Source organism: Callorhinus ursinus, unplaced genomic scaffold (assembly GCF_003265705.2).
Source record: "Callorhinus ursinus isolate GAN/ISIS: 27379988/994484 unplaced genomic scaffold, GSC_fseal_2.0 scaffold5, whole genome shotgun sequence".
NCBI classification, from domain to species: Eukaryota; Metazoa; Chordata; class Mammalia; order Carnivora; family Otariidae; genus Callorhinus; species Callorhinus ursinus.
In genome coordinates, this window is record NW_027397067.1 from 25,175,699 (window position 1) to 25,319,877 (window position 144,179).

General features: G+C 35.6%; 1 protein-coding gene and 1 pseudogene across 1 annotated transcript; one reads left to right on the forward strand and one right to left on the reverse strand.

The window, feature by feature from the left end:
* Window positions 1-37,612: 37,612 nt before the first annotated feature.
* On the forward strand, window positions 37,613-82,168 carry CRISPLD1 (cysteine rich secretory protein LCCL domain containing 1). The gene is made up of 15 exons (XM_025871463.2): window positions 37,613-37,943; window positions 38,909-39,228; window positions 64,175-64,293; window positions 64,643-64,775; window positions 65,827-65,942; window positions 66,652-66,752; window positions 68,428-68,568; window positions 68,746-68,806; window positions 68,913-68,979; window positions 69,186-69,316; window positions 71,035-71,078; window positions 71,172-71,244; window positions 75,914-75,989; window positions 79,544-79,674; window positions 81,079-82,168. Exons 2-15 carry the CDS (start codon window positions 38,971-38,973, stop codon window positions 81,128-81,130), a joined length of 1,503 nt encoding a protein of 500 aa, XP_025727248.1. The 5' UTR covers window positions 37,613-37,943; window positions 38,909-38,970; the 3' UTR covers window positions 81,131-82,168.
* Window positions 82,169-142,838: 60,670 nt separating this feature from the next.
* The window catches only part of LOC112822945 (DDB1- and CUL4-associated factor 13 pseudogene), a 10,356-nt pseudogene continuing 9,015 nt past the window's right edge, over window positions 142,839-144,179 (reverse strand).

Genomic DNA, 144,179 nt, shown 5'->3' on the forward strand with positions numbered 1-144,179 from the left:
TAATAAGGTTTTGTTTATTTTGATTCTGACAGCTGATATATAGGAGCCTTTCTTTTGTTTTCTAGGAGGAGGTATTATAGTAATAAGTTTTTGGTTTATTGTAACAGAGCTAACTTGCTAAGGTTGGGAGCCACACGTTAAAAAAAAAAAATAAAACCTGGCAGAGGAAAAAAAGGGAGGATATAGTAGCAGAGTAAGGGAAGTGCCTAGCACTTGGGGTTTGGGGTGTGCCCACAGCCTGGTAGGGAGATCGTTGAGTGGGGGACTCTGAGGTCCATGGGTGGTCCTTTTGCCACGCCCCCCCCGTGGGAGAGGCTTTCTTTCAGTTCCCCTTGTGTGCATATTTCACTTTCCTTTGCCTCCTCCGACTCATTGCTGTGACTGATGCCACTATCCCCCATATCTTTCAGTTGGCTTCTGTGCCCCTTTGATATACTTTCATCAATATATAGCATATATATATTACAATATATGTGGTGTATATATACTATATATATACTATCTCATATATATACTGTGTATATAGTAATATATGCAATAGTATATATACTACATATATATAATATATAGTAATATATATATAGTAATAAATGTAATAAAATTTGTGTAAAATATTTATGGAGAAATCTATAAAATTTTACTCAAAATCACTGAAGTAAAACTTTTAAGAGAAGACTGAGTATTAAGTTACCAATTCTTTCAATTTCATTCAATCCACATAAAAATACAATATAATTTTTTATGTAAATGTAAAAACTGATTTTAAAATTCATATTAGAACAGATGGCCAAAAATTTCCAGGAAAATGTTGAAGTAGAGGTGCTTCCTCTATCAGAGAGTAAGTAAGACATTAAAAGTAGTAGTAATTAAAATAGTGTGATATTTGTGAAAGAAAGAGCAAATAAACCAATGGAATAGAAAAGAAATGAATAAACAGATCCATACATATATGTCAAAGGTGATATTGTAAGAGATTGGGGAAAGGTTAAAGGTATCGATACTTTCTAGTCATATTACATAATTGAGTATGAAAAATAAAAGTTTTAAATGTTTAGAAAAATGTTAACAATTTTGTTTATAGCCTTGAGATAGACCCCAAAGCACAAACCATAAAGGAGAAGATTGATAAATTGATTTGTTCAAAATGTGAAAACATCTATGCATTAAAGACACTACTAATTATGTTTAAAACAGGACAGATAGGGATAGAATATCTGCTGTATTTGTTAAACGGTCAAAGTATTACTTTTTTTCTTACACATAAAGAACACCTAAACATCATTCAGGAAAATGCAAACCTCAATAGAATATGCCAAAAGTCACATGTGAATATATTGCTCAAACTTACCAGTAACTAATTGATTTTAAAATAAGAAAACAAAGTTCAGAAATTCCAAATATCAGTATTCTTTGAAGAAAGGTCTCCATGGCGGATGAGAGTGTAAATTGCTAAACTCTTTGGAAATTGATTTGCTCAGCTATAGAAATGTTGAGTTCACTAAAACAGTGCTCTTCCACTTCTAAGAATATATCCTGGAAAATTTATGCCTGTGCTCAGAAGACATTTAAAAGAACGGTCATTGTTGTATTTCTCATAAGAATAAAAATCTGGAAACAATCTAAATGTCCACCAAGGGAAGAAAAAATATATGGTTATTCCTGAAACAGGAAACAATGTAACAGTTAAAATGAGTGAACTAGAGCTACAGGTATCAGCAGGGAAATATTAAGAATAGAATTTGTGGAAAAAAAAGCAGGTTGCTCAAAGGTATGTACAGTGTAGCACTACTTATGAAAAATTATATCTGATAAAACAATACCCTGCATCATATTTAGATGCATACATGAGTGTGTAAGTAATGAAAGTCATAGATTCTAGAGCTATAGTTTAGAATTGTGGTTTCCCCTGAGGAATGAAGGAGGGGATAGAGTTGGTAAGCCTAGAAAGAGAACTTCATAAAAATTTTGTGTAATTATTTTTCAAAAAAAGGAAGAAACCAAGGATTTTTTTTCTATTTTAATGAAGTCACTTTGAATTGCATGGTGAAGCAGTGCTCTTTCATTTTTCACTTAAACAGAGTAAACAATGAAATAAGAGGCGAAAGCACATGCACTGCTAATAAGAAATCTCACAAGGCCAACTAAGGTCACGTCTTTCAATAACTTGAGCAAATAAGCAGATGAATGGACCAGCTGTGCCTGTAGTAAAGCAAAGCAGCAGGCAGATGTGGAAAACTGGACGCACTCTGAGAAACATGTACATGAGCGATAGATTGTTGGATAGACAACACAGTTCCTAAGTCAAGCTTTGTAAAAATAGGTAGAGATAGTTATAAAATAAACTCCTTATTTTGAAAAAAGAAAATCCATTTATTTAGAAAATAACTCTATCTAATTAGCCCCATAACTCCATATCTGTTTGTCCAAGTAAGGCCTTTAACCATCTGGTTCTAATTGTTCCTGTCTGCCGAACTTTCTCGGTTCTCCTACTAGAGGCATCGCAGGAGATGACCCATAAGCCTAACAGCATATTGCTCTTTTTTATTAGTTCCCTGTGTTGTTGAAACCTTCTTACAGAACCCATTGATCACATGGTTACAGAAAGTGATCGTGTGATTAATTCTATGAAGGCAGATGGGGGACCACCTAAAATGTGCTGGGAGTTGCTGGTAGTAGGTTGATTAAAAAACAAACACAAACAAAACACGACAGCAAAACAACAGTTTTCCAATCCTCTCTCCCTCCCTCCCTCCTTCCCTCCCTCCCTTTCTCTCTCTGCATCTGTCTGTCTCTCTCTCTATGTCATTGTCATCATCAGAACAGTTCCTTCTTGTGAAATTCTAAAAAATATAAAGCTGATTCCCAGGACTTCAATCATCAGTATGAAAAGCTGAGAGCTCCCATTTAAGACAATGATTACTAAATAAAGGTAAAAAATAAATGCTGTGAGTCATGTATAGCCTCCTGCTATTTAAGGCTGAAACAGAAACTCATAAATCTTTGGCCAAAGAAAATAACACTGGCATAAATGATGTTTTTACACTTGTGCCACTGCATGAATGTCCTTCTGTAATTTTCAGATTATAAAATCTTTGCAAGGGACTAAAGAACTCAGTGAATTCATAAATGTTTGCAGTGAGGCAAAACAAGGTGGTTTCTTGCATCTGTAGCAAAATCCTGTGGATTATTTGACAATTATCTTCATTTGATTGGAGCCAGCCTAATTAATCAGGCTACCCTTTTATTTTCATTCTCATCTCCTTTCAAAGGGCCTTGGCCAAGACCTAATGAACTCACACCACCCCAGTCTACTAAGGATTTGTCCTTTGGTTATGATGATTCAAAATTAGATTGTTTATTCCGTTACAAGTAAGCATACTCTGGAGTCACCAATAGTCCCTAATGTAGTAAGGAGGCATGCTATCCAGATTACACTTACTACTGTGAAATTATCTTTGTATAATATGCCCATAGAGCTTAATTTTTGGTACTCTTCTCTTCTTTATCTATATTCTCTGCCTTGGTGATCTCATCACATATGAATGGTATTAAATGTCATCTATATTCTAATAAGCTCAAAATATATATCTCTATCCTAGAACTCTCTCCTGAACTTTAGATTAATCCACCCCCCACCACTTTGATGTGAATCTGAAATTTAATATTTTTATAACTGAGCTTCTAATATTCCCCCCAAACTGCTCTACCTTTTACCTCCCCACTCTTAGTTGATCCCATCATTGAAGTTGTTCAGAACCTTGGGCTTCTTTTGGACCCTTCTTTCCTGCACACTCTACCTCTAAGCTGCCAGGAAAATCTCTTGACTCTACCATTGAAATATACCCCAAATCTGACCACTGTTGCTAAACTTGTTCAGGTCATCACTTCTAAGGCTTAGTTTTCTAGAGTTCCTTCCTACTATATCCCTTAGTTCCTACCTCTGTCTACCTACAGTCCTTTTTGGCATAGCTGTCAGAGTGGACCTTTTAGTATCTAAGCTCTATCATGTTACTTCTTTCAGAAAGCTGTATTATCTCTTCACTTCCGTCAGGGTAAAATCAGTCTTACAAAGGCTCACAGGGCCCTCATGATATGGCCTCTCTTATTTCTTTTGTCATGTGTTACCTTTTCCTCCTGATGTTGCTCCAGGTACGTTTTTTTCTTAGGACATTTCCTCTGGTCGTTCCTAATACCTGTGTGGAATCCCTTTTCCACAAATGTCCATTAGATTAATCTTTCACCTCCTTAAATTCTTTGCTGAAATCTCGTCTTCTCAGTGAGATCCACTTTATTTGCCTATTAAATATTACAACTTCCTCCATGATCAGTATAGCTAGTCTTCCTTTCTCTCATTTTTTATGAAGTATCATATAATCTACCTATTTATTATATTATTTAATATCTGTATCATTTCTTTTTTTAAAGATTTTTTATTTATTTGAGAGAGAAAGATTGAGAAAAAGAGAGCATGAGCAGGGCAGAGGGAGGGAACCTGATGCGGGGCTCGATCCCAGGACTCTGGGATCATGACCTGAGCCGAAGGCAGACACTTAACCGACTGAGCCACCCAGGTGCCCCTGTATCATTTCTTCTAGGGTATAATATTTTTGAGAGTAGTTAACTTTATATTTTTCATTCACTGATATATCTCTAGGTAATTAAAATAGTACCCATGTATGGTAGAGACTCAGTAATTATTTGATAAATAAATGAGTGAATAATTCTCTATATCCTGGTGCTCTCAATAAAGTAAATATTTCTATCACAAATTGTGTAGGTCATCTGGCTCTATCATTGTCCAAATATCCAGCAACCTGCCCCTTAATCCTCCTACCTCAAGTAGATACTCATTAATGGAGAATAATTACAAATGAACATATAATTAAGATTAGACACTAGAGAGAGGTAGAATACCTGAAGAAATACTAGTTGTTGAATAGTATGGGAAGTTACATTACCTACACACACATGGATATAATTTGAGAAGCCTTGGGTAGGATATCTGACTACAATTATCTCCTTTTCCATCTTACAATTTCAATTATATTTACTCATCTCTTTATGTCTACATAAACACACATTCATTATGTGTTTCTTATATGTCATGTTTATGTCATCTGCTGACATAGAGTGCCACTTTTTCAGACAGCTATCAAATCTAGTTATGTGACCCACTGAAAGAAAAAAATCAACAGGAGTACCTGTTATATGGCAGGTACTTTCACATCTTAATTACTCCTCACCACAGACCATGGAGATTTTATTTATTTTACCTATTTTATGAGAGGGAACATAAGGTACAGACAAGCAGCTAGTAAGTAGAATGGAGTGCTGTGATGTTAAGTCAAACATCCTGACTCCAAGAGCAAAACATTTCAGATATACTCTACTACTATCCTCTCCATTCTACCACCTAATTCCTTTCTCTCTCCCTTTGGAATAATGTTGCAATAGAAAGTTACAAATCGTTACTCTGTTCTATTTAGCCATTTCATGTCAACCACACTAAAAATAAAACCTTTCATAAAATGTTGTATTTGTTAACTCTTTGGTACTCTTTGTTTTCCCATTATAACTAATAACTCATCCTCTAAGAGAATTCACACTGAAATGAATATTACCTCATGCACGATTCAAAAACATATCAGAGAATGTGAAAAAAAAGATTATTATGGTATCTCAGTTGGAAATAGATTTCCTTCAAATTTGGGGATACAATTCTAAACACCATCCTGTCCTGAACTGAGAAAAAAGAACCAAAGTCAAGTGAAATTTGTGTTCAAAATAAAAATCTACAATGGAAGTTTCAAAAGGAAAATCAGGCTCTTATATTAATGAATAGCACACCACTTTCCTAGAAATAATCATTAGATGGCACTCTTCAAAATTTAATTTATAGAAAGGTAAATTATAAAGCTGATTATCTTATCAGTTTTCAGAAACATCTTTAGTCATGTCTGAGTGACAGTGAATTCCTCCTTACTCTCCTGGGTGAAATGAAAAAAAAAAAAAGACCTACCTTGATTGTTGAATTTGAAAACATTTTAAAATATCTACTAAGTACTGGACACTTTGTCTAAATAACAAATCCTCCATACATTTTCTCTCAGTCCTGCACACTGTCTTCTAAGGTTTAAGCAAGTATTTTGTCCAGTCATCCAAATAATTATAGAACATCTTTTAAACATTTCTTGTTTTTGCTTTTTTAACATTAACATAAACCTAAACTTTAAATCAAATGATTCTAAATATTAGAAAAAATGCCTTATAATTTTTCCTATTTTTGCTAGTATTTTTGCCAACTTGTGACTATATGAGATGGTTGTATTAGCTAACATTTTTCTGGAATTATGGTTTTAAAAAATGACATAAGGCAGCCTTGGCTTCTTCTGACTGCTATGCATTTACCAAACCCCTTATCTTTTTCAGTACCCAATTAGACTACATTTTGCATCCTCCTTTGTAGTCAGGTAAGAACATACAAATGAATGGGATGTGGGCAGAAATAATGTACATCATTCCCAAGTCTGTTCCCTAAATACTTCCCCAGTGATCTTTCTTATTCTTTCTTTTTTCTCATCTGAGGCTAGAGGCCAAAAGTTCTGATTCCTTAGTGGATGTTGAGGCAAAAAAAAAAAAAAAAAAAAAAAAAAGGAGGATCCTAATTCTTGGGTCAAGACTTAGAGGAGCTGCCTATAGAACTGCCAGGCTGAGAATTTTCTTGGGTAAGTTCACTAAAGTTTGGGGACTGTTTGTTACAGTAATTACCTTATCCTTATTATTACACTATTACTTTTAATGGGAATGTTACTAATCCAAACTCCTAAACAGTTTTCTAAACCATCCTCTGATTCCTATTATATTAATAACTTTATAAGTCTAAAATCAATCTGAAGATTTATGAAATAACTTTTAAAAATATATCAGGATTATCATATTTTTTTCAGCTGCCTTATTTATAATGAATTATACCCATAGACTAGTCAATGTTCAATCACGCCAGATTCTTAGAATAAAACTTGCCTGACTGTACTGAATGTTTATGTGAATATATTGCTGAATTCAATTTGCTAAATTTTAGTTTGGATTTTGAGCCACAAATAATCAGTGACATTGATGTATTATTTTTAATTTTTCCATTTTTATTTTCCCCCTCTTTTTCTACTAATTTTTTGTATATTTTGAGGTATTTCTATAATGTTTTTCCAGGGTTGTATTAGCTTTATACATGTCTTCAGGGAAAAAGAATTCTACTTTTTGTGGATTTTTAAATAGAATATGTGTATTTATCACCTGAAAGCCTGAAAGAATTTTACATTAAAGTCATCCTGTGCCAGTGTTTTTTGTGGGGGTGGAGTGGTGGTATTTGGCAACTATCTTAGTTCCTCTCATGAATTTGCTATTCAAATAGGGTCAATTTCAGACCCTTTTGATTCCTCTGAAAAGTATCCATTTTTGTAATTAAGACATTCATTTGTCAATACTACTGATTTTTTCCTTCAATTTTTGAATTTATGACTTGAAGTCAAAACAATTCCATGGCCAGGTCTCAATGACATGTACAAAATCATTAAAAACAACATATTCTAGGGTGCCTGGGTGGCTCAGTTGGTTAAACGACTGCCTTTGGCTCAGGTCATGATCCCGGAGTCCTGGGATTGAGTCCCACATCGGGGTCCCTGCTCAGCAGGGAGTCTGCTTCTCCCTCTGACTCTACCCCCTCTTGGGCTCTCTCTCTCACTCTCTCTCTCTCTCACAAATAAATAAATAAAATCTTAAAAAAATAAAAAAATAAAAACAACATATTCTAAACCAAACCTGTTTAGATTTATTTTTTCCTAAATGACAATCACAAATAGTATTCATTTGGACATTCCTCATAACAAGCTGACTGCTGCTCTCCTTGTCTCATCCCCCACAGTGACGCAATAATAAACAGAGCTGGAAAATTTTCCTAATCACCGGTGGAGCAAAAAACAACTCGAGTTACACTTCACATGGATATGAGAGAATTGATGTTAATAGGGCAGTACTAAATCTGAAAGTCAAATACTCATCAATGGAGTTCACCAAATATTTACCGAATAAGTAAATAAATGGGGGCTTAAATCCTTGTTGCCTATATTCTCTTGGATATTTCAGCAGGTTGAAATATTGAAGAAAGTGATTTTAGTTTGGTGAATTTCAAATTATATTAAAAAGTGACAAAACATGGCTCTTATGGAATATGCAAGTTCTGTAGTAGAAGGTCAGCTTAAATGGAAAGGGTCCACTCTTTAATTCTGTCCAAAACCTAGGATTTGTGAGATGAGAGTCTATTAGCTTAACTTTTTCCAATTATCAGATGTGGTCTTCATATATATATTGAACATTTTGTTATTCATAAAATATAGCTTTTCAAAATATCTCCTTCCTAGTAAAAATACCTTATTACAAGAAGTTGGGAATAATCTGCTGCCCTAGGGAGAAAAAGTCCCTCAAACTTTGAGGCTTGTAATCCCTTTATACACTTTAGAAAAATAGAACCTAATTCAAACATAGTATGGAAATTAAACGATTAGAGATATCAACTTGAAGAATGAAGCATAAATCTTCAACACGTTTTAGGAATATAATTTTTTTAATTCACACTATTGCATCATTTAACACCTATGAGGTAAGCAGATGGTGACAATTTTATGTAGGGAAATCTAACATTTGTAGCAAATGTTTCAACCTTTCAACATTTTTTTGCCAAGGACATGCTTTTTTAATACTTCAAACATGTATATAGATTCTGATTGAGATGACAGTGGGTTGAAAACATAGTGGTTTCATGGATGCCTGTTGATTTACCATGTTGACCCATTCCAATTCCTCTCATTACTATCCTTTGGCCTAAAGGTAGTAAGTGTACCTTTTGACAAAATAGAGTGTGCTGAGACTGACTTTCCTTCCATGCACAGAGTAAAGGCAGTCTACCTTATTGTCCATTATATAGGGAAGACAATTCTTAATATAACAGTCAAAGAGTTCTTTCTCCTCTTTATTCATGAAGAGAAAAAGAGAGAGAAGGAATAAGCCTCACCTATATGTAGGTTAGTGTCCAATTTTAATACATGGTTCAGCAATGACAAGATAGCACTTGGTCCCTGTCTTCTGAAATAATATTCAACATATTTCCTACTATAAATTTATTGCTCCCTCTGTCATAAAGCTAAAGCATTATTCCTGTGGCTGCCTATAAATTCATGGATCTAATTCCATATTTCAAAACTCTTAAATTTTCCCCAGATGCACATGTTGTCAAAACAATTCTTAAAAGTGATGATTAATTTAGGAAAGGACAACAAATAGGTTTCGGAAATATGTGTTCTTTGAATGGTAATGATAAGACAACTATGTATGAGAATATATGATCTTGGTTTGAGGCTGCGGGTGTTTGCACAGTGAATAAAAGATATTGCAATCTGTGTATATACTCATTAAAAATGAAAAGGAAATTTTTCAGATTCTTTGCTCACATTCAATGAGAGATAAGTACATCTAAGTGCAGGATTCATTTGTTTACTTGAAAATTAAAACTATGTTATTATTTCCTTGAAGTTAATGATGTATAGTGACTTCTAAAATTCTCCATTTCTTTTTCTTCTTTTTCTAAAGCATTGGAATAAATTCTTGAGAAGCTTTGGGTACATCTTTGTCAGATAAAGTTAGGCTTTAAAAATCTCTTGATAAACATTAAACTCATAGAAGTAGAGAGTAGAATGGTGGTTACCAGGGGCTGGTGGGAATGAGGGAAAAGGGTACAAAGTTGCAACTATGTAGAATGAATAAGTCTAGAGATCTAATGTGCAGGAATGATGACTATGCTTAATAATACTGTTTTAAACACTAGATAATGCAAACAGAGTGGGTTTCAGGTATACTCATCACACAAAATAAGTTGTTACTATGTGAGGAGATTATACTAGATTAGTTAATTAGCTTGACAATAGTAATCACTTCACTATGTATATGAAATCATCATGTTGTATACCTTAGATACATAAAATTTTTATTAAAATATATAAGTACATAAAAAACACGTGTAAAAAAATTTTAAATAGGGGCACCTGGGTCAGTTAAACGTCTGCCTTTGACTCAGGTCATGATCCTGGAGTCTTGAGATCTGAGTGCATCAGGCTCCCTGCTCAGTAGGAAGTCTACTTCTCCCTCTCATTTTGCCACTCCTCCCACGCCCACTTGTACTACCCCCCCAAATAAATAAATAAAATCTTTAAAAATTTTTTTTAAATAAAAATCTGAGGAGAATTGACTGGCAAAAACTGATTTGGAGTCTCTACACCAGCAGTTAAAATTTTGCTTTGTTCTAAGTTAAATGTAGAACTCCTAATTTCACACATTAATTACAAAAGGGCATGTATTTGGAAAAACCATTGTTTCCATACCTCTGCATCTGCTTTCCTAAGATTTTGGTGACATTTCAAATCACAGGTCTTGTTGGGCACTTTCTTTTCTGTCAATAGTTAGCTTTAAGACACAAAGCAAGCCATGCATCTCTCTTTTTGTTGATTTCCTCATGTCCAAATTCAAAAGGTCAACAGCTTCACTAATTCTCAGCTGCTTTAAAAGGCAGTTATTACAAAATAGTTTTAGATGTGCAGAAAAGTTACAAAGATAGTAGATATGACACCCCTATAATGGTGACAGCTTACAAAACCAGGGCACATTGGTCAAAACTAAAAAAATCATCATTGGTACAATACTATTAATGAAACTACAAATTTTATTTGAATTTCACGTTTTCCTCTCAACTCCTTTTTTCTATCTAGGATCTTATCCAGGGCACCATGTTGCATTTACTCACTGTATTTCCTTATTCTCCTGTGATCTGTGACAGTTTCAGTTTTTTTCTTGTTTTCTTATGATTCTGAGAGTTTCAAAGAGTACTGGTTAGGTAGTTTGTAGAATGTCTCTGTATTTGAGTTTGTCTCATGTTTTCTCATTATTAATTTTGTTGCTCGAATTGTCCTAGTTTTGGCAATTTGGAGCTCTTTCAGTTTGACTCCTGTGTTCTTCTGATGTGCTCCTATCTATATTTTGTTGCTGTTGTTGCTTTGTAGTTTTTTGTTTGTTTGTTTGTTTGTTCATTTGTTTTGAGAAAATGCTTCCTTTCTTTCTGGCAAAATGAATGCTCCAAGTTCATTTTACATTTACCATGTCCCAGCCTTTGAAGAAACAGCATTTCTCCAAGAAGTTCTGGTTCTTTTCGTTCGATAATATTATTTAGAAAATGAGATCTATGATAAAAGGTCTTTTTAAAATAAACATTTTAGGGGCACCTGGGTGCCTCAGTCAGTTAAGCGTCTGCCTTTGGCTCAGGTCGTGATCCCGGAATGCTGGGATCGAGTCCCACATCGAGCTCCCTGCTCAACGAAAAGCCTGCTTCTCCCTCTCCCTCTTCCTCTGCCTGCCACTCTGCCTACTTGAGCTCTCTTTCTATCTTTCTGTCAAATAAATAAATAAAATCTTTTTAAAAAAGTAAATGGCATTTAAAAAATAAAATAAAATAAACATTTTATTTAAGAACAGTTTTATATTAAAAATTTGTAGATAGTAATTGAAAAAATGTAAGATAAAAATTGAAGACAATAGGAGCTCCCATATACCTCATGTTATTAACATCTCTTATTAGGAAGGTACATTTGTTGCAATCAATAAACACATATTGATACATTATTACCAACTAAAACTTAACTCTGATTTTCTCAGTTTTTACCTAATGTCTTTTCTTCTGTTCCAAATTCCCATTTGGATATCACATTACAGTTAGTATCATGTCTTCTTAGGCTTCTACTTAGGCTCTGAGAGTTTCTCAGACCTCTTATTTTCAATTTCCTTGACAGGCATGAAGAGTTGTGGTCAGATCTTTTGTAGAATGTCCTTAGTGAATATTTGTCTGGTGTTTCTCATGATTAGACAGGGTTTTTGTGTTTTGGGGAGGAAGATCACAGAAGTAGAGTACCATTTTCATCACATCATACAAAGTTTCACACTCTCAACATGATTTGTCATTGTAAATATCTTCTTGATTATCTGAATGAAATAGTATTTGTCAGGTTTCTCCACTGTAAAGTTATTCTTTTTATGTTTCTTTCCATTCTGTACACTTTAGAAGATAGTCATTGTACACAAGTCCATACTTAAGAGTGGGGAGTTATGCTCCTTCTTTGAGGGCATATTACCTACAATAATTACTTTGAATTTTTCTGCTAGAAAGATTGTCTATTCTTCCCCATGTATTTACTTATTTAAGCATTAATATCAGTATGGACTCATGGGTACTTACTTTATGTTATACCTCTATCTACTTCTTACTTATATCTAGATCTGCTTTATTTTCTTGCTCAAATTGTTTTGGTTTTGTAATGTAGTTCCTAGGAATAAACCTAACCAAAGAGGTGAAAGACCTGAACTCTGAAAACTGTAAAATACTGATGAAAGAAACTGAAGATGACACAAAGAAATGGAAAGACACTCCATACTCATGGCTTGGAAGAACAAATACTATTAAAATTGTCTATACTACCCAAGGCAATCTACACATTTAATGCAATCCCTACCAAAATTGCCAATGGCACTTTTCACAGAACCAGAACAAACAATCCTAAAATTTGTATGGAGCCACAAAAGACCTTGAGTTGCCAAAGCAACCTTGAAAAAGAAAAGCAAACCTGGAAGCATTACAATTCCAGACTTCAAGTTATATTACAAAGTTGTAGTGAGCAAAACAGCATGGAACTAGCACAAAAACAGACATAGAGATCAATAAAACAGAATAGAAAACCCAGAAATAAACTCACAACTAAATGGTCAGTTAATCTTTGACAAAACAGAAAAGAATATCCAGTGGGAAAAGGAATGTCTCATCTTCAACAAACGGTGTTGGGAAAACTAGACAGCAACATGGAAAAGAATAAAACCAGGACCACTTTCTTACACCACACACAAAAATAAATTCAAAATGGATGAAAAACCTAAATGTGAAACAGGAAACTATCAAAATCCTAGAGGAGAACACAGGCAGCAACCTCTTTGACATCAGCCATAGCACTTCTTTCTAGATATGTTTCCTGAGGCAAGGGAAACAAAAGCAAAATAAACTATTGGTACTTCATCAAGATAAAATCTGCACAGTAAAGGAAACAATCAACAAAATTAAAAGGCACCATATGGAATGGGAGAAGGTATTTGCAAATGACAATATCTGATAAAGGGTTAGTGTCAAAAATATATAAAAAGCTTATCAAACTCGACACCCCAAAACCAAATAATCCAGTTAAGAAATGGGCAGGAGACATGCATAGACATTTTCCCAAAGAAGACACAGATGGCTAGCAGACACGTGAAAAGAAACTAAACATCACTCATCATCAGGGAAATACAAATCCAAACTACAACGAGATGTCCCCTTACACCTGTCAGAATGGCTAAAATCAACAACACAAGAAACAACAGGTGTTGGTGAGGATGCAGAGAAAGGGGAACCCTCTTGTACTTTTAGTGGGAATGCAAACTGTGGAAAACAGTATAGAAGTTCCTCAAAAGTTAAATATAGAAGTACCTTATAATCCAACAATTGCCCTACTAGGTATTTACCCAAAGAATACAAAAATACTAATTCAAAGAGATACATGCACCCCCATGTTTATAGCAGCATTATTTAGCCAAATTAAGGAAACAGCACAAGTGTCCATTGACTAATACATAGATAAAGAAGAAAAGAACATGTGGTACACACACACACACACACACACACACACACACTCATGCACACAGGAATATTACTCAGGCATAAAAAAGAATGAACTCTTGCCATTTGCAAAAACATGAATGGAGCTAGATAGTATTATGCTAAGCAAAAAAGTCAGTCAGAGAAAGACAAATACTGTATGATTTCACTCATGTGGAATTTAAGGAACAAAAACAGATGAACATGGCGGGGGGAGAGAGAGGCAAGCCATAAAACAGACTCTTAACTATAGAGAACAAACTGATGGTTACCTGAGGGGAGCTGAATGGGGGGATGGGTAAAGTAGGTGATGGCTTTTAAGGTGGGTACTTGTTGGGATGAGCATTGTGTGGATGTGTTCAATCATTATACATATTGTACATCTGAACTAATATTACACTGTATGTTAACTAACTGGAATTTAAATAAAAACTTCAAATAAAGTAAAATAAAAAATTGTTTTGGTTTTGGACAAGAAAAAAAAGAATGGCAATTCCACTATATTCCAGTGAATGATGACATATACATAGAGAATTTAAAAGTAAGTTCCCTGAAATGAATTATTCTCAGAGATAATTAGCTACTATTGATTCTGTCTTTCTATAAGTCAGGCAGCACACTTTAAATAAAAACTATGGACTCTGAGAAACAAACTGAGAGTTCTGGGGGTGGGGGGGATGGGTTAGCCTGGTGATGGGTATTAAATAGGGCACATACTGAATGGAGCACTGGGTGTTATACGCAAACAATGAATCATGGAACACTACATCAAAAACTAATGATGGAATGTATGGTGATTAACATAACATAATAAAATAAAATTTTAAAAAAGTACACTTTAAAGTAAAAAAAGTACTTTAAATATATTTTTAATCCTAAAAACATTAGAAGGGCCTAATTTACTCATCTCCAATATTTTATGTTCGTGTACAGACAGGCTCACCCTGCTATGTGAGACATGTTTCAAAACTATGTGTGAAAAGGAAAATAGCTTAATTAGGTTTTATAGATTTTCTTTATATGAAACCAAACTGATATCTGAGAATTTCACATTTTTTTGTAATATTGTCAGGTTTTTAGTTTTGAAGTTAATAACTAAAACTTCATGTAAGTTACTATCTCATGATTATATCAAATATAGGCATTTCAAATTAAATATAATAGAGATAAAAATTAATTTTAAAAGTAGAAAAACGTGATGTAATATAACAGTTCACTTTACAGGACCACCTTCTACAATAAGGAATTTTTCTAAAATTCTTTTTTTTTTTTTATTCATGAGAGGCGGAGAGAGAAAGAGAGGCAGAGGGAGAAGCAGGCTCCCAAGGAGCAGGGAGCCCGATGCGGGACTCGATCCCAGGACCCTGGGATCATGACCTGAGCCGAAAGCAGACGCTTAACCATCTGAGCCACCCAGGCGCCCATAAGGAATTTTTCTAGATCATGCACATTTTTCAAATGTCTTGTTAGACTTGAACATAAATGAAAAAAATGTGTTTTTAATTACCTGAGCAGGAATGTTTCTCTTTGATTAAAACAGAATATTTTTGTTTGGTTTTAGTATACTCTGAATTTTCTGGAGTTGCAACTACTATACAAAATGGGGGAGAGTTTTGTTCAGAATTTAAGGAAAACTTGCTTACCCTTTCACCATGTTTTTGCGTGAATTGATAGCTTGCTCCTTTTTATTGCTGGTGAGTATTTCACACAGTTTAATTTTAACTTGAAAATGTAATGATTAAAAAATAAATATGGTATTTTTATTATAACAGCAAACAGAAATAGAAGGAAAATAATTTATAATAAAACTATGCTTTTGTATCATTAAAACTCCTAGTTGACTCCACCGGGAGACAAAATGAGGACTGTTGAACATATTTATAATAAAACATTTGGAAAGAAGAGAATAAAGACAATCAGAAGAAATAGGAAACTGTTAATAATAACAAACCAGAATAATTTGTATGTAATAAGAAAAAGGTGGAAATAACCATAATTGAAGTAAGTATATTGTGCCAAAAAATAATTACTGACTGTTGAAGGGAAGAAATAAGGAAGTACTTGCAAATAAACCAGACTTTATTTTTAAATGTCACATCAAACTAATTCCTGATGGCTTTTCATAAATAGAACAGAAAATGTTGCTCCTTTCTAATTTCTTTTTTTAATTATTATTATTATGTCATGTTAATCACCATACATTACATCATTAGTTTTTGATGTAGTGTTCCGTGATTCATTGTTTGTGTATAACACCCAGTGCTCCATTCAATATGTGCCCTCTTTAATGCCCATCACCAGGCTAACCCATCCCCCCACCCCCTCCCCTCTAGAACCCTCAGTTTGTTCTCAGAGTCCATAGTCTCTCATGATTCATCTCCCCCTCCAATTTCCCCCCCTTTATTCTTCCCCTCCTGCTATCTTCTTCTTCTTCTTTTTTTATTATGTTATATTAATCACCATACATCACATCATTAGTTTTTGATGTAGTGTTCCATGATTCATTGTTTGCATATAACACCCAGTGCTCCACCCAGAATGTGCCCTCTTTAATACCCATCACCAGGCTAACCACCATCCTCCCACCGCCCTCCCCTCTAGAACCCTCAGTTTGTTTCTCAGAGTCCATAGTCTCTCATGGTAATGTTGCTCCTTTCTAAAACCACAGCATAGGTCAAGGCAACCATTCTGTCTTTATTGCTTAAAAGGAAGTAACCTAAAAACTGTCCTTTAATATTTGATAACGAAGCAGCCCTCAGATGGGAACAAAGATAAAATAATTGAAGATTCTATACCAAAGTGATATCTCAAACTTTAAATCACAGAAGATTTCAAAAGAATAAACAGCACGCGAGCAGCACAGCATGGGGAATATAGTCAGTGGCATTGTAATAGGCTACGGTGACCAAGGCTAGCCACACATGTGTCATTTCTATCTCCTCTTGATTCTCTCTCCCTCTCTCCGTCCCTCTCTCTCTATCTCCCTTTCTCTCTCCTTCTCTCTCTCTACCCCCCTTTCTCTTTCTCTCCCCCCTTTTCTCTTTCTCTCTTTCTTTCTCTTAAGAAACAAGGCCACAAATAGTGGTTAAGTTCTGAACCTAAGCTGAAAAGGCAAATTAACATGCAGAAGTAGTAAATGTAGCTGATAGAACAAATTGTTACTGTAGCACCCGGAAGGAGACACATGTTTTGTTTACAAAAATACTTTGAGAGCCCACTTTGAATAAGAACATTCATGGTTGTCTAGTATCCTGGCCAATGACCACACCAGACCCGGGACATCTTCCCCACCCCCAAAGGAACCGTGAAACGAAGTAATTCCCCTAACGCCTTTCAAGAAGGGTCCTCTAGAGGGCACCAGCCTTCTCACTTCTTTAGATCAAGGTTGGGGAAAACAAAGACATCACTGCTATTAGAAGTACTGTATGTTGGCTAACTGAACATAAGGAGGAGGAGGAGGAAGAGAAGAAGAAGTTCATTATTCTCCTGACAAGTCAGTTTGATCACCTTTATCTTCCCCGAGGTGGTCTTCTGCCACGTTGCACCCCTTTCACTTACTGCTCTCTCCGTTCCTCTCCTATCACGCGGCGCACCGCACACTTTGAATCTGGCGCTTCTCTGCAAACTAAATCCTCAGGGCTACAGCTTTTCCTCCTCCAAAGGAGCCTCTCGAGACATTTTCCTCAGTGACTTTTCCCTCTTGATAAGAAGCGGTAAAGTAAAAAAAAAAAATTCTTTTCTACTACATTACGTGTTTATTAGACTTTTTAATTACTCGTAAAAAATAAAATTATCTACCATGTACAGCCTCAACTCTCTGGAAAAAAATTTACAAATTCCAAATCAGTGATTCACAAATTGACTTTAGACACAATCCATTCATAAATGAATGACTCTCAGAAATAATGGAGAGTCAAACAAGACAAAGAAAAGATTAACAAAAAGTTCATTTCCATCGTTTATTCCAAAGCGCCTGGTTTGCTTTCCTCTGGTTGTAACATACTCTGTCACATTGATCCCCAGTCCCTAATCTGCTCTGCTGAGTAAGAGGCAAAATTAAATAAATAAAACCTCAGGGGAAAGTAAGTGTTGGTAATATCTTCTTTTAGACCTCCTTATAAAGGAGCAGAAAGCATATTTTTGCTTCAGTGTTTTCCTCTCTCACCCACCCTCACTGCAATATAGTGCTTACCAAACATCTCAGGTTTCAGTCTGAATTGTAGTTATATGCAAGAGTAATGGTCAGCAGCATACTTAAGTGTTTTTAGGATAAAAAATTTTCATCGCTTACCAAGGGCAAGAAAACCTAACTTTAGCCCTCTGAGATCCTATTTTAAAGCTACCCTCCAAGGTCTGTTTGGGGACTCTATTAATTAGTTATAATTGATTTTAAATAGTTTATAGTAACATTTATTTCTTTGAATGATTAAAACCACTGCAAACCATGTGCCACACATTTAATAGTTTGTGTTTCAAATATCTTGATTTACCAGAAGAGGGAGCAATCTATCTAGTCTCTACTTTGATCTGTCTCCCTTTCTATAATTTGTATCAACATAAAACCTTTGAAAGTTAACTACAGCTTTATGTGAACCTGTTTTGGCACTTTAAATTTTAATCTGTATTTAAATAAAAGGTAAGAAAAGTTAAAGTTTCTAAATTGTATTAAGAGGCTGCAATAAATTTTGAGGAACAAATCATTTTTTAATTACCTTCCTTTCCTGAAGAAATTAAATGAGCTATTGACACAATTAGGATGGAACCACAGAGAAAGAGAATGCCAAAAGATAGTTTAATGACCTCGAGATAGTTATTGCTATTTATCTTTCTTCTATTGCATCGATGTCATTTTTACCATTTAACCATTAACAGATTAAGTGGTGTGAGATCATGTTTTTGATCTTTTACTTCTTGTTTTTATAATATCTTAATAAACATAACATGTGGAAATGGATTAATGGCCAATATAAAATTACTTTAGACTAACCACTTGAAGATTGGAGGAAAGGGATAATATCAGATATAAATTTTCATTTTTTTCACTTTTTATTACCAATTATAATATTCAACATATTGTCTCAGATGACCTTGTCCAAAAATGTGTCAAAAATTATTCTTCAATTTAAATGATGAGGAAAAATATTTATTTCAGCCTGATTTGCCTCATGCCTAAACTTCAGCCTGATTTGTTCATAATAGATAAGATACTTTTGAGTTTGTTACATTTCTCTGTATATGTCCTTTAAATAACAAATCATCCAACTGTATTAACTATTAGAATTATGGAAAATATATGAAATATAGAATCATGAACATTCAGGTATAACATAAAATGCACCTGTTATATTTAAGCACAGAAATTATTTTTTCAGAGGCTACATTGAGGGAAGGTAAATTGTGGTGACTCTCTATTATAGACATGCTATCAACCTGAGGCCCGTGAGTCAGAAGAATTAATGTGCCCTTCATAGCTGGTCACCCTGCTCCTCTGCCCACAAGAACCAAGAGCTTTGCCATATTCTTGAATCTGTTCTTCACGGTCTCGGTAAAGCAAAAAGACACTCCTCAACTCATTCGGTCTTGGGAGAGAGCCTTGGGAAGAGTGGATGCAATCCAAGGGTGTTACTGGAATTAGGGCTTCTCAGGGCCAGGTTAGTGTGAGCATGGTTGTGGTTTGGTTTTAAAGTTTGTCTTTTTCTTTTTTCTTTTCTTTCTTTCTTTTTTCTTTTTTCTTTTCTTTTTCTTTCTTTCTTTCTTTCTTTCTTTCTTTCTTTCTTTCTTTCTTTTTCTTTCTTCTTTCTTAGTTGCCTTGTAAAGCTATCGCCAGTTGAACCTCCAGTTCCTTCTTCCTTGTGGCCTAGATGGAAAGGCAACAGAGCTGCATTTCACATCGAGCCTTATTTTCCTTTATGCCAAATGTGCTTTCTGGATATAACAACATGTATGTTATGTCACTTGACAGTGGTAACCTAGGTGGAGAGTAATTCAGTAAACCACCAGGGTTCCATGTAGCACATGGAAGGAAACATTAATGGTGACCTAATAGGCAATTGAATTCACATGTGTTACATTCATAGCTCCCCTTCAGTGCACAGTTTGGTAACACAGAGCTTTAATAGTGCCAGTCAGATCTTTCTAGCCTGAGTGTTGAAGCATCTACCTAATCCATTATCATGGAGTAATAAAATTCTCTCCAAAGATAACAAAAGCCATTTCTGTCAGGCTAAGTTACTTTAAACATCAATGAAATGGCATTCTGATTTTAATTTCTTTAACAGTGGAAGAGCATGAGCTTTGGCAGGAAGGTGGTGTTCTTTCCTACAATTTCCAATGGAGAGGAGACTTGAATTTCTGGCCAGTTTTCAGGAAGGATTGACAACTAAGATTATTATAATGCCAATAGGAACGAACAGGACAGGGAGGGATGCTCCTCCTCTCCCTAACCATTTGTTACCAACTTCCTGACTTTATACTCCATTGGTGTATCTTGGTGGGCAGAGGGCAAACTGAATAGAGGCAGATTACCTGAAGCTAATGGAGATCAAGCTTCAGGGTCCATCACCTGCATGAGCCCTTGCAGAATCTCAAGAAAGGCACTAGTAATATGTTCACATAGTATTATGCCTTTGTAAAATTTGCAAAATATTGTATTTTGATGATAGCTTGTTAAGAACTCCCCTTCATCACACTTTTTCTCTTATGGTGTGATGTTGAAGTGTTCCAGGGATTGTTGGGAAAATAGGAGTTGAGTTGGGCAGTTATCCATCTAGTTTAGAATAGGCAGAATATATTCATGTGGTTCATATCTCCTCTAGATATGGTTGTTATTACAAGCTGTCTGCATCAGAAATGGCTTCTTTGATCAACCATGCTGGAAGAAAGACTAAATACCTTTCTATTGTCTCTTTATAAAATATTACAAGACAGGAAACTAAGGTAACATTGTGTATCAACTATACCTCAATGATAAAAAAGAAAATATAAGACTGTTGTCATATGAAAAGGCAATCAAAGACTATGCAGCCAAAGACTAAAAGATTATATATTATAGAAGTGTTTCATGTGGTAATTGAGTATGTTATGTTCCTCTTCTAACTTTGTGACATTAATGTGTTTTCTTGGCCTTTTTTGTTGTTGGTGTTGGCCTTTTTAAACTTGCATTTTGTTGTGAATTCTAATTTATTTTCTCATTTTAAATAAATAGTCACTATTGAATTTTTTATTTCATAATTTTGTTTTCTTTCTCTTAAAGAGGGCCCTGAGATTTTTCTAAGCTGATAAATTTGTCACAAAAGTTGAACTCAGGCTCTGACTCAAAGGACAAGTAGATTCCTGATTATACCTGATGAACTAGCTGCTTCCTGTCAGAACTTGGGCACCTTCTACCATGCACCTTTTACACATAGGTACTTTCATCCTGACCTTCATTGACTTCATGGACTTCCTATTTTTTCTGCCTTTTCCCCCATCATGAATACTTAAGGAAGAAAGCAAACAAGTGTATGATATGCATCTCCTTCCAGTGCTGCTTCTTCCTCTGTCCCTGGGAGTCTAATGGGATCCCAACAAGACATCCTCAGTGTGCTTCTACTTCCTTTCCACTTGAATGACTTTTAGCAACAAACCTATACATATCCACCTGAGTCAACATCACAATCAACAAATATTTATCGAATGGTTACTATGTGCAAGCACTGGGCTAGGCAATGGGAATTTGGGGGTTGCTGAGTCCTAAGCAGAAGAAATTGTTTCATTTTCTAAAGGAAATTGTCCCTTGTTTTGCATTGATAAAGTGCATTATATTTAGCATCACACTTGACCCTCACAGCTCTTTGCAGTAGGTGTTATTTGATCTTTTTTAGAGATGTGTAGACTAAATCTCAGAGAATCTCAGAGAACCTTCGAGACCTTACGTGACTCTTCCGAGTTCATGCTGCCCATAAATGGCTTGGATTGGACCTCCTGGACTCCACAGCCTTCCCTCTGTGCTGCGGATGCTGCCCACCACCATGTTCCCTGGCTCAGTGTTAGTCATAGCTGGCAGAATGCCTTCCCAGACATTTTGTGTGCGTGTGCATATCAAATCTGAGTTCTAATTATGCTTTCCTCAATTGCTAACTTTGAGCAAGTCTATTAACATCTCCCAATTTTTGTTTCATTGTACATTAAGTGGAATAATAATAATTATCTCAGTTTGCTGTGAGCATTTATAGAGATATTAAGAGCATGAGTTGTAGGATGAGACTGCTAAAGGACAGAGGTGAGGAGGCTGTGGAAGGCACACAATCTAAGAATTATCCTCCTGGGCTCCAACCTCTGTCTCTCTGTTTCTCTCTGTCTCTTTCAATTTAAATAACAGACAGATGCAGACATACCTTTTTTGGAAGTGTATTCCCTGATTATATTCCTTTATCAGTATTCTTAAAGGCAACCTCTACTCTAAGCTGTTATATATCATTCCCATAACTGTTTTATAATTTTTTAAAGTTTTTATTTTAATTCCAGTTAGTTAACATACAGTGTAATATTAGTTTCGGGTGTACAACATAGTGAATCAACACTTCCATATATCACCCAGTGCTCATCAGGACAAGTGCCTTCCTTAATCCCTATCACCTATTTAACCCATCCCCCCCAACCACCTCCCTCTGGTAACCATCAGTTTGTTCTCTATAATTAAGAATCTGTTTCTTGATTTGTCTCTCTCTCTCTCTCTTATTTTTTCCCTTTGCTTGTTTGTCTTGTTTCTTAAATTCTACATATGAGTGAAATCATATGGTATTTGTCTTTCTCTGACTGACTGATTTCGCTTAGCATAATACTCTCTATATCCATCCACATTGTTGCAAATGGCAAGATTTCATTCTTTTCATGGCTGAGTAGTATTTGCATGTTTTATAATTTATCCATATGTAAATGTATGTTATTAGTGGTATGTTCTCAGCAGATACTCTGGTGTATAGTAAGTATAGTAAATATTATGTTAGTATAAGAGTCCCTCTTTCTCTGCATCCTGGTCAAATATTGATATTGTCAACAGGATTATTTAAAATTGTATTTATTATTTTAATTTGAATTTCCCTCATTAATAATGGGGTAATACATTTCATAAATTTGTTAGCTATTCAGTTTTCTTCTTCTATTCTTAGGTCATTTTCTCTGATTGGGTCATTTGTGATTTTCTTAATAATTTTTCAGGTTCTTTGCTTGTTCTTATTACAAATCTATCATTATATAAGCTACAATTATCTACTTTTAATCTGTGATTTGTCTTTTAACTCTTTTAATGATCCCTTTATTATACAAAAGCCATTAATTTTTATCATAGTTAAATATGTCAAGTTTTCTTTTGGATATTGTGATTTCTCTATTTTGTAAAAAATTCTTCCCTCACCTAGTATTAAAAAACTATTCCACCTATATTCATTCTATAAGTTTCAAGCTCCCTCACAAATGTCTTTAATACAACTGATATTGTTTTCATTTGTGATGTGAAATAAGTACAGAATTTAATTTGTCCACAATTGAAGCAATTTTTCATAGGACCACTTATTGAGTGATCCAGTCCCACTTCTTTATATTTAACGCCGTACCTTTTATATACCAAGTTTCCAAATATGCCTTGGCTTATTGTGTTCTGACTCATTGGTTCAAATAGTAAATACCTGAACCAGTGAGCATTTTTAATGACAGGTAGAAAGCACTTTAATAATAGAATGTAACTAACAAGAAGCTCTGCAGCCAAACACACAGATAGCATTGGCTATTTTTCCTTCAGGTCGTTCTTAGGGATCTTTAGCAACCTCACTTCCATTGTGCAGAAATCATCATGGGATGCTATCTAAGCACCAAGTGGCGCCTTGCCAACTTAGTGCTGAATTCTTGACTTGCTGACCACTTTAATGGTTATTAAAATCCTTGGAAAAGACACATGACAAGAATTCACCTGAGCTTCCAAATCAATGATCATGGTGTTCACTTATAGATTTGATTCTGGAAAAGAAAGTATGAACTTGGAGAGATAGAATCATAGAAAATCTACTGGAAGTGTTCCTTATTAAAACAAATTCCATCAAATTTTGCCAACCATGCTGTGTCAACATGTGGTAGTAAACATTGCTTTTCCCAATACCTACTTTTTTTTATAAGTGTCTTGACCAGAAGAGAAGGGTTCATTTAAGTTACTTCTTTTGGATCATGACTAGAATTGTTTTCTACTTTTCCCAAAATCCAAAATCATCTGAATTTGTAGCTAGAATCATTCCATTTCTTCATGGTTTGTCCTTGGGAGAGTTGGCATCTATGTAGATGTATTTTACCTGCTTTGAGATCAGAAGTTAAAAAGAATATGACTTTGCTATATGGAAGAAATTGAAATCCTCATACATTTATGGAATTTTCATCCCCATAAACTGGGCTCAGTAAAAAGCAATTAGAATATCTCTGAAAACCTGCCACCTAGATAGAGTAATGGAGTGGAACCTGGCGGACCAGTTTTATAATCAGACAGTCACCCATTAAACTCATCAAAACTTCATTTCCCAGTGATGTTTCCCTCACTTCCCTTTATATTATGAGCACCTGTGGCAGGTGAGGTGTCTTTCTGATAGTAGGCAAAAGGCCATCACTCTGTCAAGGTATGCCTGAGAACCACATCTAATGCAGCTTTGAGGAATAATGCTAAAATTTTCTACAAAGTAATGTAATAATTCCACTAGAAGCTCAACCAAGTAGAAAGTGCATTGACTAGAGTTCTAATAAATCAACTTTTAGACAGAATAAATACAAAGCAGATTGATTGGATTTTATTAGAAATGTATTCTTCTATTTAGAAAAAGTATACCTTGGCTATTAAAAATAAGAAGGGCTATAGAAAATGTTCATGTACCAAGTCTTCCATTCTTTTGAATGTATTCAATTTTATTGGTTAAACTATGATTCTATCAGACTTGAGTCCAGAAACAAAGGTTATTTCTTATACTGGAAATCTAGAAATAGCTATGAACTAAAAAGAAAATAATCTTAGTAAATGTGGCAAAATAGGTGGAAATGTTATCTAAGAATATGGAACCAATGTTGTTAGTTGCCCTTGGCAGACATGATAGCCTTTGAGTTTGTCTTATTTAATTAAATGTACATAAAAGTGAAATTGATATCTTGAACACTTTTGTATTTTGAGATAGTATCTCCAGTGGTTAAACCTGAAGACTAGATAATTTCACTATTTTCTCATAGTCATGAAAGACATGATTCTTATATCTGATAACAGACCAAGTCAAACCAAATTATGGCATTTTCCCAGCATAAAACTCTCTAAAGCAGTCAAGTTTTAATTTTTAAAAATTAACAATGCTTTGCAAACAAGTTGGCACAGTAAATGCATATGCATAAACAATGGTGAATGGTTATCTTTCTTCCTTGAGCTTACTTTTCAATAAACATGAATAAAGAAAATTCTTTATAACATGCCTTTTTATATATCATTATGCCTATAATAATTTGAAGTTATTCATTTTTATACCACATGAAGGTATTTACCATGTTATTATAAAACAGATGAGTAAGTAAAAACTAAAGTAACGAATAAAATACATTTCCAGAGGTTTCTTGAAAGTATTTTCATGGTGTTGATTGCCAATGGAAAGCAACCAAAGTCATGTAGACTTATGAATCAGTAAGTCATAATTATTGAGTATTCATGAAATGTCAAGACAGAGCTACTTCTGTTTAAAGATATTACAATCTCCCTTAGATGGCCACAGTAGTAAGGGACGCCAGGGTTATGCCACAAACTGAAGATCAATAGTAAGGTATTATTTGCCAAATTAAATAGCTTTAAAAAGCAGAAATGATTCTTAGTTAAATGCATGCTTAAATTATAAACACGTTAATATTAAAAGTAAAATAGGATGATGCAAAAAATGAATTGTGTTTTAAAAGAGATAGGGAAAGGGGAATAGCAGATAGAAGAGTAAAAAAGGAAACAGTGAAAGAAAGAGTATATTGTATAACTTGGAATTCATTTTCTTTGTGTTTGCATTCTTTTAATTCTATTTCTATCCCTTGGTCTAACAAAGCAAGCCAAGGGCAGACTTTAAACAAATTCTGAAAAGCCAGAAGTGGAACAGGAAACCTTGTTTGATAAAGCAAAGGCAATTTGTTCAACATGTGGGAGAAGTGCTTCATCTTGTTAATAGATGGTCTGTGAGCTGAATTGTTACGAACAGATACGCTATTAATTCGAAATAGAAATTGAATTTGTCTTATGGGATTTGCGGAAGTAATGGTTTTTCTTACATATTCCTTTCCAGATGTTCTTTTTATAACTACAGGCAATCTTAATTTTCAAATATTCCAAATGTATAATTAAAGCTTCACCTCAAATTTAAAGTATTAAATCTTGAGTAAACTTGGATAGACTGTTGCTTTGGCAAAATGAGAAACGTGTCTTGAATTCTTCTGATTCCTCCTTCAGTCGTCCTGTCTGCCATCTGGATAACAGCCATTCTTCACATCTCAAAACACGCACACCTACCTATTCCTGCCTGGCACCAGTATGACCTGACTTTTCAGAACATAATTTCCTTTATATAATATTGTTGAGGGCGGAGAGCCTTTGTACTTCATTTTCCCTTTCCCAATATCAAGAAATATGTCTTGCCTTGGATTTGAGCCTATACACTTCCTGTTGTTTATTTCTTCAGTCAATTGAATATACTTCTTGACCCTTCTAAACTCAACAGTCCTGCTCGGGATTGAACCAGTCTCTCAAGGCTGTTTTTCTATAATGTAGAAAAATATGATTTTTAAAAAAATGTGACACTATTGTTTCTTAAAATATAACATTATCCTGGGATTGACTAAAACAAAAATTTGCCTAATAAATGTTCAAATCAAGAAATTCTTTAGAGGAGTAATACAGTTCTGCTAAAGAGGAGCAATCTCAACTTCTTGAAAATTGTGGAGTTTCCAAAATGTTTGGCACAGATATTCTCTATTAGTTTGCTCCTCCTTATCTCCCGTTCCCTATTACCATTTTTCACATTTTCAAACGATTCTTTACTTGTACCTGAAAAAGAAAGGAGCAGAGGGGTCGGGGCAGGTGTGGTGACAGTAAGAGGGAGGTTGTGGTGAGCACATTGGTCTTGAGGAAAAGATTTATCATCATACTGTGCAAGTCACTTAATCTTTCTGAACTTCAATAACATATATTTCACAGAATTGTTATAATGTAGATACGTTAACTATGAAAGTATTTACAGCACACAACAAAACCTTAAGAGCTTTTAGAAATATTTACTTCTAAATAAATCTGACAGGTTGGCTCTGGTCTTGACTGACCTCACTTGGACTAGGCTGGACTCCAAGGTCTAGGAACTAAAAAAGCAACAGCTACCTGGGGATGCCCTTCTCAAGACAGAAGACAGAAGCTCCAAAGGGGTGGGTAGAAAATACCAAGCCCCCAAAGGTCTTAGCTTCCACCTGCATTCTACTGAGCAAAGCAATATGGACAAGACCAAAGTCAATGGCAAGAGAAAGATTTGTAGGCAAATAATTCAATCTAACATGAGCTAAAATATGCAGGTTTTCAATGAATACTTTAAAAAAAATGAGAGATGCTTCCTTAAAAATGTCACATTTTATACCTAAAATGTCACATTTTTCACCTAAATTCTAGCAGGTACATATTAAATTTCATTTTGCTTATTTTGAGCTATTTTGACTTTAGATTTCTATGTATTTCTTCTAAATAAAAGGGGTTTATATTTTAAAGATTCTAATATCTGGATCACCAGTGTAATGAACACTTACACTTAAAAAATAGGCCCTTTTCAGGTCTAAAAGCATGTTTTTACTATTAACACTGCCTTTCCTTTGATGTTTTCAGATATACAGAGATTTTAGAGTATAGATAGAATACTTCTATATGAGGGCAATTAGGATGATTTCTTGGAAGAATTAGGATTCAAGACAAAACCTTGAAAGAAAGGGGCAGAGATATCCATGCAGTAATTGAGAACAATGCTATAATTTGGGGAAGAATTTGGGCAAAGGGCACGAAGGCAGTAATATTTAGGAGGCAGTGAGAACCAAGAATGGGTACCCAAGTTAAGGGCACAGCATGAAGCCAGACAGGAGCAGAACAAAAATCACTTTGTGTAAATGCAGTTACACAATATTGAGGTTACGAATGTTTCAGATTTGTTTTTGAAAGCTGTTTATTTCAGCATATTTTTTATTTGCCCCTGTGCTCTATTATTTATAAAGTTATTATTTGCCAAAGCCTCTAGCTTGTTTTATTTTAATTGTTTTAGATCAAAGCATTTGTAAAATCTATGTTAATTCTTAACTTTATACTCAGGAGAATAGTCAGAGGTAACATATAGCAAATGAAAAGTTGCACATTTTCTTCCATATTTCCAGTGTTTTCCCCTACAACTTATCTACTTAAAATTAAATTTTCTTCATTTCTCCCATTATCTAGCAAAATAATGTGTTTAACATTCAGGTACTATGTATATGTGTGTGTATATATATATGTAACATTTTATATATATATATAACATATATATAACATATTAGGTACTATATATATACTTTATATGTGTAATTTTTGCATTTTATAATCATATATATAATTTTTTAATTATGGAGAGTATGTATTTGCAGAAAATACTAGACATTTTAATTGTTTCACTTTTCTTAAATGTGATTCTTTAAAATTACCATTAAAAGTGGACTGCAGAGTTTCTGTTAGCTAATGATAGTGGAGAATGTTTTCATTCTCCTTATATTAGGATGAAAAGCTTGTCTTTGACATTAATTCTGTAGATGAAAATGTGAATACTTTTCCTTTTATAATGCTCACCTTTCAATAGCCCTTCCTGGTAAACCTGAAATACAACCTCTAGCCCAGGCACATAGTGAAGTACTTCTATAGATCTAGAAAGAAAGGTGATTATTAAAAGATGAAGCTGAATGCCTTTGAATTAGTGTTTTTGTATTCTTTAGGTAACTATCTAGTGGTGCAATTGCTGGATCATAGGGTAGTTCTAAAATGGCCAAATTATGGAAACAGCCCAAATGTCTGTTGACTGATGAATGGATAAAGAAGATGTAGTATATATACACACACAATGGAATATTACTCAGCCATAAAGGGAATGAAATCTTGTCATTGGCCATGACGTGGATGGAGCTAGAGAGTATTATGTTAAGTGAAATAAGTCAGAGAAAGACTACCATATGACATCACTCAAATGTGGAATTTCAGAAACAAAGCAAATGAGCAAAGAGAAAAAAAAAAGAGAGAGAGAGAGGGCGGGAGGCCAACCAAGAAACAGACTCTTAACTATAGAGAACAAAATGATGGTTATGAGAGGGGAGATGGGTAAAATAGGTGATGGGGATTAAGGAGTGCAATTGTCATGATGAGCACTGGGTGATGTATGGAAGTGTTGAATCACTATTGTACACCTGAAACTAATATAACATTGTATGTTAATTACTGGAATTAAAGATTTAAAATACAAAGATGAAGCTGCAGCATGATTTCTCAGGCTAAATGCACTTCAGAGACACTTCTTTATTTTTAAAAGTTTTTAGCATTACCTACTATTCTGGATATTCTAATTTAAAGAAATTAAAATATAATATTTCAACCAGGTTGGACAGTTTTATATCAATGAATAGCTCAGTTTCACATCTCTGGCTCCTGCTGTAATTTACAATGTTGCAGATGCTAACAATACACAGGTGTCAGGTCTTTATTAAGCTGTAGAGACCTATGAAAATATAAAAAATCCATCAATAGGTAAAACATACATAGTAGGACATCAGTTAAGTAGGGTATCATTCTGAAATATGGTTTTTAATAAATATTTGACCTGCTTCTCTTTACCTTAGCAAACATCATTTTCCTATGAATGTTTAGAAATGATATATTGAAAAGAATGCGTGGCTTAAATGTGCATTCTTTTTTAGAAAATGGTACACCATGCTTGGTTTTCATTTTAAAATTAATCTGATTGCCCAACTGCTCTGTAATTCATTTGTGACATAAACACTTGTTTCAATATGTTTTCCCTCAAAAAAAAAAAAAAGAGCTCCAAGTGAAAATCATCTCTAGTATGATGTGCTTTGTTTTGTGAATTTTAGTTCTCCTGCCAACAGGCTTGTATGCCCAGGGATATGTGTGTACCATTCTGAGAAATACCGAATATTCTAAAAATCCAAATTCATTTGTTTATTTCACATAAATTGTAACACAAAGTCACATAAACATGATCTCCCTTCTCTAGCATTGTTGAAGATAAGACAAGCACATTGATAAGAGTTTGAGGAAAATGAAACAACAAAGATAATGGTTGGCTGGATTAGTTAAATCTTTGTGGAGAAGGATGGTTAGAGAGTGGGTACTCAAAAAGAATAATTGGAGGAGATTTCAAGCAGTGAAAACAGGATCAAGAAAGGCACAGAAGTATTTATGGAAATTATTGAAATTTTGTTTTTTTCATATAAGGTAGGACAGCACTGGTGGTAAAAGAAGATATTTTAAAAAATGAATCACTGCACTTAGTAACTGTAAATGAGTCAAATTTCAAATGGATGACAAAATAGGTTCTCTAAAAATCTAAAAATAAGCTAAAATAATTACTTTCCTAGACCTCAAGAAACAGGTTAAAGAGTTTTCTGGTTATGCCATCAATATACATCTTGGCATTTATGTTTTAAATAGCCTGATCAAAGCATCATAGTGACTCTAGATTTCAAGAACAGTGACATTTTTTCTATCTTTTCATTCTTTTATTCTTACACTTTTTTTCCAGAACAAATTCATAGCTTTATAGCGATGACTACAAGAAATGCAGATTTGAATATAATCATTGCAATCTTTCTTTAAAATTCAGTTATTCCCTTGACATAGCATAACACAAAAATCCATTCTGGGTGGATCAAAGACTTGATTGTAAAGTGTAAAATAATAAAGGCAGAAGATAACATAGGAAAACTTTCTTCATGACTTTGGGATAGGCAAATATTTCTCCAACAGGTTACACACATCACTTACCAAAAGAAAAAGACTGATAAATGAACTTCATTAAAATTAGGACATTATGTTCATTGAGAGACATGATTACAAGAGTGAAAAGGCAATGACAGGAGAGAAATAAGAAATGTATATTTTATATCTAAAAAAGACACACGCCCAACACTTACAAAAGATCAAGAAGAAAAAGGTATACAATCCAATTTACCTACTGAAATTTTACATAAATATACATTAGGACTCACTAGTTCTACTCTTAGCTATATAGCCAATAAAAAAGTATAAATATGTGTGTAAAAAGACATGTACAGGAATGTTCCTAGCAGCATTATTTTTACACTCCTAAACTGGAAATAACTGTAATATTGAACAACAGAATGGATAAATTTGGTATGTTCACTAAAGAAAAAGAACAAATTATTGCTATCTGCAACAACATGAATGACTCTTGCAGACATACTGAATTTGAAAGAAACAAGACACCAAAGAAGCCAGACAATGGAAGAATCTACTGTATGATTCCATTTATGTATAAATTAAAAATAAGCAAAGCTAATTGTAGATAAAAAGTAAGAATATTAGTTACCTTTAGGGAGGATATATCAGGAAAGAGGCACAAAATAGGCTTCTAGGGGATGATTATGTTCTCTATCTGGATCTGAGTGGTTTTCACACAGGTGTGTTAACTTTGTAAAATTTCATCAAGCTGAACACTTAAGATTTCTTCATTTTAATATATGTATATATGATTTTAATATATGTATATATGATTACATGCTTGCAGTTAGAGTAGAAAGGATACATATGGCATTCATTAAAAGTGTGTCACATATATATGAAAGACATATACATATATATGAAAGACATATGCATATACATATATATATTCCAGATCTTGAGCAGAGACAAAGGGCTGCTTTGAATAAGAATGGAGACTGTTTCCTATGGTAAGCTGAATTAAATACTATATGAGCAGTGAGAAGAAAATTGATTACACATTGCCAGAAATATTAGAGATTGTCTTCATCATGTCTATGTCTTGTCTTCGATTTGAAAGTTAAACCTCTAAACTGCACAGTACTTTGATTAAACCCCATTGAGTTTATAAAATAGCATATATAAAGCCTCTAGTTTAGTTCTTATAATAATATTTAACTCTTATTGAGTACTTTCTATTTGTTACTGTTTTAAGTACTCCCATGCATTAACTCTCTCTCTTTTTTTTTTTTTTTAAGATTTACCTATTTATTTTAAAGAGAGAGAGAAAGAGAGAGTGCACGATGGGGGGGGGGCAGAAGGAGAGGGAAAGAGAGTCTCAAGCAGACTCTGCACTGAGCATGGAGCCTAATGTCGGCTGGATCCCATGACCCCAAGATCATGACCCCAGCCAAAACCAAGAGTCTGTTCCTTAATCAACTGGCGCCCCCGTTAACTCATCTTAGTGCACAAAGTGACAAAGTTTAATATAGCTACTATTATTATTTCCTTTTAAAGAGGAAGGATCAAGGGCTCAGAGTGGCCAAGTAGCATAATCAAGGTCCCACAACTAGTAACAGGTCATGGCGCTAACTCCAGCATCTTAATTTAAAATTCTACACTTTAAAACATTTCACTACACTGATTCCACCTCTTAAAACAAGACAAGAATTCTATTCTTATATTCCCTCGCGGAGGACGGGTTTATCAGTGATGTACTACCAGAACAGCCAGTGCCTTGGCTTGAGATCCAGGTTTGAGGGTCATGAAACCATATAGTGGATGAAATGCCTATAGGAGAATATATACAGATGAATATACACAGGCATGCCTCATTTTTTTCCCGCTTTGTTTTATTGCACTTTACAGATATTGAATTTTTTACGAATTGAAGTTTGTGGCAACCCTGTGTCAAGCAAGGCTATTATGCCATTTTTCCAGAAGCATTTGCTCACTTCTTGTCTCTTTCTCACATTTTCATAATTCTCAAAATATATCACACTTTTTCATTGTTATTATGTTATGATCTGTGATCAGTGATCTTTGATGTTACTACTGTAATTCTTTTAGGGTGCTATGAACCATGCCCATATAAGACTGTGAACTTAATAAATGTTGTGTGTGCTCTGACTGCTCCACCTTCTAAGTGTTCGAGTGAAAGAATAATCACCATCTCTCACTTTAAATAAAAAAAAAAAAAAGAAATGATTAAGCTTAGTGAGGAAGGTATGTTGAAAACAGAGATAGATCAAAAGCCAGTCCTCTTGCACCAGTTAGCCGAATTGTGAATATAAAAAGAAGAGGTCTTGAAGGAAATTAAAAGTGCCACTTCAGTGAACACACAAATGATAAGAAAGCAAAACAGCCTTGTTGCTGATATGTAAATGTTTTAATGTTCTGAATAGGGGGTCAGATAAGCTACAACACTCTGTTAAGCATAAGCCTCATCCAGAGCAAGGCCCTGACTCTCCTAAATTCTGAAGGCTGAGAGAGGCGAGGAAGCTGCAGAAAAAAATTTGAAGCTAGAAGAGATTGGTTTAAGAATTTATGGAAGGAGCCATCTCCATAACATCAAAGTGCAAGGGGAAGCAGCCAATGCTGATGTAGAAGCTGCAGCAAGTTCTCCAGAAGATCCAGCTAAGATAACTAATGAGGGTGGCTGCACTAAATAACAGATCTCCAATGTAGACAAAACAGCCTTCTATTAGAAAAAAAGATGCCATCTAGGACTTTCACAGCTAGAGAGGAGAAGTCAATGCCTGGTTTCAAAGCTTCAAAGGATAGGCTCACTCTCTAGTTAGGGGTTAATGCAACTGATGACTTTAAGTTAAAGCCTCTGCTCATTTCCCATTCTGAAAATCTTAGGGCTCTTAAGAATGATGCTAAATCTACTTTGCTTGTGCTCTATAAACAACACCTGTATGATAGCACATCTGTTTACAACATGGTTCACTGAAGATTTTTTAGCCCACTGTTATGACCTATTGCTAAGAGAAAAAGATTCCTTACAAAATATTATTGCTCATTGACAAGCATCTGGTCACCCAAGAGCTCTGATGGAGATGTACAATGAGATTAATGTTGTTTTCATGCCAGCTAACATAACATCCACTTTGCTGCTTATGGATCAAAGACTAATTTTGACTTTCAAATCTTCTTATTAAAAAATACATTTCATAAAGTTATAGCTGCCATAGATAATGATTTCTCTGATGGATTTGGGCAAAGTAAGTTGAAAACCTCTGGAAAGTTTTCACTAGATGCCCTTAAAGAACGTGTGTGATTCATGGGAAAAGGTCAAAATAATCAACATCAAAAGGAATTTGGAAGAAGTTGATTCCAATCCTCATGGATGACTTTGAGGGGTTCAGGACTGCAGTGGAGGAAGTCACTGCAAATGTGGTGGAAACTGCAAGAGAACTAGAATTAGAAGTGGAGCCTGAAGATGTCATTGAACTATTGCAACATCATAAAACTGGAATGAATGAGGAGTTGCTTCTTATGGGTGAGCAAAGAAAGTGGTTTCTTGAGATGGAATCTACTCCTGGTGAAGATGTTGTGAAGATTTTTTAAATGACAATAAAGATTTAGAATATCACATAAACTTAGTTGAAGGCAGCAGCAGGGTTTGAGAGGATTGACTCAATTTTGAAGGAAGTTCTACTGTGGGTAAAATGCTCTCAAACATCATCACATGCTACAGAGAAATCATTTGTGAAAAAAAGAGTCAATCAACATGGCAAATTTCATCATTGTTTTAAGAAATTGCCACAGCCACCCCAACCTGCCATAACCACCCCCTTGATGTGTCAGCAGCCATCAATACTGAGGTAAGTCCCTCCACCAGGAAAAAGATTATGACTCACTGAAAGCTCAGATGACCATTGGCATTTTTTAGAAATATTTTTTAATTAAGATATACATTGTTTTTTAGACATAATGCTATTGTACACTTAATAGACTACAGTATAGTATAAACATAGCTTTTATATGCACTGGGAAATTTAAAAAATTCATTTGACTTGCTTTATTATGATATTTGCTTTATTGCAATGGTCTGGAAATGAAACCACAATATCTCTTAGGCATGCCCATACCTACTTTTGCAAGGGCAGAGATAGAAAAACATATAAGAATGTATTTAAAGATAGCATCTAAGTATGCACCATAGCAGAAAATTATAGCAGCATGGACAAAATGACATTGCCAGAGGAAGGTATCTTCTTTGTGGAATATGTCTGTTAGAATACTTTGAGCTGCAAGTAGCTGAATACGCAAGTCAATGTGGCCTAAATAATACATTTATTATCTCTCTTGTAGGCAGGTGTACAATGACTGGCCAATGGCAAAGAGACTTAGCCACTATCTGTCCATCCATTCAGCCAAGCTGATAGGTCTCTGCTCTCAGGCTTACCCCTCTTCTTTGTACAATAACAGCTGTATCTTTAAATTTCACAAAATTATCAGCACCTGCCGGGACATTTTCTTTTTATCACAAAAGAAAGCCTTGCCAACCCTTCTCCTCATACCTAAGAAGATTTCTTCCATCCTTTCTGTAGCCAGGGTTGCATGGCACGTCCATGTGAAATCAATCACTGCCCAGGGATAAATTGTGATGACTGGCTTTAATTAATCAACATTCATCTCAAGGATGCTAGCTGGACAGCATGTGAGAGGGTGACCACCCTCAGTAAACTGCAGGCTTGGGAGAAAAGGGTAGAAGGCTGGTTATTGGTTAAGCAATCAACAGCGTCTGCCACAAGAAAGTAGTAATGCTAACATTATAAGTAACATCCTTACCCACAAACCAAAGTGCCATTTTTGTATGAATTCAGCATGGAGAAGATGTTCGCTCTGTCTACATACAGATTTCTCAACCACAAATAAAAATGTGAAGAGTATCATCTTTAAGTATTCAAGAATATTGTCACTTCTCTTCAGAACATTTCAGGCATATATATTAAATCAGATATGATCAGCTGTATTATCAAAATGTTAATATTTAATATAATGAAGTTTGAATCATTCTTTTACATAAAAATATGACCTGAAGTACCAAATTGGAGACCAATTTAAATGCTGAGCCAAGGGATAAAAACTTTTTTTTTTTCTTGTCTGGAGAGTTTAGAAATAAAACCTTAAAGCCAAATCTTATTTTCTTTAATGTAAGCCTTTAGGTGTCTGATTTGTATATTGTGTAGGAAGGCTTACGATGGAAACATTCAAGAGTCAATGCATTTCACTTCGGGTCCTTATCATCTTACTTCCCTTCTTCCCAATTTAAATTCACTTTGAAAATGTTTCAAGTGATGTTATTACTTTTAAGATTTTTTTATTTGATACTCAGCATACTTTTCAATACTACATTAAAATTGTAGTTTCCAGGAGGGAAAGCCAGTTTTCTGAACCCTTTGCAGAAGAGTTATAAATAACTCTTTGAAAAGTACAAAGCAACAGTCTTTTTGTGCTTAAACTACCATGAAGTTGCAAAATTACACCTTCTATGAAAGTCATATGTGCACCAAAATTTTTCACCTTCTGTGCCCTTCTGATAGGTGATGCTTTCCTTTTCTTTATTGTGAGAAGAAGCAAGGTCTCAAGTGCACTTGAGGCTTAAATGACAGTGTTTAGGTTTGATAAAGTGTAATTGTATTGTGGAAAGAAACAGGTAGCAGCTTGGGATGATTTGGGAGTTACTATCAAAATGTTTTACTTCATTTGATCATATGCTATACACTGTAGCATTTAGAAATAAAGAATTAAAATCATGGCTCACTACAGAAGGGAAGCAAAAGTAAATGAATTAAATTAATTAATTAAAAAGAAACCTATCTGTAAAAGCAGTACCACATTCAGTAGGGTGAGCCTTCCTGAATTTAAAGATAGTTATTTTCTTACTCCAGATTATAACATGGACTACAGGGAAACTGGTACTCATTTCACTATCAATTCTAGGGCTGGGTTTTGAATTCCTGTTAATATAGCACTGATAAATTAATTTAGGGTGCCCTTTATATATCAATTCCAAAAATATATACATCATTATAAAAGAAAAAAAAGTGCTCTCGTCCCCTTGGGAAGCGAATGCCACATATTTTACAGATGAAGTGAGACTCTCAACTGTCAGACAATCCCAAGTGCCACATCATTACATCATTCTATGAAACCCATTGTCCATCTGGTCATCATAAAGGTTTAATGGAGCCAACAAGAACAACTTCTCAATTCTAGACACTGGGTCCTGGAAACAGAAGTGATCTCCTGGAGAAAATAAAAGAAAAAGACTTTCCTTCCCCATCCCGTCCCCCAGTACCTCTTCTGCATCTCCAAGATCTGATGTGTTAACCCATCCCCACTCCCTCTGCATGCTCTCTGGGGGCGCCTCCTTTTCTGTAAGGGTTGTTAAAATCATTGTAGCATCTCGTCAGGAAGCAACTAGGAAGAAGACCTCTGGAAGCAGAGGAGCTGTGAGGGGCGGGAGGAGTTGGGGCCCTCCTTGCACACGCCTCCCCCAGGGTCCTGACCCGCACGCCGGGCCTCTGAAGCCCAAAGCACGCCCACAAAGGCCAAGCGTCCAGGCTTCGCAGGGCCGGGGGAGAAGCAGAGCGGCTGCTCCCTGCTCCGCAGCAGGCAGCGGGCCAGGCTGGGTAGAGGTGGGGGTGGGCGAGGAGGGGCGCTCACGTCACGTGCGCGCGCAGGGACCGCAATAAATGTCCGGGAGCTCGCGGGAGCGGCGGAAGCGCTCGGCGCCTGCTCTGCGCACCGCGGCAGCACCGAGCGGGGAGCGCGAGGTCGCCGCCAGCCTTCGCCTCCCAGCCCCGCTCCTGTCCCCGCCCCTTGCTCCTGCAGAGAGCGCTCGGAGGAGCTCGGGCGCCCACGCTAGCTAGCCGGGCCGCTCCCTTTCAGCCCGAATTTCAGGCTCTAACTTCGGAGCGCTTCGCCTGCTGCAGGACCTAACGGAGCCGCGGAGGCCGAGGCTCGCGTCCACCCTCAGTCAGCGCCCTCGTCGCCCCAGGACGCGCTGCGTCCCGGTCCTTCCCGACCCGACTGTGTGTGTGCAGTCGCGTGCGCAGGCTGGGGCGGCTGCGGGAGCCCGGCCGTGGTGTTCCGCTCCGCTCTCGTAGGGAACTTCATGCTGGAGAGGTAAGGGCATTTCTAAAACTCATCGCCGAGTTGTCAGGCTCCCACCTTTTCCCATCTACTTTTTTTCTTCCAAAACCCCACTTAAAAAAAAAAAAAAGCCAACTTGTAGAGAATGGGCGGACAAGGAGGGTGAGTGGGCTGCTTGGAAAGCTGCAGCGATGGAGATCTGCGGATGCTTGTGCTTTCAAGTGACTGTGGGTTTCATCTCCTCCTCCTCCTGTCGCGCGCTTTCCGTTTGGGTTATGAAGAGTGTGCGCCTGCAGCGTGTGGGAGGAAAAGCTGAAGTTAGTGGTGAACTGTTAGCTCTATCGGGTGCGGGCCACAGGCTGGGCTCACACTTCCCAGGAAATAATGATTGAATTCTTCTTGCCCTGCGCCTGGTTAAGAGGAGGCTTCCTCCCAGACCATTCTTTGGCATTAGTTCCGTGGGCCCTCTTGATGTATCCATGGATACATGGATGAATGACATTTTGTACTTTAAAACATTCACCTCAATTTCTGCATGTTGTGGACATTCTGAGTGTCTGCGAACTGGATATAGGACACTGGTATAAAATAATACCTTAATACAGAGAAACATGGACCTCTAGATTGATAGAAAACCCTGTAGGTAGATAATACCTTTTGCAGGCTGTATGTAATATATAGCCATGTAAAGCCTTTCAATTCAGAAATTGATTTCAGACTTGGACTCTTCGGGGCTACTTTTGCCATTTATTTTGGCCTCATGCATGTTATCTTGGTACATATAGTTGTTTATTTTGTGAAAATAACGCAATGTGAAAAGTCCTCTGGAGGAAAAATGGTTTGGAGATAGGTATTTCAAAAAGTGCATGTCCATTTGTTGGCATTATAGCAACAAATCAAACTGTCACACTTCCTTTGTAACTGTTATTTTACTTTTGTTATTAGAAAACTAGTATCTGCCTCGATTTTCACCTTAATCACACTGCATGTCGTTATAGCCAAAAGGAGTGGAAGAGCCTGTCTTGGAGATTTTCCTGGGGAAATCCTGAGATCATTCATTATGAAGTGTACCGCGCAGGAGTGGCTCAGAGTAACCACAGTGCTATTCATGGCTAGAGCAATTCCAGCCATGGTAGTTCCTAATGCTACTTTACTGGAGAAACTTTTGGAAAAGTACATGGATGAGGATGGTGAATGGTGGATGGCCAAGCATAGAGGGAAAAGGGCCATCACAGACAATGACATGCAGAGTATCTTGGACCTTCATAACAAATTACGAAGTCAGGTGTATCCAACAGCATCTAATATGCAGTATATGGTAAGGAAATTTTTCAAATGGTATGTACAAAAAATGTTTATTAATGCTTTCAGTCTTCCTGGTGAAATTCCCTCAGGCTATTATTTAATCTTTACCATTTGTCCTGTATAAAATTAAAAAAAAAGAGATTTTCTTGGGGGAGTATCTTCCTCTGCATGTTCTTTTATCAGTGTTCCCTTTATTCTAAGAGCTCTTTGAATTTCAGAGTAGAATTAAATATCTTCAGATGCAATGTTCCTACTGAAAGTCCTAAATTCTACTCTTACCAGGAAGATACCTATACTGAAAATGCTGAACAGCTGACACATTTGCTTTTAAGTGACTTAGTAGAACACTTGCTTCCTAATTCCTAACTGATGGAACTTATGAATGGTGGATCTGAAAAAATCAGGGACCAAGAATTTAAAGCAGTTTTCTGGATTGTTGATAACTTTCCAGTGGGTCCTTGCTTCTTACCAATATGTAAATGACCCATTGTAAAGGGTATGCTTCTGTGGTTGCCTTATGTTAAGCAGTGCTTTGGCAATGACTTTGTTTTCTTGTGGGTTTATTTGTGCACTTTGACATGTGAAAACAAGCGTGGACAAAGATTAAAATAAATATGTGACTTATCCATAATAACCTCATATTTATTTTTAGAGTAAAGTAACAAGTTTGGGAAACAAACTTACATTATTATCATTATTTTTATTTATTATTATTTTTAGAGAGGTAGGGAGAGAGAGCAAGAGATTCTTAAGCAGGCTCCCTGCCCAAAGTGGAGTCAGACGCGGGGCTTGATCTCATGACCCTGAGATTATGACCTGAGCCGAAATCAAGAGTCGGACACTTAATCAACTGAGCCACCCAGGCATCCCACAAACTTATTCTTTAAAGGCTATTAGGTTATTACTCATTAATGTATTACTCTATACCTTAAATATGGAGAAAAAATTTCAAATATCTATTGCACTAAAATTAGGAATGTACTAGCAAAAACTGATAAGTAATCATTGGTGATAGCAACGTTTATACGGTGGACCTTGGGAATCACATTTCTCCTTTGGATACGTTGTAGGGTATAGTTAGTTTTAATGCATTCTAGTTTTCTTCTTTCTGCATTCACATTAGTGCTGATGGATATTCTCTAGGCAACTTTTATGATATATGGAAGTTCTAAGTTCACATTACCCATTACAAAGTACAGCTTACTATTTTAACTTTCACTAGAAAAAAGAATTTACCCTGAAGAAAGTAGGTAGCACTCAAGAGAACTCATCAGAGGTTAAGAATCAGGGCCTGGCAATCAGGCGGTCTGGGTTTAAATTCTGGCACTGATACCCACTAGCTGTGTGATTTAGGGCAACTTAATTTCTCTCTACTTCCATTCCCTCATGTCTAGCATGTGTACTCACCTCAGAGGGTTGTTGTGGGGATTGAATGAGATGACCTGTGTAAAGTTTAGCTCATTATCAGGCATATTGTAAGGTCTTAGTAAATGTGACTATGACCGATAGTTGATTTTATGTCTTCCCATAGCGTTTAAATATAATACCTAAGGAAAATGTTAGCTCTTTTAAAAATTCTTTGCAGGCTGTGACGTCTGTAATGTCTCACATTTCGGCTTTTTGTGTATTTTAAAGCATTTGTCCAAAGTAAAAAATTCTATGACTTCTTCATTTGTGAGCTTTCAAACAGCAAGAGCCCTAATTACAGAGCCTTTCCAAGTAGGCCACCTTATGCTTATACCATGTGGATAGGTATTCCATTGCTTTATTTAAAATAAGGAAGAACTTGGGAGTTTGAACTCACAAAAAGAAACCTGAGAATATTTGTGTGTGTTTTAAGTAATATGGAAATAATGAAAGAACAGTTCTGTGATTGGTTTTCATGTCTTACTTCCAAAGAAAATAACTGCCTATTGTATGATGTCTAGTCTGGGGTGTTTATAGGAGTTTCTTTTTAGTTTCACTGGTTTCATTCTATCCTTGAAATGTAGATTTAGAAACCAGCCAGGGTTTATGTTGTGTTGCCCTTAGATACTATTAGCACTGGAACTGTGTCTTGGCCATTAACTGGGCTGCAAAGGACTTCATTGCCCAACTGTACTGGAACACGTTTTCTAGAATACACATTTAAGGGGAAGGTCTAAAAGAACAATACTATATTATGTGAAATATTGTTGACTTATGTATTACATAGCAGTAGAAGTATGGATGTTGATCAACCTTGTGAAAATGTTACTTATTCAAATAGTTATTTAAAAGTGTATTTATTCTGAGACAGCAAAATTAAAATTTGGCCTAAAGAGCTACTTCCTGTAAAATCTGCAATACCCTAGAAGTGCCAACACTTTGTCTACGTGTACACTGCATGTCACTAGCCAGTTACCTTATTGACGCTTGGTGCTCATTTAAGTGTACTCTTTGTACTTGAACCAGTGGCAGCCAAACCACATCCACATTTATTAACATCACATCCCTACCCCTACTCTTATCATCATTTAACTAATAGGTTAAAAATTGACTCTGGAACACCACATCTTCCCTTGAAGAGCTTATAGGTTGATTGAGAAGAAAGAATAGACACATTTGAAAATGTTCAAGTAAACAAGGGCATAAAATTCTCTGCTAAAGTGTGTGAATAATGCCAAGGGAGCACAGAATAATGGAATATTCCTAATGGTGAGAGTTAATCAGTGGGGAGGAGGGGATTTATGTTATTCCTGGAAGGTGGTCAGGACCATGAATTGTGGCAAGGAGTGGAGGGCGTATCTCAACTAGAGGAAGAGAAGCAGGCAAGTGCTGCTTCCAGGGAAACTTCTAGAAGAGGAGTAGGTTGAGGAAAGCACAGACCTGGGGCAGAATCAGGAAGGGAAGAAATGAATTATTGATTATTGAAACCAGTGATGCTTGGAAAGGCTCCCTAATTGGCTTTCTTTTTGAAAGCTCATAAATGAAGATGTCCTACAAATTTTTACTTTAGACAAGCCTTTAAAAAGAAAGATTACCCATACTTAATTTTGGGTAAGTTGAGAAACTAGAGCTCTTAGGTCACCAAGGGAAACTGTTGCTGAAAGTGGCAATGGATTTTTAAAGGAAAAAATACTAGCTTTGGCCCTTGATAGCAGCAGGTTCACCTTTTGTCTCTGCTGCTTGCTGGTATGTGAACTCTGACAGTCAGCAACCATTCTGGGCACTGCTTTTCTCAATGGTAAAATTGGTGTAAAGAATAAAACTACAAGCTGAAAGGAGATAAGACATTGGACTGTTGCACGTACTTTCTTTTTTCCAGGTCTTTCCTTTCCATGGGTTTTCTTTCACCTTATCATTTGGTTGGTTTATTTTTCTGGTTATTTCATCAACGTGTTCTTGTTTCTAGCTCATCTTGTAAAACTTTGTTTCTTAGGTTTTTCCTTTTGGCCTTCTCCTTTCCTACAGGTTGTTCTGTATTCCTTTGACTTTAAATACCATCGTATATTGATGGTGTATAGTCCATAGCTAGTCTATATCTCTATGTAGCAATCGTCTCTTTGAGCTTCATTTTCATATTTCCTACTGGAAATATGGGTCATCTCCTTGTGGTATTACTCCCCAGTTACTTCAAACTTAAGATGTCTGTTACTTCAAACTTAAGATGTCTGAAGAGAAAATGAACTGCCTTACCTTTTTCCCTCCACCCCTTGCCCGTGATCCTACTTCTTTTCCTGGATTCTTAGTAGATCTCATCAACATCTGCTCAATTTACTGTAAGCAAAGCGAAACAAAACAAAACACCCCACAAAACAGAAAATTGGTCTCATCCCCCAACTCTTGCCATGCTCTCATTCTTTCTTCCCACTTTCATATAACATATGCACACAAACATAAATACACAGTTACTTACCAAATTCTGTAGCTCCTGTCTCAGAAATGTCTTTTGAATTCATCTCTCCCATTTTATCCTAACCTTTGCTCATAATCTCACCTCAAGATTGGTACTACAGCTTCTCACCCAACAGACTATAGCAGTCTGTTCCTACTTTATTTTTACTTTAGTCCACCTTCCTCATTGTTACTAAATCTGTCTTTTTCCTCAAACAAATCTGTGGTTGTTACTCAGCTGTGCAAAACTTCTGTTAACTTCTGGAAGCTCACAAGTTGAAGCCCACCTTGATTAATGTATAAAAGGAGGCACATCCTGTCAATTCTGCTCATGGCCCTCAACTCCCTTGTGTATATCCGGATCTGTGTTCACATTGAACTATTTTCACTGTTCCTTTTTTTTTTTTTTAAGATTTTATTTATTTATTTATTTGACAGAGAGAGCGGGAGAGAGACAGCGAGAGAGGGAACACAAGCAGGGGGAGTGGGAGAGGGAGAAGCAGGCTTCCTGCCGAGCAGGGAGCCCGATGCGGGGCTCGATCCCAGGACCCTGGGATCATGACCTGAGCCGAAGGCAGACGCCTAAGGACTGAGCCACCCAGGCGCCCCTATTTTCACTGTTCTTAAAGATGGTTGTGCTTCCTCATGTCTCTTTGCCTCTTTGCTCATCAGTTTCTTCTGTGTCCAGAATGTCTGTACTTCCTGTCCCTTCCTCAAACGTTGTCTTTCTGCAAAGCTTTCTCTGGTGCACCCATTCATCTGCTCCACAGAAGGAGCACCACTTCTGTGCTCCTCAATTATTTTATTCAAACTTATTGAAAGTATAACCGTTTTGTTGCAATTAAATAGTTACATGTCTCTTTTCCTTTCCAAGATTTTAAATTTCTAGATAGGTAAGCATCCTACCTTATTGTTTACAACCCTGTGCCTGATGCCTAGAAGTGCTTAGTAAATATTTTTTTGATTGAATATTGTTGATGGTTCAACAAATGTGTTGAATGAAGGGATGGGTGGAAAAATAGAGATTATATATGAGATAAATGTGAGGACAGGTAAGAAAGAGGAATTAAAATAATAAAATTTCTGGAAGGTAGGATATCAGCAACACTGGAGATATTGACATAGAAATTGGAAATGCTAGAGATGAAGGAATGAATGTTTCAAATAATTCAATATTTAAAATATTGATAGTACATTAAACATTATCCTGTAATATGGAGCTACTGAGATAATAATAAATATATTTGAATGTTCTGGAATTCAAATACTAAAATGAGTTAATGGGTATTTACCTCTTGCTACAATTTTTAACATAGAGCCCTTAAAACACTATAGACTGAAATCCCAAGTAGTTCACTGTGATGCAAAGTGTACGTAAGTCTAGAATGTGCTTTAGCAGCCAGAACAATTTACCTAAAAAAGGACACATGGGCCAATTATATAAGCCATTTTCCTCTATTATAAGTATTTCCATGTCTTTTCGGGAACTGTTGACAGACACTCTGCTGGGAGGTTTGGTGGCTGTGCCTGCTTGTTCTCACCTGACATATGGGCGAAACTATGGGCAGAACCTTGGCATAGCACTTTCCCAAATGTAGAACAAAACACATCTGAATACCTCTCCTTTTGCTAGGCAACCAGAGGCTCTGAGGCAAACAACCAGTGGTACTTTTGGTCCATGGTGCATGTTGCAATAACTTGGTTCCTGTTTGTTGCTTAGATTTTTTCTAAGGCCATGTTTAACATGGGAAGTTAAGTTGTTAGTGGTCTTGTTTTTTCCTGTACTTTAGTATAGCAGATAATCATAGAAACTGGACATGAGACAACCTAGTTTGCTAAACAGGGTGAAGCTAGTCTGGTTTCTGCCCTATATCTGTCTGGAGCCTGAATCCAAACCTGAAAGAGTGATTTTTATCTTGTGAGTTGCTCTGTTTACTCTCATAAATCTATATTTTCTGGCAGCATTTGCCACGTGTTACATATATCCAGAATAAATACAGGTAATGAAATGATGGCCTCATAACTCATTTACCCAAAATTCCATGCTTGCATATTTTTTATCTTGCTAAAAGTGGCAGAAAGAGGAGACAAGTAGTTTTAGGAGGAGAATGGAGCACTCAAAGCCAGAAAATGCCACAAAATTTTGAAATTGTTATTGTTATTTATTCCTTCATTCAGCAGATATCAGAGGTTTACTCTATGGCAGGCACCACTAGGACCCAGAAATAAACACAACAAACATTCTTCCTTGCCTGGAATAGGTGTGAAGACCCTGAATCACCATACTCAATAGAGTGCCCATGTGGTTGACACAGAGGGAGGGTGGGAAGTAATGTAGGAAATGAGATCAGAATTTTGAGAAGGACAGATTTAGATCATTGTAGAAACTCACTCTCAGTCTGAGCAGTAAGAAACCATTTGAACTGTTTAAACAGAGGAATAGTATGATCTTGAACTTACACAGAATCATCTGGCTTTGTTGAGAACAGAAATTAGGTGGTGCAAGGTGGGGCAAAAGTGTGAGCAGGGAGGCAAAGCTATTGCAATAATCCATCTAATACTGATAACTGGTAGCCATGAAGGTGGTTAGAAGCGGCAAAAGTGTGAATACACACTAAAACCCCTTTGCAATCATAACATCAATCTTGAAAAATTCAAGGAAGCCTTGTTGCAAGATTACTGAAATTGCCTTGGTGAGCTAGGCAGCCAGTAGGCTGGGAGTTTCTGCATCTAATGCAAGATCTAAATCCACTCAATTCCTGGCTGCAGTTTTTTGAAAATGGATGGTGTTTCTATTCTAGTTTAAAGATCAATGGGGAAGATTCTGTATCTTTCAACTTGTAGTGGCTTCCTGATGGTTACAGAGATCCCAGAAGTCACCCAGTTACTTGATACCCATTTTGCCAACAAATTCCAAGAGATTAGAGGAGGTTAAACCAACCCCTGCCTTCTCACTTCCCAGGATAAGGATGCCTGCTGTTTTCCCACATGGTTTTCTCTCCTCTCCCAAAAAGCCAGTCTACTCTTTCACTCCCTCTATTAACAACAGAAGATGAGACCTTTAGCATGAGAAGCAGAACAGGACAATGGCCTCGTTCTTGTCCAGTAATCACCAGTTTCTTTATGATGGGGTATATCATTAGGATTTTATTTCATTTTGGAGTTAGCAGATTTTGGATGTGGTATATGGCTGTAGTTTTTGCCTGAGGAACTAGAAGTATTGGAGTTACCATATTTTTAAGATAGGGAAGAATGTAGATAGATCAACTTTGGGTAGAGAAAGCTGGGGCTCAATTTTGGACATATTAAACTTAAGATTTAGCTCAAATATCCAAGTGAATTTGTCGTGTATGCAATTAGACAAATGTGGTGTAGTCTAATCTGGAACATAAAATTAGCATTTAGATAGTATTTAAAGCCATGAAAAGAGAGGAGATCTTCAAGGAAGTGAGTATAGAAAGAGATGTTTGAGAAGTGAGTCCTTGACACACTTTACGGTGTAGAGGTAGAGAGGTGGGGAGAAACAGCAAAGGGAATTGAAAATTAGGAAAAAATAACAACAACAACAACAAAAAAACCTGGGAGCATGATGTCCTTGAAGCTAAATGAAAAAAGGCAGAAGTGATGATCAGCTCTGTTAGATGACGCTTATAAAGATTAAGTAAAATAAGGAGCCTTGAATTTAAAAGTATGGAGGCCACATTGAAAGTCTGATAAACCAGTCTGGGTAAAGTCATAGTGGTCCAAGGGTAGCTGGGCAGAATGGGATGAAAACAATGAGCATGCACGTTCATTCACTCATTCATCAAAGACGTGTGTTTCATTTTCTATGGGCCAGGTAGTATCTGCATTCTTAACTGTTTTCTAACCAAAAATTTTTAGCTTAGTTTTAGAAGATGCAACTCAATAAATGTATCCCACACTTATAATGATGGTCGATAGGAAAATGCAATTTCTTTGAGTATTTTTTTTTACCTTTACTGAATGCCTTCATTAAAAACAAAATAATCATTTATAGTAATTTATAATCATAATTGAGTGACATTTAGTTCAAGAACATTCTTTGCTATCATTCAGCTGTGTCCTCTTACATAGTCCTTTTAGGAATTTACACAACCAAATAATTATACATGATTTAAAATTTAAATTCTCATATTTAAAAAAAATTTTTTAAAGATTTTATTTATTTGACAGAGAGAGACACAGCAAGAGAGGGAACACAAGAGAGAGGGAACACAAGCAGGGGGAGTGGGGGAGGGAGAAGCAGGCTTCCCACAGAGCAGGGAGCCCCATGCAGGGCTTGATCCCAGAACCCTGGGATCATGACCTGAGCCAAAAGCAGACGCTTAACGACTGAGCCACCCAGGTGCCCCTAAATTCTCATATTTTTAATGATTTTTACTAATTCATTTAAAGCCAGATATTTATAAAACTGACATATATGTCATATATTATTATGTACAATACATACATATAATATCTAGTTCATTGGAAGGAAATGTACAAATTCAAGTGGTAATGAATTGTCTGGTTCAGGTATTACAGTATATCTAAGTAACCCTTTCCTTATTTTCCTATGTATCTGTTGCCTTCAAAAATTTAAGAAGTTACAGAAAAGCTTTTATAATTGATTAAACCAATCTGTTATTGATGAACTTGTGCTTGAGAAAGCATTTAATTCAACAAATACTGATTAAGCATTTTTGTGTCAGGCACTGTTCTTGATGCTGGAGGATACATAAAGTTCAATAAGTTAATGAAAATAAGGGGAATGAAATGATAGAGAAGGATAGAGATGGAGCTAATCCTGTTGGACAGTTGAGGAAGACTTCTCCGAGTTGGTGTCTCTTGAGCTGAGAGCGAAGTTACAAGAAGGAGTCAGCTGAACAAAAATACAGAGACCTGGGCAGAAGGAATACTGGATACAAAGTCTCTAAGTCAGAAGTGAAGTGGGCTTTTCAGGGGTCACAAAGAAGGCTAGTGTGACAACTTTATTCAGTAATGAGGGAAGTGTTAGAAAATGAGGTAGACTTATAAGCATGGGCCAGAAGCCCTTGGTCGATAGGAAAATGCAATTTCTTTGAGTATTTTTTTTTTTACCTTTACTGAATGCCTTCATTAAAAACAAAATAATCATTTATAGTAATTTATAATCATAATTGAGTGACATTTAGTTCAGGAACATTCTTTGCTATGGTTCAGCTGTGTCCTCTTACATAGTCCTTTTAGGAATTTATACAACCAAATAATTATACATGATTTAAAATTTAAATTCTCATATTTAAAAAAAAATTTTTAAAGATTTTATTTATTTGACAGAGACACAGCAAGAGAGGGAACACAAGAGAGAGGGAACACAAGCAGGGGGAGTGGGGGAAGGAGAAGCGGGCTTCCCACAGAGCAGGGAGCCCCATGCAGGGCTTGATCCCAGGACCCTGGGATCATGACCTGAGCCAAGGTTATGGGTTATAGGTGAGGAGAAATTTGGATTTTATGCTGAGTGAAATGGAAATCCATTGGAAAATTTCTTGCAAGGGATTGACCTGGTAAATTTCCATTTCAAAAATTAATCTTTAAAAAAAATTATTCTGACTACATTATGGAGAGTGGTCTGAAGGAGAGCTAAGGCTGAAAGCAGAGAGGCAGTTAGGAAGCCATTGCTATATTCTGGGTGTGAGAGAATGGTGACTGGGACCAGGGTGATAGTGGTAAAGATGGGGAGAGGTGGGTGCTTTGAAGGTATGATTTGATGGCATTGCCAGTGGTTTGGTTGATAGCTTTAATGTGAAGGGTGAAAGAAAAGGAGAAATCTGGGATGTTCATAGATTTTACTTAAGCACATTGGTGGATAGCTGAAGCATTTTCTGAGAAGCAGACAGGAGTAGGTGAGGGTGGAATCAGGAATCTTTTTGGCCAAGCTTCATTGTGATGCCAAATGTCATCTTCCTTTGGGTTTTAATGGTCATTAGGGAGGTGGGACTGGAGATAAAAATGTGGAAATTACGTAGGTGTTATTAGGAAACATCTTAACTGACCGAACAAAATCATCCAAGGGGAAGATTTTTATGGACAAAAATCGTAGGCCTTGGATTGAGCCCTGGGGTCCTGCAATATGTAGAGGTTGAACAGAGAGGAGCAGTTAACAAAGAAAGCTGAGAAAAAGTGGTCAGCAAGATTGGAGACAGGGTAGACTGGTGTCCCAAAAGCCAGAAGAGAGTTCAACAAGGGAGAAGTCAGTGTTTCAGTATTGTTGAGAGGCTGAGTAAAATGAAGAAGAAAAGCCAACAATGGTTTTGTTAACATGGAGGTTGTTGATGACCTTGATATGAGTAATTTCAATGGTGGGGTCCGACTGGAAGTCTTACTGAAGTGGAAGAAGAGAATGGGAGAGGTAATAGGGAAGTTACTTCAAGTAACTCTTTAAGATGATGTTGCTGTGAAAGAGGTTAAAGATAATAAACTAGCTATTGCTAGAGGGGAATATGGGCTTTTTTTCATTTTTTTTTAAAGGAGTATTTTTGTAGGTTAATGAGAATGAAGAAGTTGAGAAAGCACTTGGCAATGGGAGGGAGAAAATGTAACTACAAAGTCACCTCATTTATTGTAACACGAAAGACTGAGGCTGTAGGTTCAGAAGCAGACAGTTTGGTGTATTCGATGAGGAGGAGAGAGAGAATTTTCATGTGGATGCTTCCGTTTTTTCCCCAGTGAAATTATAAAGCAAGATCATCAGCAGAGATTGAGAAGGCAGGAATGAAGGGTGTGAAGATAGGTCATTACGCGGTGGTAATTTTGGACATACTGCATAAAGATCCATATGGAATCAAATGTCTGGGATGTTTTGAGATGTTTTCAGCTCATTTCATTCATAATGCTATAAGTTTAAAAATCCAAGAGATATAGAGAAGAGTTACTATATAGTATGTCAAGATGTTTCTAAAAAACAGGGAAATTTAAAGTAATGATTCCTGCTCTGACTTGCCATAGGTCACATTGCTCTTTTTCAGCCATTTTATGTGATGTCACCTGCTTGACCTTTGAAGACATTTGACTAGGCATCTTCTGGAGATGAGAAAGAGATGATTAAAGGCAAGTTAGTGGGGTTCAAGTTTTGAAATATTCAGATACTACATAATACGGATCAAGTACAGATACAGACCAAATAGTGTTTGGGGTTCAGATTGCAAACTGAATGCTAAACACAGATAGTTGTGTGGGAATTCCAAAAATTAAATTATGGGATCAATCCAAATACGTGACTTGGAATAGTGGGTTACTAAAACTTACCAAAGATAAGAACATGGAACTATGATCTGGTGACACTTACTTTTTTTTCTTTTAAGTAGTTACCAGAATCAGTAAGGTGTGGTTAAGTCAACTGCTTACATCTAGCTTATTGGAGAAATGGCAGCATCTTTTCTATATTGGCAGCTGATCGGCCTCAAAAACAAAATATGAATATGGACATAATCTATTTAGTAGGCTATGCTGCTTTATATTTTAAGTTTTTAATCAAAGAACATTTTGAAATCAATCATCAGGAAATTAAGGATAGCAAGTGTTTTCATTAGATAAAAGCCATTAGGTATGATTTTGGGAATAGGATGCTTTAGTCCAGCACTGCTGAAACTTTAATGTGCATATGAATCCCCTGGGAATCTTGTTAAAATACAGATTTTGATTCAGTAAGTCTACGTAGGCCTCACTATTCTGCAGGCTCCCAGGTGATGTGGCAGCACCATCTGGGAACCCCAGTTTGAATAGACTCTAGGCTCCCTGAAGGACATGAAACATTGACTCTGGAATTCAGATTCTTTCTTTTTCCCCTCCTCAACTATTATATTCGCCTTCTTCCTTTTTATAAGATAGCAGCTGTAACTACTAATGCAGGACAACAGAAACTCCTTTTCACTCTCTTTCAAGAAGTACTTAGAAACCAAAAAGATAAAAGCGTTTGAACAGTAAAATCCCCCAATGCCTAATGTTTAAATCAGTCTAATTGGAGGAGAAATGGAAAATGAAATCTTAAAATTAGCTAATGGCACAGTTCTGCGGGATAGTGACAGGAGAGGTGTAGTCAGTGATAGGATAAACAATAAAGGGCATATGAGTGAGGAGGGAGGAAGTGGAATTTCATACTGGGCAAGTATGGAGGGGCAATTAGAAAAGAAGGATAATGAGCTATTAGATAAGACCCAGGAATGAGCACGAGAGTTCCTGTTCATAGACTCCCATGTATGTTGTACCTCAGACAATATAAAGTAATCCCGCGAAGGGGGCAGTTCCTTAAAGGTGCCGGGAGTAAAACACAAAACTGTATCTTATATTTCCTCAAGACATGGCAGATCCATATCTGAAATACTGAATGATTGACTGTATATGGTGAGATCAAATGTTATCCAGAGAAGGGAAACCAAAGCCTTAGAAGTATGGGGGGGGGCGTGGCTCTGGATTGAGATGGAATAAGAGCATCAGAACTCTTGCCTAGAAAGAGGGAGCAGAGAGGTCTGTTCACCAAGAGTTCTGTGAACACAGAAAACTAAACAAATGAAAAGCATCACTAATTTCACATGAGCATCTATGCCATGATTCCATATACCTTGGGTTTTTTTGATGCTGTACAGATCTTGCCTAGCCTGATCACCTTTGCACATGTCGGAATGCCTTATGCCCTCCTGGTTTTCTCTCTAACAAATTTTTCCTCTTCCTTAAGAATCTGCTTTTGTCTAAACCCTTCCATACAGAGTTAGGTGCACTCCCACGCAGTGCCCAGCTCCCATAGCATTTCATATCTGCCTTTGCCCCTGGTATTTGCATCCTGTCTCTTTCTCTAACCTTCCATTCATTTATGGGAAGGACCTGTTCTTTAGTAATTTTTGCATTCCCCGGCTGAGTGGCTGACAGATACTCCACGCTCAACTCATGCTAGTTGGAATGGGAAAAAATGTAATGAATATATGAAAAATGAAAAGATGATTAGGTCTTCAACAACAGTTCTAAAATGGGTAGAATGCAAAAGGATTTGATTAATTTTGTTCTGACAAGAAAATTCTCTTAAAAATTGCAAAAACATTCTTTTTAATGAAGTATGGTGTTTATATTTTATTTTATAATTTTAAGTGCAGTTGCATTTTGGTTAGGTAAAATCATTCTTTAATAAGTATGACAGGTGGCCAAATTGGCACTGGATTTCAGTGACTTTGAGAGTTACATTGGTTTATGGACAGCTCTATCTCATGAAGTGAGGATGTCTATACCCCTCAGCAAGTATGGAGACTCTTTCAGGAGATAGAGGGATCAGAGTGCGAAGACTTTTGCCAGAGCACTGTTTTTGAGATGTAAATCACAATGTGGTTATAAGTACAAATTAATATATTTTAAAGTGCATATAAATCTTAAAGAATTTCAGAAAAAAACAGTAATCAAGAAAGGCTTCTTAGAAGAGGTACATTTTGAAATAGTATTTGGAAGAAGTTATAGTCGTGGTGTGGTGGGGAATTTGGAAGAGAGCATTTGGATGATGAGAACCTTCTTAGTAAAGAGGTTGATATGAGAATATGTGTACAGTTGATTAGAAGGCAAGTACTTGGCAGCCACAATGTGTATAAACTGAGGGTTGCAGAAGGGGAGGTAGGTGGGGAGATGAGGTAACGGGGTGATGGGCATTAAGGGAGGCATGTGATGTGTGATGAACACTGGGTGTTATACACAATTAATGAATCATTGAACACTACATCAGAAACTAATGATGTACTATACGTTGGCTAATTGAATTAAAAAAAAAAAAAGAACTGATCCAAGCCTCTATATGGAGATATTTGGGGATGTATTTTTTTCTACGTATAATGAAAGAACCTTGTTCAAGCGCAAATCAGACAGACTAGAGCAGCATAACCCTACTCATCTTTCTATTCATATCTAAAAAAGAAAAAAAGAAAAAGAAACATTTCCTTTGACAAAATTTGACAGTATTCATTTGATTTTTGTAAGTGAAAGTTATTACAATGGATTTCTAAACTTGAGGTTTGTGAACACTTTTTAAATTATTCCTATGATACACACACATATCATCTTAACCTAAACTTTGGAGGTAGTTGGGAGTCTCAGTGGAAATATTATCTTAGAAATTTAATAGGAAAAACGGTCTTTAGGCTTGAAAGTTTATTGCTAATAGACTCAAAGCAAAGCTAGGAATAACTTACTCTAAACTTTGTATAATTAATATTGTATTGAATTTGAATTATAAGGGGATTATTTACCTTTCCATTGGGACTTTAGGTGGCAACGATTGATTATCTTGTGTTTCAATCATTCAAAATTTTGGATTTGAATTTCTTCCTTAGTCACATGACTATCAGCAGTGTTCCATTAAAAGGCTATGCAAATCACAGCAAATTAAGTAGATTCTTTTTTTTTTAAAGATTTTATTTATTTATTTGAGAGAGGGAGAGAATGAGAGACAGAGAGCACAAGAGGGAAGAGGGTCAGAGGGAGAAGCAGACTCCCTGCTGAGCAGGGAGCCCGATGCGGGACTCGATCCCGGGACTCCAGGATCACGACCTGAGCCGAAGGCAGTCGCTTAACCAACTGAGCCACCCAGGCGCCCAGTTAAGTAGATTCTTAAAGGAACGAGGAAATAAGAGAACATTTATTAAGATCTAATAGGTATCAGGTAATATGTTAGGCAGTTTGCTAATATAAATTCTGTGAGATATTTTTATTCTCAAATACTATTTTTTAGCAGGAAACAATGCCTCAATAATAAGAGTTCACCAGGAAAAGAAAAATGAGGGTCTATATGCAGAGTTGTGGACAGGACTAAAGTGAGCCATAAGGGATGGGGGGCACCCAGGCTTGAATGGTGATGTCACAGCCTGGTGAGGACTATTGCCTGAAAGAAGGGCTGTGTGACAGGTCACTGTCACCACCACAGTGAGGCAGAAGATTCAAAAGGGATGCATAGGGTTGGTGGTGGTCGGGGTAATACAGACACCTCACACCCTCTGACTTCCTGTTTGCGTCTCCCATTAGCCAAATCCAATTGGAATCCAGGGACCAAGAGAGCCTGAAGTAACTTAGTATGTAGGATTGAGCCTTTTGGGACATAGAGAATGGTAGTTAGGGACCAAGAATGGCTTTGTGGGAACAAAGAATATTTAACACAATAGTCTTTCTCAGATTTTCAAATAAGGACTTTTGAAAACCATATTTCTTAAAATCATCATCTTAGTCATTGTTTAATTATTGAAGAAGAAAAAGTTAAAGGCATATTCCTAAAGGACACCTAAAAACCTGATTGCTGTGGTTATTAAACTAGCTTTGAGTTTCCTAGCAGCCAAGGAAAACAGGAAACCATGTTTACATAGCTCCTATTGACTGCTGGGAAGGAAAACAATTTATCATTCTTGAGAGGAATTCTTAGTGAAAAGTTAACACAGAATTCTCACTATAGGAACAATGAGCATCTTACTATAGCAGTTTCATTAAAACTGTGTAAACATAATCATTTAAATATTTCTGGTTTTAGCGTTTGGTTTAAATTGAAGTTATGGTGTTAAATTATAAGTTTTGGTTTCTATGTGTCCATCAGCTTTTTCTATTACTAATTTGCCTAAGAAGAAGTTTTTCATTTGTTAACCCATCTCTTTCTTTCTGAAAACTAGAAAAGCATCCCTAAGTACAATAAATAAAAGCAATTAATATTTTATTTACTTTCAGGGCACCTGGGTGACTCAGTCAGTTAAACGTCTGCCTTCAGCTCAGGTCATGATCCCAAGGTTCTGGGATCGAGTCCCATATCGGGCTCCTTGCTCTCTCTCTCTCAAATACATAAATAAAATCTTAAAAAAATAATAAAAATATTTACTTTCGAAACCCAAGTTATATTGAAATATAAATACAAACTAATACATAAGCAGATAATATAGAATGACTTATTATGAGTTTAACTTTCCTATCATATATTTTTCTAGGCTTGACTTAATGATCAATTTTGCATCTATCTAAATTGTATGAGCTATAAATAAATTAAAACACAGGTGTTAATTCTTATAAATTGACCCAGTGCTATAAATGGAGACTTAAAGAACTGATAGATGCTAATTTTCAAGTTACTAAAGGATTTCCTTAAATATTGAATCTCCTCAAACATCTAGAACATAGTCTTGAAGATTATTAGCTACTCCTCTCTTAAATGACGATAAAAAATAATGAAGGCGTCATAACCTTGGATTAATCACAAAGTTAATACAAAGATATGACATTTCCAAAAGTAATCCAAGTTTAGCTTTTTAGAGATTTACCTTTTGCTTAGCATGGGTACATTATGACTACCCTTCCATTGAGTTTATATCACACATGTATGTTTGAGGCAGAGAACTCAGGTCCTGTATCTTCAATCCAAGTTATTGATTGTTTCCAGGCCAGCTGTGAGACAAGAGATAACTGATTAGTACATACTGGTAATGTATGTTATGCTATGTTTTATATTAGATGCCATGGAAAACACACAAAAAGTGTGAGGCACAATTTTTATTTTGAATTCTAGTTTGGGAATTAAGATGCAAAACAATGGATACAGATCAAGGGGAATATATAGTAATTGGTAAATTACATGTTTAAGAAGGTTCAGAGAAGAGTATGATAAATGGAATATTGTAGTTGGAATGACTTCCAAAAGGAGAGAGATTGTGAATAGGACTTTGGTGAAAGGATGAAGTTTAAGTAACTAAGTAGGAGAGCAGAAAAAGGACAGTTCCTTTTGGGGAAGATCTCTAATGGATTCAATTGACCAAGAAACTAGACAGGTGCTAGAACCTTGCAACTCTAAGTGTGGTTTTTCAGTGTATGGTCCTAGCACCAGGTCTTAGAAATATTATAGTTTAGATTTGTCTCCTAACCTGCCAAATCAGAATCTGCATTTTTTAAAAAAGATTTATTTATTTATTTTAGAGTGCGCATGCACAGCGAGAGGGAGTAGGGGCAGAGGGAGAGGGAGAGGGAGAGAGAATCTTCAAGCAGACTCCCTGCTGAGCAAGAAGCCCTTCTCAGGGCTCGATTTCAGGACCCCAAGATCATGACCTGAGCCAAAATCAAGAGTCAGCTACTTAGGTGACTGAGCCACGCAAGTGCCCCCAGAATCTGCATTTTGGAAAAGATCTTCTGGTGATTGATAAACTCTTTAAAGTTTCAGAGAGTCGGCTGTTGAGGGTCCCTGTTGTATAGAGGTGGGATATAAGTGAGCTAGTTAAGTTATGGTCAGACTTGGGGAGGGCATTGGCAGTGAGATGAGATGAATCAGTAGACATTTCTCTGTAAGGATTGTGTTGAATTAATGGCTCTGCTGTCTCACAAGGGCAATCTTCCATGCATCATACATTCAGTATCTCTGTATAATATTTAAACTATGGGTTTATTGAAATTATCTTGTGTGTTTATCCACACATTAAATTTCCGTTTCAAAAATATTTCAATATTAAGGAAATGAAGAGGCAATTCCCTAAATTACAGGTTGCTAGGGATTTAGTTTTTTTTTTTTTAAGGTTTTAAGGCATTGTTTTAAAGTGTTTTAAGTAAAATACTGCCACATCTGCCTCATATCTCTGTAACTTCCAGGAGACCCTCAGAAGTGCATTGCCTGGAGGTAATGCCACTTTCTCAGTACCTGGCCTCTGTGCAGTAACACAGGTGTTCCCTTTGAAATCTGAGCCTTGTACATTTTCCCTGGTACTACAAAGTCTTTTTGAGACAGGTGAGGCACAGTAGTTAAACACCTGAGGAAATTTTTGAGTTGTAAGGAATGTGTTACTGCAGATTTCCATAGTGCTTTCTATACCAGATGACTTTATCACAAAAAACATCATCCATTCTTTCAGCATTGATCGACTTGCTTCTTTATTTATTTCACTGATGTCAATTTCTTCATTGTAATTCTGAATAATACCACCAACAGGGAGCAAAGAAAGGTGGCTTAAAAAATTTATAATGAGGCATTCTATTTGGAATTTAAATCTGAAATCTTGTGAACTGTCAAATGTGTGACTTGCTTAGAATAACAGGTTCTTTTTGGAAGGCCAGGTTATTGCTATCGAGAGGATCATGTTGACAGCTTATCCTGTCAGATTTTTGGATTGCACTTTCTGATTCCAATAGGACACAGCAGTGATTTGGGGAGGGATTTAGTTTTGACACATGATGGATAATTTATAAACCTGTTTTTCCAGAAGTGAAGGCACAGCAAGAATTATCTTTTGTAGGTGGTATTTAGAAAGAAGTAACTCTTCATGTCTTTGGTTTTCTTCAACAGCTACGTTCATGAGCTGGCTAAAAATCCTTGTTCCTTTTAGCTGTGCAGAAAATTTACGTGTACGTTATGTTTTGGAAATCCATAAAGCTATATCAGTTTTACAAAAATGTGTTAGCTGGCTGAAAAATGCTGTTCCTTTTGGCAGTGCAGAAAAATTACATGTAGAAGTCTATGTCTTATATCAAAGGTTTTACCATTGTGTTTTTGGGATTAAGCTGAAGGGAGCCTGGATTTAACTTCTTACTCAGAATATATTCTTGTCACATTCAGTTAAGTTTCAGTTTATCTGTCTTGGACAATATTAAAACTTTCTTTAATAGAGATGATTCAGAAACAGTTGAGCTCTTCTCTAGACTCATAATTGGAAGATCTGAAACCTTTTTGGTTTTGCAATCTTGTAAATCGCAATAGAGCTTTAATTCTTTTTTTTTAAATTTAAGTGTAGTTGGTATACAATGTTATATTAGTTTCAGGTGCACAACAGCGATTTGACAATTCTATATGTTAGGCAGTGCTCACTATGATAAGTATAGTTACCATCTGTTACTACACAATGTTATTATGGTTTTATTAACTGCATTCTCTATGCTGTACTTTTCATCTCTATAACTTCTTTATTCATAACTGGAAGTTTGTATCTCTTAATCCCTTTCAATTATTTTGCCCATCCCCCTACCCTACCCCTCATTCCCTCTGGCAACCATCAGTTCTCTTTATTTGAGTCTGTTTCTGTTTCTGGTTGTTTGTTTAGATTCCACATATAAGTGAAATCATATGGTATTTTTCTTTCTTTGAGTTATTTCACTTAGCATAATATCCTCTAGGTTCATCCATGTTATTGCAAATGGCAAGATCTCATTCTTTTTTATGGCTGAGTAATATTCCATTGTATTCTAATAACGTATCTTTATTCATTTATTGATAAACACTTGGGTTGCTTCCATATCTTGAATATTGTAAATAATGCTGCGGTGAACATAGGGGTAGATATATCTTTTTGAATTTGTGTTTTTGTTTTCTTTGGTTAAATACTCAGTAGTGGAATTACTGGACTGTATGCTATTTCTCTTTTTATTTTTTTGAGGAATCTCATTGTTTTTCACAGTGGTAGCACCAATTTGTATTCCTACCAACAGTGTAGGAGGGTTCCTTTTTTCCCACACCCTCTCCAACACTTGTTATTTCTTTTTTTGTTTTTATGTGAACCATTCTGATTGGTATGAGTGATATCTCATTTTTGTTTCAAGATGCATTCCCTGATGGTTAGTGATGTTGAGCATCTTTTCATGTTCCTGTTGCCCATCTGTATGTCTTCTTTGGAAAAATGCCTATTCAAGTCCTCTGCCCATCTTTTAATCACAAAATAGCTTTTGCTTCTTAGTTAGAAATGCCCTTAATTGTCATCAGAAAGATTATTTTACAGTTTGTAAGTTCTTAGGAGTTTTATAAACAATGCAGAGCATTCTCTAAGAGACTATAAGTGCAAAATAATAGAATTTTAAAGCTGAAAGAAATTGAAGGACTTTATTCTAGCTTCCTGTTGTTACAGATAAGGAAACAGAAACCAAACTTGACATAATCAAGAGACAAATTTGAAAGTACCTAATTTAAATAAGAAAGGAAACTCTTCCAGGGTGTACTGTGTATTTTAATTACTCACTGAAGTACTTTGAACAAATGCGAGCTTATTTTTACTCTGTCTATACAAGAAAATGAGAGGAAAATTTATGACTAATAACCTTACTTGCATATGTCCAGAAGACATAAAACTAGGGAAAGGGTGTTTTCAATACCATTGAAAGCTATCATGCTATTATTATTTCTGACAGCCATTGACTGCTCAGGACTGAGGTAGGTTTGGAGATATAAGGGTGGTATTCCAGGTTAGGTATGCAGATATATATGTCTCAAAACAAGAATTTTTGTGAAATTCCTTTTGTCAAAGTTTATTGTAAATGCTAAGATAATTTTTAAAAATAATTTCATCATGCTATTTCTAGTTTTTAGTGGTAGGAAGTAGACCAGAGCTTCTAGCCTAGACTGGACTTTCAACACAATTGTCTTTTCAAACCACTGTTTTCCTAATATTGTTACTTTGCCAGAAAGCAGAGCAGGTTTTAAAAGTCCATATTAAATTGCAAATTGTATCATGGACTGATGCTTGTCATTTGATTAGACTACCTAATAGTATGATAGTCAAAGACCAGTTTTGTCTTTTGCATTTATCTTGTAAGTCCATTAAAACTGTATCAATTTTGCAAAAAGGTGTAATGAATTAGAACATTATTTCTATATTATTTAGATATTCTTTTTAGATAATTGCAACATTAGTTATATTTTCCAGTTGTTTTGGAAAAAGTTTATCTTCTTTATTTAAAGACATTTTCTCAACATGTCTTTGAAAAGACCTATTGTAGCTTTATCACACTTAGGTAGAATTTTCTAAAATTTTAGAAAATCTTACAATCCTATTTATTCCTACTTAGAATGACATTTAACAAGTATGAAATTGTGTGAGTTTCTAGTCAATAATTTTCTTGTGCATTTAAAGGTGTCAGACCATTTAAAGCTGGTCAATTTAAAATGTCTTTACTCATTTATATATTTTCTTTGTTGGTGAATATAACTCTGTAAAACTACTTTACTTCAGTGTCACCTAGGGTGTTCTCTTTGGTAGACTAATTATCATGATACAATTCCCAGGACATGAACTTTCAAATTTTATTAATGTGGAAAGAGTTGTAAATTTACTGTGGTCAAGAACATATATTTGAAAATACTTAATCATTCTTAAGAGACAAAACTATTCTCAGTATCAAAGAGAAAGGAAAAGTAATATCACTGACAATTTTTGCCTAATGTACAATGATAGAATTTACTGGTAACCTACTAATATTAACTCTGTTAAAAACTACATCCTTGAGTGGTTTCTAGCTGTCATCACCTATTATTAGAGCAGAATTGCAGGTATTCTGGTAGGAATATGAATTGTATATGTTCATTCATGTTTCACAGAGGATAACAGTCAATGGAATTTTCTGTACATGTTTAACTACATACTTTCCAATCTCTACCACTATAATATTTTAGTACTAACATTACTTTGTATTTCTAGGCTTACTTTTGACAGTCCTTTGTTAACATTTAGGATTTCTCATACAGTCACACATACACAGGAAATGATAAAGTCTCCCTGTTGAACTAGCTTTAAAAATATCATTGGAGACAAAGAATTTAGTAGTATTCTAAATGTTTCTTTTAGTAATAGAACTTCATCGAACACTTCACTGTGGTCTAAGAAGGAACAGCTTACAGATGTAATTGGAAAATAGGGTGGTTTTCATTCACCTCAAGTACCCATTTTATAAAGAAATGGTAATTTTAAGTGTGGTTTGGCTTTAAATTATTGCTGGGTGAATAGTTCAGAGAGGGAAAAAAAAGTCCATCAGGCCATCTTGATTTTATTTACAAACCTGAACTTAAATAGAAATGTGTAGAGACTGACTTACATTTAAATGGGATGGGTATGAATTATTGGTGGTCTTAAAACATGTAATATAATGTTGTGGCATAAAAATATACATTCCATGATGTTTTCACAATAATATTTCTTCTAGGACAGCTATATTTTCATTAAGTTTTTTTAAAGATCCTCTCAATTTGTATTGTTGACATTCACCTAAACACCTGTGCTTGATTACATTCTTTAAATAGATAATTACTTTAAAAACTGTCACTAATTAATATTTGTTAAATATTAATAGTAAATTTTAGTTGCATGCTCCTTTGCTTGAGTTCTTATATTAAAATAATGTGTCCCTATTTTAGCCTTACTATAGTTCATTTGATATGGTTTCCCCCTTATTTTTAGTGCATTACATAGAAAACTTGCCATGCCATAAAAAACAGCTTTCCATAGTACATACTCAATAATTGAATTTTTTAGTCCTTGAAGGGACCTGAGTTATCTTCTATTTCTCATTTTGCAGATAAGAGAACTTAGCCTAAAGCATTTGAATGATACATTTTAAATTTTATTTCAATTTCTATACAACAGATAATGTAAACAGACTTTTGCAATGTAACATATTTGTGAATTTGTGAATTTGGAGCTGGTTGTTTATCCTCTTTAAAAAGCATCCATCTTCAATTTCATTAGAAAAACTAACATCTGAGATTGTAGAATCATGTGTAAAACAAGAGTAGATTGGCCTTGAATAAGGGTCCTGTGGTCTCTTTTAAGGGCTAAGTTAGGTGGGTCGTACTTGGGTCTCTCACGTGTTTGCTTGCAGTGACCTGGATTTGCAAACTAACAGCATTATGCCTGGTCTAGGAAAACCCAAACAACCGAAATTCCTCCTGCGTCTCTCACTCTCTGTGTGATCTCTTCTACAATATCTTTCCAGCTATGTCTTCAGGGCGGCCAGACTATAATTTCTTGGCTCAGTTCTGTTAAGATGTGTATGGAGGGGCAGAGGGAGAGGGAGAGAGAAACCCAAGGAAACTCCATGCTAAGCATGGAGTCTGGGGCTAGATCTCACAACCCTGAGATCATGATCCTGAGATCATGACCCTGACAAAGAGTTGGATGTTTAACTGACTGTGCCACCTAGGCGTCCCAAGATGTGTATCTTAAAAGAGAAAGAACTGACTGAATAGAGGCTCTATTTCATAACCTTCCCTGAGAAATCTCACAGTGTCATTCTATGTATTAGCAGGGAGTTACTATATACTGGCTAATTGAACATAACAATTAAAAAAAAAAGGGGAGTTACTAGCCAGCTCAGATTGAAGGGAAGGGGAGGGAATTCAACTCCACCTTTGTGGGGAAGAGTGTTTTAAAATCACCACAATGGCTTCAAGCCATTATTATTATTATTATTATTATTATTTTATTATTATTTTGGTGCTTCTTTTTCCCTAGTGTGCTTTCCTTTGGCCTACAGTCACGACTACAAATTCTCCCTAGAACCTGGCAGGTTATTTTTTTTTTTTTTTTAAGCTTCTGCACATCTCTCTTTTTCTTTTCTGAAGTCTTAGCAAAGTAATGCACACTTGCCTTCTCCAATTTCTCCTTCCAGTCAAGTATGTGCCCATGTGTTCTGATTTTCTCCCTAGCATTGATCTGAAACTGTTCTTGATCATGAATTAGCACTTAGCAGCTCTTGTCTTTCTGGACTTCTCTGTGGCATTTGATCTTGTTGCCCGCTCTCTATGCCTAGAATCCTTGTCCCGTTGCTTTATAATTTAATCCTTTTACAGTTTTCCCTTTACCTTTCTGATCCCATTTTCCCTGGTTTATTTTACTAAATCATTGTTTTTTTCTCCCTTTTAAGGTTGATAATCTTAGAATTTTCTTTTCATTCCTCTTCTCATTCTATATCATCTTCCTGAAGAAAGTCATCTCTGGGTGAATAACATCAAAATTCATATCTTCAGCACAGCTTTCTTTCCCCAGAATCCCAGTCATCTATTTCCACTATCTCCTTGGCACACATGCTGCATATATCACAGACATCTCATGTGGCACCCTAGAAATTTGCATTGAGATACATTAAACATATTTCCATGGCAACAATCTATTTCTCTTCCTGTATTTTCCTTCTCCCAGTTTGGTAACCTTCATCATCTGCATCTTTTTTTTTCCCCCCTTGCGACCTACATTCAGTCATCCATCAACTTCTAGGAATTTAAATTCTGAAATGTGATTTCAGTCTGTCTGCTCTTCTCCAGCCTCATACTCACCTTAGGTTGTATCCTCATGTTCTGGTTCCAGGACTATTTTCCTGTCCTCTGAACATGCCCAGAGTTCTGTGATTGTGCCAAGACTGAACCCAGCTCCGCCTAAGTCTTATGTTTTTACAACCACACTTGCTACTACACTGCCTGTTTTTCAGGTTAACAAATTGAACATTAGACCTAGGACATACAAGATAATTTCAGTAATAATTTTGTAATTTTAAATATTCTTTTGTAAATTATTTTAGAAGTACAAATTAATCACCCTCATTGAAAGTTCTATGTAAACATGTATATGTATTTTTAATGCATATGTATTTTTATAGGAATCAGATCCATTCATCATTCATATACTCAATAAGCATTTATTAATCACCTTGTCTATATGATAGACAGAAAATACAAAAAATAGACCAAAGATACCAGTGTGAATGAAATGACTGCCTCCAAGCAATGCATGGTCTTGTGAAAGAGACAGATAATGTAGACAAATACTAACATTTCATTGTAATAGCTGCTAAATGAAAAAGTATTACAAAGTTTTAAGAGCCCCAAGGAGGGAATAGTCTACATCTGAGAGAAATGGAAAGGTTGTCTAAAATGTATTATCTAAAGCTGGGCTGTGAAAAAAGAGTAGGGGTCTGTGTGACAAATAACGGGTAGAAGGATGTTTTAGACAGAGGAAACGATGCCAGCAAGAGCAAGGAACAGCATGTTTTATGATAAGGAACAGTGAGACCAAGGCTCTTGGACTTTATGTATGTGGGAATTTGTTGGATGTGTTTAGACGGAGCAATCCCCTAAGCATATTTGTGCTCACTTAGGTAATGCTAAACACTTGTGGGGGCAGATTGGAGGGATAAGAGATAGGGGCAAGGAGACTAGTTAGGAGACTAGTGCAAAAATCTAGGTGAGAGATGGTGAGAACCCAGACTAAGATGTTGACTTTGTAAAGCAGTAAGAATGGAAGAAACTGAACTGAAGCATACTGTATTCTGAAGAAATGTCCAAACTCCAAACAAATACATTATCTGTATGTTGTTTTCGTTTTAAACTATAGACATGGGATGTAGAGCTGGAAAGATCCGCAGAATCCTGGGCTGAAAATTGTTTGTGGGAACATGGACCTGCAAGTTTGCTTCCATCAATTGGACAGAACTTGGGAGCACACTGGGGAAGGTAGTGTAAAGTGTAACTTTTTTGTTTTTGATAATATAAGTGCTTGAAATACTAATTCAGCACTGAAAATTTTCTAAGGGTTAGAGCCTAAAAGGAAAACAAATGATCACAACACAAATAATAAAAAAAAACAAATATCATAGCACAATGAGCAGCAATATTTTAGACTTATTTTTTGTTTAAATCATTGACATAAAATTACAAGTAGTGTAATGGGCATAAGTATTTAACATTAATAACTTACACAAGAATATTTCTCTACCAAACTTTACCAATCTATTTTGCAATATTTGGTGTTACATTTTTCTCCCACTTTACTTACTCTTGGTGGTTATTGTCTTTCAAATAGATACAGGCCCCCAACATTTCATGTACAAGCATGGTATGATGAAGTGAGAGACTTTAGCTACCCGTATGAACATGAATGCAACCCATATTGTCCATTCAGATGTTCCGGTCCTGTGTGTACTCATTATACACAGGTATGTTTTGGGTATATTATACCTCATTTTTCTAAGTCGAGTTTGTGTAACTGTGGCAGAATTTAAGCTACTGAATGTGAGTCTTCTGTAATTTGGTGTGGTTATTAAAAAACATATTGATTTATGTAGAATAGACTTACCAATTTCTATAAACAATAAAAGTAATTACTAGGAAAAGTCCAAACATCAATTTTAAAAAGACATTATTTCAGTTATTTTATATGTGAAACATTTTTAATCTGGCCCCAGGAAATGCACATGGGAGAAATTTACCATCTTCAAAGTCAGGTATCATTTTTTATTTTCCAAAGAATAAAAATATAGTTTTATTTACCATGACACTCAGTATTTATATGTGTGCAGCATTTATATATACATATACATTTTATATATTATATATAAGTACACTTTATACATTATATATATTTTATTCAGTGTCCACAGTTGGTATTGGATAAATTGTAAACCTCTAAATCAAACCACTAAGGGTAAATACCACTAGATAAATCTCACCACAGATCTGAGTTACTAGAATCTCTATGGCTGATTATTAGTGAATATAAAGCAAATTGTTCTGTCTGCCTTTGCATGTGACAAGATTAAGATCAGCACTGAATTCCCTAATAAGCAGTTATACTATGAAAATACACATTATATAAGACATTTGAACCTCTACATTTTTGTTCCAGTACAGTTTAAGATGAGAAATTCTGTTCCTTTGTTAGGAAAGCCTCTTTATAGATACATTAACTACAGCATTTAGGTTTGTGAGGATGTAACTTTTGAACTATTTAGTAAATGCATATTTTGACGATGTTTACCTATTATAGCTAGATAGAGTTATTTACCTGTAGCACTCTTCTTTAAATTGAATCAAGCACTTCCCAAAGTCTCAGGAAAAATATCCTTTTGACATTGCTTTATTTCATCCTGAATGATAAAGGTTCATTTCTCAAGTTCAGTTTTATACATCTCTCTCTGAGATACATTTTTGTCTTACTTTGTCTCAGCCTACTTTTTCTGAGCCTTTCTTTTCCTTTCTCTAACATAGGTGGTGTGGGCAACAAGTAGCAGAATAGGCTGTGCCATTAATTTGTGTCATAACATGAATATCTGGGGACAGATATGGCCCAAAGCTGTCTACTTGGTGTGCAATTATTCCCCAAAGTAAGTAGACAAAACATTACTTTTATATGTAAATTTTTCCTAACAACATGAAGTAACTTTATATTCCCAATTTTTTTTCTCATTTTCAGTATGTATTATTGACTAAAGTGTATTGTTTTAATGCTATTTATTTAATATGGCAACAATTAAAATGGTTGCCTGATGCATAAAATCAGTGCTTAAGAGGAATATGAAAATTGAAAATATGATCTTTGTGAAGACAGGAATTACATTTTTATATCTTCAGTTTTACTCATTACATTATATTACATAAATAGTTTTAATAATTTGGATTTATTAGAGATGAAAAACTATAGATTAACTGAGAAATGTATTTTCACCTGTGTAAAGACCATTGAATGATTATGTTGAAAATATTACAACTGTATGTAGGGTCAAATCTAAGTCTAAAATCTCTTCATTAAAACAAATGGAATATGGATGAATATCCCATAACAGAGCTTAGTGTTCTGTGAAAGTTTAATTTTGTAATTTTTAACAATATACATAGCAAATTAAAATATTTTCAAAAGAATGAGGCAGCAGTTCATATATAAACCTAGTAACTAAAAGGACTCTGCGATGAAAGATATAAATGTTTTATATCTACACAACAAAATCATCACTTAGAAAATAGTAATATTTCACAGTGTCTTATAAATTATGCTATATTAGACTACCTCTTAATAGAGTGGATCATCTCTTTAAGGGGAAACTGGTGGGGCCATGCTCCCTATAAACATGGACGGCCCTGTTCTGCTTGTCCACCTAGTTTTGGAGGCGGCTGTAGAGAAAATCTGTGCTACAAAGGTATGTGCTATTGTGTCATAATATTCAGTTTGATTTATATTTTAATCCAACTTCTACATTATTTTGTATTTAAAAGACAAAAAAGCACGTTTAATTATTACATTAAAAATTCCCAGGACTCTATTTAAACTATTTTGAAGCCATTACAAATATTTTAAAAATATAATATTAAGTCTGTTATACCAAATATGTGTTTAAAGGAAAGTTTTGTCATTATTTCAGGTAACCACTTCTAATTCTACTTTGAAATTATCCCAGAGTGATAAGTACATTTACATTTTTAAAAGCCACCTTAATATATTATTGACTAGAGTTATTTTTATGAGTCTTCATTTTTGAAGGATTTAGCAATTTAATAGTTTATTTTTAGCACTTTAAGAGTTTTTGCCAAAATACTTATCCATGAATCTTACTAAATGATGCTCAAAGAATTATGCTAATTCTGTGCTCCTTATTGCAGAATATATAATTTCTCATGCCAAAATAACCAATAGAAAAGCTATCATATTATTGTAAAACTGTTGTAAAAGTAGTGCTCTGAAATGCATTTGATGTGCTAAAATGAACATATAAATGTGGTGTCCTCTTTACAGCACATGAAGAGAAAACTTATATGACAAAGCTTTGTGAAAATCCTGCTCTTGTTGGGCATCCACGTGAACGTTTCTATTCTCTTGTACTTTTTTCTTAATGATGACCAAATAAAGATTAATGTAGACTAAGTGTTTTAGAAAACATGAATTAATGCAGCCCTTTTTCAGTACTCATAAAGAGATGTCTTTTTTCCCCTTGATGACTGAGTGCTCATTACTATAATGAGCAGACAAGAAGTAATGATTTATTTCCCTCTGTTATATGAGCCATTTTCCATTCCTGGAAGCATTTTTCATTGTGTGTGAGTCTGTTTTCCATTTTCTCCATCTCTAAACCTCCACCCTACTTGCCCCTTCACCAGTGACCACTATTTTACTTAAAACTGACTCTCCTCTGAATTCACACTTCCCTTTTCTAGGTTCTGAGTTCTTGGACATACATGAAAATAACATACCATTCCAAATTATGCCACTGTTAAACCATTGATATGTCAACCTGGAAAAAAAAATAAATTCTCCATTGTTAAGTTTAAATTTCTGCACATTGGATTTCCTTCTAAAAGAGAAAAACCTTTCCATGGAAACTGACATTGTAGTAAATTAAAAGGGCATGGCAAGCCTTCTTTAAGCTGAATTTCCTTTTGGGAGAATTTTAAATGTGACCCTTTTGAAAATTTTAAAAGCGATTTTCTTAAAAATGTGATTTCATTTGGGAAAACAAGTTCAAATACACTAAGCCTTTACTTCATTAGATCACTGTGTAGACTTCATGGTACCATTATGAAAGGCAATCACTGATACCACTCTCAAATATAAAGCAAGTTTAGAAATGACTCCATTTAATGTTAGCCAGATGGAAGCAAAAATGAATCAAGAGTTCAAAGCCTTATACATTTATTTTATTTACTCCAATGCATTACTTAAGATGACCACCTTAAGCCAACACCTGTGCCAAAAAACTACAGATTTTTCTAGTTTTCTAGTTTTAAGTGTTACCCAGGCATATAATGGTATATCATTATTTGATGATTTGTGTACATTTAAGGTGGGTTCATGTTTCTTAAATCTATTCTCTCTAACAGAAGGATCAGACAGGTATTACCCTCCTCGAGAAGAAGAAACAAATGAAATTGAACGGCAGCAGTCACAAATCCATGACACCCACGTTCGGACAAGAGCAGACGATAGTAATAGAAATGAAGTCATAAGCACACAGCAAATGTGTAAGAGCTCCGCATGATTTACACAAATCTTAAAGTTTACATAGATGGCATATGCGACTATATTTTATTAATTGGGACAGTTTTAGAATGGCAAAAGCTTGACATTAGACTATATGTTATGAACTACAGTAGCTTTTACATTATCTAAATTATTTTGGTATTTTTTTCTTTTTTCAGCCCAAATTGTTTCTTGTGAAGTAAGATTAAGAGATCAGTGCAAAGGAACAACCTGTAATAGGTAATATTTGTTATTATTCTCAAAATTACCTGACAAAATATGATGTATTTTCATTTTACACTGACATTCAGAGAAAATAAATTTGTTTCCAATTTCTTTCATTTAGATATGAATGCCCTGCTGGCTGTCTGGATAGTAAAGCTAAGGTTATTGGCAGTGTACATTATGAAATGGTAAGTACTATAAATATAATGATTTGGGAATAGGATCTTGTTACATATTTGATTTTTTTAAATGCAAAAATAACAATTTATATAAATATAGATATTTTGCTCAGATATGTTCATTTAATTTAAAGTCATGTAAATAGTAATTAGATGTGTCCTATGGAGAACTCTTAATATTTTAATATCCTTTGCTCCCTTCTTTTTTCTCCAAGCAATCCAGCATCTGTAGAGCTGCAATTCATTATGGTATAATAGACAATGATGGCGGTTGGGTAGATATCACTAGACAAGGAAGAAAACATTATTTCATCAAATCCAATAGAAATGGTGTTCAAACAATTGGGTAAGTACACAAATGATCTTTTGGATGAGATGATTTTAAATTGTAATAATGAGTTGACAAATTCTTTCAGAGCCTAGCATAGAAGGATTTATATGGAAGTTGGTAATTGTCAAGGCTCATTTGAGCTCTGTAATTTCTGAAGACAAAAAGGAGCTGAAGTATGTGAATTCAAAGTTGGACAGTTTTACTTGTAAAGAACATGCTAAAGCTCCACATTTTCTGGAGTTTCATTGAGAATGTACACATTTACTGTTTTTCTTGATGTGAAGCAACAGATTTTTTCAGCTATGAAAGAAAATACCCCAGAGAAAGCTAATTGATTTGCATATTCTCCCTGCCCTGCCTATGGATAAATGGTTTATTTCATGCAACAATAACTTAGTAAGATAAATTAGATTAATAGGTAAAATTACGAGCATTTTGAAAAGTTCTCTAAATATGTAATATATTATGTACCTTTGTCCATCTAAATGTAACTTAACATAAAAGCATTAACTTTTGAAATGTTTCTCATATTAAATATATGAAACATTATTTTAGAAGACTATATATTTTGATATATACTCTACAGAAATTAGAACAGTATGGCCTTTTGAAATAACTTTTTGTTAGTGTCTTTCTTCTATGTAAAAAAACAAACATTAGGCCTCATATGGAATGCTCCTTCGTAAGATATATGACAGTTTCTTTTCTTTGTAACTATAGAATTGCATGAAACTCCACAGTAGAAGAGTCATAATGATAAGAAAGAATTTATTAAAAACTCTTGCAAATTTGGTAGAATGACAGTCTGTGTATACAATTTTGTTCAAAGGCTTTGTGTGTGGTTTTCAGTCATTAGCAATTACTCTTTTAAGTAAAAGCTTTATAGAAGCATTTATTGATTAGCTTAGTAATTCAGCAGATATTTATTAATTACCTTTAATGAATAATAAAAGTTATTAGCTTTAGTAAGCCAAACACTGGGTGTTGGATTAAAGAATTTATCCTATTTACTTTTTTGTTTGAACTTAGTTTTTGATTATGTTTATTACAAAAACTCTTTTGAAATGTGAAGGTGTATCATTAAAATACTATCACAAATAAGCTTTATCTTTTGTAATAGATATTTTTCTGAAAATCTGGGTATAAATAAACCAATTAAAATTTTGATATATAATGGTATACCTATTCTTTTATTCCTGCTTTTTAACGATGCATGATGCATATAATAAGGAGGAATTCATTCATCAGAGACACTTTACTAGATACTTGGAACAAAAAGTGATTAACACACATTCCTTTAAGGTACTTATGATTTAGTAGTCTTTCTACAATACTACCTTGTATTTACTATTGTGAGAGATTAAGTAGTTTGGTTCTATGGTGACAGGGGATTAGTATATTTAGAGTTTTAATTTTAATAGGAGACAAATATATAGATATAAATCTGTGTGGTTTTATGCTGTTATTTATATATTTTGAGATTGATCATGAGAAGAGACCATTTTCCAATATCAAGAATGATTATTTGGTTGGTATTGATTTGGTTCATACTTGAAGGTAATATGGATTTAGCAAAAAATAGATGATTTATTCTTATACTAATACTTATTTAGATATTTGGGTAACAATGTTTAAGAAGAAACAAAGTATTCATAGACCTAAATAATATCAGAAATTATGTTGATGATGATGCATCTAAAAAATGATTGACATGTTTATGTTTTTATCTTCAGCAAATATCAGTCTGCTAATTCCTTCACAGTCTCTAAAGTAACAGGTTAGCACTTTTTAAAATCTTATTTTCTTATGGCCATGTTGCATGTTATTATTGCCAGAGATTTGCTTATTGTTTTGTGTTTCAATTCTTCAGTCCAGGCTGTCACTTGTGAAACAACTGTGGAACAGCTCTGTCCATTTCATAAGCCTGCTTCACATTGCCCAAGGTAATGTTTTCTAAATTTTCTCATTCTTCTTGACCAGTGAACATACATGCATGGGGCTTTTACTCTGTGATAACTGTTCTTGCCTGGAATTCTGCTGTATGAAGGCTTTGAAAGGTGTATGATCTTGAGCTGCGAAGCGGAAGGGAGTGGTGGGTCATCACAAACTACCTGCACTCCAGACACTCCCAGTGTGCTTTCTCCAAAGGCCAGGGTGCTTTTGGCTGTTCCATAATACCAGCGCTGTTGGATGTATTCTGTATGTTCACATGTGCTGTGAAGAGTTCTGTCTTAGTCTGCTCAGGCTGCTATAACACCATACCACAGACTGGGTGGTGTAAAAAGTAGAAATTTATTTTCACCTAGTTCTGGAAGATGGAAGACTAAGATCAGGTGTGGACAGGTTTGGTTTCTTCTGAAGCCTCTCTCCTTGTTGCAGATGGCTGACTTCTCTCTGTGTCCTCGCAAGACAGGAGAGGTAGGGAAGGGGAGAGACAGAGACAGAGAGAGAAGATTCTCCTTTCCTGGGATCAGGGCTGAACCCTGATAATCTCATTTAACCTTATTTAACTCCATAAAGGCCCATCTCCAAATGCAGTCACACTGGGAGTTGGGCTTCAACATATGAATTGGGAGGTACACAAACAGTCTATAACAAGTTGTTACCACAAGAACTATAATGATGTAACATATTTTTAAGCATTTCCATCCAGTTCCTAAATTGGATAAATCTAATTGTGATTGGTAAGTCAAAAAGCCCATCTTTTGCCTTCCTCTTACTTTTGTTATTAAACTATCTTTTTCAAAATTATAATGGAATTTATCTACTATACAATAATGAAAAAATAGTTCATTTATCTTGACCACACTAAGGTGAAGACTGTTAGAAGTATTATGGGCATACATCATAACCATACATAGGAAAAATGAAATATGTCTTTTCACATCCAGTGTGACTTCTAACATGTTAATTCTAAGAACCAGTAGTAAGATTTAGAGGTAGAATGGTAATTGATAACCTGTAATTACTAAAAATTGAGGGAGCTGACTTTTTATGGAAAAGTTTATTTATCTTGGAAAAGCTTCATCAGTGTTTTAAAACTAAAGCAGTGTTTCACTTAAAGAATGAGACTGGTTATTCACAAGGTACTAAAAGACTGTGATGATACAAGAAGTAGCTACTTCTTAAAGTAGGTGAAACTTATAAATTTTACCATTATGATATAATGAAAAAAATTTTAGAATTATCCATGAATATTTATTAAATACCCCCTATGTACAGTATTATGCTAGGCCCTTTCTCAGCCATGTGACTAGGCTTGTGAGGACCAAATAGTAAGGATAATCTCTGTAGAGCACCCCAGCATAAAGCTTCCCTCTAGTAGATGCTCAGTAAATAGTTATTTTAATATCTGTGGAATAATTTATAGCAGTATTGTTCCAAAAGAAATAAAAATCACTGAAGTGAAATATTAATAAATGTTTCCTATTTCTTTGGTTACTCCAGGAAGGAAAATATTCCTCCAAGAGAGAAATTTTTATTTATTTATTTATTTATTTATTTTTAAAGATTTTATTTATTTATTTGAGGGAGAGAATGAGAGAGAGAGAGCGCACATGAGAAGAGGGAGGGTCAGAGGGAGAAGCAGACTCCCTGCTGAGCAGGGAGCCCGATGCGGGACTTGATCCTGGAACTCCAGGATCATGACCTGAGCCGAAGGCAGTCGCTTAACCAACTGAGCCACCCAGGCGTCTGAGAAATTTTTAAAATGAAATTTAACCGGGGTGCCTGGGTGGGCTTCAGTTAAGCATCCGACTCTTGATTTTAGCTCAGGTCATGATCTCAGGGTGGTGGGATTGAGCCCCATGCTCAGCATGGAGTCTGCTTGGGATTCTCTCTCTCCCTCTGCCCTTCCCCTTGTTTGTGTGTACACTCTTTCTCTCTCTCTAAATAAATAAAGAAAATCTTTAAAAAAATTAATTTTACCTTTTACTGTTACCAATGTAACAAATTGGTAGAAGTAATGATTTATAAATAATTTTGACCTTAAGTAGTCTGGAACTCCCCCCCCCCATTTTCTTTTAAAGACTAGTGAAACAAAGGGTTGTCTTTTCTCATACAAAATTTTTAATAGTTTCATAAATTATGCTATAATGGTATGATTTATATAACAGTGTATAACTTTTAAGGAACCATGTGGTTGGTACATCTGTTTCAGAATTTTATGTGACTTAAATAAGTTGAGACATAAATCTATTCCGGAGAAAATGCCAAGAACAAATAAATGAAAGGAAATTAGCTTAAGACGAGCATGAAGAAACAATATTTCCCTGTACAGTTGTGTCCTTAAGAGGTTCCATAGCAGGCAGAATAGCCCCAAATAAGCAGTCTCTATTATTTAGTTCCATAACCTTGTAAATATCATGTGTTTGTGTGTGTTACTAGAAAATTTTTTTTCCTGACCTGGGGATGGGGCATGAAGTGGAGGGCAGAAATCATATCCTGATTTACATATAATCTATAAATAACTTGATCTTTGAAACTTACTGAATGTTCAAGATGTAAAAGCAGGTATCATTAAAATGTGTCAACGTTTTTATTAAAAACTTACAACTAAATTATATATAAAGGAATGTTTACCAGGTCACTATCTATATTCTCAGTAGTACATAACAAGGTGTTAAAACCAGAGATTAGAACACAAGCAAGTAAAAACCTCCTTCAGTCTTTCTTTGACCTGAACTTGCCTAAGTAGAAACTCAGTTTGAAGCAACCAACCTTGGCCTTCCACAAACCAAGTGCTACATATAGTCAAGATAGAGCCTGCAGTGTGATCCTAAGAGCAGAACAGATGATTTTACTACCATAGAATAGGCAGTGAATGCCCAGCTGTTCTCAAACACATGGGGAAAATTTCACAGTCAATGGGGACAACTTTCCTCCTATAGAAATCCCCAATAGCATCTTTTATAAAAATCAGCTCAGACTCATTTATTATTTATATTTAAATGGTTCTAGTTTAGATGTTATAAGTAACAGATAAGCTGTACAACATTATATGGGTTTTAGAAATAAGAAATGCAGCTATTAAGAGCTATCTTAAGGAATTTCTTCAGTTGGTAAAGGTAGTTGTGATTAAAGTTTTTTTCGAATACTTTTGGGAAAATCATTGATCCCTTCATCACACAATGATTTTCATTAGTCATTTTGTTGAGACTCTGGTGTACTATTTACTAAAATGAATTGTTTTTTTCCAGTTTTAGTTTTTAATTTCCTTTTAGTGCACGAGTTGTGTGTGTGTGTGTGTGTGTGTGTGTGTGTGTGACTTGAAGAGCCCATTGCTTAAAAAAAGGTGCCACTTTATAGTTTCTTAAACTCTCAGAGTGGAATTTTTAAACATGTGATTGAACAGTGATAATTGGACCCCATGTTTAAATAAAGGGCTTTGGGATATGTTATTTAAATGAGCTAAGCCAATCAGATATCAGTAAAGCAATAGGCTGTCTGGAGAAAGAATATTCTAGGCACAGAGAAAGATAAGTGCAAAGGCCCTGAGGAAGAGCCTGTTTTTTTGTATGTTTGAGAAATAACTATTAGGTGAGTATCACTGGAGCTGGGTGAGAAAGTGGAAGTGGAGGATATAGGGTCAGAAAGGTAATGGTGGGGGGGACAAGATATGAAGGGCTTATTGGCCATTGTAAGGATCTTGTCATTTATTCTGAATGAGATGGAAAGCCACTGGAGTATTTGGAGCAGAGAAATGTTATGATTGGATTGGCGTGCTTTTATATAAGTGAGGAAAAACAAGAGTGGAGGGGGCAAGGTTGGAAGCAGGAAGATCATAGGAGAACCTATAGCTAGACACCATAAAGTCTAGGGTTATAGTAACTGAGGTGTTTAGGAATGCTCTGATTTTATTTTAATGTATGAGCAAGAGAAATTGCTGGCTGATTGAATGTAAGGTGTGAGAGATAAAGAGAAGGATTGAGGCTAGAATAAAGGTTTCTGGCCTGAGCACCTGGAGTAATGAAGTTGCCCTTTATTGTAGGAAGCCTAAAGAAAGAACAGATTTGGGGGCCGGAGGAAGAGATTAGGAATTTGGTTTTAAACACGCGAAGTTTGAAATGATTATTAGAGTTAAGTGGAGATACTGAATAAGCAATAGGACATACACATTTGGAATTAAGAAGTCTTAACTGGAGATACTAATTTGGAAATCAATAATTTATAGTCATGCTTAAAACCATGAAATTAGAGGAGCTACCAAAGATGTGAACACAGAAGAAAGAAACTGTGAGATGTGTGAGGCAGACAATGAGTCACATTTTTCAAGTTATTGGTTTACTAAATTCTGCAGACACATTGGGTACCAATTCCCAGATACTCAGAAATGCACCCTGATGTTTCTTTCTGCTTAATCCAGAAACTAGAAAGCTTCCTGATTAAGTTAAAAAAGAAAAGAACACATTTGTGCCAAAAGCTGGAAGTGGGTAAATTAAGCAGAAGCAATTGCATTACTGCCTGGCTTGTACCTTGACCTATTTCAGAAGAAAAAAAGATGAGTAGGATTGAGAATGCTGTTAACTTTTTTGTGTGCCTGTCTGTGGTCTTGTTAGTGAGAATGACTGAAGTAACCAGCTACTTAATATTTATATATATATATTTTTTCAGAGTCTACTGTCCTCGTAACTGTATGCAGGCAAATCCGCATTATGCTCGTGTGATTGGAACCCGAGTTTATTCTGATGTAAGTATCTTAATTTATTCAGCTCTCAGTATTCATGTATATATATGTATATACACATTTAAATGTATGTATGTACATTTATATATAGAAATAGGGAATAGATTCTATGTGGATATACATATTCTCAGAGAAGCTAGTCAGCAATAACACTGCAAAATGACTCTCCTTATGCAAATATGAGTGCATAATAATTCATTTTTACTAAATTTTTCTTTATGTCCTACCCATACATTGTACATCAGACCCCTATGAAATAGTCCAGTGTCATCCTTCTGAAGGAAAATTCATTTTGCTTTTTTAAAAATCTTCCTTTTGGTTCTTCAGTAATTTATAGTGTAAACTTGATAATTAAGAAATTATCAAATGTATGTACAATCTCTTTCATATTGTGGCAAAGGAGCACTTAAAAAGTAGCATAGAATCAAGGACAGATAATACATTAAAATATGTATAAAAGGACACCACTTGAGGGGATGTTATAATGGATAACGTTACTGGGTTGGACAAGGACTATTAGCTGGGAGGGCTTCCATATGGACAAGTGCTCTTTGAGCCAGGTTTCAAGTGTGGGTTGATAAATTGGATTAGGGACACATTCTAGGTTGGATGAACAGCATCTACAAAGACGGGGAGGTGACAGCAGGTGAGATGCACGCATAACACATAGGTTTGCTTGCTCGGAACAGGTGAGCGTTGAATCTCAAAGGGATTGCAGCCAATTTTGTGCAAGGGATGGAAGGATCCAGCTCTTAAAACATGTAAATGGAGAGTCTAAATGGATGCTGATGAGTTTAGATTTTTATGTGGCAGACATTTAGAAACCATTACAAATTTCTAAGTCAGAGAGATGCAAAAACAAATTCAGGAAATATACTCTTGAAACACATATTCAATAGAATACTACGGAAATAGGTTTGTGAAAAGAGGTCTAAAATACTATTTACCATCTTATTTCTATTGGTGAGTTCATTGAGGTCCAGGGTTTTGTTTTGTTTTGTTTTTGTTTTTAGTTCAGTGTTAGCTCTGAAATTTTCTCCATATTTGAGTTCTTCCCAGGCTTCAGCTTTGCACTATACATATCTGCAGCTTAAATGTCTTACTGGTATCCTAATTTATTAGTCCTTATGTTTGTGCTTATCTTATCTTCCTGTCTGTTAAAATCATGGTCATTCTTCACATCCTAAATTATTGCCACTTTTTCTGTGGAGTGTATTGCGGGATCTCCTAATACATGTATAACGTAGTCCTTCTTTCAACCCGTATAACTTTATTTTTTTCCTTTTAGCGTGTAGCTTATTTTGTTAGTGTCATGATTGTTTCTCCACCTCTTTTATTATTTTGAAGTTCCCTGAGGGCGACAGCTGGGCTATTCATGCATCATTTTTTCATCAACAATTTGATGTGTGCCAGCCTGTGAACAAGACAGAATTACATCATGCCTTAACAAACTTAGAGCACACAGTGACATCAGAAATTAAGCAAATAATCTTGCACATAAATATTTGTCGAAAAAATAAATTAATAAGTGTACATGAATAAGCCTAGCTAAAATTACCAGAGATTTCAAAAGCAATTATTCTTTTTAGATCGTCCCTTTAAACACCAAAACTTTTCATTTTAGTCATGCCTGGTGAAAAATCTTTTAAAATATCCTATATACCTCTATACCTATCAGCCATCTATTTTTCTAGAGTTAATGTTTTATTAGAACTTATATCCTGAGATCATTTTATATTCCTTAGTGCAATGAATATAGGTGATTATGTATTATTATGTAGATCCTTTTAAAAGTAAGTTGGAAATATAAGGATCACTATTATGAGGTCAGTACAGAGTCAGAGATTCAAGCATTAACTGTCAGTCTTCCCACCCCCTACAAAATACATTACCTTTTTGAATACAAGATAAGGAAAGATATCTTCTCTCCCTCCCTCCCCACATTTCCTTCTGTCTCTCTCTTTCTGTTTATACAGCTACAACTTGTACATTCTATTGCTTTGAACTTTTCTCATTTGTTAAAAATAAAGTTAATTTCTGCATTCATTAAAAATGTTTCACTGTTTTCACAGATAAATTCTTTTTCTTTTCATGATATATTAATTCTTACAAAGTGCGAGTATAAAAAGAAAATCTCTTCTGACCTTTGAACTCAAATAGGAATGCCTGCTGACTGCATAGTTATGGACAAAACAATAGTTTCAAAACATATTAAGTGCTTGGATTTAGTGAATGTTATATCTAAGCACTTTTATTGCCTTGGGGAAAATGCTGATAATACTCTTTTAACAGTAAGATAAATACTGAAATGTGTACAGAATTATTTTTAATTTCATCTGTTATGTACCATATTAGATACAAACATTAATTCAATGAGGGACTTTAAACTGAATAAAATGTCTCTTTAGAGTAAGGATTCAAGACTTTAGATATATGGTATTTTGTGATATAACAAAAACATGAAAAGGATTAAACAGCTTGGCATTCAGGCTCTCTGATCTAATAAGTTCTGACTGATGCCACAAAGTTCAGAGCACAGTAATAAAGCAAGGTCATGTAAGATGCACATGCTTATGTGAACTTAAAAAAGCACATTAAGTCACGCACATGTGCATAGAGATAAAAAAAGAACACACCAGTGGGATCAGAAAAGACCCCTCGGATATGAGGGGGATTGTTTTATACTGAAACAGTTCAAGTGTTTCATTTTGTGGGATTTCCTCAGGCTGTATTCAGCTATTGACAAATTTTGGTAGAACATTAGGATTAAAGCGCAAACATCAAAGTCTGGAGGAGACTTTAATGGGACAAAGGAAAAGAGTTGACTTCTAGAAATCCAGTTAATAATTTTAAAGTGTTGGACCTGAAAATAATTTTCTCTTCCATAGAAATACAATTCAATGCAGACTGTATAACTGGTACAATGTAATCATAGCACTTTCCTAGTACTTCATGTCAGACCATTCAAACCAAAGTGATAGACATTGCCAATATAGGTAAGAAGCTATGATTGTTCTTTATATTTTTCTCCTTGGGCTGATTTTCTCTGCATAGATCACTTTATTTAATAGAAGAAAACTCCCCATTTAATACACACTTGTATTTTGGAAATGGGACTGTAAAGATATACAGAACTATGATTTGTTTGTAAGTCAAAACTGAACATAAATGAGGTGCAGATAATAAGCCTGTGAACATTTGGTCAGAGTGACTCCAGTAGGGACTCGCAAAGGCTGAAATTTAAGAATGATAAATAGGCCCTTCAAGAGATAAAAGGAGCAAATCTGCATCTGATTGCTTCACTATAGCAAAAGCCTGCTATTTGGAAAGGCAAGTGTTTGTTAGATTAAAGGGTGAAGGGATTTTACCATTGTAGTTACCCTTAGGATCTGCCTCAGACTCCCTCAGAATGGGCTTTAACTTTGTGACTTTTGAAACATTCCTTTATGCACAAAACATCCACCTGTAACTGCCGAATATCAATCCAATGGAAGAGTAGACTGGACAAGTTCAGCAGGAATTTCCTAATAACAATGGGTTTTTCCTTTTCCCCTCAGCTGTCCAGTATCTGCAGAGCGGCAGTACATGCTGGGGTGGTGCGAAATCATGGTGGTTATGTAGACGTCATGCCTGTGGACAAAAGAAAGACTTACACTGCTTCTTTTCAAAATGGAATCTTCTCAGAAAGGTAAATTTAAAAATGTATACATATATATTTTCTGTTTTATATATTTATAGTCTCTCTCTTCCCCACCTCTCTCTTCCCCTCTGTCTCTCTCTCTACACACACACACACACACACACACACACACACACACACACACCCCACACAAACCCCTTTATGCTTGCTTTACAACCAACTCACTTTAGTATGGGTTTGGAGTTATGTGGCTGCTCCAGTGTTTCCTTTAAACCCTGTGTAATAGTTGGTCTTATAGGGATGGGAGAAGCTGCAGTACCAGAGGTGCCTGTCTCCTACAGGCTTATAAAAATCAACGTGAAAATCGGATTATGAGTCAGAACCACTCTTTTGTTAATTGATTTTATAGTAAGGAAATTTCTTTCATCCTCTTTTGGACTTTCTAGATTAGTTCTCATATGTAATTCTTTCTAGGTGAGCAGGGCACTGAATATTTCTCTAATCCAGTTATATGACAAAGTATTTGCAAAAAACGAGTCTGATTTTTCCCAGAACCAAATTCTCTTTTTGATTAGAAGTTGGATACCTAGTATGACATAAATGAATGCCCTCTGGTCATCTCATACTATTCAGTCCATTAGTATTATATATTTTAGTGGTTGGGAAAATTCATATGACTTACTTTATCAAGTATTAAAAAAAGGTAAGAGCAAAGAACCTATAGTGATTTTTCAAATCATTTGTACTTGGGGAAGTAGCATTAACTCTCATGTATGTTGTTTAGATACAGAAAAGTTCCTAACTTTTAGACATTTACTGGGTTCTTTAAAATGGCCAATGGAAGTTTCGTACATACAGTAAGGTTTCTATAAAGGACACCAAAGGTTGGTACTATGTAAGGTATCTAGATTGTCTTTCACATAACCATCTGAGTGCCATCTTTATAGAAAGACAGCTTTGCATTTAGCATCTGTTATGCATCTGGGAAATTCATAGTAGGTGCTCAAAAATAATAGTACTCTAGAGTATTGCATAAGTATCACTATCTTCTTAACTTGCAGCTAACTTTTAACCATATCAGTCAGTTGTAAACCTAGGTCTTAATATTCCCCCAGTAAAACGGAATAACGGCTGCCTAACTCTGCTTTATTAAAATCAAAGGTGGTAATACAGGAAAACATGGTCTGGAATCTGTTAAGTTATATATAAAATACTATTATTACCACTGTGCACCTTAAATTTTAGTAAACTTGCAGCCCAGCATACAACCAAGATTTAAAGAATTATGTCATCCTCACTCAAGCTTTCCAATAACTATAAACTATAGTAGCCTAAGAGAGTTGGCCATCTGGATTCATAGAGCTGCTTTCTTGACTGTCATAAGTAAGCATGATTTATTTGGAAGATTATATGTGGAGATGACATCAATATACTTTCTGTATTTTTTTGCAGTTTACAGAATCCTCCAGGAGGAAAGGCATTCAGAGTATTTGCTGTTGTGTGAAATGGAACACTTGGAAGACGATCGTAAAGACTATTCCAAATGCCATATTTCTGAAGTTTGTATAAAATTGTAACATTACTGTACAGAAGATATCAGCTATTTTCAGCCCCCCAAAAAGTGCCAAATGCATATAAATCTTGATAGATAAATTCTGTAAAAATTAAACATGGGACATTATTAACTTTGGGAAAAGTAATGAATATGTAATGGTTTTAGAAATCCTGTGTTAAATATTGCTATATTTTCTTAGCAGTTATTTCTATAGTTAATTACATAGTCATGATTGTTCTACATTTCACATGTTATTTTATATGGTGCTTTGTATATGCCACTAATAAAATGAATCTAAACATTGAATGTGAATGGCCTTCAGAAAATCATCTGGTGCATTTAAAAATAATCAATTCTTAAAAAATGAAAGGAACCATGGTATCACATTTCCCCCAGTTCAATACTGTGCCATTACCTACTCGAAATAATCTGAAATTGTTTTCCACTTAATACCTGTATAGTTTTTCTCTTCTGTTAAGTTTAGGCATATCGAATATTATGTCCTGATATTGCACTTCTTATTTTGTATAAACTAATTCTTTACTATCCAAATGAATCTATTAAAATGTTTGATTCCTTGGGAATGGCTTTAATAGTAAGTGGAATGAACTATTGTTCCATGGTAGAGTAGTGGTATGAAAACATTCCTAGTGATAATATAGTAAATATAGGTTAAGCACAGGCAGCCAGAGCTTTCTATGTATTGTTCAAAGTGAGGTCACACATTTTTCTTTTGTATCCTGGCAAATACTCCTGCAGGCCAGGAAGTATGATAGCAAAAATTTTAACAAAGATAAACTAACGTATTGCATCACCATTGCCACTGATTTTATTAATGGTAAATGGCCTTGTGTATAAATGTTGCCATATTATGGTACCTATGATGGTGATATACTTGTTTCTATGAAAAATGTATTGTGCTTTGAGACTAAAAACCTGTAAAATGTTAATTTTGGTATTTTTTTTCCTGCTGGTGAATTTACTCTTTCCCTGTAAACGTATTAAAATTAATCATGTTTCAAAATATTTTTAGTCCCCTTTCTTCCTTTTTTTGATTTAGAAATCATTTTACATTAATGAAATTATTTGAAGTCTTTTAAATTTGGGTTATTGATGTTAATATAAATAACATCCTTAATACCAGAAGTCTGTAAAGTGAACTTGACTAGATATTTGTATATGAAAGAGAAGACAATCATATATTTAGGAGCATTGTATCAAGAGAAAATTTGAATAAAATGAAGAAAGAATCTGAAGAATATAAAGTAATTATAAAAGAATTGACAAGACAGTAAATACTTCATATATTTTCAGAAAATAAATGATTACGTGTTTAGGAGCAGATAAAGGGGAGATAAATCATATGCAGAGATCTGGAAAAGCAAGAGAGCTGGATAATAGAAAAACAAAAAAGGAGAGGCTCATATAGACCATTGCTGGAGAACAAATGGTAAAGAAAATAATACCATGATCACTTATCAAGCACTGGCCAGAAATTAAGTGATTCAAAATATGGGTAGTCAAAACTTAAGCATTTGTAGATTAAAAATATCAAAATTTAATCAGATTTGTGAGAACATTTTTTTTCAAAAGACACATTACACCTGTTCTTAAATAGCATGATTGAAATGAAAACTTTACCCAGATTCATCTTCTGCTTTCCATTGCTCCCCCCCCCAGTAGGGAAGTCCCATCTTTTCTTATCAGTATAAAGATTCTCATATTTGTCCCTAGTTTAGATATTCACAGTCAATTTTCCTGTACTATTACAGTGTCTCCAACCGGAGCCTTATTTTGTTTCTTCCCATGCCTCTTCAACCCATCTTTAAAGTTTTCACTGGAATTACTCTTTTCCATAAGTTTCCATTATTTAAGAAAACCTAATCATCTTATAAAAACATTTAAGAACCTCCACAGTCTTGCTCCACATTCCTTACCTATGCTTTTCTATACAAGGTGTGGTCTTGAGTAAGCTTCTTAACTTTCCAAACTTTAATTACCTCGCCTGAAAAATGGGATGAATAATACCTCATAGGGATTGCTCTACGAATTAATTGAGATATTATGTATAACATACTTAATCAAACACATCGTATGCGGTAAATATCTGTTAGTTATTAATATAATCATTTGTTACTTACCTTGGGGAAACTATGTATCTGCCATGCTAAACTACTGATCTTCAGCACTTAATATGAAATCCTCTAGGAATTTTCTTGCAATTCTCTTGGTAAGAATTAAATAATGCTCTCTAATATGTCCTTTTAATTTGACCATACTAATTTTTAGATTTTGCCTTGTATTATATTTAGTTCTTTAAAACTTAAGGATAAGCTCCTTGAGAATTGTAACATTCTTATCTCTCTGTTGCAGAGATACCATGATTTTTACATTCTATAAATGGTCAGTACTGCTAAATGAATATTCCAACAATTTTAAATTTTATTCTTGAGGACATAAATGAATATTCTTACATACTATCAGCAGAAGATACTATAGCTAATGAAACTAGATCATTGATAAACATTCTAAATGTGTATCTAAAACAGGTCAACGCTTATAAAATGGTATTAACATTATTATTTCAACTTTGAAAGTTTACCAGACCATGTGTTAATTATTTCTTTAATGTTCTGCATCTAATAAAAGTGATCTGTGTATTTCAAGAAAAGCCGAATTCTCCAGAAAGATTGCTCTCCTAATCTGTTATATAGTTGGCTCATTATAATGTATGCTTTTCTATTCAATATTATATTTTGAAATATCGACTTCTCTAGCATTTCTAAAATGTTTTTAAAAGAACTGTACTCTGGAAGAACATAGCGAGCTAAACAAACAGCTATCATTTCTGCAAACACCAAACTTCAGATTTGGGGCTTAAACTACTTACTGCACAAAGAGTCATATTGTTTACGTTGATTTAAAACACTTATCTTAGGTAGTGTCTCAACTCTGGCACCATAATTTTCAGAAGCTGAAGAAACAGTTTAGCCAAATAATGTGATCCTTTCACTAATTTGTTAGAATTCAAGGCTAAATTAGATCAGTTTGAATTTTTGAAAGGCACCAGGGGACGCCCACTCTCTCGTGGATTCAGAGTCTGGAAAGGTGATTACATCATACTGGGTAAGGTCCTGCTGACGTAAGCAATTGTAATTCACAGGTGCCGCCCATCTCCTTTAGCCCCGGTCGCGGCACTGGCTTCTGAGATCACGGGAGGTTTGGCTCTGAGGTATCGCGAGATCTGGTTTTCGCGGCCTTAACTATTCTGCTGTGGAAGAGAAGGGACCCTGGTAGCTCCGGGTGTTCTGAACAGGCTCGCTCCTTTGGCTTGTCTTAGCTCTACGCTACCCAGATTCTGGAAGATCTCAGGAAGCCTGGATGCCAAGTCAGCACGAACCGCGCGTGCAGAGTTCACTATTACAGTGCCTTCCTTCAGGCATCCTGGAACTCTAGGCCTGAGTTAACAGGGGCCACCGCAGCCTAGGCAGCCATCCTCGTGGGGCCAGAGGTTCCTCCTGCTGCGTTCCCCATGCCTAGCGTGGAAGGCCACGTGAGCCAGAGGTGCCGGGCTGGCACGTAGGGCCTTGTGGGAGTCAGGTCTCCGAGGTGCCTCATCAGCAGACATTCCGACAGTGCCTTGGATGGCAAGACTAAGGAGCTCCTGTGAGATCTGGCTGCAGGGAACAGGCATCTCTGTTTTGGGGCATTCTGGACCTTGGCAGCTTGGTGTGTTCCCCAGAAGTCCCTGCCTGTGGCCTGCTCTATCCACTGCCCAGACCCAGATGGGGGGCAGACTGGACCTTGCAGTAATAAAAATAGGCCAGATCCTGTATTTATACTTAGCTGAGAGGTGAGTGTTCATTTATAGCTGTTAAGTATAAATGACCTTTATTTTAATTCAAAGAATTCCACCAGAAGTATTTAACTGACTTCAGTTATCGTACATTAGAGGAAGAAAATTGGAGACCGTTATTCCTGCCTAATAATAAGATTTTTGCCCCTACTTGGCTTATTGCTTTGGTACTGCTGAGATGTTCAATGGAAGGAAATAATTATGGTAATATTATCCAGAACAGATGTGCTGGAAATTGTCCCATAACTTTGATAGGGTTTTAATCGACAAAACAAAAAATCTTAGGCTCCTTTGAGAACTGTAGTTGGATAACCTCTGCCTATGTTGTATGTGAGTTTATGTGTGTGTATAAATTTATATTTGTCACAGATTGATGCTGTGTTAGATAAATATTTTAGAGTTCATCTAACTACCATTTATTCTCTCAGTTTGCTGATGGAAAAAAAAATGGAATATGCACTACCTTGGCCAAAGTCACATAGAGCTGTGACTAATTTCAAATAAATTCCTTATATTTCCAATCATATTTTCTATATTTCCCTGAGATACAGCCAGGAATAAGAGCACAAACCAAATGTTAGAGTCCTGATGCCTAAATACTTTGAATACTCGCTCACAAACTTGAGAAAATATCAAAAGTCATTGCAATGTAATACAATACTGTACATGTAAGGGTGAGTGCCACACTAATAAGAAATAAACCTAATTGGGTATTTAGATGTGTCAATTTAGGAGCATATTTATTTGTTGCATGAGAACTTATTTTTTAAAAAGTAAAATACATCTTTTACCGCATATGCACTCTCAAAGACATTATAAAGCAACCAGACAAGTAGTATTTCTGTATGAACTAGAAGCCTATTGAATGCTTTTTTTTTTTTTTTAAGATTATTTATTTATTTATTTAACAGAAATAGCACAAGTAGGCAGAGCAGCAGGGAGAGGGAGAAGCAGGCTCTCTGCTCAGCAGGGAGCCCGATGCAGGGCTCCATCCCAGGACCCTGGGATCATGACCTGAGCCGAAGGCAGCAGCTTAACCGACTGAGCCACCCAGGAGCCCCCTATTGAATGCTTTTTAAAAATAGTACTAATAATAGCCATTTTCACATAGTGCTTATTTGTGCCAGGCACTATCCTAAGTAATTTTTACCTAAATTCACACATTCCACACTGTAATCCAGTGAGGAGAGTACTGTTATTATCATGTTCATTTTATGGATGACAAGAGGAGTTCAGTAACTTCCTCAAAATCACCCAGAAAATAAGTATTGGAGTCAGGATTCAAACTGTTAAAATACAGCTCTGGATTCTGTGCTCTAAGTAATTATTTCTCCTCCCATAGCCAGCATCTTTTACGTTAGGTGTATAGACAGTCTAATCTCTTTATGTAAACATCTTTTTTCAGAATAAGTACAAAGTGTGAAGATATTTTAGTCATAAACAAATGCCCTGAAGAAGTCATTTACTGCAGAGGAGGCTTCCATTAACCAGACAAATGCCCCGCTGGACTCCTAAGGGACATGTAAGTCCCTTATGCAGTCCCTTGGCCCCTTGATTATATTCCCTTGTCTTCTCTTCTCCCCCTCCTTTGCTTCTGATCAGTGTCATGTTGTGAGGGCTGTCCCCCCACATGCAAACGAGTCAAAGCATTCGTTGTTGAGTAAGTTTGTGTGTGCTTTTTCCACCTGTGGTTATATATTTTTCCTTGAAATATATTTACCCCCTATGGTTGGTATATATTTTCCATTTGCACATCTGTTTTTTATTCATTTATTCCTCCTTTCTTGTCTACTTTTGGATGAATCAGGTTTAATTTAATTATTCTGTTAATCTTAAAAATAAAACTGCCAGTTGGGGTGCCCGGGTGATGCAGTTGGTTGAGCTTCCGACTCTTGTTTTTTGGCCCAGGTCCTGATCTCAGGGTGTGAGATAGAGCCCAAGTAGGGCTCCACACTCAGCGGTGTGTCTGCTTGAGACTTTATCTCCCTCTCCCTCTGTCCCTCCCCACAGCTCTCTCTCTCTAAATGAATAAATAAATCTCTTAAAAAGTCAAAATAAATAAATAAAACTGCCAGTTATTTTACCAGAAAAAAATAGATTTATTTTGGGAATAGCAGAAAATTGCAATCTGGGACAAGCAAGCTACAGCAAAACCATAGGCAAGTCCGCAGAACAAAGGAGGTTCATAGAAGAAAGGAGGATATTGTGAGGGCTGTTATAAACAAAAAGTCCATTGGAGTAGCCTGGGAGTTGCGACTATAGGGGCTTTTCATTGTCAGAGCTGGGACTGTGTCTCATTGGCTGGGCTGTGGTAGGGAGGAGAGAAGAATCTTTTCCTCCTGCTGGTGTGGTGAAGTAGTAACTCACATAGTATGGACTTGCAACTTTCCTGTTGGGTTTGCAGTTGAATAGTAGGGCAGAGGAGCTCCCTGCTGGTCTCTTGACTCCCTTCTAAAGTTTTTTAAAAAATTGATTTTCACAGTTCCATTTTTTTCCTTCTCCATTAACAGTGTAACTCTCTTATTTTTCTTACAGTGGTAATTTCTAGAGAACATAATAGGCATTTTTTTTTATGTATTACTGCCTACCTTTAAATTAGCACATTTGTCACTTCTCAATGCAAGCACCTTCAGACAGTTTCACTGTTTACCCCACTCCTGCCTTTTGTGCTTCTGTTGTACTAAATTTTACTTCTATGTTTGTGATCTGCCTTACAAGACATTATTATTGTTCACTGAAGTAGTCAGTATTCATTTGCATTCACCTTTTCCAATGTTTGTCATTACTTCTGATATTCTGTGTTTCTATATAGTGTCATATTTATTCAATATGAGGGCCTATCTTCATATCCGGTAGTGAAGCCTACTCATTGTATATTTGCTCAGTTTTTATTTATCTGACACGTCTGTACTTTGCCTTCATTTTTGAAGGATGTTTTTGTTAGAATTCTAGGTGAATTGTCTTTTTCTTTTGATCACTTCAAAGATATTCCATTGTCTTTTGCCTTCCATACTAATGATGATCCTTAAACTATAAGTTTTAATTTTTTTTTCTTTTGGTTCTCCTTTGAAAGCAAAGTGTGATTTTCTTTGGCTGCTCTTAAAATTTTCTTTCTCTTTATTTTTTGGCAACCTAACTAATAACTAACAAGTAACTAAAATATTGAAATCACCCATAGATTTCTTTTTCTTTCTTATTTTTCTTTGATTTTTGGTCATTTGTTTATTTTCCTTTTGCATGCCTCATACTTTGGACTGGATCAAATTGTAGCAATTCAAAATGATGTTATCTTCCTCCAGGTGGGCTAAATTTTCTTTTGGAAAATAGCCAGAGCACTCGTGGATCCCCTTGGTCCTATTAAGGCTTGGGTTTTTTAGTCTTTGTTAGAGCTATTTTATTTTTGTCTTTATTCCTAAGGTGTAGCCCTTAATATTACAGTGTTGCCTTTCTGGGGTCTCAGATTAAAGCTTTGGGTCTTACCAAAGCCACCCATCTTGGCAGGGTTTGAACTCCAGCTATTCTTCCAATACCATGTGGCTGCTGTGATCTCTGCTTTAGCATTTTAGCCCCCCCACATGCTGTCTCTACTAAGACTTAAAAAGATTTTTCTAAGTCTTACTCTCTGAGTGCAGTTTAGAAGTCAGCCAGTGATTTAGGGGAGATTTGTATACTAATTTTTGAACTCTTTCTCTGGGGTTTCCTTCTCCCCTGGGGTTTGCCCTTTAAATGGCAGTCAGTATGGGAGCCCCAAAATCTGCTGTCACTCTGTTCAGTGCAGCAAGACTTGCACTTCCTGCCTATGCTCTTATTTCCCTTGTCTGATATTTGGAAAATGACTTTAGTGAACAAGGAAGGCCAGAGAGAATATGAATCTCACATTATACATTCCCTTCTCTCAAGGAGGTTAGCTCTTCAAGTCCTTTCTATATTGGATGTTTTCCAAAACCTTCAAATCCATGCTTTATAGATTTTTCCCGCTTTTATAGATGTTTTGGGCTGAAGGATTAGTCCAAAACAAGCCATTTTACTATGGCTGGAACCAGAAGGTCACACATGTTTATTTTTATAAATTGTACTTTGTTCAGAAAGGTAATGTAACTCATGATGACAATGAAAAAGAATATAGAAGTTTGAAAGCTATATAATGAAAAATATATTACTCTGACCCCCATTTCCCTTTATAAATTCAGCTAAGCTTTGTATGCATTTAGAATCACAGATATGCATGTCTTTGTATGTATTTATGAATTTGTACATATATGCCCGTGAACTCTTAACATGCGACTCTGATTAAGAAATTAACACTTCCTTATTAATTTAAATGACTTTTACCATTTTTCTTTCCATTTTTACACTTTGTATGTTGTTAAATTTATCAAATCTTTTCCTTAATGACTCCTGAATTTTGAGTGATCTGCTTAGAAGGATCATCTTACCCCAAGCATATGTTAAAAGTATCTTCAATGTTTTCTTCAGGCACTTGAGAGTTTTCACTTATTATGTTAAAATGCTGAATCAATCTAAAATTTATTTTGGTATAAGAAATCCAGCTATATTTTTCCAAATGGCTATCCATTTTTCATAACACTTTTTTGATTAATTCATCTTTTCTACATAAATTTGAAAATGCTGCTGTATTTGAACTAAATTTCTATAAATATTGGATATAACTATTGGCTCTATCTTCTGATATGTTGCTGTCTTCTGATTATGTAGCTATTAGTCAGTACTAACATGTTTTATTAATTTTTTTGTAATATGTTTTAATGTGTGTTGTGGCTTACTACTCATATTTAAAAATTTTCCCAGTTAGTCTCACATCTTTATATTTTCAGTTAAAAAGTCATTTTTTTTGTCAATTAGATAGTCCAGTTTGAAAAACACAGGTATAATGTTGAACACCCTATGCTTTTGCTTTTGATCATAATTGCAGTTCCTGCTACCATTATTTCTGTCCTTTTTATTAAACTGGATCAATTGTATCCCTAGAGCCTATGACCTGAGGTCATATGTAATATGCACTTTGTGATGTGCTAGTATGTCCCTACTCCCTCCATACACACCCTCAGGCAGAGCCCCTTGAGAGCTCCTTTTCTTTTTCTGTCTCCTGTTACAAAACCAAGCCTAGTCCATCTAAATAGGACTTTGATGACATAAATGTATAAACCATATCACAAAGAAGTACTTGATATAAATGGGCAACAAGTTGTAGTCAGGACCAAAAAGAATAGCATAGGAAAATATGTGTTTCAACATTAAGCTGTGCACTGAACTTAGATAATATTCTCACTTAGTTCCTAGCTCTCTGTCTGCTACAAATATTCATCACATTGTTGTAAATAGTAAATACTATTTTAAATATCTGGCTATACTTGGAGAATAATCCTCCATTCATTTGGTTGATGCCAAACTGAAGCCGAGCTGTTACAGTCACACAGGTAGGTCAGACACTTAGGACCAAAAGTCTATGGCTCATCAAGTTTTGCTTTCATAATTTCCAGGCATTGGGGGAATCCAAGATCTGGAAGATCAAAAAAGGGTGGGGATCAGTTCTTGGTTGCTAAATTAGGCGGGAGTGTGGAATACCTACAGTTAATAGAGTAAGGTAAACCTAACAGAAAAATAAAAACAGGGAGAATGCAGAAGAGATTAAGCATATGGACAGGTTTATTTGTCTGTAATGTCAAAAAGAAATGTATGTGCAGCTGCTCTGGAGGCTTGTGTAGGTCAGATACAACAGAATTAGGTGTTAATATATTGTCTGGCACATATTCTAGGAGAGCTCATCACTATACCTTTCCTTTGTTGAAATAGTGTAATCCTTTGAAATGTCTGACCTATTAACTGCTTTATCTAAAAAAGAGGTAGTAAAGCATGTGATCTGGTGTGGACCTACCTGTGATTATCTAAGGGAATGTTAGTCCATTGCAATGCAGGATCTACTTTGAATGTATACAGCCTTTAGGAGACATTCCATATAAATCAGGGTTTCTTTGGTTATTGCCACATTTTAATCATTTAAAAATATTTTTTTATTCATGGGATAGTATCCATAAATATTGGCACATTTAGGAATTTATGTACAAGAATAGACATGCATCAGTGTATACATATTAAGAACCATTTAAGTGTGAACAGAAGACATAATTTATTTCTTATATATGCATTATTTCTTTTTATCTGTGCACACACTATTGCCTCATAACACCACAGGTGGTAAAGTGTTGAAATTATAGCATTTGGCATGTAATACAGTAAATATGAAAATTTTGCAAACATTTGAAAATGAGAATATGAATAAGAATTCCTTTATGCGCTCTTTACTAATAGTTATTAATAAATATAATCTTTATTGCGTATATGAGTCATCTTATTGAAACCATTTAAGCACTTTCCTTGTGTCAATTGAAGATCTATAACAATCCTGTAAGGAAAAAAGGAGTAAAAAAAATAAATAAGTAAAATAAAAAATTATACTAAGCCACAGGTAATTTCTGCTGGTTCTAATGGCTCTTCCCCAGCTCTTTTGGTCAATATGATGTTCTATTTGACAGTAGCTGTTAGTGTAGCACTGCCAGAGAAAGCCAGCCCGTGCATGCACCAGCCAATATTCCTCCACAGCCTCACATGTTGAGTAAATCTTTGCTTACTGGCAGCCTTGCCCACTGGTTGGAACACTTGACTGGAAAGGAGAAACATAGATGTGAAAACTTGGGTTGAGGGGGAAAGAGGAGACGTGGAAAAGTTCAGAAAAAAAAAGGGAAAAGGATTTGAGAATTCTTTTCCTTAAAAATAAAAAATAAAAATTTTAGGATGATGAATCAAAGTGGAAAATATTCATGTATAATTCATGGCCACATAACCATTGCTCTCATGGATTTTTTAAAATGTTTTTTTCTTTTAAGATTTTATTTATTTATTTATTTATTTAACAGAGGTGGGGGGAAAGCACAAGCAGGGGGAGCAGCAGGCAGAGGGAGAGGGAGAAACGGGCTCCCCGTGGAGCAGGGCGCCTGATGCAGGGCTTGATCCCAAGACCCTGGGATCATGACCTGAGCCTGGGGCAGAGGCTTAACCGACTGAGCCACCTAGGTGCCCCTGCTTCCATGGATTTTTAAAACAACACAATACAATGAAAGAAGTGTTTAGATAAAAGTATCAACGGTGTTGACTTCTTACAAATTCTTTACACTTAGAAGGAATACAGTTCTTTCAAGAGCAAGATGAAGTTTTACTTCCAGGGAAACATGCCACCATAATAGTTAAGGAAATGCTGTCGTTGTTCTCAACATTTTTATTTTTTGGAATAATTAATTTTATTTATTTATTTATTTTTTTAAATTTTTAATTGTTATGTTAATCACCATATATTACATAATTTGTTTTGGTGTACTGTTCCATGATTCATTTTTTGTTCATAACACCCAGTGCTCCATGCAGAACGTGCCCTCCTCAATACCCATCACCAGGCTAACCCATCCCCCCACCCTCCTCCCCTCCAGAAACCTCAGTTTGTTTTGAGCCAAAATTTAGCCAATATGTTCTTGTCCTTTGTAGTCTTCTTCAGATGTCTATAGATAAATGTATGCTAGCTATCATTTCCATTTATCCTACATAAGAAACAAGTAACTTATTGCACTTTGATAAAAAGTATCAGATTGAAAGGACCGATAGTTGAACATATGTTGAAAAATATTTCTTTCTATTTTCAAAACCCTAATATAGAATACATGAAAGGAAAAGTATATGTTCATTGAAAAATACTTACATTTGTTTGCATTAATAATGTTTATTTATAGGGTAATAACCTAAGTAAAGTACAAGTGAATTCCTAAAAATAATATAAGCATAACTAACATAACACAGCTATTGTTATAATAAATAAAACAAGTATTTGTACTAGGTGCATATAATTTATTTTATACCTTATGTAATAAAACCTAAAAGATTTCACTTTTGGAAAGATGATAGGATCAGGAACAAATAATTATGCTCTTGTAATAAAAACATATTTTCAGCAACACCATTAAAAATAGATACAAGTAAAGGTTGAAGTATTTAAAGTTATTAATGTCATTTCACTTCTTATCTTAAAATCATTTTTAAGCAAACCCCTTTCATAGAATGTGTACAGATTAAGTTGTGTGGAAAGAGAACAATAAACCACTTTGTCTTGCAGTATCAGCAGATGAGTAGACATCTATGAATGGAGAAGATAGAAAAAACTTGTGAATATCAACCTTTCAATCAGATTTTTTTGTAAACATATTCAACAGAAGAGGATAGATATGTAAATTTTCATAAACATTGCTTGTTTAAGGAACAGTTTAGATACCTTAGACAAGCTGGATGTGTAATGTAAAAGATAAAGCAAGATAAGATATTGCTAGAAGAACTCAGAATTCAAAGAATAGGCATAAAGTAAAAGAATACCCATGATGTAGGTGCGTTACATTGAAAGCAGATTTAAAAAAAAGAAAGAGTTATCTGACAATAGAACACATTTTTGGCAATATCTCCCCTACTCCAGTCAAACACCAACAAAACAACCACCCTATACTTATGGTTTCAGAGAGGTGCTGTACCTCACTATGGCTGTCTCACAGAATCCAGTCATTCTGATTGCCCCATTGGGTATTGGTGGGCCCAAACAAGCAGTTGACCTTCCAATCTCAGCTAGTTTAATCAGGAGATGCTTTGGTTCCCTTGCTAGGGTAGTGGCAATAGGGCTGAGTGGGAAATCCATCTCTATTCCCCATCCAGCAGAATCAGGCAGTGCTTCTATCCCCCCACTACCCCACCCAGATAGTTTCCATGTGGTCCAGTGGTTGGTGAACCTCCACTGCCACCTGGCATCAAGGAGACTGAACAAGATGATGCAAAACAGACTGTTCACCCTCTACTGCCTCCCACATCAGCAGGGCTCAGTGAAATGGTAAGAAGACATAGGACTAGTTTGTATTCTGCTTTTCCATTTCTCTTCCTCTAGTAGCATGGGGCCCAGCAGGGAAAGGCTCTTACACCTCTACTTGGAAGAAATAGTGCTGCACTAGTGGGTATCCCACTTGTGTGGGGTGGTGTGGTAAGACCAAGCAAGAAGCTAGTCTTAAATACCTACTTGGCCCTTGTGCTATACCTCAACAGGAGGAAAGTCTTTTATAGATATATAATTTATAAAAGTATATATAAATATGAAATCCCTGGACATAACACAAATATATTTATGTGTATGTGTTTCATTTTCTTGTATTACAAAATCAAGAAGTCCAGGATGCAATAAAAAATCCTATCAAGAACCAGGAAAATACCACAATATGAATGAGAAAAGATAGTGGCAACATAGAGACAAATCAAATGTTGGAATTATCTGACGAGGATTTTAAAGTAGCCATCATAAAAGCATTTAAGCAATTTAAAATTCTCTTGAAACAGGGGTGATTAGGTGACTCAATAGGTTAAGCATCCGACTCTTGATTTCCATTCCGGTCATGATCTCAGGGTCGTAAGATTGAGCCCCATGTCCAGCTCTGTGCTCAGTGCAGAGTCTGCTTCTCTCTCTCCCTCTGCCCCTCCCCCTGCTTGCATTCTCTCTCTCTAAAATAAATAAATCTTAAATATTAAAAAATAATTCTCATGTAACAAATGAAAAAAAAATAAAAATCTCAGTTAAGGGGCGCCTGGGTGGCTCAGTTGGTTAAGCATCTGCCTTCGGCTCAGGTCGTGATCCCAGGGTCCTGGGATTGAGCCCCATGTCGGGCTCCCTGCTCAGTGGGGAACCTGCTTCTCCCTCTCCCCTCTGCTTGTGCTCTCTCTCAAATAAATAAGATCTTTAAAAAAAAGAGAAAATCTCAGTTAAAAAATAGAATATCAAAGAAGAATCAAATGAAAATTATTGAACTGAAAGGTACAATAACTGAACACATAACTCTCTGGATGCGTTCAGTACTAGAGTGGAGATGTCAGAGGATAAAATAAATTAACTTGAGGACATATCAAAAGGGTTTACCTAATCTGAATAACAGAAAATGGACTGAAAATAAATTACTGTCTACTTTAAGAAAAAAGAAAGATCCCAAATAAGCAACCTTTTTGCCATAAGCAACCAGAAGAACAAATGAACCCAAAGTTAGCAGAAGAAAGGAAATAATAAAGATAAGAGCAGAAATAAATCAAGTAAGGAACCAAAAACAATAGAAAAGAGAACAAAAGAAACAAACTAAGAGTTGTTTCTTTGAAAAGATAAGCAAAATAAAAATTAAAAAGACAAATCCTTGGCTAGACTAATCAAAGAGAACTCACATTGACAAAATGTAAATGAAAAAGGAGACATTGTAACTGATACCTCATGAATTCAAAGGATCATCAGAGACTATTATGAACAACTATATGCCCACAAACTAGACACCCAAGAAGAAATGGAAAAAATTCTTAGAAACATACAATTTACCAAGACTGAATCAGGAAGAAATAGAAAATCTGGATAGACCAATTACTAATCAGTAATCCCAAACCTCCCAATCAAGAAAGGTCAGGACCAGATGGTTTCACTGGTGAATTCTACCAAACATTAAAAAATTAACACCAATCCTTCTCAAACTTTTCCAAAAAATCAGAGGAGGGAACACTCCCAATCTCATTTTACAAGGCCAGCATTATTTTGATACTAAAACCAGAAGAGGACGTTACTAGAAAAGAGAACTACAGGCCATTTTCCCTAGTGAATGTAGATACAAAATTTCTCAATAAAATACTACCAAACCAGGGCACCTGCTTGGCTCAATAAGTTAATCTGCCTTTGGCTCAGGTTGTGATCCTAGGGTCATGGGTTTGAGTCCCACATCAGGCTCCCTGCTCAGCGGGAAGCCGGCTTCTCCCTCTCTCGTTCCTCCTGCTTGTGCGTGCTCTCTCTCTGTCAAATAAATAAATAAAATCTTAAAAAAAAAATACTACCAAACCATATTCAGCAGTACATTCAAAGGATCATTCACCATGATCAAATGGGATTTATCCCTGGGATGCAGGGATGGTTCAGTGTACACAAATCAGTAAATGTGATAAACCACATTAACAGAATGAAGTATAAAAATTATATGATGGCCTCAATAGATGCAGAAAAAGCATGTGACAAAAATTCAACAACTATTCGTGATAAAAACTTTTAGACATATATGACAAGCTTACAGCTAACATCATACTCAATGGTGAAAGGTTGAAAGGTTTTTTTCTAAGATCAGGAACTGGACAAGAGTGCCCATTCTCATATTTCTATTCAACATAGTCCTAGAAGTCTTAGCTAGAGCAATAAGGCAAGAAAAAGAAATAAAAGGTACTAGAATTGGGAAGGCAGAAGTGAAATAGTTTCTGTTTATAGATGACATGATCTTATATATAAAATACCCTATAAAGACTCAATAAAAAAAAACTTTGAGAACTAATAAATGAGTTCAGTAAAGTTGCAAGATACAAAATCAACATAGAAAAATCACTGACATTTCTATACACTAAATGAAGTATTTGAAAAAGAAATTAAGAAACAATCCCATTTGCAATAGTATCAAAAAAAATAGTGGGGATAGATTTAGCTGTGGAGGTGAAAGACACTAAAACCTATAAAACACTGATGAATGAAATTGAAGAAACAAATAAATGGGAAGATATTCTGTGTCAATGGATTGGAAGAATTAATTTCCTCTTAGTCATTTTCTCTAACTACTCTGACAGAGAAGTTGAAAGGAAATAGCATTTGAATAGATACGCCTTCTTTTTGATCTTTAACCATTGGACATTTCTTCTTTTTGTTTGTGTTAAGTCTTAGAACATGATTAAAAAGCTCTTTTGTGTAGGAAATTCAAGAAGTTTATCTTAGGTGATTCTGTGTTCAATTTTATTCACAGTATTCTTATATTTATGATTATTTTTTTCCAGTTTATCATAGCTTAAATAGCCTCCTTTCTCTCTTTTGAACACATTGGACTACAGTTTTTTAATCTTAATTTTCTGGCTCTCTCAGTTGTCAACCTATAGCAAAATTTTTTTTACAAGGGAAATTTACTTTCTATACAAAACTTATAGAACAAAAATAATTACTCAAATACTGAATTTATAGAGTATGAGGTGCCCCAAAGGCTCTCTTTTAAAAGGTAGAAGAGAAGAAAACTTTGGCAGGAAAGCCCCATGTAAAGCAATTCTTTCTTCCTGGAAAACTGTGGGTATTAGCAATTTCTGATGTTTTCATTAGTTAAAAGAAAATACCAAAGTCATCCTCCTGTGGTTTTGTCTTTTTTAACTTGAATCTGAGTTTCCATTTTTTTGGCAGCATTTTCTTGCTCCTCAGTACTTTACACTGGCAGGGATGCTAGGCCTCTGAAGAAAATTTTGAATGAAACTGCTCAAATATTAGATAACCGGAAGGTTGCTAATCCTATTGCTAAACTGATTCATGAGTGGTCTTTTTCACTATATACCTATCCCCCTTATAGCCATGTTATTCACAATGCCAAGTGGTTTTACTAAGTCATAAATCTGATGTATCACTTCTCTGCTTAAATCTCTAAGGCTCTCTGTTGCCTATGGGGTGTTCCACGCTCCTCCTTGATCCATATAAAGCTTTCCATCACTATGAAATGGGTCTCCTTTATAGTCAGCCCCATTACTTGCTACTCTGGCTCCAGAATTTATGGTCCCACAATACCAAGGTACCTGTAGATCTCACAATCTAAATGTGTAATGCTTTTTACTTCTGTACTTCTGATTGTTGGTTTAGGAAGTCATGTCCATTGGAATAAAACAACATGTTGTTTCCCGGATCACTGAACACTACATCAAAAACTAATGATGTACTGTATGTTGGCTAATTGAACATAATAAAAGAATGAAATGAAATATAAAAAAATAAAACATGTTAGAATGTTGGAAAAACTATTAATTGAAGCCATCCATTTAAATCTGTATGATATTTGTAAAAACTTGGCTCAAGCCCACAGATCTATATTCTGTTTCTGGATGTATAAGATGGTAGGCAGTATCTCAGTGTTTTCACTTAGATTGCTGTGCATTTCTAGGATCTTATTTTTTATGGTGACTCTCTGATCCCAGTTCCTGGTCCCAGTTGTTTCACTCATGTTTCATTTCCTGGGAATATTCTCCTCTCTTTGCTCCATACCAATACAGATGTTAAAAAAAAATCACTTAAGTTTCTTAAAACCCAAGTATTTCCGTGTATAGTGGACCTATCTTAGTCTAGGGTAGTGGAAAGCATTCAAATTGAAACAACAAAAATGATTCAACAAAATATAAGTTCCTGTTATTTAATAATCCTTTAGGCATCCCATTATTTGAATTCAATACATATTTTGTCCCAAAGGACTTCTAGACAGGTTGCTTTAACTCTTTACACCCATTTATCCTTTTAATCTCTTTTCCAGGCCCTTTTTTCTTCTTTCTTTTCTTTTCTTTTCTTTTTTTTAGATTTTATTTATTTATTTGAGAGAGAGAATGAGATAGAGAGAGAGAGCATGAGAGGGGAGAGGGTCAGAGGGAGAAGCAGACTCCCTGCTGAGCAGAGAGCCCGATGCAGGACTTGATCCCGGGAATCCAGGATCATGACCTGAGGCGAAGGCAGCCGCTTAACCAACTGAGCCACCCAGGCGCCCTTTTCTTTTCTTTTTTTAAAAATTTATTTATTTGAGAGAGAGAGAACAAGTGGTGAGGAAGGGCAGAAGGAGAGAGAGAGAGAGAGAGAGAGAGAGAGAGAGAGAGAGAGAAGCAGGCTCCCTGGTGAGCAAGGAGCCTGATGTGGGGCTGGATCCCAGGACCCGGAGATCATGACCTGAGCTGAAGGCAGACAAAACCGACTGAGCCTTCCAGGTGTGCCTGGGTCCTTTTTTCTACCAGGAAGACTCAGATATTCTCACCTGTAATGTTAAGCAATTCCACATAATTCTTGACTCATAATGGCTTCTCCTGAGTTAATTTAGTTAACCAAAATGAACTTAGTGGTTTTGAAGTTTAGACTCATTTTTCCCCCCTTCCTTCAATGCATCTCTCTGTATGATGAAGTAAAAACCTGTATACTCCATTTGATATGAATTAGGCTAGCTCTCATAGAAACAAGGGGGAGAAACAGTACCTTTAGGATTTAAAATAACTGTCTCTTGGGGCACCTGGGTGGCTCAGTCAGTTAAGCATCTGCCTTAGGCTCTGGTCATGATCCCAGGGTTCTGAAATTGAGTCTCGCATCGGGCTCCCTGCTCAGCGGGGAGCCTGCTTCTCCCTCTCCCTCTGTTATTCCCCCTGCTTGTGTGTGCTCTCTCTCTCTGTCAAATAAATAGATAAAATTTTAAAATAACTGTCTCTTTCTTCTCTGGCCACCCTTAAACATATGTCCTCACTCTCTAAGCACACACCCTCTGATGCATCTCTCAACAAGATGGTAAGCTCCCTAAAGGCAGGGTGTTTTTTTGTGTGTTTTGTTCACCATATTTCAAATGCTTGAATATTGTTTGGTATATAGTGATACTTGATAAATACATATTTTAATTAAATTAAATTTTGGCTGGTTGCCACATTTTCCTGAATTTTTTCTTCTTAAGGTTATCTGAAAGTTCAAGTTTTTATTGAATACAGTAATATCTTTTATTTATACCATACTTTAGAATTCTAAAAGCACTATAATGCAAGTTAGTTTTATTTAATCCTTACATGGCCTTTGTGAGGGTAGATAGACTAGGTAATATTATTTCTGTTTGGGGATAAGAACACTGAGATACAAAGATAGTATTATCTTTTTTAATTAGTAACTTTGGCCTCCAAACTTTGTATGGCATTTTTTTATAACGATACAGGGCATATGCAAATACATACATAATACATGTATATGAAGTAATCTTTGTTTTAAACATACTACATTGTGAATTTATGAACTGAGTCTCGGAAGAAGTTACTTGGATTTAAATAAACAGCTGGCTCCACAACATGAAAGCATGCTAAAAGCCTACTTCAACTAGTGAGAGCAAATTTCTTCACAGTGCCTCCATTTTGGGGAGGAGGAAGACTTGTGAATCATTATTTTGAAGAATTGTTTCAATTGTAGTCTTCCTGAGATTACAATAAAATACAGTCTCTTAAAACTTGCTTTTTGTTTTTAACTTTCATGTTGCTACATAAGTAAAAAAGAAATGGTAGTGAAATATGAGTACCATTCCATTTCAACATTACAATCATAGAAGCAGTTAACTAAAAAATCCAGGAATTATTAGCTGTCTTTAGAATAAGATTTATTTCTGGTTGGGTAAGCCAGATATTTAAGGCAACGTTCAAATCATCTGGAAGCCTTTAGGTCTATAAAACTACATGAAATCTTACACAAATTAGCCTCTTTGAGAAGAAAAAAAATCCATAGTTCATTTTATGTTGCTCCTTGATAGATACCAGGTTATATCTTTGTATTAATAATCTATTAATTTTTATGCAAGTCATAAGACAATACAGAGCAAAACTCTTGCTAAAAATGTATCATTCTAAAGTCAAACACCCCAATTTTCACAGGTGTGTGTCTGTGTGTTATTTTTCTGTTTTATGACAGTGTTTACTGTGTAGTTACTATGTAATAGGCACTATCCTCAGCCCTACAAATACAGGAAACTTCCTTACTCTCTTTGAGCTCTCGTTCCAGTGTTAAAAGACAATCAGTACAGATACCTGGTGGGCTCAACTCTTGATTCTTGATTTCGGCTCAGGTCATGCTCTCAGAGTCCTGAGACTGAGCCCCACATTGGGCTCTGTGCTCTGTGCAGAGTCTGCTTGTTCCTCCCCCTTGCTCTTCCTCCTCCTCTCTCTCAAATAAATAAATAAAATCTTAAAAAAAAGAGAATATATTCACAAAATATCTAAACAAATTTTTTTATCTAAAGAAGAAAATAATATATATGGAAAATGTTCAATAAGTGTCTACAAAACAAAGTTCAAAATGAAATTTAATTTGGAATTTTGAGGGGGAAGCTGTAAGCCCCCAGTGCAAACCACAGGTTAGCAAACTGGTTTGTGACTTTTAGTACATAACTTGTTTTTTGCATAAACTTCTTAAAACTGAATTGAAACTAAATGATTGGCAGAGCTAAAATTGTAACATTATCACAAACACAATGGCAACAGCATGATTTTCTGTTTCATCCCAGAGACTGGTACTTCTGGCCAAGAGAGTGATATGTGCCTGCTTAGAACTGAATCATCTTTTGTCAAGCTAGGAAAGAAAGCACTGGTGCAGCCAGGAGTTCCTCCGGGCAGACGTCATTTGGGTTCTCTAATTTAGTAGGGTGCAAATAGATCCTAAAATTAAAAACCCAGTCCTCTGTTTATTTCTTCTGTTTGGGAAGCAGTCAATAAACTCCACAAAACATAAGCTCTGTGCTATGTTTCCAATGTCAGCTGCCTCTGTAGCCAACTTTTGCTTGCTATGAAAGGGTTCCATTGACTTTCACCGACCAAAAACACAGGAGACTGACTCTCCAGGAACCCCACTTTATTTTCAGTTATGGCTTCTTCTGTTTCCATATTTAAAAACAAAAAGTCTTTTTTACCTCTGGTTTTCCAGTTTAACCAGGTCTTCAATTTTGCTAACAATAATGTGTTTATATGGTGCTTCAACCCAATGGAAGCCCCAGTTCCTTATATGAATATATATACATAGTCTTTCCTTCTTCTCCTTACCTTCCCATCCCCCACCATATACACACAAATCACGTCATTTCTGAAATATGACCTCTCAAGGGTGGAGTATGCTTCATGCTGAAACAGCATATAACACTGGGTATGACTAACTTCATATGCGTCTGCTGAAAGCCAGAGGCGAAGAAAAAAGAAAAAATGCTCTTCTCTGAGCAAAAGCCATCCTGTACTCTGCACAGAAATGAGGACAGTTGTTGTTCTCCTGCCCTCATTCTCAGAGGGATAGGCTCATCTAGGTCACCCTTCTATACATTTGTGTCATAGCATGTTTTGTGCTTTTGTAAATTTGAGCTGGAGTCTTAACTCCAACCTAAAGCAGCAATGCGTAATGAAAAGAGCATTGCATTTGAAATCAGAATATCAAGGTGAATTTGACACATTTCCTGTGAGATAATAAACAAGATATTTTGATTCTTTTGAGCCTCAATTTATTGATTTTTAAAACTCGAGTAATAATAATGTTAATCATAGGCGATAACTTGGGAATTTAAAAGAACTGTGAGAAAATTTGGTTTACTATACAGTTTAATGTAAGTTTATTGCATTAGGCTGGGCTCCTTTTGGTTCCAAGTGACAGATAACTCTAGCTGAAATGACACAATATGCATTGCAAATCTGGATCTGGTGCTTGCATGGATTCTATTTCTTGGTGCATCTTGCCACTCTTCTTGGCCATCTTCTGCTACTTCACATATGCTGTCCCCACACAGAGGACAAGGTAGTAGATGACAGGCTTCCAGCTTGATATACAAAAGGAAGAAAGACCCTCTCTCACCCTGTGACTAGGTGGTACATTTCAAGAAAAGGTTCTAATCAGCTATAGTTGAGTTACATGTCCAATTCTTTGACTGATTTCTATACACAGCTTGGGTGACTGTCTGTGGTTAAGGGAAGGCATCCTAGAATTACATAGGATGAGAAAAGAGTCATTCTTTTCTGGAAAGAGGGGTGCTGGGCAGAGAAGAGAGAGTTGGCCACTTTAACTCTGGAACTGGTAAATATTAAAATCCACATTTGCTACATACCCTACTTCTTTTTTTCTGTCCCCATTGATGGTTTAAGGCTAATATACCAAACACTTACTGAGCTCCTACTCACTGCCAGTGATGCCAAGTGCTAGAAAACAAAAATGAAAAGATGTGGCTCTCGAGAACTCATTGCCCAGTTGGGGAGATTGTAATGATATAGTGTGACCTCCACTATACTTTAGAGATAGGCATAGAGTGCAATGAAATACCACTCAGTGTGATGTGGGACTGGGACAAGGAAGTGTGGCATATTGGGGTATGCTTCCTGAAAGACCTAATATGTAAAATGAATCTTGGCAGATGATTAAGAATTAGCCAGGCAAAAATGGTGGGAAAGAATATTGCTGTATAGGTTAAAGTTACACACCATCTGGTTTTCTTTGCTACATATTTTTTTTGAAAGATTTTATTTATTTATTTGACAGAGAGATAGCAAGAGCAGGAACACAAGCAGGGAGAGTGGGAGAGGAAAAAGCCGGCTTCCGGCAGAGCAGGGAGCCCGATGTGGGGCTCGATCCCAGGACCCTGGGATCATGACCTGAGCTGAAGGCAGACACTTAACGACTGAGCCACCCAGGCGCCCCTCTTTGCTATGTATTTTAGACTTCTCCAATTTTAATGTGTCTTGATACTGATCACATCTTACAAATCTTCTATACTATTGACAGTGCTTGCACAGTGCTAACTACCTTATTGATTTGCTGCCTAATCTATTTAATGTTGACAATTGTTTCTTCTCATCACTGGCCATCTGGAACATTTTTTTCCTCCTTAGGAAAATGAGCTAATTATTAATAGTAATGGAATGGCATATGAAACACAGTGTCAGTTTTCCTGGAGAACTTTTCAGATTTCACCAGGTTTTAACTTTTCCCCCCTAAGAATTCTTAATGCTACTCCAGTAGTGCCATTTTAGCCAATTTTAGAACCTACAGCCATTCATGCCATTCATACATGAAAAATGTCAAAGTGATGCCTCCTCTGAACCACCCCTTCAACTGAAAAACTAAAAATCTGACTTTTGCCAACTGCTTTGGTCAAACTTTTGTTCAAAAAATATATTAACTTAGGAAAATAGCATCATGTAACTATGCCATGCCAGTAAAAATACCATCATGTCCAGAAAATACACTCTTGGGTGGCTTGATTTGCCTAGAACACCTAATTAAATTTTCTTCCCTTTCCTCAATGACATATTAACAGTCACTGATTGGTTGCTGGAACTATTGTGTATCTCTAAAACCGTTGATCTCTGATTTAATTCACGTGCAAGACTTAGATGCAAGAAAAACAATACTGACTTTGAGTGAACCCATCGGCAACTCTTTCTCTGTCTGCATGTTTACCTCTCTACATATGGTATAAGTGGCTTTAGCGATATGCATACATAGGCTGACCAGGATATTTATTCTTAATATATTGGATATTAGGAGTATTTCTGTATTTAAGTATATCAATTGACACAATCCCCACATGTCGTTGGGGGAATACAGATATTTTCTCTGTGGCTATGAGATAATTCTCACATTTTTGGATTTTGGATATGAGAAGAGAGTGAGCAATAGTGACGTGCCATCTCTGGAACCTCTCGCGGCATTTGTACTTTCCAGGCCTGCTTTACCAATTCCACCTCTAATCCTGTGAAATTTGTTTTATGCACTTATGTTTCATACAAAAAATATAGACACAATCATATCCATTGACTCCAAGAAGTCATTGGTAGAAAAGCTTTCTTTGAAATACTCATTTGGTTCAATTACTTTCAAGGTATTTTTGGATAAAGAGGGTTTTTAACACATATCTTTTTCTTCCCTGGGGCAAATAGGTGGTCCAATGGTCTTTCTTTGGCTGGAGTATGGAAATAGAGTGACACTGACTTGTGAGGTATGAGCACAAGGGAACCCAAAAAGATAAAAGGCAGTGTCCTTAATAATAAAGGCACAGTGTACATGGCCCTGGGGTCCAAAACAGGACAAGTAAAAGGACAAGTTTTGAGGCAAGGGGAGAGCCTTAGATTCAGGTTAAGTTGCCTGGGGTGTGTACCTGAACCAGGGAAAGATGTTAAGAGCGCTCTGGCAGTATAGAACATTTTCATGAATTGTGTGAAGTCAGGTTTCTTCACATTAATTAATGCTTTTAATATGCTTGGCATCATTTTCAAGATAGGAGGCCTGTTTCCACAATTGCTTCTCTGGGCCATCCCTTCCCCAGTAGGATAGGCAGTAGGCCAGCAATAGAATCATTGGGTGTTTTACAGGGGGTACTGACGTTGAGAGTGAAGAGTAGGGTCTCTGTGGGCTGAGAGCAAAAAGCAGACTTGAAATATCTGGTGGATTCCCTTGGATGAAGGTTGAAGAAGTCAGAAAACTATGGGAAAATTACTTCCATCTTAATGAAAAAACCCTGGGAGCCATTCTCTTGCTGATCACTGGTCATATTACACATGTAATGCAAAAGGGTCAGATAGTATTGTCCACCTAAATATCTTCCTACAGGCCTATCCCAGTCTGCGCTTATTATGTGGTGTTTTCCCCCACTCCTGCCAATGTTCTAAAGATTATCTGAGTAACCTATATTTTGTTTGGATTTTGATTAGCTGTTGATATTTTAGGGCTCATGGGGAAGTTGCATGGGGTAGAAACACTGAGTGCAATTAAATGGGGTTTATTCTTGATGGAGAAGGGCAGTAAGACAAGACTAGAGAGGTGAAACAGTTGTGCTTTTGATACACAGCCCTTCATACACAGTGATGTAGTTCTCCAATTAGGTCTCTGTCTATGCATTGTGGGCAGTGGAATGTGGGTATGGACTTGGAGAATATGAACTTCTTCCAAATACAGGAACCTATTGAGACCCTAGCTGGAGAACTGATGATTGTAGGAATGGTTAGTGTCCTAGATAGGGACTGTGTGAGTTTATAGTAGCCTTCTCAGAAAGAGCGGCTCATGAACCTGCACTTAAGTGTGTGCTTGGCTGGAAGCTTGGAAAGGAAATGTGCCTGCTTTGGGAGCATACAGGCACCAGGCTCTTGGAACCAATTTAATTGCAGTCTTCCTCACACAAACATACAACAGTTCTTGGCACGTAGATACTTTGTTGAATTCTATTAAAATTAAATTGAAACCCAGACATTTTGCTCTACATATTATATTTATTCCAGAGCTCATTTTAGAGGCACAGATGATTTTTTTTTAGATTTATTTATTTATTTATTTAGAGAGAGAAAGAGAGAGTGAGCAGGGGGAGGGGCAAAGGTAGAGGGAGAGTGAGAATCTCAAGGAGACTATTTGCCAAGGGCAGAGCGTGACATGGGGTTTGATCTCACAACCCTGAGATCACAACCCAAGCTGAAACCAAGAGTTGGACACCCAAATAACTGAGACACCCAGGCACCCCAAGAGTCACCCATTTTAAGTTCAATGGTACTTAGTACATTTACAGAATTGCACAGCCATCATCACAATTCAATTTTAGAACATTCCCTCCACCCCAAAATAAACCTTCATACTCCATGGCAGTCAATTCCTACTCTAGACTCAAGCAACTATTAAGTGGATATCCAATTTCTCTAGCACATTTTGTGAAGGAAAATAATCTTTTCTTTCATTGAATTGCCTTAGCAGCACAGATGATGTTTTAATCACTCTTTCCATCAATGTCTCATATTTATTTGTCTGTGAAACTCTTTGTAAACTGACCTAATTCCCTCTTATTATCTCAAAGCTGGGTGAGATGTCATCGAACATGTCCAGACTTGTTCCTTTCAGCATATTCGCCCCATGAGAAAAAGAGCGTTCCCTGCTATCTCTATTTTCTGAGGGGACTCAGTGTTGGGTCAATGGCTATTGGGTAGAGTCGGGTCATTTGTCATTTCTGAACTGGAAATAGCCTGATTGGCCAAACTTAGATAACCTGCCTGTTGCCATAGCTGCTGAAGAATGGAGGGCATGCTACTGTGATTGACAGTTCTACCTAAACCTCATGGAGGTGGGGTTGGGGTGGGGGGGGAAGTTATCCCAAAAAAGGGGCTATTGTTTCTAATAGAAGAGAGTGATAGGACTTCCAGGGTAGATAAAACAAAAGCTACTATAGTCTCCTACACATATATTATCTTTTAAAGTTGGAAAATTTATATTTGGAATAAATAAAAGGAAGTTTGGAAGTTCTCTTTATATGCAATTCTGGTATAAATATACTAATTTACTATTGTTTATTTCATCCCGGCCATTATAGGCAGTTGGCAATCAATACTTTTCAAGACAATTTAAATTAGACTAGACAGAAAGATGAGGTCAAAAATATAGGGATATGGAAAAGGTTCTGAAGTGATAGAAAATAAACTCAGGCTTTGCAAATATACCATATTAAGGTCATCTGTTACTTCAGAAGATAAACCAGGGAGATGGAAATCAGAAGATGAAGCTTGGTGGGCAGCAGGATTATGTGGTAGAACAGCTTACCTTTGATTCCAAAATTGCCTTAGTTCAAGCCCTAATTATCTTTTCATTTGATAATGGAGGTAGAGTTCTGAATAGACTTCTTGGGTCCAGTTTGTCTCCCATCTAATCAATTTGTCATTATTATCAATACTATTGATCAAATACAAATTTGTGATCATTATAATGTCTGAAAGACTATGGGGATCAAAATATTAACCACAGTGAGAAATTTCAAACTGGCTTGTCCTAGAAATGGACTTTGAGGGACAAAGAGTGATGTAAGGGAGCTCTCAAGTCAGACAGAACGTGATATATATTGGGATGGCTGGAGTGAGGCACGTCTTTGTAAGGCAAGTATGTGACATTAGGCAGGACCACAAGAGATAATAGTATGCTCTAATAATGAAATAGGTAAAGAAATCAACATTCAAATGAGAATATTAAAAAAGTGTGCTAGCAGATATCATAATCTTATGGCAAGGTGAACGTTATAGTTAATTCCTGAAGCAGGGTTCATAATCCATTGAAGCTAATGGAGTGTTATAAGGGGGCACAGGGAAAATGGTATGCAGAATTTAATGTGTATGTGGCCCTAACTTTTGCCAGTTTTCTGATGCTCCATATAAACCCCCAAATGTTCACACTGAAAATAAATTTCTATTCTATTTGCTTTTAATATGTAGAACTTGCGTGATTTATTCAAAGAATAGTTAGAAAAAGTGCCATTCAAATTAGTCATATTTGTTCTATTTTTTATGTGATTTTTAACCCAGATTAAATTTCTGAAATTTTATTTTCTAGTTTGAGTGACAGTAATAACTTAATGCCATGAAGGTTTTTCCCCCTCTGTATTTTGTTTTTATTTTCTAATTTTTGGTTTATTGGGGAAAAAGTGAACATTTTTATAAAATAAGTACTCCATTTGGAAATTTTATTTCTACATTTTTTCTCTTATCTTTAAACAGTTCTGAAATATGTAGTTTTTGTTATGATAATAAGATATCATCGAAGATGTTTTTAACCTAAATTTGTTCCCACTGCTAGTCATTTTTTAATGGCTGGGTAATAGATTCCTCTTTGTGCTTTCATACTCCAGTGGCCAGCACAATGGTTGGCATGTAGTGACTGTTCAATAAATATTTGTTGAACTGAATTGAAATGAATCAAGTTGTAAATATTTTCTGGTCACATGAGTGAAATTAAGAAATATACAACTTTTCTTGGTTTAGCTTTAACAGCTATTCTGATACTAATAATTAAACATTTGTCTTTGGACCAAATTTTGAAATTTGAGTTAAGATCACTAACTACATATAACCTGTTTCTTTCTGGAATTGATGATGAAAAAATTTCAAAGCCTTGCCAATTCATTTTTTGAAAGGAAATATGTGGATATAATAAACGTAGAGAAAGCAGTATTTTACCTCTTCGAAACTACTGATTTCTAATTAAAATATTGCACAATTAAAAATTGTCAGCATTTACTTAACCACAATATGATTTGAAGCACTACTTGGAAGACACAAGAATTCTTAACATGAAATTGTTGTACTGTACAGAGAATCAAAGATCATTCTATAAGCTTTTCCCTAAAGTAGTAAAACAGCCTCAAAGTATATTCAGTCTCATTTATTTGAATTCCATATTAAGCAAGAGGCCTTAACTGTACTCATTTTGTCTCTCAGGCATTTAATTATTTTTGGGAAGGACTGACTTTCAATATAAAAATACATATCCTGATCCTTAGTATGACGTTAATAAATGAGGAAATCCTATCATTTCGTTAGTTTACTGTTAAAGTGGTATATATGTATACCACTTTATATCACATATATATATCAGATATGTATATCTGATCACCTGAGCTGTGTTGTTTTATTTGGGAGAAGAGATGAAATCTATAAAGGTGAGCATCAGATCCTAGAGTGATAAGCCTCCTGAGACAAAATTACCAGGAGAAACAGAATTTAAAGAAGCTAATAACCTCTTTTGATATTGCTGAGTTATAATGTTTTCTTTTAGAATGATTTCTCCCTAAATTCAGAAGTTAATAAAGGCCAGTTATTGCTGATGAATTCTTCTTCTTTACATGTGTTTATACTTAGGCTGGTGAATTGGGAGTGAGGCTTTCTCTTGTGAACTTCTGAAAAGGTAATGCCAAAATCTTAGGTTATATTGTTGTCAATGGAACATTTTTAGATGAAAAACTTAATCAACACCTTTCAAAAGAACACTCAAGACTTTATCTATACTGAGAACATAAGCAGTTGTACAATCTACGCCAGGTGATTATCCAGTTCATCTCTGAACTTAATATACCTCATATGTGAAAAAACTCACTTGTTTACAAGGAAGAAAAGAGTAGAGCAACTTAATATGAAATTATAGAATGGAAACCTTGTAATAGCTTCGGCTTTATACTCCAACATCTTGGCATGAGGTCAGCCTTGCTTATTATGATTGGCACAGGCTGTAGACTGGCAAGTTAGCCTAGTGAGGCTAGAGTAGGTCTAGCTGTTTACATCATTAAATTTTGAATGATGGCATATTTTTACTTTTTTCTGCCAACTTTACCTTTGATAAATAATTCTTAGGATCAATAATTTGTTAGCTGTGACAATTGGGAATGAATCCAGAGAAACGAATTCCATATTATTTATTTTACACCAAATTCTCAAGCTCTCCTAGGGGGACTCTGAGTTATAAGTGTGTATTAAAAGCAGAAACTGAATACAGTAGATTTCCAGTGAGCGCTGAGTTTACTCCAAAAGCTTATATAAATGTTCTTATTAAGTTACAGCTCTACAGCTCTATTAGAGAACTGTTTTATTTAATTTCAAGGCAGCCTTTCCAGTGGTCGGCATATCTGTCCCCAGGCTAAGGCCTTAAGGTCAATTTTTCACCTTTAAAAACATAATTAAAAAGATAAAATGAACACCCCCTACCATCCTCCAAAGGTCATTCATTAAAACAGTCCTATAGCAACTTTGGATTGGATTCATACCCCAAGGGGAGTTTTACAAAAGAGAGGACTGAAAAATGCCCTAAATTTCACAAATCTAACTGGAGAAAAATTGTTGGCCTTAAAATAAGATAAATAGAGGTTCGAATCCTAGCCCTGCTACTTGGCTGTGTGATTTGGGAAAAATCGCTTATCCTCTCTGAGCCTCAGTCTCTACCCCTCAGTGTTCAGAATATAAGCAAAATAGAGTATGAAATTGTATAGTAAAGAGCACAGCATAATGTAGATATTTTATTTTGTTTACTTTCAGTCCTTCCCCATGATAATGTGATTTACTTGACAGAGATTTTCATCTTTTGGTTAAGTGCTGTAACAGAGTGTCATGAATATTTGCCACATGGCAATACTCAGTATTTGTTGACTAGAAAAAAATCTCAATTACATCATTGCTAAAATGGAAAGAAAAAATAACTTGCTACATATATCCTAATTAAAGCTATGCTATCTCTTAATTATCTTTGTCTTATCATGGGGCATTTATTTCCAAAGTTTTAGGATGTCTGTGCATACATACATATTTTATAACATAATCTTTTAAATTTTATTTCAGATGATTACCTAAATATAAATCATTTTGTGTAGAACTATTGTATCAAAATGAATCAATATGTTAAGGCTCTTATTACATGCAACAAAATATATTTCCAAAAATATTGCATCAGTTTATGCCCTGAAAATAGTGCATAAGAATATCTGTTTAACCATAGTCTCATCAGAAATAACTATTCTCACTTTTAAAAATTTTGCTAATGTTGGGGCACCTGGGTGGCACAGTCTGTTGAGCGTCCTACTCTTGGTTTCAGCTCAGGCTGTGATCTCAGGGTCATGAGATCGAGCCTGGAGTGGGGCTCCCTGCTCAGTGTGAAGTCTGTTTCAGGCCCTCCCTCTCCCTCTGCTCCTCCCCATCGCGTGCTCTTGCTTTCTCTAACTTGAATGTTTTTATGAGCTAGAAATGTGGCTTCCTCACAGGATGGGCAGGGGGCAGTCTCACTAACCTTGTATATGGAAATGTCTGCAATAAAAGTACTTCTCAAGTTTTGTAAAATAAATAAATAAATAAAATAAAATAAATCTTTAAAAAAAACTTTGCTTATGTTAAAGACAGTTTGATTTCATTGTCTCTTGCTGTCTTTGATCATGTAAGATAACTGTACAGCCTTACAAAGAAGTTTGCTGAGCTAACTCATGAGTTTTTACCACTGGTATTTTAAAAAGTCCTGACTGTCTAGTCGCTGCTCAGTTAAGCAGTGACTGAATGGGTGAGTGAATGACATACTCTACCCCCAGTATGGAGTCTCATGGCAGCAACTTTAAAACCCTGGATTTTTCAGACATAATCTTCTCCAATTAAATAGGGTTGTTGCTTTCTATGTATTATGAGTATTGTGTATCGCATTATACTCATAATACTTTATGACTATTTCTCATAAGATTGGGGTATGATAAGTGCTATGGTAGAAATTAAACAACGTGCTATGGGACAAAGGAAAGGGCTAGGAGGATGGAACTATGGTCTGTGATCTGGATCTTGAAATATCACAGTGGTAAAAATGTTCACTAATAGGGAGAAGGACTTCCTTAAAAGATAAAACAGGAATGTCAGATTAGGAACAATTTACAAAAGATTCAACTATTAGACTAAATGTGTAGTTATTTTAAAGCAATGAAATAACCATCAAAGTTCCCATCATCACCATGTGGACTTTATGATTTATGGCTTTCCAAAGCTAACTCTGGCAACAGTGTGTAGCTAATAATTGTTGAGAGAGCCTGAATGTGCAGATGAAATAGAGGAGATGAGTTTAACTTTCTAAGTAAAGTTAAGAAAGTCTTTTCTATCTTAAAACAAAACCCTCCCTTTATTCATGTGACGATATAAAAAGACCACTGGAGATAATTAGCTGCCCTAAATCTGGAAGGTTATTTGCAAGTTTATGCAAATGTTTAATTCTTATATCACTTTGTTGTAAAGTTAAAGGATATTCTGGCTTTGTATCTGCATCAGAATATAGAAAATATATAGGCTTTCTATCACAACCTTTATATTTTCTAACAAATTATAGCTTGTCCTGAGAACTCTATTTTCTCTTTTGTTAAAGACAATAAAAAAGGCTTCAAAACCTTATAAAATATCCACTTTATAACCTTTACATGAGGTCATTTGGAATACTTTATTAGATTTTACCATTCATGTCACAAAAATAACTTTTAATAAAATACCCTAGATTTCCATATTCAAAATCTTTATTGTTTTGTCCGGCCCTTTATAGTTTGTCAGAATAGATTTTATGTATTAAACTGTCTGTTTCATTAAAAGTACATAATTAAGGAAGAGTAAATTTCAACAACTTGTCATTTTTTAGGGAAAATAATTTTTAAGCAAGTGTACTGTACATGACTGTATAAACATAAAAGTAGGATACATGCTGCTGTACAAAAACATACTTTGTTAGCTTGTAGGGTGGCCACACAGGTTGGCCTGCCTTAAATGACTGGAAAATAAAGCCTTCTTGTTTTGAAGTGATGATCTACACTAGTTTGGGGCAATAAACTTACTTGTATTAAAAAACGGAATAGGATTTGCAATTTATCACCTAACTTGATTTCAAGTTTTCTCTGCTTCTTGATTTTAATCTCTTGGAAGGGTGCCTTTCTTTTTGCTGATATCCAAATACCTTGCTCTCAAAGAGATGCAAATTAAAACATTTCTGTACTGACTTTCAAAATAAGGATCCCCATGTGTCTCATGTGAAGTACTCATAGGCATCTTTTATAGTACAGGAAATGCAAGCCAATAGAGAGGTTAAGGAAATTGCTGAAGGACATTCAGCAAGTTGGAGTCAAAGCCAGAAATAGTAAACAGGCCTTCTCACTCCAAGTTCTTGGCACAACTGCCAGATTTTGGACACTTTTTGATGGTGAAAGAATGAGCCATCTTGGCATCATTTATTCCAATTCATTTTGGTGCTTAAGAAAGCAAGCATATACAACAGAAAATAAAGCCCAGAGCAGAAGGTATTATTAAACTTGAATTTAATTTGTATCCTTCTTTAATCTCTTCTCTTGTTTTCAGTCATCAGTTATAGGAACAAAAGGTGAAAAGTTAAATCAGGGATATTTTGGAGTAGTGCAGGTAGGATAGCAGTAGTAGTACTATTTTGGTATTATTTACTTTTTTCAACTCAGTTCAACACATATTCCTAAAGGATTTAGCCTGTGCCGTGGACTGTATAAATCTGCAAACATGATTTAGACATTGTCGCTATCTTTGAGGAGAAACAGACATATAAACACATGCATAGTAATAAAGTCTCTGAAGTGTGAACCTCCAGGAGTGTACAGAGCATTGGGGAAGCTCAGAGAATGCGTGCAGAATTTAAAATAAGTTGTAGGATCAGGGAATGCTGTCTTAGGGGAAGTATACTTGGATTGAGCTTCGAAGGATTATAGTTTTAGCCAAAGAAAAAGAAGGGAAAACAAGCAAAAGGAATAATATCCCTGAATGCAAAGAGATGTGGATTATAAATTTCATGCACAGAATCATAGTTCAATAATGCGAGACTGTAGAGGAAGGTGGTTGAGAGCTGAAACTAGAGAGGTAGGAAGAGGGTACAAAAGACTTTGTATGATATACTAAAGATCGTGCTAAAATCCTTTTAGGCATGGAAGCCGGAGGAGGCTTTCACTGGTTACATGGCATGGTCTGCTTGTTAGCTAGAAAACAAATTAAGTGGATAATGTAACAGTCCAGAAGGGGCTGCTGAGGCAAGGACTCAGGGAATCGTCATCAAGATGGTGAGGAGAAAGTAGGTTTGGAAAGAGATACGAATGAATCTAGACACAGATCTTATACTCTCCACAAGAATTAGCTCTAAATGTGTCATAGACTTAAATGTAAAATGCAAAATTATAAAACTCTTAGATAATATAGGAGAAAATATAGGTGACCTTGTGATGGTGATAACTTTTTAGATACAATACCAAAAATACAAACCATGAGTAGAATTGCTAAGCTGGACTTCATTAAATTAAAAATTGCTCTGTAAAGGACACTGTCAAGAGAGTAAGACAAGCCCCAGATTGAGAGAAAATATTTGCAAAAGATGCATCTGATAAAGGACTGTTCTCCAAAATATACAGTGACTCTTAAAATCCAGCAATAAGAAAACAAAAACAACCTGATGTAAAAAATACCCAAAGAACTGAAGAGACATCTCTCCAAAGAAGATATACAGATGGAAGTAAGCATATCAAAAGATTTTCAACATCATATGTCATCAGGGAATTGCAAATTAAAATGACAGTGTGATACTACTACACACCCATTAGAATGGCCAAAATCCAGAACACTTAAAGCAGCAAATACTGGTGAGGATGTGGAGCAACAGGAAGTTTTCATTCATTATGTTGGGAATGCAAAATGGTACAGCCACTTTGGAAGACAGTTTGGTGGTTTCTTACAAAACTAACATACTCTTACATAACAATCTAGCAATTGTGTTTCCTGGAGTTGAGAATTTATGTCCACACAAAAATCTGCACACAGATGTTTATAGCACCTTTATTCATAACTGAAAACTTGGAAGTGATTAGAATGTCCTTCAGTAGGTGAATGGGTAAATAAACAATGGTATATCCAAACAATGGAGTATTCAGCTCTAAAAAGAAATGAACTATAAGCCATGAAAAGACATGGGAACCTTAACTGCTTATTACTAAGTGAAAAAAGCCAATCTGAAAAGGCTACATATTGTGTGATTCCAACTATATGACATTCTGGAAAAGGCAAAACTATGAAGGCAATAAAAAGGATCAGTGATTTCCAGTGTTTAGTGGGGAGGACGTTATGAATAGGTATAGCTCAGAAGATTTTGACAGCAGTACAATTACTGTATGATACCATAATAATGGATACATGCCATTATGCGTTTGTCAAAACCCATAGAATTTACAACACCAAGAGTAAACCTTAAAGTAAACTACAGACTGGGTTATAAGGATTTGTCAAGAGAGTTTCATGGATTGTAACAAATGTTCCATTGTGGTGGGGGGGGGTGGAGAGTGGGGAGGATTGTGTATGTGGCAGGGATGGGGTAATGGGAATTACCTGTACTTCCCACTTAATTTTTCTGTAAACCTAAAACTGCTCTAAAAATAAAGTTTATTAACTAAAAAAGAATAAGAATGTGGGGATTGACTATGGAATTTGAGGAAAGGGAGGAGTCTATATGTTCTCAAAGAGTATAGAAGTAAAAGAATATAGAAATAAAAGTTTTGGGGAAGATGACAAAGTAGATTGGGATTTTAGTGGGCACATCATTGACTGTATTCTTTAGGAAGCTCATGGTGTGACTCAGCCTCAGAAAATATGTTAGACCTGGAAATATTTCAAACTTTTAAGTATATATATATATATACATATATATATATATATATATGGCACTTAAAAATCTTTAGAGTAGAAGAGATAAACCAAGAAATGTAACTGAGGAAAAGAATAGTGAACCAGGGATGAATCTTGAGATAACCCTGAGATTAAGGTTCTGGCAGAAAAAAAAGAAATACGGTGACAAGAACTGGTGAGAGAAGTAGGGGTATAAATTGAATAGTCACCTAAATAAAATAATAATGTTTGTCTAGTAATTTATTTTTTCCAAGGAATTTTCTTATCAATATACTTGCATCTGAAATTGAACATAGGCAAGATAAAGTGCCAGTTCTTACAGTTTTTACAAGTTCATTTTTAGAAATTAAGGAACTGATCATTTCTTCATAATCTACTTGACAGATTCTTTTTATTTAGTGCAACCTTAAATAACAGTGTCATCCTTTTTTGTTTTCTATTCCATTCCTAAATTGTTTTCATCTATTCTAATTGTTTATATTTTTTTCTGTAAATTACTCACCCAAATCATTCTTCTTGGTACACAGCTTTGCATCTCCAACTCTTTATTGAGCATGTTCATTTGGACATTCCATAAACTTTTCCTTTTGTGTTTTCATCCCTGTCAGTGGCAACCGTGTTAATCCAATCATTAAAATCAGAAACTGGGGCGCCTGGGTGGCTCAGTTGGTTAAGTGTCTAACTCTTGGTTTCAGCTCAGGTCATGATCTCATGGATCCCAAGATCAAGCTTCGAGGGGGCTCCACGCTCTGCTTGACAATTCTCTCCCTCTGCCCTTCCCCCCACTCATTCACACATACCATCTCTCTCTAAAATAAATAAATAAATCTTTAAAAAAAATCAGAAACTAAGAAATCACCCTTGGCCTTCCTCTCTCCCTCAGTCCCCACATCCATACAATCATCAAAGTGTATCACTTTTCCTTCCTACCTTCTGGTCTTTCCACTGTTTCCATTCTGTCTAGCAATGCCTCTAGCATTTTTTTTCTTCCATAAACTATGATAATTATTTCCTGATTCTGCCTTTATTCTTGCCCCCATTTAGGCCATTGGCAGCACTGCAGACAGATCAGAACATGTCATTTACCCCTGCTTAAAACCTCCCATTTTCCCACCTATGCTTTCAGGACAAATTCTAAAGCTCTTTCAGTGGCACATATGGCTCTTCAGGATCTGGTCACTCTTACTCCTGAATTCATAATTTATCTCTTACTATATCCTATGTTCCCACCACACAAGGGGCACTTGCAGACCTTGAACAGATATTTATTTTCTCTTTCTCTCTCTCGGGCTTTCTATTCTATTTGCTTGTTATGCTCACACACACACACACACACACACACACACACACACTAGTAATGAATGGATACATGGTAATCTTTTCAGATTTTCTCTTTGGTAGAACTCATCATTATATCCTCTTATGTGCATGATTCTCCATCTGAAAGTCTGTTTCCAGGCAGCCCAATCTAAGACACACAATTTGTCTTTGCATGTCAAGTTAGGCGGCTTCCTATGATTAACAATGACTTATTAGTGATCCTGCTTTGAGATACTTAAAAAACCAATAATTAGCCTTATCTCGTATTTAGCAACTATAATGTAACTGTTTTGCTTACCAGGAGATAAACAACTTAAGGACAGACTTTGTCTTTAATTATAGTATTCCCAGTGTATAGCAGCACTCAGGCACTCAATAATTATTTTCTTAGTGATTAGTGTGCCTAAGACAATTCAAATATTTGGTGACTTAAAGGTGCCTAAAATGTAGGTCTCCCGAGAACAAGTGCCAATGTATTTACTTGTAAACCACACAGCACTATTTACTCAATAATATATGGAAGGAAAAGCACTGGGAAGTATTTGTTGCAGTTTTTCTATATCCTTATCGGATGTTGCTGAATTCTTGGATAGAGATCTAAATTCTTGAAAAGAGAATACAAGTATATTTACAAAATTAAACATGGGAAAGATTATACTAGAAATCCTCCCTCTTCTAGCAAACTCAAAATATTTTTACAATTTTATTAAATTAATTAATTTATTTATTTTTGAGAGAGAGAGATTGAGAGTGAGGAGAGGAGCAGAGAGGGAGGGAGAGGAAGAGGGAGAGTATTCAAGCAGACTCCATGCTGAACACAGAGCCCAATGTGGGGCTTGATCTCAGGACCCTGAGATCTCGTGACCTGAGCCAAAACCAAGAGTCAGGTGCTTAACTGACTGAGCCACCCAGGTGCTCCCAGAAAACTGATGATATATGATATTAATTACAGAAGCAAATCATAGGTGGCATGAAGACTATGTGATAATCCTGGAATGTTACAGCTATAGTCCTTCATACAATGAAACTGGAATAGATTTACTTTCAAGAAATATGTATTTTCAAGCATACAGGTCATTGTTCAAAATTGGTTCAGAGCATGCCTTTAGGATTTCCTTTTACTTCATATCTACATATATATAAGCAGATACTATTATGTCAAGTTTTTTATCTGAGATTAGATAGGGGTCACTGACAATGAAACATTAAAATCCACTGTCCTAGTCTGTAGGCCACAAAATTATCACTGCATTAAAAAAACAATCTTGTTAGGTTTGCTGGCATGAAAAATTAAAATGATAAGTGCATGTCAGAATAAAAATATTGGAGTAGAAATGAGTAATGTTGGAAGGAATGTGCTAAAACTAATGTAGTAATTCAAACCAGGGAAAGGCCAACTAAAGTGACTGCTGTTAAAAATAGCATCATTGTTTTTAGTTATTGTTCTATATAAAATTCTATTCAAAATTTATGTCTTTAACAATTCCTTATACATATGTGATATAACCTGACAATTTCGACATTAAAATGATTTTTATAATATGTATACATGTACAAAAATTGTTTTCTTTTACTTTTGACTATAGTGGCTGGTTTTATAGCCAGTTGCTATTTATAGTTCTGTTTATTTTCACAATCCCTTATTTTAATATGCTGTGTTTCTCAGAATCTGAGGCTTATTACTATTGCTCTGTGTCTGGAAAGATGCTTTAAGAATCATATGCATATGTCAGTGCACTGACGTACCAGACTTGTGTATACCAATCTCATTGATTGTTCTTACCCATTTTAAATGATTTTCAAGGAGTTCGAGGTAGACTGAGAAACATGTGATGATAACACTGACTTTCTACTTAATGACTCACGGAGCTAAGCTCTTAACAAAAAAGGTGGATATACCATCTTTGCTAGTTCAGTTATAGCCATTTTGGGGAGCAAATACAGAGTGATAGAACTTAATTTAATCTGCAGCTTGATTTTATTTTGGCAACTGTCTTACTGTCCACTCTCTAAGGACATGTGAACCTTCTCATTTCCACTTTGGACATTATTTTCCAGCTCTCCTTTTAGTTGTCAGTTTTGTTGTAATATTACTGTTTCAAGTATATAATGCTATACTGTAATTGGCTTTTAAAAGAGTGGTTCTTTTTGTATTTGCCTATTTAGTTTGGCTTAATTTATATGGTGCTGGTAGTTGCTTAAAATATACTTGTAATAATATGTAAAGTAGTTCATTTTAGGCAGCATTGTGTTAAAAAATTAGTTTACATTGTTGAGATACAGGAACATTGTCCAATGATAAATTAAAATGAGCATTTATTATCCACTGATCTTCTGGTGATGACGCAAGGCAGTAATTCTCAAAGGGTAGTTCCCAGACCAACAAGTTCAGCATCATTTGGGAAGTTGTTTGAGATGCAAATTCTCAAGATCCAATCCTGACTTACTGAATCAAAAACCCATGGGATTGGGACCCATCTAACTGTGATTTAACAAGCCTTTGAGGTGATTCAGAAGCATGCTAAAGTTTGAGAACTGCAACCGTGAATCATCCATCAGTGTAAATCTATGGAGGCTTTGAAAGATATACATCAGAATGGGAGATAATTTATTTACACTGAACCATAATGCCATACTGTTCATACTGAAAGTCACTCAAATACCTTTCTGCATTGATATTTTTCACATTTAATTAATAGTTGAGCCATTCTGATGAGTTTTAGCTATTTTTCATGAATACCACAGCCTATTCCTTGTCTTGTAAATTGATCCTTTTTTGTTATAAATATACCTATTTGGCTTTAATAATTGTCTTTGTATTTTGTCTAATATCAAGATGGACAGCTCCTCTTTTATTTTCTTTTTGATTAATGTTTGCTGGTACAATTTTTCCATCCTTTTATTTTTATTCTACCTATTTCATTGTATGTGAAGTGAGTTTCTTGTAGACAGCATATTTTTGGATTATGTTTGTTGTTTTTTTAATCTGCTCTGCCAGTGTCTCTTTTTAAACTGGTATAGATGATCTAGATTTAAGAAAATTGTCAATATGTAAAGGCTTAAGTTTGCCATTTTGGATCCCATTCTGATTTATTTATAATATTTTTTGGTATATCTCCTTATATAGTTGTCTTAATGGTTGCGCAAAGCATTACAATAAACAGTGTACTGTTTTGCCATTTTAAATGTAGAAAACTTAACTTCCATTAGATCCTTTACCTTTCCCACTTTTAAAATGTCACATTGTATTATAATTTTGCTTCAACAATCAAGTATTATTAGAAACTCAAGAAAACCTATTATATTTAGCATAGTGTTTAACATTGCTTTCTGAAATTCCAAGCCTTCTGTTACTTTTTCCTTTCTGTTCAGAGAATTTCTTCATTTTTTTTTATTTTTGAAGATTTTATTTATTTGAGAGAGAGAGTGTGAGAGAGAGAGAGAGCATGAGTAGGAAGAGCAGCAGAGGGAGAAGCAGACTCCCTGCCGAGGGGGTAGCCTGATGTGGGGCTCTATCCCAGGACTCTGGAATCATGACCTGAGCCAAAGGCAGAAGCGTAACTGCCTGAGCCAACCAAGGGCCCCCAGAGAATTTCTTTAAAGGCAGGTTTGGTAGCAACAAATTCTTTCAGGTTTTTAGTTTTAGTTTTAGTTTTTGTTTTTTGGTGGGTTTTTTTTTGATAACCTTCCTTTAGAAATACATTCGTGAGGAAATTATAACTATGGCTTAATATTGATTCAACAGCATTCAAAGACATTGTATTGATCTGAGACAAAGGATTTCAAAACCAGATTTAAAAAGGCACCTGGAGCCAGACTGCCGGGTTCCTAAGTCCTAGACCTACCATTTACTAGCTATGTGACCTTGGTTGAGTGACTTAATCTCTCTGTGCCTCAGTTTGCTATCTTTAAAGGATACTTATGATATCTGCCCCTTTAATGAGTTAATACATGTAAAGTACATAGGAAAACAGTGGCTAGCATGTATAAGTAAAAGTCAGCCATTGTTTTTAGTGATTATGGAGCTAGATGCATACTACCACATCTGGATTATTCAGTTTCCTCTGTTCTGATTTCAGGCTGACATATAATTTTGCTTTATATGTAGAATAAGCAGATTCTGGATAATGCACTAATCTACTAAGCATGTGGAAACACTTATTTCAAGGTAGTACAGTAACTTACAGTAGCTTAGAGAATTTGCTCCGATTCCCAGTGTACTCCTCAATAGAACCTTTGGTAAACTTCTTAACTTCTAAAGCCTAGTCATCTTCATCGGTAAGTAAATATGATATGTTCATCTCCTAGAGTTAAAAGAGGATTAAATTAAATAATGCATCTAATTTACTTAGCCCAGAGCCTGATGCATGGGACCATTCAACAAGTAGGAAGTCTTGCTCCTATTACAGTGGCTCAAATAACAGTTATATTTGACACCCTAGTTTAAATTCTAAATACTTTGAGTTAAAGTCCCCAAGTCCAGCAGTTCTGGGAAACTAGAAAGATCAAAGTTCTTGGTTTACAAAATAAGAGGTGATCACAGACCATGGAAATTTCAGTGGGTCAGATGCCACCATGCCCGGTACTATTTAATTTTAAGTATCATCTCCATACTTCTAGACATTTCCCTATCCTGTTAATGATGAAAGATTAGAAACTAGATTTTTTGCCAGGAGGATTCCAGTTAGATTACATCAACAGGAGACACGCCTATGAACTGAGGGAGCAGCCATTATTCTCTGTCAGCGCCTGTAGGCAGGCATGTGGGGGCTGCAGACAGCACATTGAGGGAAATTGTGCCAGCAGCTTCCAAAGTCCTCCCAAGAATCACTCATTTTAGTATTACAACCAGCCATAATTCTTGATGGCAACTTCTGTGTGATTTCCTCACTTCTACATTTTCTAAAAGCAATTTTCCTGATCTCATCTCCCTAGTTCCAAGCTTTGTTGTTGTTGTTTTTATAAACCACAGGTTTCCTGTTTTACTTTACTACTAAAACATCTAGAGTGGCTTCTACCATCCTAACTAAACCTGTCTAATACAATGACCCATGAGTCCTCTTCGTAGAGATTCTTATGATTTTCTGATTATACAAGTTTCACATAATGATCCCCCAAAGGACAACAATAATTCTAATATAATAACATTTCTATTAACAACAGGAATATGGTACTGTGGGGATAGAACATATTACTTAACAGTTGGGAGCATCAGAGTTGCAACCAAACATGCATACATGCCTGTCTCTGTACCCATCCTAACCTCCTTACTGTAACAAGAGCAAGGCTGCTCTTTTTCCTTAGGTCAGTACTGCCTTTGCATTTTGTTCCACATCTCCTCTTGTGTTGTCAATAAACGTTTATTTTTAATTACCTATTCATAGTCTTGTATGCATCAGATGTTATTTCTCAGTGGAATCTTCCCTCTACCTTTTAAAAAAAAAAGTAGAGGGCGCCTGGGTGGCTCAGATGGTTAAGCGTCTGCCTTCGGCTCAGGTCATGATCCCAGGGTCCTGGGATCGAGTCCCGCATCGGGCTCCCTGCTCCTTGGGAGCCTGCTTCTCCCTCTGCTTCTCTCTCTCTCTCTCCCTCTCTCTCTCTCTCCTCCTCTGTTTCTCATGAATAAATAACTAAAATCTTAAAAAAAAATGAAGTAAAATAAAAAAAAAAGTAGAACTTACATTCAATGAAATTTACCCACTTTAAGCCCAGTGTGTTTTGACATGTATACATGTATACAATCATGGAAACCACTATCACCATCAAGATATACAACATTTCCATCTCTCAAAGAATTGCCCTGTGTTTCTTTGCAGGTGATTCCCTCCCCTACATCAGTTTCTGGAAACCACTGATCTTTTTTCCTATCATTATAGTTTACATTGTGTAGAATTTCTTATCATTGGAATCAAATAGTATGCAATTTTTTTGTGTCTCACTTCTTTCACTTAGCTTAATACTCTCAAGATTGTTTATGTTGCTTCCTGGATTAGTATTTCCTCTCTAATTATTGAGTAGTCTTCCACTGTATGAATATGCTAAAATTTGTTTATCCATTCACTAATCCGGAGACATTTGGTTAGTTTCATGTTTTGGCTATTGTGGAAAAAGTTGCCATGACTATTTAAGAAAATGCCAAAATTATGATTTTGGCAACTATATACATTTTTCCTTAGGGTGGAAGTGACATTCTCATATAGCTGTTTACATCCTAAGTCCCATTCACTTTTAAACAAGTATCTCCTAAAGAAGAGGAAGAGGAGGAAGAGGAGCATTCTCCAAGTCTTATATCTTCTTTTTTTTTAAAGGCAAATAAAGTATTTATTAGATTTGTTATAAGTGCTAAGCAAGAATACAGTTCCACCATGTTTCTTTGACCTCTTCTACATTCTTCCTTTATTTTCCATCTTTTGGAGGAGTTTCTGAGCATCTCCCCACATCTGTTACTTGGTCTCGTATCTTCTAGCCAATTATCTATCTCACCCCCACACAGCCATAGTTTTAAAAATTATTTTGTGGAGATTAAATGAAAAAAGAAGTTTGTAAAAATCTAGCAAACAGTTAATGGTAGCTTTTATAGCACTGTTAAGTACTGGACTAGGCTTAAATAAACTAAGCCTACTTAGATGGTCCTGGCATTTCAGAATGTGGAGTCATTCTTATTATGTGCAACTTTTTTTTTTATTATTTGTATAGATCATTAGATTGAAATGTGAGTGCAGGAAAAATTAAGATCAAACAAAAGTATGTGATTACATTTGATTTTTACTAATAAAGCATCATTAGGTATTGTTAGATAAATATTATTCACATTGATGAAAGATTATACTTTTTAAGAAAAATTTTGTTCATGTATCTCAGGACATAATGAATATATCTCAAAGAGAAGCTGGAAAAGCTTGCATAACTAAATATTTGCTGAAATAAAATGTTTTCTTTGGAGGGGCACCTGGGTGGCTCAGTCGTTAAGCGTCTGCCTTCGGCTCAGGTCATGATCCCAGGACCCTGGGATTGAGCCCTGCATTGGGCTGCCTGCTCAGCAGGAAGCCTGCTTCTCCCTCTCCTACTCCCCCTGCTAGTGTTCCCTCGCTCGCTGTCTCTCTCTCTCTCTCTCTGTCAAATAAATAAATAAAATCTTAAAAAAAAATGTTTTCTTTGGAATTAAAAGCCAGATTATTTTTCTCTAGGAACAATGCTCATATGAAATAATAAATGCAAATTTCATATCTAAAATTCGTTCAAGATTTGGAGGTTGGTTTGGGGCATATTCACATGTTTAATTAGGGAAGGAAGTTTTCAAACATCAGCTTTTTGTTTTTTAATAACCATTTCTATTTCATTTGGCAGCATAGAGCATTTTTTCCTTTTTACCTAGCAGCTAAATCTGGTTTCCAAACTCTATTCCAGAGAATTATTTTAGGCATAAATTCCTCTAACTTTTAAATTTTTTTAATGAAAAAGTCTCAATTCAGAATTTTAGAAAGCTAGCAGAAAACTTTTAGATTTAATTTTTGTGCATGAATCTTTTTTTGTGTGTATATAAATCTTAATAGGTATCTCTAAGCTTTTGAATTATCAACCCAAATCCCATAGCTCTCAGTTAAGAGATTATTGTTTTTATTTATGAAAATGAGTATGTTTCTCATACTTGAATGAAATTATAATTTGCTAGTTTTTGAGGGATAAAAATGATTCAACATACATTTTTATCTGCAGAATATCAGAAGCAGTTGAGTCATTACATTTCCATAGTGTTAAATTAGAAACTGTAGTTCAAAGTAGATGCATTTCTTCAATGAATTTTTAAAAAAGAGGTCCATGTATTTATGACTTCTTTTTGCATAATTTTAAATAATTAGAGGTTAAACATTATGCCCCAAATAAAGTCTTACACGTTGAATGAAAGTTCCTTCATTAACTTAGAGCTTTTATAATACTTATGAAATACATTTTTAAAAGGGTTGTTTTATATATTTTTGTTCTTGTTGCTTTCTTTAAAACACCAAATTCAGATTGCTTTTAACTACTTTTGACCAAGTTTTAAATTCTTAACCAATTATAGCTGTTAATGAAAGTTGGTGTTGGAACAAAATATTATCTCTAACATTTACGAGTTTTGTCTTTATTATTCATTCATGTTAGGAAAATTCTACCTCAGAGTTTCTTAGGTAGGATTGCTATTTTTATTTTCTTTATCCAATTAGAATTCCTAATATATTAGCTTCCTTATTTTGTTCCCTTTTATTTTTCAGTACAGATTTTGACAATAATAGTATCCAAAGGAGGCCAACATCAAACAATGCTGTAGAGAAGAAGGAAGGAAGGATGCAAGGAAGGGAGGAAGGAAAAAGAGGGAGGGAGGGAGAGAGGGAGGAAGGTAGAAAGGAAGGTCCAGGTATATAAAAATATTCTCTGTAGTCATATGTAAAACTAGTTCTATTTCTGATAGTTTAGAACTATCAGAAAAAGTGCTTTTTCTTGAATTTATTTTGACTGTCATGTAAGTCTTAGTTCACTTGATATTCACAGTGTCAAAGGATTTGTGTTATTGAGGTATTTTTAAAATATTTAAATTATATATTCATACAGGTACATCCATGTTGTGGCAAATGGCAGGATTTCCTTCTATTTAACGGCTGAATAATATTCCATTGTATGTATACACCACATTTTCTTTATCTATGCATCTGTTGATGAACCTGGGAGACGTTATGTCAAGCAAATTAAGTCAGTCACAGAAGAACAAATACTGCAGGATTCCTCTTATATGAGGCATCTAAAATAGTCAATAGTATAGAAGTAGACAATAAGATGGTGATTATCAAGTGGTGTGAGTAGGAGGATGTGGGATGTTTGTTCAGTGGCTGTGAAGTTACAGTTATACAAGATGAGTAAGTTCCAGAGATCTGCTGCATAACATAATGCCTATAGTTAACAATAAAGTATTATGTACTTAAAAAATTATTAAGAGAGCAGATCTCATGTTAAGTGTTCTTCCCACAAGACAAATAACAAAGAGACACAAGGAAACTTTTGGAGGTGATGGATATGTTTATTACCTGGATTGTGGTGATGGTAACAGGAGTGTATATATATATATGTCCAAGCTCACTGGTTGTATACATTAATTATAGGCAGATTTTGTATCCCAATTATATCTCAATAAAGCTGGAAAAAAATAAATTACTTATTCTTAGACTCTGAAAACCCACTGCGTGCTTGTCATGAAATATTGGATCAGAGGCTCTCAGATTTGTTATTTTACCCGATTTCTCAGAAATATGTTAATGTAGCTTATAATTAAGGTTTTTATAAGCAAAACAAGTCAATGGCAATCACCTGTTTAACCAGCATTTATTATTTTCTTTTCTTTTTTTTAAAGATTTTATTTATTTATTTGAGAGAGAGAGAATGAGAGATAGAGAGCACGAGAGGGAAGAGGGTCAGAGAGAGAAGTAGACTCCCTGCCGAGCAGGGAGCCCGATGCGGGACTCGATCCCGGGACTCCATCCCGGGACTCCAGGATCATGACCTGAGCCGAAGGCAGTCGCCCAACCAACTGAGCCACCCAGGTGCCCAGCATTTATTATTTTCTATGGGCTGAGGTGTAGGCATGGATCTGATGCCCTGCAATATTATGCATTTTTTTTTAAAAAAGGCAATTATCAGAGTAGTGGATTACTTCTCTGATGCTTCTTGAATTAACCTTTGATGAAATAAAGTCTCTACCTGGTTTTGGACCACCTGAATTAATTCAAGCAAATTAATCTCTCATAGTAGAATGATACTTCTGTTATGTGTGATTCTTCCTTGTGCGTGGAGTGTATGGAAAGCATCCGTTCGGCTGACAGAGGCAGTGATGCGCCCTTCCCGCTGAAGCCGCGCCACATTCCCACAGGCGGCTTCAGCCTACAGGGCCCCAGTGACATTTTTTTTTTTTTTTTTTTTTTTATAAAGGGAGGCAGAAGTCCTCAAGGGTAGGGTAGGGCAGAGCAGAGTCACTAAATGGGTAGTAGGAAGCCTCCGGTGGTGTTCCTGTGGGTATGAGAGGTCTCCTTAAAGATCACACTCTGTAGGTGGAGGTTTCAATGGGAGCACGATGGATGGAAGTCTTCGCGGGGCCTCGGGGCCCAATTTTGTCCTATGATTCTTATACCTTGACTTATGAATATACTATAGCAAAGCTTAGGATTCCTTTGATGAGGTCTGATCTGAATGGTAAGTCCCATCATAACTTCTTCCCCATCATTTCCTTACCCCACCAGGACAGTGGAATTATCTTGGACTAAGACTCTGCTCCTATGCATAATGATCATTTTATATTCCTTTTCATAATGAGAAATAGCAAGATCTTAAGGTCAACAATAAGGCACGCACTATAATATTGACTGGCATAAGTGCCAGCAGCTAGTTCAGAGGGAGGCTTAGGGACAAGAAGTGGAAGTACACTTTATCTGATCTGAGTAAGCGTTCTTGGGGAGCACATCTATTTCATAGTCTAAGAAGTTGGTAGAAGTGTTTTTACCGAAAGGTAGGAAAAGAATAAATGATATTGATAGAACTCTTTGTTGAATTAGTAAAAACTCTTTTTTTTTTGCTATCCCTTTTGCTTACTTAATAAGCTTTTCAATCACTCAGGTTTCGGTAGACTGGCAATTTTCTGTCATTTTCATAACTATTACATTACTCTTTTTTTTTTAAAGCAAAAGTTAGCTGTTGGATAATAGTTTGAGAAGGAAAATCTGGACCCTAACCTTACCTCTACCACCCACATAAATGGAAAACATTTGGATATTTTCTCTATTTTATTTTTCCTTCAGCGCTTCTAATGTGGTTTCTTCATCTTTCACCTAAATCTTAAGTAATTTTTTAAAACAAAGTTACATTATGAGTACTGATTTTGGAAAAAGGAAAAGCCCAGTTGTTTCAGTAGCTATGGACTTCCAGATATTCTTTTATATGTAAAATCCTGAAATGTAGTGTCCTAGATACATACAAGAAACATTAACAATTACTCATTTAAAAATATTCAGCCAATATTTACAGAATATTTTTTATATACCAAACGGGCAAAACCTAGACTTTGTGGAACCTGAAGTACATGCTATTTGGGTTGCCTCTATAAGATAAAGGGTGCAAAAATATGACTGCAAAGTTAAATACAGAAGTGAATGTTTTATATAGAATAATGAATCATTGAACACTACATTAAAAACTAATGATGTACTAGATAGTGGCTAACTGAACATAATAAAAAATACATTAAAAAAAGAATAAAATTATGTTAAAATAAATCCAAAAGCTTACAAATGCCATAAACACTCCAAAAATCCAGAAAAATAACATTTTTCATAATTAATTGAACAACACTTCCATAATATTTTTCTTATACTTTTGACTGTATACACTTTGATAGCCTCTTTACATAACAATTATAATATTCTGAGTAGAGGAAAAAAATAATATAATTGTGTTTTTCCTCTAGCCTAGTGGATCAATTTTTAAAATATTACTATTGATAATTTCAAAAAGTTTATTTGGGCCTCATCATTTTTAATAATTTCATAGAAAATTTTATAATTGTTGTCAACTTTGGGAAATCTCAATTAAGTTTCTTTCATATATGTGCCACTAAATCCAGACTAAATACCTTTCCAACTCAAAGTCCTCTTAGAGGAGAATTTTAAAAATACTCAGAGTACTTCCTTGCCATATGGACCTTGTTGTGTGGTGGCTTATTTTATCAAAGCCAGCAAGGGGGAGAGTCAGTAGAGAGAGTTTTCTAGTGAAATGGAAGTTATAATTTTACATAATATAATCAGGGAAGTGACATCCTGTCACCTTTGTTATATCCTTTTGTTTAGAAGCAAGTCATGGTTCCTTCTCAACCTTAAGGGGAGGGAATGATACAGGGATATTAAAACCAGGAATGGGGATAATTGATTGGAACCATTTGGACTATTAGTAACCACTCTTGAAGATAAGGGGGATTATAGTCTAAAACTACTGAAGCTTGAGTTGATTATCCTACCTTTGGGTTCACAGGGGCAGCATATGTTACCAAAGAAGTAAAAAAATTTTTCTGTGGAGAAAAAATGGTAGTTCCATCCCTAGAACTCTGTAACTCCAAAATTAGGTCTTATCTATTTTTTTCAAAACTAATTTTATTTATATCAATTTTCAAAAAAACATTTTAAATTCACAAAAGAACTTAATTATTTAAAGAACTTTGTCCTGACTCCAATTTATGAGTTTTTACAGTTGGAAAGGCATACCATTCATCTGTCCTGAAATGTTTGAATTGATCAAAATATGTTAGTTCTGACTATATAATTTGTATTAATTATAGAGAATGGCTGTCTCTAGACCAAGAGTTTGCAAAATGGATGGTCTTGACAATTACATCATCATAAAATAAATCTTTGTTTCTACCTAAACATGTTTTAATAACATTTGAGGATCTGTTATATTCTGTGATTTTGTGGTAGAGGCTTTCCTGTATAATATCTCTTTATTTCTTAAAATAATCCTAGTAAATAAATGGAATGGTTGCCATTTTATAAAGTACCATGAATCTATATTGGCCAGCAAAGATGACTTAGGAACTGTCAGAAATATAAGGAAGAAACCAAAATAGCATGATGTCCCAGAAGAAGTGACCAACTGTACAATATATAGTTTAAGAACTCTCATAATATGCAGACAAAAATGTAATAACAGCAATAGGCAGGTCACTGGTGACTTTAGCGACATGAAGTCAGGGAGTGATAGAGATAGAATTCAATAATGAATGTATTGAACTTGTTATGAGGAGCACTGGCTGTTGTATATAAGTGATGAACCACTGGATTCTACTCTTGAAACTAATATTGCACTGTATGTTAACTAGAATTTAAATAAAAATTTTGGGGAAAAAATGAGTGTATTGAGAAGTAAGTATGTGGTGAAGACTGGGTAGTGTGCATAGTTATTTCAGGAAGTTTGGCTGTAAAGGGAAAGAAGCATACAAGGGATAATAACTGGAGAAGGAGAATTTTGTTTTTTTCTCTTTTTTTTTTTTTTTGATAAGTGTGTTTATTTTTTAGGTTCTAGAAGGTTGATCCACGTAAGTGCTGCTTGGAAGAATTAAGTAAGCAACAAGAGATAAAGATACAGGAAAGGAATTATCTCCAGTTCTGATAAGAGATTGGGATGTAATGCAGGGTACAAATGGAACAATTGGTCAGAAATAAAATTCTTAAGTTTCCAGGACAAGATATGCTCCAGGTTTTAATCAGAAAAGGGATAAATTCAGTTTGATAGAGTGATGCACATTTCCACTTTTCCCTTACTTTCCATAGATATGGCCATAATTTTTTTTTCTGAGCTAGTTCACCTATTATTCCTCAGAGACTCTTGTAAATGAACCAAAAAGTGAAATGGAATGTGGATAAATATAGGAAAAAAATGTGTGTTTGGTGAGTTAACAGTTCTGCTCAAATAGAGACTTGATATTAAGGGAAGAGAAAGAAGTGATAATTACTTGAACAGTTCCAAGTCAGTCCTACTTATAACGTCCTTATTTTAGGCAAAAAATAATATAAACAGCAAGAAGTGGGAGACTAGTTAGAAGATCATAACAAGATTACCCTTAAAGCTTGGATTATTTAAACCAGTTCTGAATATCACTAAATTTCTCTATCAAAACATTGAATAGATGGTATTAGAAAGTGTTAACAAAAGAAGAGCTTCCAAGGGATGGTTTAATCAGTTATTCCCTCACAGGTATATATATAACAGAAAAATTCCCTGTTCTCTATTAGTACTTCACTGTTGTTTATATTGTTATTAAAGGACATAAATGACATTCTAACCACAATCAAACCACTTTTAGTACTGATATTTTTAAAGATGTATTTATTTATTTTGAAAGAGAGAGAGAGCCAGGGAGGGGGGCGGGGCAGTCAGGGGCAGAGGGAGACGGAGAGAGAATCTTAAGCAGACTCCAAGATGAGCATGGAGACTGATGTGGGGCTTGATCCCATGACTCTGAGATCAGGACCTGAGCCGAAACCAAGAGTTGGACGCTCAACCAACCGCTACCTAGTTGTCCCTAGTACTGATTTGTGATACATATAACTAATTTTGTGATCTCAACAAGCCACACAATTGCTCTGAACTTGGGATTCTTCTCTATTAATATAAGAAATATATGCAGTGATCTTAAAGGTTCCTTTGGCATTATAAAATTGCATATTTCTAAGTTAATAATGAAATCTTTCCATAGGAAAAATGACATATCTGTAAGACTCAGTGAAGAAATCCTTCTCCCTAGGAAGGGTTTCTTATTGATAGTCAGGGGGCAATGGATGAGGAGATTGGACATTAGCTACACCAAAACCAGCAGAAGGAATTTAATTCCCAGACAGACACTCCATGAATACCTTCAGAGTTCAGAAATGAACTAAGCCAAAGAGGGAGGATTAACAAACTGCCAAATTAGCCACCAAAAGCAGATTCAGAAAGCAAAGGTATAAAGAGCAAAGGCAGAAAAGGGTTCAAAGCAATATACAAGGACAGTGAGAGGTGAATAGACTCTGGGCAATTATCTGGAACAAAATTTTTGCTTTTGCCTATATTTTATGTGTTTATTGAGGCATTGTGTTTGGAGGGATTCCAGTGTTTAAAAGGTAGACCTTTGCAAAGTTCAGGTTCTAAAATACATATACCCTTATGGACTGTTCAAGAGTGTGATATTTAATAACTAAAAGGAAATGAAATGCTATCTGTATCAGTGCAGAATCTCTTTTAGAGGTAAATGGCAGAAAAAACAATTCAAACTGACTTTAAAAGTGAAATTATTGGTTTAATTAACTGAAAGCTCGGGATTAAGACTAGTTTTTGGTAAGTCATAAATTAGAGGCTTAAATAAATGTCATTGTGGATCTTTTGTAACACGAAGTCTCTTTATTAAAGTAAGAATTCAGACAGTTTGTTAAAGAAAACCTCTAAAAATTAAAATGTATTATATAGAAATACAGAATATAAAATAAGATTTTCTACGATGTTGAACTGAAGCATTGGTAATGGAAATCTCTGTCTCCTGATCATGAGGAGAGTATTCAGTTGTCACCATTTAGTATTATGTTTTTTGAAGGTTTTTTTTGTTGTTGTTGTAGATACTTTTTATTTATAAAATATGCTTTATCATATTAATGATAAATTTTTGTAAGTGTTTCCTTTTTTGAACCTTGAACAGACGTTGACTTTTATCCAATGTAGGATGATTTTAGTTGTTGTTTTCCTTTTGTTAATCATTTAGGGTCTTTTTAGCTCTTATCACTTTCTCTAATCTGACAGTTGAGCAGGGAATGAGTAATCCCCCAAAGCAAATCAGTTTCCTGTCAATGAAAGAGGGGTGATGGAGGCCCAAGGGCAAAACAACCAATATTTTTTACGTGATGACAGGTGTCTGTGTCCACTCCCCTCCCATACCAGCTCAGGGTGCCTTAGCATGTCTCAGATCAGCCTCAATGCACAAAGAATTGCCTTCCTTCTTACTTCAGCTGATGTCCCATGGTTCCCTCTTGGCCCAGGAATAGAAAAGGAAATACATCCACAGAATGGCCAGATAGTTAAGAGGGCAGAGACTTGAAGCACTGGTAAAATGAGGCTTCTACACTCAGGATTTCAGGGCAATTGCTGGCCTACGCCATAAAGCATATGTAAGAGAGTATTTATTCTTGCCCAGAGGGCAGCCTGTCCAGGTGAATTACCTTACAGTCCCTAGAGTTGGAGTCCATTTTCTCTTCACTGCTCTCAAGGTGCTCATCTCTGTGGTTCTTTCTTCTGACCTTCTGGTTCCTGGACCTGGAACTTTTAGACCTAGGGTGTCATTTGTGGCAGTTCTCAAGGGTGGGCTCCACATTTCTGAACTTCAAAATTTATCATTCATCTCCATGCCTTTCTCTGAGTCTATCTCCATGGAAGCCTTCCTTTTTCAAACAGAAACTTCAAACCACAACTACTCTTATGCCACCAGAAAACCAAGAAAGAACTGATCTTGAAATCCTTTCCACCCAGTGCTTTTTTTCAAAGGGAAGCTACCTTATTCTATCCAAATTAATGGATTCAAAACTAAATATAAATTTAATCTCAAGTAAGAATGCTGTTGCCTACGCCCAAATGAGAAGAATAAAATAAGTAAATTCTAGACTAATGATTTTTGGGGCCGACATGATGTTATGTAACATATGTATTCTCATTTTTAGCTAGCAGTGTCAACTCACTAGGGAAATGTCAGAGTAAAATCTTTGGCAATTAAGGCAGTTGACTTGGATGATAGGCATGAATTTGGAGATAATGGTGCCTCATAGAGTTGTTTTGTGTTTTTATTTACAAAGTGCTGGTTCTGTTTTGGGGACAAAGTAAATTATTAAGTTATTATAACAATGATACATGTGATGTTGGTGAGGAAGTATTGCCAAAATAGACTAAGTTCCTTGACTAACCCATAAAAACAGTTGATCCATTAAGGAACTGATGGTACTATTGCAAAAGTACAAAGCAGAATTTAGGCCATCTCTGCTTCTCTTCCTTTGGAATTTTTAAAAATAAATTTCTCTACTGGAAACCTTTTTGCCTTATGGTGTAAATAGCTGATTTGGTAATTTCATGTTATCATGAAAGCACAAATGCCTAAAACACAGGGAAAGTAAGGCAGTGGAAGTGATTTCATTTGCTAAGTGGGAGACTTTAATTGTGGGTTCTTCTTCTGACCTTCTGATTCCTGGACCTGGAATTTTCAGACCTCCCTCTTTCCTTCTAAGTCTTCCTTTATTGAAATACACTTGCCCTGTACTCTAAGTTTACAGTCTCCTAATTCCTTAGGGCTATAGGAAAGATCAGCTGGGAATAAAGAATTTGAGATATGGAAAAGGGAGAAATACTGTATCTAGAGAGGCTACATGTGACTTTCAGAATGCGAAATTGTGTATGCCACTCCAAGGTCCAACACATCTGCCATCCTGAAAATAATCTTTTTCTAAGAATAAAGTATGAGGCTGAGGGAAATAATATTTTTTAAGTACTTACTATTTGTCAGGCACCAACTAGGATAATTTACATGCGTTGTTTCATTTAATCCTCAGGTTAAATACTGTAACTTTATATCACCATTTAATTTTATAACAGCTTGCAGAATGCTCCTGAAACATATTTTCACAGCAAGCTTATGAGGAAGGCACTATTCATACCCTTATTTTAATGATAAACTTAGGGTCAGTTTATTAAGTAGGTTAATTTAAGGATGACTGAGGATGACTATGCTAATCTAGTCTCAACTTCTTCATTTTACAGGGGGACCAACCTTTACAGGAACAATGAGTAACTTAAAGGGTGCAGGTGAAGCATTTATTGGCACAGTGGCTGCAATTAGTATGCACTCAAGAAAAGTGTACTGTGATTTTTCATTGAGGGTAATTTGTTTGCTCAATACCACAAAGCCAGAATGTGGTGGGATTTAAACTCAAAGCAATTCTTCCAATTCCAAACACTTTTTACTACATCCTGCCTCTTGAATGAAAAGATAAGCATCAATAAGAATTCCATCGCCCTACTCTTCCTGAGTATGCACACAGATGTATACCTGCCACTTCTCTCACGTGCCTTCATGCTTTCTTTCCTATTATTTTTATGCAATCATTTAGACACCTTTTGCAGTAGACAGTATAATAGCCTCCTAAAGACCTCTACATCCTAATCCTTGAAACTTGTTGATATGTTACTTTACATAGTAAAAGGGACTTTGCAGATATGATTAGGATCTTTGAGATGGGAAGATTATCTTGTATTATCCAGGGGGTGCCCAGTGTCCTTAGAAGAGAGGGGCGGCAGTATCAGACTCGGAGAAGCCGAGGTTGTAGTGATGGGACCAGGAGCTGTGGAGTGCAGGTAACCTCTAGACACTGGTAAAAGACAAAGAAGAAGATTCTCCCCTAGAGTTTCCAGGAGGAACACAGCTTTGCTGACACCTTGAGTTTAATCCTGTAAAACTGATTTTGGACTTCTGATCTCCAGACCTGTAAAATAAGAAATTAAGTTTGTGGTAATTTGTTACAGCAGCAATAGGAAACTAATATATCTTCCTTCTTTTTATTCTTTTTTACCATACTCCTCTCTACTAATCCACTCAAATACTTTGGCATTAAGGACCAGGTAATTATTAATGTTTGAAGTAACAGCAAACATTTGCTTTTCATTTTTTGCTTGTGTCACCCCATTGAATGTTTATGTGGCAGTGGCATAGATGTCGGCAGCCTGGGTGTCTCTAAAGTCTCTGACCTTCTGGAATTACCCTTTCTTTTAATATTTGAAATAAATTGGCTATGGAATACAATCCTGGTAATTTGAAAACTACAGACTTCTCTTCAATATTCTTGTGGGTTATCAGGGAATTTCATTTATTTAATTGTCTTTTGCATTAATGCTTGTTTGTTGCTGAATTATTTATTTCCTCTCTAAAATCTTGCTCCCTGAGTAGAATGGTGGTTGCCAGAGGTTAGGGGATGGGGGACATGGGAGATGTTGGTCAAAGGGTACAAACATTGTACTTCTAAGATGAATAAGTTCTGAGGATCTAATGTACAGCATGGTGACCGTAGTTAATCAAACTGTATTAGATACTTGAATTGCTGTAAGAGTAGGTGTACAATGTTCTCACCACACACAAAAATGGTAAGTATGTGAGCGGATGGAGGTATTAACTAACCTTATTGTGGTAATCACTTTACAACATATACATATATCAAATCATCTGGCTGTATATGTTAAACTTAAATAATTATATCTCAGTAACACTGGAGAAAATTTCACTCCCAGGGGCTACAATTCTTTTCTCTCTGGGCTATGTCAAAATAAATGTGAGACAGGGCGCCTGGGTGGCTCAGTTGGTTAAGCGACTGCCTTCGGCTCAGGTCATGGTCCTGGAGTCCCGGGATCGAGTCCCACATCGGGCTCCCTGCTCAGCAGGGTGTCTGCTTCTCCCTCTGACCCTCTTCCCTCTCGTGCTCTCTATCTTTCATTCTCTCTCTCTCTCGAATAAATAAAAATAAAAAAAATCTTAAAAAAAAAATAAATAAAATAAATAAATAAATGTGAGACAAAGACCCCCCCCACCTTGTCCCTAGTCACTATCTATTTAGTTTATCTGGAAAGTAACTTAGCAATAACGTGAAGTACTGTGCATGACAGAACTTTTCCAAAGGTTGGAGTAAACAGAGTGGTATGTATAAAATATTTAATATTAGTTTGCTGACTGGAAAATGTCTTTGCTTGTTTCCAACTTTGGGAATTTCTTAGTGGGTCTCTACTTGCACCCCTCATGTTAATGGACTCTGTGTTTCTTCCTAGATTCCCTTCTCTTTCATCTACTCTGCCACTGTCCATTAAACAATTATTTTTTTCTCATCTAGAATTTGTCAAAGCTCTCTTACAACCAGCTCCAAGGAAAGTGGTTTGCTTCTAAACTCCCAGAGCAAAGAGAGGATCCGTTTGAAGGACTATCTCAAAAGGCCAGAGTTGGGGAAGGGTTTTTATAGGGCTTTGAGGGTTGAGGTATTAGTTACTGGATGGCATTAGGGCAGAAGTTAGGAAGAAAGATCTTATAAATGAGGGATTTTCTGGAATGGCCAGTGGTCTTATTTTTGGAACATGTGCATCCTTATAAGGTTACTCTTAAATCAGTTTGATTTTGGTTGTTCTTATACTGGAACATGGAGGTTTGAAGTAGCTGGTCTTAAATTTAAGCTTTTAACTCTCTACTGAAAACTATTTCATGGTCTATTTTGTACATCCAAAAAACTCTTTTGGGGACTTTCTACAACAAAAAGCACTTCTTTGTTTTTCCACACTTTGTTGGCATAAAGCATTCCCAGAAGCATTAAAATTAAAGCTTTTTCTAAAATAAGTAAATTCTTAGAAACGGTATCATTCTCTCAGGCACAAAAAATATGCCAGCCAATTGGAAGGCAGAATCAAGAGTAAGTTTCTTTTGTTTAAAAATCATGTATTTTCCTCCCTGTGATAGTATAAAGTGGGTTTTCTTGTCTTTTTTAGTCTCAGTTTTAAGGTAAGGAAACTGGTGTTTATAGATTTTAAGTAATTTGCTTAAGGTGTGATATAGAGATGTGATATCTCTATGCTATCAGAGCTATGATGTGTTGGGAACTTCCTATGAGAAAGCACACAACTTGTGAGACTCTTGCACACTGTTATTCCCTCACATTCTGGGCTTTAGAACTTTCTTTAGTAGACAAAATACTATGGATTTATGGATTTAGTTCATGTCTTTGTCAGAGCAAAAGAGCAGTTAATAATAATTCTGAAGTATAAAAGTTTTCAGTATAAAATGCTTCCTAGAATGAATTCTCCTTTTACTTTGGAGGAAAGCAGAAGTTACCTGTTTGCCAGATTTATAAGGGGCTCATGAGAAATCTTGAGAACTTTTCTCTATTTATCCATTCTCCTCATCCTCTGTCTCACTCAGGATCTGTCTGTGCTGCACCCCAGTGCTTGAGAAAGAAACATGTTTGGGAGCAATACTTTCTCTCTCTTTCTGCCAGACCAGCCCCTGTGTCTATAAAGTCAGCTGCAACATGACCAACTCCTTTATTGAATGTTTATATTATGATTGGCACTGTGCTGGAATGTGGTTTCTTAACATGTGTCCTTGCCCCATCTGAATGAGTGTGCAAGTAAATATAACATATTATCAAACAGAACACAGCCATCTAGCTTATCAGGAATGCAAAGAATGTCTTAGAATTTTGTTATTCTTCCAATACGATTTCCTTCAGACCTACTTGGTGCTAAGATAAGTATCTAGATATCCATTGTGATGGAGGCGGGAGACTGACTTCCATATCTGATATAGGGAAATAATCTTACTTCTTTCTATTACAGGAGGAAAATGGGAGTCTTCTGTGTGGAGGGCCTCTTTCTTGCTAATATTGATCACCTCTCATACATCACAGCCAGATAGAAGTGAAGGGTACATAGCACAGGGATCCTGTTCTGCTATACTAATACAATCACATCTACTATTTATAAAACTCTACGAGATAGATATTTTTAAAAATCATCTTATAAATGAGGACCCTGTTCCAATTTGACAATTAATTTGTCAGAGGTAGTAGAACTTGAAATTAAATTTGGAGTTGTATCCAGTTAGGTTAAGTAAACTGTCCAAAGTTGGTATGCTTGGGTTGACTTTGGAATCAACTCAGTTCAGTGTAAATCCAAACACTAAGCTTATGTCCATTATACTCTGCTGCCCCTTCTATGTATTTTACGAGAAGTTACCACATGGTTGGTTTCTTTAATATTTACCACTGTGCTTATTGGAATCCAAGTGTTTTAGGGTTTCTCTTTTCTATAATGTTTAGTAATGACTTATATTAACCTAGTAACTATGTGAGAGTATGAGCATCAGAAGACCAAAATTAATGGAAATAAAATTTTTTCAGATAAATTCATATTTGTCTACTAATTTTTTTTTAGATCAAACTACTTTCTTACATGCTAATTTTCCTGGGTTGCAATGCCCTGTATTATCTGTTATCATACTTCCAATTTCTCTTGAAATTCACACATCCCCCTTTTTTTTGGGGGGAATGTAATGAGAGTCATACAGTGGTCAGATTTATACACCACAGAGAAAGGGAAAAAAGTGCTCTGGTTTCACTGATGACATGAATCAGTTCCTGGTCATAGCAGATAATCAAAGGCTTATTGAAACTTAAAATGAATCATTATTCAAATCAACATGTAAAATGAATCATTATTTTTTAAAAATCTGTTAATTTTCAAGATTGAAAGACTTTACTGTCTTTAGTCATGTTTAAAGGTGGCTTTTCTTGTTTGAAAAATCAGGAAGGTAATATTGTTTCTGAAGTTAAAATTTAGTTACTCATGAAGTGGAATTTACCATGTAAATTATGTAGGTCATGTAAACATTGTTTCTGGCTTTCAGAAAATATTGAGGACTTCACCATTTCCAATTGGAAAATAAAGCCAAGTAAATGGCAGTCAGGAGAGAGGATTATAAAAAACACAGTGTTCCCTTCAGCTGGCTTCTCTCTGTGTTTACTCATTATAGCCATTATATTTACAGAACAATTAAAGCAAGGAAAATTGTCATCAGGAAACCTCCTAGACATTCTCATAACTACTCATTGAATCCAGGAGATGTGATTATTAACTTCATTACCTAAGAGACAAGACAACCTGAAGTTTACATATGTTTACAAAAAGATGGTTTACTTTATTTAATAAATAAGGAATTAATATTTTCTAGTAGTAAATACATACGGGTCACTAGCAAGTTAACTAGTGTTTTCTGCCTGCCTGCATTAAAACAATCAGTGCAAGAGCCCATATCCCGGTTTCCTTAGTCCCATGTTTCTTCATTTTAGTGGAGTAATGTATTAAAGCAGAGATGATAGGACCCTGTCCCTGGAGAATCTGATTCAGTAAATCTGAGTTTATATACTTTTCTACATGATATTTTATTTTATAAAAATAAAAAACCAAAAGCTCACCTAGAGGGTAATCAGATACAAGAGAATTTAGTATACTCTTCACTAAGCCAGTGGTTGGCCACCTTTTAAGAGAGGTGTGTTATGGTTTTAGCCTGAGGATGGTTTATTTGTGTATTCACCGACTTGAGGAAGAAGAGGCAACCTTTACTTTCTTGACAGAAAGTAAAGAATATGTGACCATCAGTACTCCTAATGACAGGAGCTGTCACAAGAAATATAAAGGGAACTGTGTAGGTGGTACCATATATTACCCCCTCCATCATCACTATGCTGTCTTTGGCATGTACATCATAGGGCCTTGATTACTGCATTGAAACCTAAAATATAAGTGGAACTGTGGGAGATTGTATGTTGAAAAGTTTACAGGGCACCATGGTTTCAATTTAATGTCTTTTTTTAAAAAGAAAATGACATGCTACATAACCGTGATGAAAAGTTTAATGGGGTATGGGATTAGTTTTGAAAACCTAGCTCTTGATAACTTTTACTTGGAATGCCCTTCCAGGCCTGTCGAGGTATAGTAACACTGGCACAAAAGTTGGATAGTTTATTTTCATTTAAATTCAAAGAAGGTCATTGTCATGACATGCATGTCCTAATGATATTTGAATCTTTCCACAAAGTGTATTCACAATAACCTGTCATTTGATAAGTTAATAAATGTAAGAGTGAATGAATAAATTAAATGTACTGTATTTCTTTCTTTCTCTTTGATTTGCTTTCTCTATAATTTTCTCTATATTATTCCAATAGTGTGCATATGGCTAAATCAAGCACTGATTTAAAAACAGACCATGTCATTTTGAGCAACACTTCCTGCAAAATAATAACTGAGATTTTAGTTTTAATATAAATAAATAAACCATCCTCAGGTTACACCCATGACACACCTCTCTTAAAAGGTTGCCAACCACTAGTTAGTGAATAGTGTTCTAAATTCTCTCGTTCTGATTACCCTCTAGGTGAGCTTTTTTTATTTCTTGTTATGAAGTAAAATACACATGTGGAAAAGTGTACATGTTAGGAATGTACAGCTCAATGAATTCAGTAAGCAGTTTTAAGACCTATATGAATTCTATTGTAGCTACTAAATTTATACTTACCTTCTTGAAAGATCTGCAGATTGCCATGTTCTTTTGCATATATTACAATAAACCATTAACATATATTATTGTTATTACATAATAATATTATTATATTTCTATAGATGAGGAAACAAAATCAGAGAGTTAAATTATATGTCCAAATTCCCACAGCTAGCAGGTGGAGGAAATGGTACTCAAATCCAAGTTTTCTGGTTCAAAGTCACATGGCTATTTTTCCTTAATGCTATCTTCGTGAGGTGGATGACATAGTGCACTGCTCAGATCCGTCTCTTCCCCCTCTTAGAATGAAACCACTCATTTCCCCAGCTGCTGGGAGGATTGGTGGGTGACAGCTCTCAAATGAGTCGGCAAGTTATCTTTAGGAATTGCTCTAACCCAAGAAGAGCACTGCCTAGCCCATGACCACACTCTTTGGGAAGATGTCAATTCACATCCAATTACTAGTTGATGCAAGGGTATAAAAAGTCTGTCACTCTTCATAGTTCTGAACAACTCATAAAAACCATTCTAGTTCGAGAGCTTTTCTGGTATGATTGCTGATGCCTTTGTTGGAAATGCATCACACAAAGAAGGTTGGATAGTTTATTTTCATTTAAATTCAAAGAACCTTCCTTCACTGCCCAGTCCAGGTGTTGATCCCGAAAACACCAGCCCATGAACTAACCATGTGCAAATCACTGTCTTAGAGTCTGCCTCCCCAGAAACACAAGTGAATTTCCTTTGTAGTGTGGTTTTCTTTTTTTTTTCCACTTTATAGAATTTTTTAATCCTTTGCTTTTTTAACCTTAAAAATTTGTGAAATATAACACACATGCAGAAAAGATCTTTTTAAAGGTACTTTATGCCTCCTTAGAACTGTATGCATTCATTCAGTCAGCAAAAACTGAGTGCCCATTTATCAGTCAGAAATGGATTGTGAAAAACAGAAACCACTTTATTTTCAGCAAAAATGGATTTTATATAAGGAATTGGGTTTTTCCAAACCATTCAAATGGCTGGGACTCCATAACTGACTGGTATATCTGCCACAATCAGAAAGATGGTAATCAAGTCATCATGTTGTACACCTTAAGTATATACAATTTTTATTTTTTAAAAAAAAGTTTTCCAAGAGAGGAGATGGAGAATCAGAAAGATTTGTTTAGTTGGTGAGTGTAGACCTTAGCACTTTAGCTGCCATTCCAAGATCAGAGAGCAGCTTCTAGAACCCTAGTTTCCAAAGCCTCATCAGACCTGATAGATTTGCACTGGCAAAATGGATACCTTGTATAAGCTCTGCTTCTTCCCATGTTTAACATAATTTCACATGTGAGTAGATGCGTGTATATGATTCAAGAATACAAGTCACCTCTGGAAACTTACCTGGAATCTGTTCAGGAAAAGGTTATTTTTTAGCGTTCTGGCCTTTGCAGTACAGGAAGTCTCCCCAGAAGAAAAGTTGGGACAGATGAAGCATGAGCCAGTCCTTGCCTTCACCAGGCTTACATTTTAGAGAAAACATAAGACAAAAAATAAACAAATGGCAGACAATAACACTCCTAAATGCTGTTATTGGAAGATCAACAAACTTTAATAATGAAAAATGCTTAGGTTTGGAAACAGTCAACACAATTTGTTCCCTACAGGAATTTTTTTCTGAGAAAAAGGGTGTTTTATTATCTTGACTTGACTATAAATTATAATTATTATTTATAAAAGTTATATAAGTGATCATCTTTAAAGTATCAAAAAGCCAAATACAAATAAAGCACAGAAAATTATTGAATCAAAAAAGTTCTGACGTAATTCTTCCACGTTATAGGTAATCATAGGAAGAATCATTGCAATAATTACCCAAAGTAATATTAAAGTTAACAAAAAGATGTTTGATCTTAAATGTAAATTCAGATGTATAGTATATCTACAATAATAGATCAGTGTGAAAGTATATCTACATTTTCTAACAGTAAAAGTAGGTAAGTTGGCAAATGCTGTATTCCTCAATGAAATAAGAAAGCAGATCAAGGATAATATATTGGATAGTCTTATCAACCAGACCACCTTTCAGGATAAAATTTCAGGGTAGTGTTCTACACATGTAGCTGAATTTATTATTCTAGAGCCAGTATTTTTATTTACTGAGTTTGCAAATAAAAATGTAACAAATAATTATATGTCAGGACTGGTAGGAATACCAAGTGTTATTTCACAACTGCCACTATGTATTTCTTCTTTTCTGACACCATCTACACAGATCCAGGCTTTCTGTGTTTGAGATGATTCACTTCCTTTCATTGAAGAGTTTCTTTCATGATATGCTCTTCCTGGATCTGGCTGTAGATAGATTTTGATAGATATTGGTGACAAGCAATGCATTTTATATGAGGATGATGTTGAAATTTCTCCTTCAATTTCTGGTTATAATCTTTGGCTGCTCTTTCTCGTGATGTAAGTATACCCAATTTTTCGGAAGCATTAGCTCTCCATGACCCAATGTTCATTTCATCAGACCCACACATAATATATTTGCTGTTAGAAGTCCATTTTTCCCAGATAACATGTTGCATTCTTTTTGTGTGATAGACTTCCCTGCTTCTATTTTTGTCCACAGGAAAGATTCAAATAGCTTTATAAAAACTAAGAGACACAAACTCTTTCCTAGTGGGAAAGTGATCCACATCAAGCACCACAGATCACATGTACAGTTACAAGAGTGTGCAGTGCATGTGTATCAAAAGTATGTAAGTTGTAACTTCATTTGCTGCAGTAAAAATGAAAGCTTCTATAAGGTTCCAACAAATTGTATTTGTTCTCATCTCTAAGATGACCTTTTTTAGAGGAGTAGCTTGCCTCATATCATGAAGCACTATATTCCTGTCAGAAGCACAACTTCCCAAGAAAAATGTCTCAATTGGGTTAAATTTAACACTATTTATACTGTTGAATCCCCAGGTCATACAACATATAGGATTGTTTCTTTGTTCATCCCAAATGTCTACTTGATGTTCACATGTTGCAAAAACAGCTTCTTTCCAGTGATGATCAATTCCTGTATATACTCCCTTTCCTAATATTGTATGGATTGGTTGGTTCCTCCTCTTCTCCATCCATTTTCCACTACTTCACAGTTTTGTCATCACCAATGGTAAAAAAAAAAAAATGTCCCACATGAATGAGTACATATTCTTTGTATAAAACCCTCATGTGTTTGTACTGTACAGATAATTTTCATTTGTCAAGTTCCAAATTCTAACCTCTCCATCATATGCTCCAGAAAGGACCATAGCCAGGCTCTTTGGATGCATTGCCAAGCATTGACATCATCTCGGTGACCATCCAGGGAAGCAAGGAATGGTTTTGCAAATACCCGTTCCAGTTTGGTAGCATTTAAAGCTCTTATAGATTCTCATGGGACCTTAAAAGAATGTAAGGTAGGATCATAGTTTCTTGGAACTGGTGATGTAGATCCAAATCTTTCTTTCCTGAAAGTTCTGAATCCTCAAGCTGCCTTTTCTGGTTCCTGTATTTTTCCATTAGTCTTT

Excerpts from the sequence above, each read along its gene's own strand:
- CRISPLD1 (XM_025871463.2), top strand. The coding sequence starts at position 38,971 with ATGAAGTGTACCGCGCAGGAGTGGCTCAGAGTAACCACAGTGCTATTC. Across the intron at positions 64,776-65,826 it reads TGTGTACTCATTATACACAG|GTGGTGTGGGCAACAAGTAG; the intron begins GTATGTTTTGGG and ends TCTCTAACATAG. Across the intron at positions 71,079-71,171 it reads CACAGTCTCTAAAGTAACAG|TCCAGGCTGTCACTTGTGAA; the intron begins GTTAGCACTTTT and ends TCAATTCTTCAG.